Source organism: Oenanthe melanoleuca, chromosome 2, assembly GCF_029582105.1.
Source record: "Oenanthe melanoleuca isolate GR-GAL-2019-014 chromosome 2, OMel1.0, whole genome shotgun sequence".
NCBI classification, from domain to species: Eukaryota; Metazoa; Chordata; class Aves; order Passeriformes; family Muscicapidae; genus Oenanthe; species Oenanthe melanoleuca.
The window spans coordinates 37,470,254-37,614,432 of NC_079335.1; the positions used below are offsets into that span (position 1 = coordinate 37,470,254).

The 144,179-nt window shown below is 40.0% G+C and overlaps 1 protein-coding gene across 2 annotated transcripts; it reads right to left on the reverse strand.

The window, feature by feature from the left end:
- Positions 1 to 13,019: 13,019 nt before the first annotated feature.
- FAM110B (family with sequence similarity 110 member B) lies at positions 13,020 to 121,460 on the reverse strand. 2 transcript variants are annotated; one of them, XM_056485308.1, is made up of 4 exons: positions 121,358 to 121,460; positions 92,349 to 92,479; positions 29,970 to 30,036; positions 13,020 to 16,770 (listed from the first exon to the last, which is right to left on the reverse strand). In XM_056485308.1, exon 4 carries the CDS (start codon positions 16,477 to 16,479, stop codon positions 15,367 to 15,369), a length of 1,113 nt encoding a protein of 370 aa, XP_056341283.1. In that variant the 5' UTR covers positions 16,480 to 16,770; positions 29,970 to 30,036; positions 92,349 to 92,479; positions 121,358 to 121,460; the 3' UTR covers positions 13,020 to 15,366. The 2 variants fall into 2 exon arrangements, with proteins under 2 accessions (XP_056341283.1, XP_056341284.1); XM_056485309.1 differs by lacking the exons at positions 92,349 to 92,479; positions 121,358 to 121,460 and adding an exon at positions 71,928 to 72,283.
- Positions 121,461 to 144,179: the final 22,719 nt, after the last annotated feature.

Sequence of the window (144,179 nt, forward strand, 5' to 3'; positions counted from 1 at the left end):
ACTCAGAGACTCCTGCAACTCTGCAGCTGTTTTTAATACAAAAATCTTTAATGGAAGTGGTAATGGCCATTAAAGAGAAATTTATTAGAGAGTGGATCTTAAGAAAAAAAAGCAAACAAGTCCAGGCTATATTTATTTGCACATTTTGGTTTGGACATCTTAAGGAATACTTGCATTCAACTAGTTTAGGTGTTTGGTTTTTTATTTAGGTTTTTTTTTTCATTATAGTGCAACTATAATCATACCTTGTAATTTGTGTATCATAACTCTGATATAACTTGGAAAGGAAACACATATTCAAAGAGTTTTAACTTGTTTTGCCTTATTTTCCCTTCTTAAAATAGCATTTTTCAGACTATGCTTATATTTTTCCCTCTATAGATAAACACTATTAGCTTACACCATCATATCATTGTTAGTGTGCAGCAGGCTACTTAAGGAATTTCTGGTTTTCTGCCTCTGTTGTTACAAACTGATTTTTGTTTTAATATTATTAAATTGGTGTGGAAAGGTAGGAATATTGCCTGTTATTGCAATGCTGTTAATACATTGTGTATGGAAAACCTAAGTGATAAAGAGCTTTATTAACTGTGATTTATATTGATCTATATGATCATAAAATCACCAGAGTTTGGAACAACCTAATTTGTTTTTAGTAAGTGTTGCCTGAAAGACTAGTAATTACAGTCATAAACCAATTACTGAAGTAAAGCATAGTAAATTTAAAAACAAAAGCAGTCACTAGATATTTCATTATGAAGCCCACTAAGTTAAAACAAAAGTTACTTCATGTTTATATGACACTGGAACTGACACTGTGACAGGTGAATTTTCAAGGAGTTTCCCACTTAAAACTCACATTTATGAGGCTTCCAGAAATATTTTTGCTTTGGTTTGCCAGTTGTAAGCATAGTCCCAAAGCTGTCTTGTTGATTTAAGTGGACACCATTAATTTTATTTCTGTGCTGTGTGTGGGTGAGAAGCCCTGAGCAGACCCAGAAGTTGGCAGGCTGGGGTGAGGAGACAGTGAGGGACTCTGGAGAGCAAGTTTGTGGATTAATAGAGCAAGAGTTGCCCTTGGCAAAGCCAACAATTATTGACTGATATATGAACTGGACAAGTAAGAAGCAAAATCATTATTTTCATTCTTTAAAGTCAAAGAGTTCAGCAGGAATTAACCAACATGCAGAGGTCAGGATGGCTGAGAAATGATGGGAGCCCCACCCTCAGAGCTGGACACTTACACACACATAGCACTGTGCTTCATCTCCCTGCTGAAAATAACTTATTTTTTAACTAACACATTTCTAAGGAACCTGAGAGGAAGCTAAAATGTCATGGCAAAAGGATAACGAAGACACAGCCATACTAAAATTTCCACTGTGGTGTCACTTCATGGTTCCTGTTAAAGAATCTGTTGGTAGAGGAGACATAAGTGCATCTGAAACTTGTGCTCCAGGCATCACCACACTGGGACCCCATTCATGAGGGAGTGGAAGAGAAAAGGGAGTTACAAGGAGAAAGTAACTCCTCCACGTGGTGGATGGAGACTGATGGGCACTGTCACTGTCTGTACATGATCTCTGAAGACAACATTGGGGGTTACATATCTGTAACTCTCACAATGGTATCAGCAGGGTTCCTCACTAAAATTTGGCAAGAACTTACAACAATAATAACTCATTGAAACAGAAAACTATAAAACATTATTAACAATAGATCATCAATTTTGAGAACTGCAATTGCTCAAGAATTTTGAAGAACCATTGACTTTTTTTTTTTTTTAATTTTTTAAACACATAAAAGAATAAAGGAAATCTGAAAATGGAGCAAAATTGTTTTGGTTATGCCAGAGGAAGCAAAGAGCCTGACAAACACTGCACACTCTAACACAGCAAGGTGCCTGCCCAGATTGATGTCTGGTGGGGTTAACCAGCAGCTGATACAAGGCCATGTGTATTGAAGGGACAGTGCACAGCTGGGTGCTAAGTCAGGTGTAAATATTCCAGAAAAAGGGGGTCCTAGTAAGAGCTGTTCTAATGGAATATGAGGTGACCCAGGGCAGCTGCTGATGCAATCACTCCCCAGCCCTGTTCTGTCACTGGGATCTGGGTTAGCCTTAACACTTAGAGCAATGTGCTGCTTTTTTCCTGCTGTTTTGTGAATTGTTTCTGTAATGTGCATCACTGCAGCTGAAGTGGGTCAGGGAGAAATGGCACGGGGTGCTGTGCTAACTGGTGACTTTCTGCCTTGTGATGGCAGGAAGGGGCAAGGCTCTGTTCAGGCAGGGAGGGACAACTTCAGGCACAGCTTGTGAAGCTCAGCCATGGTTCCAACACATGCAAAGACTGCACGAAGACAAGAGAATATAATTAACACTACATCAATGGTGCAAGCAGGGTTATCTGGGCTGTGCTACTCACTTCTGCTAGGACACCTTGGAACAGGCAGGATGAAAATCTCTTCATCTGACAGCTGTTTAGTGCACCCAAGACAAAGTTACAGGCAGGCACACTCACAGTCTCTGTGCAGTGAGCAAAGCCTTGGTAGTGGGCTCTTCAAATGTGCAGCACTACCTTGGGGCTGCTCTTTGAAGCTGGACAAATTCAGACTGCAAAGCAGATTACAGTTTATCTAAGCAGGGGGTTATTAACCACTGAAATGATTTAGTAAAAGCTGTTGTGGGTTCTCCATCACTGCCTTTGTTCAAATCAAAATAGGATTTCTCAACTGAAATACTGCGTGATTTGGAGGGGAAATAATTCATGCCTGGATATAATTGGTGTTATAGAGAAAATCAGGCAAAACAATTAAAGTGATCTCATCTGGCCTAGAAATTGATGAGTCTGTATAAAAGGAAAAAAAACCCAAAGCAAACGTAACAAGACTGAGTCAGGGGGAATTAATTTCTAGAGGCTGCATTTCACAATGGAGTATCTTTCCACTAGCACAAATCCATACCTTGGTGCTGCATTTATCAGAAACATTAAGGAGACAAGTTACTTTTTAAAGGAAGTCACAGTTGTAATTCTTGGGTGAAATCAGAGCCTCAGTGACAGAAATAACAGGAGTTCCATTTCTACAGGAGGTCAGAATTTTATCTGCTTTTTCCCTCCTTTTACAACCATAAGTGTGTCTCATTCTGCAGGATTTTATAGAAGGATACAGGGGATTTTCTGCTCTGCAAGTTATGGTATTTCTTTTGGAAATGCAGAAAACCCAGCATACACTGGCTGAGTGGTTGGCTTTGATCTGATGGTATCTTGAAGTCAAGGATTAGACAAACACAGCAATGTCACTGATATTTTTCAACTACAGAGGGTTGCATTTATATCAGTGTGGCATCCTCAGAAGTAATGATCTGGTGGTTTTAATAGTTTATTGTTAGGAAGGTCTCAAAATCAGAGTGAAAATGCAGAGTACATGCCAAGAATCACTGCTAGCAGCCCAGAAATTGAACTACAAATGAAAAAGTAAGCATTTTAATGAAAAGCATTTTAAATACATTGAAAGAAAACAGATTAGGTGAAAGAGATAATGGGCAAAGTTTCCAAAGCAAAGGAAAGAAAACCCTCTTTAGAGCAAGGTTACTGTATGCTGACTGTGCAGGAGAGGTTGCAAAAAATAGAGGCTCCTCAATGCAAAACCCCAAAGAAACCTCCTGTTCAGATTCTGACCAGGGCTGACTGCCAAGCTGAAATGCAGCATTTTGTTTCTCACGTTCCCATTCTGAGGTGGCACTTTGAGAAGGCAGTCAATCCAATCCCACCTCTCAGTGGTTGCCAACTTGCAGCTGTTTTGCAGTCTGTAACCTAATCTGCATAAAGAAAAATCTGTGGCCTCTGTTTATTTAGTTTTCAGTGGTTTACATGGGACAAATGTAGGTATTTTAGAATATTTGGTATGAGCACAGACTCTTTTTCTGTAGTGTGAACACTCTTGGAGAGCCTCAGAAAAGGAGGGTTTATTCCTACATTTTCCTACAGAGAACACATCTCTATGTTTTTCAGAATTTTTTTTAAAGAACTGCAAAAAGGAGGGAGTGCAACAGCTATAAATGCCTGCTTCACCTTACAGATTAGCCTGGAACAACAGCTGGCAGATGTGCTGAGGAAAGCAACCCTGTCTCAGGAAAGAATTCTCTCCAGAAGAGATTGAGATTTCAAAATTCAATTTTCAAATAATTTCAAAAGCTCACAAAGAGCAGAAAACACCTCCCTTTGTGGTGCAGAAGTGCAGGGTCTCAGAGCAGAGGTGACTTGACCACAGGACATATTGATATTGTGAATTCTCCAGACCCCAAAGAGGCACCCAGTTTAGACACGAGCTGGTACATCCTGGGACACCAGCTGCTTCACTGTCCATCTCCAGCTGTGATACCACGTTGTGAAAATACCTTCACACCAAGCATAGGCTCCTACAGAGCACATCAAATTCATGGTGCTGCAAGGGCTGCTGGTGTTTTTTGAAGGAGACCTGCCTTTGGGAAGCAGGGCAAAGAGAACTTGGAGCTGCCATCTCAGAGCAACAACTCAGACAATAAATCTTCTCACTTTAAAGGTGGAGCCAACTCCACCTGTGAGCAGCAGCCCCTGAGCAGTGGGTTGGGACAGCAGTGGGGTGGGCTGAGGGCAGCAGCAGAGCTGGCAGCAGAGGTTTACTGCTCCTTCCTGACTCACTTGTCAGTCAAATTCTATGCTAGTAATAATGCAGAACTGTTTCAATTGAATTACTTGATTTGGAGTTCCTATAATTTGAAGGTGGCTTCTTTATTTCCCTTGTTCCACATGCAATTTTCTCAATGTCAGCTCTATCACATACTTTTGAAAAATAAGCAGGGCTCAAAATGAGTTATTTCTTGTGGGAAAATGGTCTGTTGGGAACACATTACACATTCCATTTACTAATCAGAATCTTCTGATAATTTTTACTGTGCATTGCAAATGCAGGCAGCCAGCATTACATCTGCAGTGCTCAGATAGGCTGGAACTGCTCCAAAGTGCTCCTCAAAATTTTATTTTTAAAATTTTCCATGAACTTACTGTTCCTTCATCGTGGTCACAAATGCATATTTATGCAATAGACTAACTACATGCAATAGTTTAGTAGAGTTACATGTACCATAGCCTCAAAAAATAGAGTCTCAAAGAATGCAGAAGCTGTTGCCTAAAGAAATAAATGCTTCAACCTGAGGAAGCTGAAAGACTGAAAACATCAGCAAGGAAAATAAATGGCCTCAGCTTACAGTAAAAAAAGCAACAGGAAAACTAAAATTTTAGTGATATGCTTCATGAAACAATTTCATATGGCTGGTCATAACTAAAGTGAAGACCCAGGTTGTTGTCAGAAAAATTTCAAAGATGAGCCAAACAGCTGCAGCCCTGGCTTCTGGTTTGACATTCAACATCAGAATAAAAGGGTCCAGGAGAAAGGATGCTCAGCTCCTGAGCAGCTGATGTAGAAACATGGGGCTGGGAAAGAAGCAGCCCTGGTGAAACACAGGGCAAACACAGAGACAAGAAGCACTGCTCTACAGGGGTATAACTTCCTACACCATGGTGGGAAGGGACATGTGAGCCAGGCAGCTCCTGAGTGTGTCATTTCTCCCCACACCTACTACATCACTGTGGAAATGCTGGTTATTTGCAGCAGCAAAAGTGTGGTGGCGTGCGGGACAGAACCGAAAAAAAGTTGCAATTTGTTTTCAGCAGAAGCTCTGGGGGTGCCTGGATTTAGCATCTTGTTCGAAGAGGTGGGTAAATCCTTTCCAAAACCATTAAGGGATGAAGCTCCTGCCTCCACTGTTGCAGTGCCTCCTCCTAAGGGGGTGGTTCTGAAGGGAACCCACAGAGAAAAATTTCCTGGACCCCTGGACCTCTCCTATTGTTCTCATCTCTGCTGTGTTTCACTGCTGAGAGCACAAAGACCTCCAGTATTCTTATCTTGGCATTCCCCACTCAGAGGAATGAGAGAAGCATTACAAATGAGTCTGTAGGGATGCATTGTGAAAGCAGTAATAAAAACTAAAAACCAGCACCAGTGGCTGCTCACATCCTTTGGGAGCCCTGGGCAGTGAAGCTGTTCCACACCCCTGCTCTGAAATGCCTGGCATTTGAACCTGGTGACAAGCTCTGCTCCTGCAGACTGTTCATGAGGAAGATCTTATGGCCAGATTGTCACAGTTAATGTCATTTTCAGGTCACATTTCTGTTCCCCCTTCTACTCTCCTGCAGTCCCATGTGCTAAAGCAGCCAACTCTCCTCTTGCTGTCCCCCCATGACACAACATGATCAGGATACACTAACATCAAGGTTGCTCTAAAAATTCATGCCCCTTTTCCTGCTTTCTCATTTAATGCTTTTAAAGCAAATCTATCTATATTTTTGGAGCCTAATAACTTGTAGCTGTTGGGAAAGACACATGCAACAGTCAGCATCAGTCAGGAAAATAATCTCTATGTTTTATTTTTAATAATATTTTTCTAAAGAGGTTCATCTTCATAACTCAGCTAATCATAACCTACTAACAACCCCATATTATTATCTACATGACCTGCTATCATCTGGCCCAGTAAAAAAAAAAAGATGCTGTGTGTCAATAACTGCCAGGGGTTCATATTGAATTACTTCTCTAACTTAATACATAAAAAACCCCCAAACCAAACCACCACTATTCACAAACACATTCAGGCAATGGATTAGCTAATATGAGCCTATAAATTATTCTTAAAAATGCTGTATTGAAACATAATTAATTGCCAAAGCCTGGCTGGTGGCATGGTTTTGTAGAGCTAATCCATCCTTCCAATGCAGTCAGTTTCCCCCATACCTAGCATGTTGTGCTGCATCACAGAAGGGGCTGATGCAGCTGCAGGAAATCAGGAGCCCTGATTGCTCCTGAAGTCACACAAGCTCTGCCCTTCAGTAGGCCACTGACTTTTGCCCAGTAACTACTGAATGAGTGCTCTGCTGAGATTTCAACCATGGGAAATGCCATTTTCTGCTCAGCAACATGGTCAGGAAACCCCTTTCCATAAGTTTTCAACACTTCCTACAATTTCATGGCATTACACATCTGTTCACTCAGCAGCCCCCTGAACACAGCACGACCCTGAGCATCAGCTCTGTGTGGAACTGGTGTGGGAACGAAAATTCTTTAATTTCACACCACAGCTGCCTTTGGGTATTAAACCCTCCATGTCTCTGAGCAATGACAGCTCATGGATGTCCTGCACATGGTGGGGCAATAGCCAGAAGTGAACACTTTTCCATGGTGACCTCCAAGGAGCAGGGTCCATACCAAAAACTTCAAAAATGATCTCTCAAATAAACAGTGGCCCACAAAGATTTTTGATATCACAGCTTTTGATATCACATAAATGTGGTTTGGAGTAGGGTAAATTTGTTTTCAAATTGCACTGGTCATACACTGCTCCTGTAAGACCTCACTGGTGGATAGAGTTGAGCAACAGGGGCACCCTGAGGCTTGATATGAATATTCACAATGGCTCATCAGTTTGCAGGTTTTCCATAATCTGCTCATTAGCTGTTCTATAAAAATTCAGAAAACAAATGCGTGCTCCTTGTGTGTAGAGACATCCTGTGCTGGGCAGGTAGGTCCTGACCTTCTCCTCACACCAGTACTAGTGGTCTGTGCTTCACCAAACCTCTTCTCTGCCTTGTCTCTGCAAGGTTTCACTCCTCCATGGCTCCTACCTGCAGTGGCTGGAGGGATTTCCCCCTAGTACTTTTTGAGAGAACAGAATAACAGGTGAAAAAGTGGTAGAAAACCAGTGCATGATATTCACAATAGAGAGAAAGAAACCCCATCCCCAAATAGGCCAAAACAAGTTCTCACAGTGGGTTAAATGCTGTGTCCCACTAAAGATCAGCAGTAAAGCTCCCACTAACTTCAATGGGAATTTGGGTATTCATTTTTCCATGGTCTTCCCAGATGAAACATCCAGACAGATCTCAAGGTTTTCTTATGCCAAACAAATTTTAAGGTTTCCTGTGGGGAAAACCCAGAATCATGGAATGATTTGGGTTAGAAGAGACCTTTAGAGGCCACCTAGTCCCATCCCCCTGCAAGGAGCAGGGACATCTTCAACTAGACAGGTTGCTCACAGCCCAAGCCATGCTGACCTTGAATGTCTCCAGGGATGGGGCATCCACCACCTCTCTGGGCAACCTGTTCCAGTGTTTTAGAACACTCACAGTAAAACATTTCTTCCAAATATCTAGTCTGACTACCCTCTTTCAGCTTAAATCTATTATACCTTATCCTATAGATACTGGCCTTATATTTTTGCACTTTATGTGCAAACACACACACACACACACACACACTCTTTATTAGCTTCTTTGGCTCTGTTTGACTGTACAGAATCTTAGAGGGGAAAAAAACCACCAAACCTACGATTTCATTACAAAATAACAGCAAGAAAATTGTTTTATGCTATGGCTCCATGCCTGTTCTCTACCTCCTGAATTCAGTTCCAGAGAATATATATCTACTGCTAAAAACTCCTATTTTCACTCAGTCTGTAGGAGAGGAGGAGCATGAACATGCTAGAAACAAAAACAAGGGAAATTGAAAGCACTTTGACAGCTCTTTGTTCAGAGTCATTAAACGCAAAACAATCACAGAATCTGTTAGGCTGGAAAAGACCTTTAGGATCACTAAGTGCAACCATTAACTCAGCACTGCCAAGTTTGCCACATGAGAACCAAAAACCATGTTCCTGAGTGCCACATGTTCACATCTTTTAAATACCTCCAGGGATGGTGACTACCATACAATGTTTTATCCCCTTATCCTGTCACTTTTATTTAGGAGAGGATCCTGACTCCCACCTGGCTATAATCTCCTTTCAGGCAGTCCTAGAGAGCAATAAGGTCTCTCCCTGAGCCTCCTTTTCTCCAGGATAAACCAACCCAGCTCCCTCAGCTGCTCCTCATGAGATCTGTGCTCCAGACCCTTCCCCAGCTCTGTTGACCTTCTCTAGAAATGCTCCAGCACCTCAGTGTCTGTCTTGCAGAAGATATACCAGGTGGACACAGAGCCATCAGTTTGCAGAAAGCATTTTCAGATGGGATGATTGAGGTTTTGTGCCAGTTTTGTGTAAGCTGATATGCTCTGAGGTATGCAAAACATGAATGAAGAAAATTAAGCTTTTTCAAAACCTAATACTGTAATTTTCATACAGACACATTAACCAGTCTTGCAAGATATTAATATATAAGAGTCTCTTAGTTTTTCTATTGCCCCCTACAATAATTTTAAAATAAGGAACAAAACTCCCACCTTCCAAAATTTTAGTAAAATAAAGTTCATATTAATTTTATCCAGTTATTTAAGTCACTCCAAATCAATGTTGGTACATTTCTAAATGCTGTGTGCTGAGAGTAGCAAAGCTTTTACAGTTCAGAATGGCAAGACAGTCTTCATAAAAGATTAATATACTTGAAAAGCAGGTCATTTATTAAAAGATCTTTTAAAAGCTTCCTTTCTTAAAAAGCAAAACTAACTGTCCACCTCCACATCTTGTCTGAAAGCATTTGCACACACATCTGTTCTCCAAATTTCAACTCTGTTCCTTTTTTTGTCTTTATGTTTTAAGACATGAATAGCAGGCATTTAGTGAAACAGTAGCATGCTTCAGCAAGTGCCTTCTGCTTCCACACACGGATTTATCCTGTCTCCCAGACACCCAGACACCCTTCTCCTATACACAGGGTTGAAACCTTCAGCCCCTGCATGAGATGGCAGTTTGGGGACTTCAGCTTCTAAACCTTCTCTCACCACAGCTGAAAATTTTCCACAATAGCCAGGGTGAGGACAGCTTTTGTACCTCCTGGATTGTCCTTTTGTTTCACAAATCCTTTTAGGCAGTGCTGCCTGGATGCCAAGGGTGCAAGACACACACAGGTACCCTGTCACCAAACAGCAGAAGGCAAAAAAATAAGTATTTCCTGGATAGTGAGCCCAGAGCATTCTGCCCACTGGAAATTGTACCACCTTTGCATACATCTCAAGCCAGCATTTTATTTGGAGACAAAGAAATAGCAGGAGAATGCATTGAGTGAGATATGACAGAGAAAAAAAAAATACACATAATTTTGGACCAAGAAGTTGATACTTCTGTGATATGTCTGACATCCTGTTCTTCATGAGTTTTCAATCACTGCATCTTCCTGAAGAAGCACATCTCACTGTTTCATCTTGCCTGCAAATAACATGACACCCCAGAAAATTACAAATAATCCATTAAAAAGATTACTATCTTTTCAGGACACGGCAGCTCAGCTGCAGCCACAGAGTTACTCTCCTGGGAACAGGCTGTCATGAACACAGTGGTTATAAAAGACAGAACAAGTTGTGGGAAAGTTGCTTTGAAAGGAGGTTAAGAGAGGAGAAAATGATGACCTTGGTCATAAGTTTCAAAGCAGAGATGATGTAAAAGTCAGACACCACAAGGGAAGGAAGACACAGAAAAGAAGAAAGCTGGGAAAACTCAGAAAGGGAGAGTCACCAAGAAGATGGAGATGACTTGCTGTGCCAAAAGCAAGAAACAATAATAGCACCAAATACTAGCACTCTCTCACTCTTGTCATAAGATCATCATGAAAATTACTTTAAATTTAGAAGAATGACATTCAAGAGACTACTTTTTTGATCTATGAATGTTTTATAAATAAATTGTTTTTCATGATTTTTTTTTTTTTTTTAGTCACTGCTTATTATTAATCCCTTTTGATGGGCAGCCACAACCAAGTTACTAAGTAATCAAACAAAGAATCTGCTTGTAGGGTGTTCATACCTACCAGGGCAAGACAGATGGTGTAGTGTAGGTGTCTCCACTTTAGACTGCACTGCAGCCCAAGGGACATCAACTGAGTATTTAGCAATAATACAGTAAATGTAACAAATGGTAGGACTCAGCTATTGATCACCATTTGGGCTTTCAGGGAGAAAAATAAAAGACATTTATGGGTTAATACTTCTAACTGAAATGTGCTTATTTAGAGGTTCACTTAACAGATGCCATCATCAGGAGATAAAAGTCCTTACACTGAACAGAGAATTTTAATGGCCTTTCCCATTAAGCTATGGATGACATATTTCAAAGGGCAGATTATTGGAGTCTCTCTGCTGACAGCAAGGAATGTCAAATGAATTCAGAATATCAGTGAATATTTAAGCCTTGGTAACAAGGATTTTAATAGAGAGCTATCTTATAATTCAGGACAAAACACCTTGAGCAATTTATTCTCCTGTATAGCACATTTATATTCATTGCCAAAATAGGCAATGGACCCTTACTGTTCATGGGAACAAAAACTCCAGATGCTCTTATATTCTAAGCTTAATGTGCTTAGTTACTGGTGGAGCAGCATTACTCACAAAGAGCAAGAGTTTTATGGCCTTGGAAAAATGGACCCTCCCAGATTTGTTAGACAACTCTGCTCAATAAAATGTTTCCTATAAAAAAATGAGCTCTGAATATAATGTACTAAACATTACCACCCCATAATCAATAGGTATCAGGAAGGTTGTTTTTAAGGTTTAGTTCCCTTCCCATCCTCCTGCAGGCTGAAATTATTCAGCTCTGTACTGCAGAGCTCCATTAAGCACTTTGTTTTTCACTGAATGACTCGAATCAAGTGCATATGGCTTCCACGGATGGATAAACTGCTGTAAAAAGAGGTAAGTCAGCAATACTGATTGCCTCTGTTGTCTGAGTGTGCCTTTTGATTTTTGAATTACTGCCAAAAGCATCATCACTCTGTGTTTACCCTTCAAAAGCCCTCGGTCACTCAGTGCATACACTCACAGCAGAGCTCTCCTCTGCAGAAACAGTATTCATAAAAAAAAAAGACAATTTCAGTACTTGTATTTGTTGAATGTAAATTTGTGGCACAGATCCTCTATCTCTCATCTTTCATGATGTTGTTACTTACTATACAATATGAAGTGATTAAAAGACCAGTTTTACTTTGATGCCCACTTCTTTCAGCCAGATAAATGGTTTACCTCTGTGCAAAGCTGTAAGTAGCCTTCAAAGTGTAATTGGTCACACCATTTCTTCCCTTCCCTCTCTGGCAAGTCAAAGTAACAGAACCACTATAAACCTCTGTGGTGGTTTCTTTTGTCTGTGTGCATGTGTATGAGTTCATACCAATCACTGAAGACACACTGCATTTTTCTTCACTGCTGTGGCCAGGACTGTCAGTGCTGGGCTCAGCACTGGCTTCCACAGGACATCACAGGGTTGCATTTCCCTCCAGAGCTGCAACAAGAGCTGCTGTTTAGCTGTGAACACCTACTGTGCACTTTGTACCTGGGTAAATGCCTGCTGGACACAGAGGAGCATGACCAGAACAGGTTCCTGATGAAGCATTTCAGCTGGCTACAATTGTTTGTGAATTCAACATTTAGCACTCAGGAATCTCCTAAGGCAGAGACAAGTAATGCACTTGATGTGATAGGATTACCTGTCTGCAAAGGCAGATAATATATAATATTATATTATATAGAATGGTTATTCCCATTTGAATACAAAAACAATCAGACACCAATGATCTGGGTTTTATGCAAATGTACAGGTGATAACAAGACCATAAATAATTAAATACTATTCTGCATAAATAGCAATAAAGCAGCAAATGAAGGCAATTGTCACCTGCTTGTTCAAAGCCTTGTGGACTTCTTGCAATCCCATGATTTCTATTATTGCAATCTCACCAGAGTTGCAAGTTCAGCTGACTGTTAAAGTTTAGGCCCAGTAAAATCTTATTCATGTGCACACTGTAGGAAATGTACTCTTATAGATAGCTCACAACCCTTTGCCTGATTAAAAGGAAATCCCAAAAAACCTCAGGAAACAAGTTCAGAATACTAGCATATGCTCTAATCCATTTTCTAGTTATAAAGGCTTCTTTATTACTGTTTTTGGCTGACAACACTTGAGATAGCATGTTTATCATCATTCTGAAAACACTTGAGAGAGAACAATGTGGGTGCATTTTTTATTTCAGTTTTAACTTCTTTATTTCATTGCTGTACAGCTGCATTACACTTGGCTTTAGTCCCTCAAGCATTATTTTCCTTGGCAAAACAGTCACTGAACTGAGTAGAACTTACTATTGGAAAAATATGCTTGAAAAACCAGTGTGATGTCAAATGTCACAAATGTGCCTGTAGCTGAAATACAGAGCTCCTCTTCTTCTTTTTTTTTTTTTTTTTTTTTTTTTTTTTTTTTTTTTTTTTTGTCTGAGCTAAGAATATTGTAAGTCTTAGGTTGTGAAGTCAACTGTAAAAATCATAGAGTAGCCTTCTGAAGCTGAATGTGTGCTTCCCCCCCTTCATGAACAAATATTTGGAGATCAATTACACAAAACTGGATGTAGGATAATTCCATAGGAAACAAATGACTGCATGGCTCCACTTCCAGTCTTGCCTGCATTAACTGTAGCCATCTCTAAGGAGTTGGGCTACAGGCTTCTCAGAGAAAAGATAGAACCCGACTTTGTAAAACATCTTTAATATTCAAATATATAAATAAGCACTACTGAAGGATAATCCAGAAGACTGCAGTGATTCATTACGAACAGAGGCTATAAACTGGAACAGTAACATTGCTAGGTAAGGAAGAAGCAAGCTATTTTAAGAGCCTTGAAAATATCTTCTAGTTCTTCAGACAGATCATGCTGCTATAGTTATTTTATAAAAAATTATATTCTGAAAAGCACTTTAGTAAAAGAAACCTTTTACTGGGACTATTATTTAACCAAGACCTTCTACAGCACTAAAACACACTGCAATTGAGTTCCTGATACAGTTTTAAGAATGGGAGGGGCGAAATAAGAGCAAAAAAACCCTACCATACCTGCACCAGGAGCTATTTATTAGCATAACACTCTTCCTTTTAAAGATTTTGTAACAACTGAAGTATATACAAAGTCTTACAGCATTTACACAATAAAAAAGGTTCCTATTAGCTGATGTAGTATAAGGTAGTGCTGCAATTTACTTCAAAGCATGAATACAATAATCATGAAGCAGACCACTGTACTTTCAACTTTTCCACTACCACACCACCACTGCCAGTTGAGATGACAGTTAATTAAACCACTGGGAAGACAGATTGTTGAAAGATTTGTAACAGGTTGATTCGCAGCACTTACCATCTTAAGGAGGAAAAAAAAAATAGAAAAGAAAAGCTACATACTGTCATGTTTCTACACTTTCCTAGAGCTGGAACAAACTTTCACAGCCTTAGATATAACATATGCAAGACAACATAATCACATTTTTTCAGATATAGTTCAGCTACTGAGTGTATTTACTTCTGAATAGGAGGCGTTATATTGATATGGCTGTGTGTTTCCATTTTTGTTCATTAACTGTTCAAATAGGTCCACAAAAAAAATTAAGACAGCATGGAGTTTGTAGTCATGATGTGTTTTGACTAATAAAGGCATTCAATATCAGCTATAGGATCTAATTATTCCCGTCAAAAGTTTAAGACCAGGAATCTTTGAGTAAAAATCAAACCCAGAAAATCCTGTACCTGTGCCATTTTGATCTGTTGACTCCAACCTTCTTTAAACTTTTCCAACTGGTATAATATAAAATCATTAAAATGCTTACACCAACCCAAATGCAAGACTCATTCAGTTTATGAGAGGTCAAGCAGATTCACTAGACTACTTCTGCTGTAAAACAGAGGGAGCTTATCTAGGAAAAAGAAACTTTTACTGAACAGTGCCTTACTACAAGTAGGGATATATAGTTTAACAATGATACATAATTTAAGAACATAGCATTCTTTGCCTTTTAGAAACAGCTTTCGTGTGCCAATAATGCACTTTCTAAGAGATAAGGCTGCTTTGCCTATTGTCGTACGCCTAAACCTCATTTTTTGGCCAATCCCACATTTCTTCCCCTCAAAGGGGTTCTGTTTCAACTTAGAAACGAGTAACGTCAGTTGACAATATCTGTATTAAGACAAAAAGTGACATATATGTAAAATCCACAAGGAACCACATAAATACCAAAGAAGTCATATAACCTTTCCATGTAAACACTTTGATTATACTGAAGCCCTAATCAGATTCTTGTCTTAAACTTTTGGCAGATAACGTGTATGCTCAGCCAGGCTTTGTAGTTAGTTATTGTTCAAGTGGAAGCCAGGTCAGCTCACATGTTGACAGGCATGCAACTTGGAAACATTGCACAACAAGCAACACAAAGAGATTTGAGAAGGGTACAAGACTTCAAGTAGACTTCACAACCCTTCACAAACTTAATATTCACAGACAAAGATACAGTCCTTGCTTTTTTCTACGGTGTATTTCTCCCTCACACATGGGACACTTTCTGTGACTCTCTAGCTTGCTTGATGCTGTACAACCACTTGATGATTCTGGCATTCCTCTCAATGGCAGAAATGCCGTATGGCACACGGTCATTGGCACTGTCATCGTTTCTAAGGTCACTGTTGCTGTCCTGAGACTGTTCACAGTCTGAGCTAATCATGCTTGCGCTGCGAAAGTTGAGGGATATAATATCAGAGTTAGCCCTTGCAAAGTTTTCCATCCCAAGGTTTTCAAGCTCTTCAGGATCCAGTCCACAGTAGTTAAAGAATCGTTCAACATCTGCGTCAACGCGAAAGTATCTGTCGCTTAAGTCTGATTTGGATCGCTGTAGGGAGGGTCTTCTACTAACTCCGCATCCAGACTCGACTGCCTCAATCTCTGGGGATTTCAGGGTGGCAATGGCAGCGATTTTGGGCTTTGGAGGCAGAGGTGGGGCTGAACTACTGCAGGGTATTGCTTTTAAAGGCTTTGCGCTAGTTACTTTCCTAATGTCTGAAGAGCTGTGAGAGACATGCAAGAAAGTCTCTGCTGACTGATCTAGGAGCCTTCTGCTGACATTGGAGCTGCTCTCCTGCGGGCTGCTCCGGCCCTGCGTGGGGTAAACCTTCAAGGACTCGGCGAACGAGTGCCGGTTCAGCTCCGTCGAATCGGCCCTGTGGGGTGGCCAATTTCGGGGACCGTGCTTATGCCCTGAACCCGAGCTGGAGCCTTCAGAGCTGTTGATGATGTTCTTCAAAATCTCGAGTTTCAGATTTTCTCTCTGGACTCCACTCTCGGTCTTTGCATTGTTGCTGAAGACTTTCAAGGTGGGGCTCCCCAGCGCTCGCTTGGCCGCGGGACAGACCGGCGGCTTCGCCAGCACCGCCGGCTTCACGGGCTCCTGCTTGGCATTGATGACCTCCTGGCTCTTGACATACTTGGCCTTGTCGGCTTCCAGCCTCTCCACTGCGCTCAGTCTTTTGGGATTAGGCTCTGCCTGCCTGCGAAAATAGTCAGGTCCTTTGTTCAGGATGCGGAGGGGAACGGCAGACGTGAAAGTCACGGCAGGGCTGACCGGCTTCACCATGCTACCTGTCGGTAATGTTTCTGTAGGCATGTTTGGTGGTCTTTCCCCCGCAGCCGTTTTGGATTCTTCTCTGGGATCTCCTAAACGCACGGTGCAGAAACATGTACATTAAGCACAATGAATAGCCGATGAATCCTGGGATCTGAGCGTTAGCAGCAGTGCCTCATCTCACAGCTCATTAAATAGCACTGCGTTCCTCTTTTAAAGGCAGCCTTTGTAGGGCAAGGGCACCCGACACAAGTCCCTGTTAGTCTGCTCCGCTGGCTCCTTTCTTCTGGCTGAAAGACGAGGGAGTCTGTGCGCCCCGGGAGCGGCAGGGATCTGAAAGGCAGAATAACCAACCACACGTTAGCGGCAGCGCCTGACATCAGAGCGCTAGCAACAGCCGCCCCCGGCCCTCCTCTCCCGCGCCGCCCGCCGGGACGCTGCTGCTGCTGCTGCTGGCACGGGCATGCAGGCTCAGGGAGCCTGCCCAGCACCCCTCTGCACCTCACAGGATGTGGGTTGCTTGATATTTACACTCTGAGCTTGGCTTCAACAAAACTAAGCCCCACCACAATTCAGCCGTACGTTTCTAGGAGGAGAAAGGGAAGCAGGATGAGACAATTCAGAGACTTGGACCCACCCATCTCCCAGTAAAAGAGCACTTCATATCAATATATTTGACTTGGTTAAGTTGATTTGTGAACATGTTTTGTCTCTAACCCCCATTTTTCTCCTTATAGGCAACATGCTGTATATCTCAGCCATCAAGTGTATTTTCTTTGCTCATTAAATCATCCAGGAAACAATATGGTCCAAAAAGCAGAGAGTAAACAGAGACACGTAGAGTTTTAAATGCAACCCACATCTTTCATTTCTAATCTAATATAGAATCAATAAATAAAACAAGAAGATGTCGCTAAACCCACCAATTCCAGTTCCTAGTCTGTTTGTACACTAGTGTCCATAGCACTGGTGCTCCAGCAATAAAAGGCTTTCCAAGCTCTCATGGTCACCTTACAGGCTTAACAGAACAACAAAAAATAGCTTTGGTTTTTTATGTAAGATTTTGGTAACATGCAAAACCATCATGACTGGGTTTGAAAATGAAGAACTTGTCTTCAACATGTAGGTTAAATCATTCAGGTTTTTTATCAAGCAGTAAGTAAAAATGAAATTTAACTTCATCTAAATTATTTTAAGGTTTTATAACTGAGATTGTCACAACAGTCTAAAACCCAAGACCTTGGATGATATCACAAGTGCTGAAACAATTTTTCCTACACGAGGCACTGAAGGACACTTATCACAGAATCTACTTTTCAAGCAGTGATTTTGCTAATGGGTCTCATTTGTTTTATTACTGCCCCATTAATCTATGCTGCCCTCCTTAATATCCCATTTCTATTATCACTGTGATCTTCAGGGAGAGAAAGAAAACAGCTGCTACTTCTTCACTCTATCCTAAAGAAAACAGAGCAGCATCCTTCCCTGGGATGACTAGCTCTCATCCATCAATACCCAGCTTACTAATACAGGGTTTACATTGTTTTGGCAAAAAAAACCCAAAACAAACACCCCATTAAAAAAAAAGATATTCCAGCTGAAGTTACATTAACAGTAAAAACAAAACAACCTCAACTACTGATGCCCAGAAATATGTGATATATACTTAAATATTTTCTACATATTATCCAAGGTCAAAGCAAGCAAATAAAATATACAAATGAGATTATAGGAAAAAGCTGAGCTTTCTCCTGAAGCCTCACTGTCACAAGCATTCTTCAAATACAAACTAACATATTTAGGTGGGTGATAAACCAGACACACATTCAGTGCAATTGAAGGGTAGTGAAATGTTAATTAAGCTTCTCTTTCAATGTTGTTTTATAAATCCTTGTGCTAACTCCTCAGCAGTTTGACTTCCTGAATTTAAACTAAGTCTCTCTGAAAGAGAAAAAGCTTTCCTCATTTGAATCAACATATTTATTGGTACTGTTTTGAAATTAAGTATGAAACTTCCAAATGTGCAGAAGTCAATTCTAACACGCATCTGCACACACATTTCTCTTCCATAAACAAAGCAAATCTTTCCACATTGCCAGCTCAGAGCTGGATGGCTAAGTGCCTGTATAAATACTCCATTGATGTGTATATTTAATACCTGTATGCAGAAATCAAATCTTTGTGAGATCAGGAAGAGAATCAAGAGCATCAAGAGGAAGAAAACCCCACAAACAACCGAGGTCTTTGTATTTAACACTGTCACCCAACTGAGTTAATACTACTTGAATAAGCAAGACAACTTTCCTCCTTGACCACTGCCATTAAAAGTGACCATGGTCCTGCCCTTGAGGACAGCTGCCAGCTCCATTCTCCTCCTGGTGAGGACACCACTACAGATCAGACCTATGGGAACCAAGGGCTCCAGCTCCAGGCTGCTTTTGGAAGTCTTTTCCCAGCATTTAACAACTTCCTCACTTTGTATAGCCCTCATCAATGTCAGCAAGCATTGCCTAGTAGCTTGAGCATCCACATTGGCTTCAAAACCACACTTAAAAGGAAAAAAAGAAAAATAAATCCCACCATGCATGTGTGTTTATCTGAGAGAACAAGTGTGCTTGTTTGCAAGCATATATGGAGCCAAGTACTCCAGTCAATGGAAATTTGCTGCAACTGGTAACGTGCTTCAGGCATGTCTAGAAAGAAAAGGAAGGACCTGGTGAGGAACCAGGACAGAAATGTCCACCTGAGCCAAGTGGTTACATGGCCAGCCCTGGAGGCTTTGTACCTGTGGGGCTGCTGCTGTAAATTAAGGAACATGCAGCTATGGAAAGGGATCAACTATTTGTGCATTGCTTAAATTACTTGATTGCAGTGAAGTGCTGCATTTGAATATTACCAGAAAGCTTAGTCAGTATTCTCATATCAGAGAGATAAAAATTATTAACCAGATACAATTATAAAAGAATGTGTGATGAAAGAGAGGTGGGTGAGTGTAAAATCTAATGAAACTTCTGCCTCTGCTGGTGATAGCTGCAGTCTGATCCTGCTGCTAACTGGGAAAGTGAGCTCAATTCCTACCAACCTCTCTTCTGTTCATGGGCACCTGAAACACCACAGAGAGCTTTGCTACTTATTAATTTTATTGTTAACGATAGAGGCTGAGGGCAGCACTACAGTGTAGTCTCAGAAAGACACAGATTCCAGTTGGGGAAATCATTGCAGCAACCAGGGCAGAGAAATGGCTTTTTTCTGACTTAAACTCCAAAGAAACTCACTGCTTAGGCATCTGAATTCCTTGTTGGGTACATCTCTGGCACCAGTAACATCCTGCAGAAATTCAAAGGCAAATAGGTTTTTTTCACCTACTCCCAGAAAATGTGTGAAATATACCTAGGGACCCAAGGAATGTTCCTTTCTCTCTGTTTACATCCAGAGGTCTGCTCTATAGGTGTAATCCTTCTATGGACTGAACTGTGTTTTTCAGGATTTACTCTGGATTTCCATTATTGCTCTTACAAAACTACTAGACTTAAGAAATTATTTCAAGATAAACAAAGACAAAAAACTTATGCATGCATTCAAACATAGTTCTATTTAATACCATGCTTACATCAATAAATTGTTTCTGAAAGGTCTTATGGAGCTCCTCTAATCCCCCACAACTATTGCAGACCTGCTGAGTAGAATACAAAATGCACAAAGTTTTGGGTTTTTAAAGCTGCATTTTCAGCCAGACACTTCAATTCAGAATTCCTTTGTGTCAGAGGAAGAGATTCAAAGAACTTAATTCATTCTAGGCATCACACTCTAATCACTCTTGAGTCCATAACATGTTTGTCAGATATTCCTATTTAAATAACCAATGCACTATTTACATGATTTAGGGGAACACAACACAGTCTAGAGCAGCAATAGCTATACAACTAACATTAACTACAAATAAATCTCCTGTAAAATATTCTATCCTTAATTTAAAGCCAAGACAGTAGGAAGAGATAAACTATGCAGAAACTTTGGAATCTCAGGTCCACATATTCTAAATATGCAGTTTCTTGAAATGTATGAGAAATTTATGAACAGACCCATCCATTATGGCAAGTATTTATTTCTAGCACTATTATGAATACAATAGTGCTGTACAATAATAGAGTTCATTTTTTCCTCTCATACCTAAAACTGCATTCTAAACACAGACTGAATGATGTCAACTGACAGTAAATAACACTTCCCTCCTCAGTTCTGTGGTGCACTGTAGCTCCTACACATTGGCCACGTTTCAGCCAGTCTTTCTCTAAAAGTATCCACAGAAAGGCAGTACATATTTACACATTTCAGTTACAGAAAAAGCAGCAAAAAAGCCATGTGAAAAGCGTGGTCCAAATGAAATGAGCGAAATTTCTGTCCTTGACTTTGGTGAGGACATTGCTTCAGCTGATGAAGTTACAATGAAGCTCATTCCCCTAATTCATCCCTCTGGGACAGCAGATGAAGGGATTGCACAGAAGGGAGGATGATGTACAGTGGATAAATATAATGAAGGCTGACAGCCTTTACTCTGCTTTCCTTGATATTTAAAGGCCTGTGTCAATTTTATTTTCCAGGTGATAAAATATAACTACCACTACCTCAAGATGCACCATAAACATGACATAAATTCCAATATAAGCAATCAAGAAGTGGCTTCAACAGGACTCAAAGAGATCACAAAACAAAACCTGCACAGGAACACAGGACACAGATGGAAAATGTCAGGTTCCTCTAACACCTGGGTGCACTTCAGAGCTGCAGGTCCCATTATGAAGATTCTGCTTTTTTAACAGTCACTGCAAAACCTACAAATGAGAGCTTCACTGAGAATGACCAGCTACAGGTCTATGTGCTAAGTTCAACTAATATGTATGCCTAAAACTGATACAAGTTATTCTGTGGATAATTGCCATTGTAAACCTCAAATAGATATGTTACTAGGTTTAAAAAAACAGGCAAAGCCTAAGTAAACTTGATTGAAATTGATAAAAGGTCATCCATATCCAGAATGGCAGCAGTATTTCATTTTTAAAACCAATTTTAGATAAAGATGTGTATGCTGTGCAGTCTTGGTCTCACATAATATTAACTGTCAAGATAAAGCATGAAGAGATGAAACAGTCTTTCAGATCCACCATGACTCAAAATACTAATGAAAGTGCCTATTTTCAACTCTGTTTCTCCCTAAAACATAATACAGTGAACAGTAAGAGCTATCTGCATCTGTTCAAGTATACATTTGAACCTTCAAAAGGTCATGAATAATGTGAACTACAGTGACCTAAAACTAAGAGGGGAAGAATTTTGTAGGCAAGAAAAATTCACACCAAGTGGGAAGGTAGTAACTTTGGCAAAGTTCACTGCACTTCTCACAGCTGATGTGTTACTTCAACCAAAAAAACCCAAACTCCAAGTAGCATTGTTTGCAATAGCTTGCATAGCTGAGCATAATATAGGCTGATATATTTATGCTAATTCTGATTTGCTCTTACATCAAAGGCTTTTGAGACAAAACTCTCCATAAATAAAACAGAGTCACCACTGAGCACTCTTTCTATTTCAATGTGCAGTGCAAATGATGAGGCTTAAAGCAGGACATTGCCATAATGAGGAATGCTAACACTTTTAAGGTGAAACAGCTGCTGGAAAATCCATAGAGGTATAAACATCTGGAAAACAGGAAAGCAACCTAGCAGTTATACTTACCTACTAACCCTGTAATGTATGCCTAGAGCTCACTGGGAGCTGGATAGAAATAGCCTCTTTGAAAGAAAAAACTTCAGAAAGTATTTTGCTTCTTTTTAATTCTGAAATCCATCACTGTTTACATCTCCTACCCAGGAGCAATAATCCACTCTCAGTGATGCTTCTGGGTTAAATGCTGCCCTATAGATAACTCACAACGATGGAAACTCTGATTTCTTTCAACAGGCTGCATAAATGAACAAGAAAGCCCAGAAATTAAATTCCCCTTTCTTCCAACAAGCCAGTACAAACCAAAATAAAATGTCTTATTATTTAGAGCAATACTACAAGCTGTTTGTAAAAGCTGTAGTGGAAATCAGTTTTCTTTGGACCCCTGTGTTGCTCAGACAGCACTGCATTCTTTGCAGTAATTTCAGTCACTCATTTAAACAAAAAAATAAACAAACAAATAAAGAAAAAGAGAAGGGCCTTATAATAAGGAATATAATGTTTTACTACATTTGTAGCCTTATGTCAATATTTCTATTTCAGTGCGTATTTTACGAGAATGATGCTCTAAACCCTTTGCAAAGTTTTAGAAAACACTCTCACTGCTTGTTCATCAGACAGTGTCAATGGTCTCAAACCCAAACCACTTTTATACTTTTAATTTTACAGTTCTCCATAACGGTCATGTTTTAAATTTACAGCCTCCTCCTTACAACAGCCACAATTCCCAGTTTAGCCTGCGGTTTCCTGAGTCTAGACAGTTTTTCCAGGACCTTTTAAGCACCTTTAGAGATCAACACAATCCTCTTTTTCAATACAGGATACTTGGCTCTGGTGTTCAGCTACATTTCAGAGGTTCATCAAACCCTGATAGAGGCCCCTGCTGTACCAAGTCTCACCTTACTTCTCTCCTACTTCTCCACTTCATTATCCCATTTTTGCAAGGTGCAGTAACTCCTGCTCTGCTCTGATGGAAGAAGCAGTGCTATCTACACTACACTTTCCTTTCTTCTCTAATGATAGGAAAAGCTAACAATCTCATCTCCATGCTCTAGTACATGACCTTCATGGCCATGCTTGGACTTGGCATCCTGGTAAAACACCTTTTTCACCTTTTTTCCTGGTGGTAGCACTTCCAATGTGTGTGTGGGGAAAAAAAATTGGAGGTTCACTGCTGCAAAGTGGGGGAAAATAGAGGGAGGCAGAACAACAAAATAGTTTTAATTATGAAGCTCAGCAAAAATGTTTTAAATTGAATACTACTCATCCTAGTTCCATCTCAAGTCCATGGTAATTCTCAACAAGCCCACTTTCAGAGTGAGACATATTTTAAGCCACCAGAATCTTCATGGCAATAGGTTCTGTAGAAATCATATGCATTTGCAAAGAAGGAAATAAAAATCTATCTGCAGAAATGTGGTGATACACCTACAAAACACCCTCCTTCTAGTATCACCACAGATACATCACCTCACTAGCAGAATTTTCAGATCCATCACCCACGTGGTCCCTCAACAACATTGCCAAGTCTGGTCCTCAACAACAGAAGCATGAGTGTCATCAGTAATCAGGCAGCTGGGAAACTTCTCAGTAACTTCTGCAGCACCCCTCACCAGAAAAATGATAGTTTTTAACTCACCTACAGAACATACATCTTGATAGCAGTATTTCAAAATGCCACTTCTGAGTAATTCAGTTTGCCACACTGGGATAAATTAAACATAGTCCTAAATCCTTTAAATGTTTTGAAAATTTGTGTGAATATTAAAGCACTCTACTGCAGTATACCAGTGCAGCTGTGGGATCAGACTTGGCCTTAACTACACCATGGAGTAAGCCCTAAAGCATAAACAACTTTGGCTTAGAACTTTTTTATCTTGGAAATATTAAGAAATCAAGCCAGATTTAAATGGATAAAGTGCAAGTATAGATTTTCAAAGTGAATCTTTATATCAAATGTGCAGTGTGCCTACCAACACAGCCTTGCAGTCAAAGATTAAGGACCAATGCCCAGAAGACTTCTGCAGGTTCATCTCCTTTATTTCTACTGCTGCATGGCAGCATCAAGCTGAGCCTTCAAAACTCATCAGCACTGAAACTCACACACCTAACATGGCATAATTCTGGGGGAACCAGTCTCTGTACACCACTGAAGTGACAGCAGCACTCATAAAATCCTGGGCAGCTGATATTTAAGCTTGGATCTCACCACAAAGCACATGTTTCTCTGCCAGTACTTTTTTCCCCTCAACTAATACACTGAGAATCACTTCTGAGCTCTTCTGTCTGCCTGCAAGGCCTCAGCTCTGCCCTGAACAGCAAACCAAGCCACACCTGGACACTTGCCCCATCTCCCACATATGACTTATATGGCTGCCCATCTCTCCTGCTCCACTTCTACAGAAGGGAACTGTGAAAAATCTGGAATGATCATGAGCATGTGGGACAGAAGAGATGCTGGGGGAAAGAGGCCCATGGGCATGCCCTGAGCACTAATGCCATAGGTGAAGCTCCTATTTCTATTAACAGACATGCAAGCAACTAAGCCTGATGACAATTCCCAATCTGTAAGAAAAAACAGGGATCTCTTCACCTTAGTCATCCACCATCTTACCCAGCAGGTATCTGCCAGACTTAAAGATGCAGCCAGAGTTGTGGAGGATGACAAAGAAAACACATCCTCCACTAGATCTGGAGTCCATACTGGCAGCAGCCCTCCAGGGCAGATACTCAGAGTACCAGGCTCTACCTTGTATTATACAAATGTCTCAAATGTGGGTATCAAGAGGATGGTGCCAGGCTCTTTTCAGTGATGCACAGTGACAGGACAAGGAGCAATAGCCAGAAACAGAAGCTCCACCTCAGCATGAGGAAGAACTTCCTTACATTGAGGGTGGCAGAGCACTGGAACAGCTGCCCAGGGAGCTTGTGGAGTCTCTCTCTCTGGAGACATTCAAAATCCACCTGGACACCTTCCTGTGTCACCTGCTCTGGGTGACCCTGCCTTGGCAGGGGGCTTGGATGGGATGATCTCCAGAGATGCCTTCCAACCCTATTTTGTGATTCAGTATGTAGAAACAGATCCTTCTCCAGCACTTTCTTTCAAAGGCTTCCACTTTAAAACAAAAACCTGAGTATTTGCAAGATTTTTTTTTTTTTTTTTTTTTTTTTAAAGAGCAAAAAAAAGTCCACATATGGTACTTGACAATGAAATTGGATTACTAACCCTACTTCAGTGCAATTAAATAATTTCTAGCAAGTAGGACATCTCAGCTGAAATAGGAAGACCAACTCAGTTCCTCCTCAGGAGATCAGAAACTTGCCCCAGTTTGGGGACTGGGGATTTGATCCAATCTCCCATTTCTCAAAAGAGTTCAGCAGTCTCTGATTTTATGTACATAAACACTGCTGCCAGCTTGCTCTTCTGAGAAAGGCAAAAATTGACCTGACTGTCATAAAAGATCAAGTTGCCATGTTTTAGACTCTTAGTAATTGATGAAAGTTCCCTAAAACTGTTTACAATGAGAAAGATGTTAAATTTTAAGTGAGAAATAACTATAAACCCACATGAAAACAGCTTCAGTTAGACACTCCCTTGCAGTTACTAAGAAAAACTCTAGAAATGTTCAAACACATGAAGACCCAAAGTAAACAAATACAGCTCAGAAAAGAAAAACAATTCCAACAATTTACAGTCAAAAAAATAAACCATAAAGAGCTATTATAAATGGAAAAAGACATCATACTAAAAATTTCCTTTCCTTTAGAGATATATATAGTAAAAGAATCTCTTTAAAATGCTTATTTTCAAAATTTCAAAATAAAGCTTAATAACACCTTCCTGAAATTTCTAACATGCTGTGAAAATATATTTAAAAGAAACAGTGCCCAAGCATAAATATTTCTTATAATACTTGTCAAGATTTTACAAGCAAGAAATCAGAAAGCCATCTAATTATTTATATTCAAATATTTTCTTCCTTGAACAGCTTGTTACATGGAAAATTCTTTTTAATAAATTCTATACATGAACACTAGCATTTCATCTTTAGAAATAAATATTAAAGTACAGCTAATTAATGTCTGTTACTGACATTAAAAACTTACAAGGCCACCTTTAATTGGCAATACAGTAGGCACAATTAAAAAATGAGCATGGTAAAACCAGTACCATTAGAAAAAGGATGATGCTCAGCCAGGGGGATACAAAAGAGTGGCCTAATTCTGACAACTGTGGACTTTGAGCTGCTCTTCTGATTAGCTGTGGGGTCTTGTTTGTCAAAACTCTTTGTATTAAACAGCCTTTTTTGTAACATGAGATATTACTGCAGTAAGGTCAGCATGGTTATTTCAAAATAATTTCTACAACCTAATTGCCCTGAGTTAACCATTTTTAAGCATTGCAACTCTAAACACATGAAATATTGCATTTTTTTCCTTAAATAAACACACTTTAAAAGTTTTGACTGTGTAAAAATAAATCAAGTATTTTTAAAATTATATTTGGAAAAAAACCCAACAACTAAAACAAACCATAGATAATTTACAGCAGTGTTCAAGGGCACTGTAACCTTCAGAGCAGCTCCATGAATGATTTCTTTTATTTTTGAAAGGTACAGCTATGTTTTTCTCTAGATAAGAGGACATTTTCCCATACCACAGGATAGTTCATTCCCCTTTTCTCTAACCTCATGTCAAAGGGTACATGTTGTTAGAAGTCAAGAAAGAAAACTGAAGGTAACCCCTCCTGCCCAGCTGCCCTGCCTGCACATCACCCCCACCACTGCTGGGCACTGGGTTTCTCCACTGAAGGTGTCCCTCATCACTGACCTGGATGGTTTCCAGGCATTCTTTAAAAGCTAATGAAAAGGGAGAGCTGGCTGTGTCACCCCAGACAGGACTGAATGCTTTCAGCAAAAATCACAAATCCAATCTTTTCTGTTGACAAAGTGAGCAATGCATTTCCAACAAAACTACAGACCTACTGGAGCATCTGTATGAACACAAAGCATTGAATCCCATTTCTAGGATGGAAGAAATAAATCCCATCCAGCACAACATGAGGAAGGTAAAAAATATGAAATGTGGCTGTAAAATTGGTGTAGGTAAACTTGTGATCACAGACATTTACACAGATCTTTGAATGTTCCTGGTGTCAGTCCATGGCACAGCTAAAATGGTTTTGCTGCCTTAATTTCATACTAAGAATCTGGAATTTCAAGTTCCCAATTCCTCAGCTGACAGAAATGGCTTCTGAGATGATTTTCACATTCTGGGAACAGATTTTTACTCTTAAATTAGCCATGTGTACTCTCAGACTTAACATTTTATCTTGAAATAAAACAGCAGCGATAATTGTTAATTTAAGACCCCACACAATGCAAATTTATGTTCTGGAGCCAAATATGCTGATTGGAAACAGATGAACATGAAATGCCTTTTACTGAGCAGAATTAAAACTAAGTATTAGTGAAGTGTGTTGGTAATCTGACACATGACACACGAGACATTGATTACTGATTCTTTTCTTTGCTACAATGAAATACCAGAAGTGCCCTATTAATCTTTCAAGAATTGTACAACTGTTGTTACAAAGTGCCACATGTTCAGCTCCTGTCCCCTCCTGCCCTCATGGGTTTCAGCTGCTTTACCTGTACTCACCAAGGATGAAGCTATTCTTTTCATTATTCTTGACACTGGATTTCTCACATCTTTTGTTTTGGAGCTTCAGTGGCAAAAATAAAGATTTTAAGCTTTAATGCTCATCTTCTACTCAGACCTTGAGATCAAGCTCAGAGTGTCATGGATGGACTTGTGCCTGAGGACTGGAAAAAAGCACCCCAGCTTTCAAAATGGGCAGGAAAGAGGACACAGGGAATGACCAGCCAGCCAGCCTCACCTTCCTCCCTGGAAAGGTGATAGAGTGGCTCATTCTGGCTCATCTCTATCCACATGGATGACAAGTACCAGTTTATTACCTCACCAGTATCAGTTTAGTACCTCACTAAAAGTAAACCATGCTTCCACCTTCAGCAAGGCTTTTGACCCTGTCTCTCACAGCATCCTCATAGGGAAACTCAGGAAGTGTGGGCTGGATGCCTGGACAGTGATGTGGAGCAAGAACAGGCTGAACAGCAGATCCCAAGGGTCAGCATCAGTGGCACAGGGTCTAGCCAGAGGCCTGTCACCAGTGGTGCCCCCAGAGTTCTGCACTGGGCTCAGTACTGCTGAACTTGTTCATCAGTGATTGGGGTGAAGGAGCAAACTCCTCCTCAGCAAGGTCACTGATGACACCAAGCTGGGAGCAGTGGCCAGCTCTGCAGAGGGCTGTGTGGCCCTTCAGAGGGACCCTGGCAGCTTGGAGACATGGGCAGAGAAGAATCTTCTGAAGTTTAACAAGAACAAATGCAGGGTCCTGTACCTGGGGAGGAACAAGTGCATGTACCAGCCCAGGCTGGGGCTGACCTGCTGGGGAGCAGCTCTGCAGAGAAGGGCCTGGGGTCCTGCTGGACAACATCTGCCCATGGGCCAGCTGTGCCCTGGTGGCCAAGAAGGCCAGTGGTGTCCTGGGCTGCATTAGAAGGGCACTGCCAGCAGGTTGGGACAGCTGATCCTGCCCCTCTCTCAGCCCTGGTGAGGCCACAGCCAGAGTGCTGTGTCTGCTCTGGGCTCTCAGAACAAGAGACAGGGAGCTCCTGGAGCAGGTCCAGCAAAGGACAATAAAGATGATTAAGGGGCTGAAGCATCTCTTGTGAGGGAAAGCTTTGGGCCTTGGGCCTGTTCAGCCCTGAGAAGAGATGACTGAGAGGGGATGTCATCCATGTCTATCAGTATCTGAAGGAAGGGTGCCAAGAAGATGGATCCAGGCTCTTCTCAGAGGTGCCAAGCAATAGAACAAGAGGCAACAGGCAGAATCTGATCCACAAAGAGTTCCACTGAATATAAGAACATCTTTATCAGCAGAACTTCTTTACTGATCACACATTGCCCAGAAGGGTTATAGAGTCTCCCTTGCTGGGGATATTCAAGAACTGTCTGGACAAAATTCTATGCCATGTACTTTAGGATGACATTGCTTAAGCAGGGAGGTTGGACCAGATGAACCACTATGGTCCCTTCCAACCTCACCCCTTCTCTGATTCTGGGTGACTCAGTATTTGGAAAGTGGTAGTAATAACCAAATAAGTAACAGAAGGCTCTGAAACACTGAGGTTTTCCAGTGCTCATTTGCACTGAAGGTCTCTGTTACAAAAAGCTAACAAAATCTATTGAATGGAAAAACAGTAACCAAAGTACAGGCTGGGAATAAAGGATGGTAAAAAGCCTGGAACTACTGGAATACCTCCAAAAAGGAATGAGGTAAGTAACAGAAATAAATAGAAAGCTCTGGACGACTAAGGCAAGTCCTTGTTCACTTGCACTGGAGGTCTCCATTGTAAAAAGCTAAAACAAATCTACTGAATGGAACAACTGCAACCAAACAGTACAGGTTGGGAATACAGGGTGAGAAAAAACCTGGAACTACTGGAGTACTTCCAAAAAGGACTCTGCAACACTGACACGTACATGGCTGCATGACTGAGGCCAGCAAGGGAAGAGAAAGCCTCAACCTTTCTGAAATGGCATTCAATTATATACTTTCACCTAATGAATATGCCAACCCAATCAACTAGTAAAGGTGGAGGAAGAGAAACTCATCATCACAACACACCTCCCAAGACAGCAGAGGAGGACATAGTAAAATCATTCTGGAATTGCTCTCCTTTTATCCACCCCAGAAAAAAAAAAAGCATTTTAATTCAGAAAGGTACCTGTAAAAGCAGAATGCCAAACTCTTGTCCACACTCTGAACAGGGGAATTTAATGCTCTGGAGGATTCTGAAAAATAAAGACAAGAAAAGAATATATGAAAAAGGCATAAAAAAACCTCCAAAATTCAACACAGCAGTAACACTGCAGGTGCATGCACATCAGTGTTGATAGTCATGGAAACAGGACACCAAGGCCAGAAGAAGGGAGGGGAAGAAGTGCAAGGCAGCCACAACAGCAGTTTGGACTATTTCACATGAAAGGTGAGCTAAATGATGACATCAGTGTGGCTGAAGCCTATGAGCTGTGTAATAATAATAACAACTAATTAAAAGGTCATTAGGCAAGTCCCAGAACACAAGCTTGCATGATGCAGTATCCAATGTGTGAGATGAAATGCATCTGTGCTGGGGAATCAAGGAATAAATGCAAACAGGGCCAAAATGTCAAAATGCAATTTTTAATTCACTGATGAAAGAAAACAAAAAACTGTGCTTTTTAAGTTCTTGTTATAGATAAACAAACCCTTTTGTTGTGTTTTGGGCTACTTCCAAATAAGAAGAGAGGAAATACTGCAAATAAAAACCCACAACTCTGTCTCTATGATAAAAATTTAGTAAGGCACAGAATCAATGTCAGCTACTTTACCAGTAACTGAGGGGAAAATATCAATATGTAAATGTTAGTGTTATTTCAGGGCAGCTGCTAGTTGGTTTTGATATGAAAATATGGAATCTACAGTGATCATCTGTTTTCCCATACTCAAAGTTAAGGTGAAAGAGCAAAATATTTGTGTGCTTAAAAACCCTCCATACCTCCCTTGCTGGGAGGGATGACAGGATATGTACCAAGCTAACAATAAAAAGCATGAAAAATTTACTCTTTAATTTTTATATGTCTATATGTAAAAATTTTGCTTTTTTTTTTTCTTAGTCTCTTTTCCTCTTCTTAAGCACTTATTTTAGACAATGCTTTTTAAAATCATGGTAGTATTGTATTTACAAACCACTGCTCCTGTCTAATCAATCAATATATCCTTTAATTCATAAGAAACAACTTCTCCTTTTTCTCCACAAAATTATTAGCTACTTTTCTGAGATTTAAACCAGTTAATAAAGTCCACACAGAAAAAAAACCAAAACCAAATCTTTGTATTTTGTGCCACCTGCTAAAAATTATTGTAGATAACTTCACAATAAATTGGCTGAAAGAAAAGCACATAAGTTTAGAATTTTGAGAAAATATTCCTGTAATTAAGCATTTGTGTATACAATAGGTAAGGGAAAAATACGTCAGTGTATTTCTTTGGGAGTGAAACCCCCCTGCTGTGGGATGCAGCTTTCCATACATCTTTTTATGTGGAAGAAAGGCAGTGATGGAAGAAGGGGAGAAGCAGGTTTCCTCTCTGCTGTGAGGCTGGTGATAGCCAGCAGAAGGGCAGAAATGCCAAGCTGAGGAAGACCCACTATCACAATGGCTTTTAAGAGAGCTCCAGAACACAGTTACCACAAGTGCATGCACAAAAGAGTTTTCTTCTTCCCATACCAACGAGAATACACTTTTACTTTGTAAATTATACAGGTATATAGACATAATAACTCACATACACCTGGTTTATTCCAATAGTAGTAATTCAAACAGACACATTTATGGTAAGAATGTCAGTGTGAACTATATAGTGGAATATGTTGTTTAGTGAACACCAGTGTACACTATGCTAAGAATGTATAGCCTATTTTATCTTCTAAGTGTTAGAAAGAGGTCACAGTAATAAAAAGTGGAAGTATTAATACTGGAGTTGGTCTTGTACAGTGAGATGCCATAATCCTCTGGTGCCACAATAATATACTGCTCCAGGTCTCAAGGATTTCCCAAGAGAGTATCCATTAAATTGGGAAACCACTAGGAAAGCACACACCACATGGGCTTCCCTGAGCTTGGCTCTGGACCCAGGACAGAAATGACTGAAGAAGATATGCATAGAAACCTCAAAAAAAATACATGTTCTGTGGAGCTTTTAGTGCATGACTGGTTTCATCATTCATGCCATGGAACAAAATCCCAGCAATACTATTTAGCATCTGCAACAGCAGTGTGCACTGACAAAACTAACAATGGATAAAGCTTACAGAGTGATGTGGAGGCAGAACAAGCTCTGAACTAAGTTACAGACTGTGTCAGTTTTCCAGTGTAACACACAATGTTTTTGTGACTACATGTCAGCAGTGTGGACAACCCTCTGTGAGGACTCTGCCAGCAGGACAGCAAATCCTCAGACAGGCAGCATGGCAGGATGAACAGCCTAAGGCAGATCCATGTTCTAATGGCCCTGTTCAAGCAGATGAACTGTTCTGGTAATAGATGTCCAGCAGCACTTTATCAGTCCAAGACAGTGCCCTTCAGCAACACATTTCAGACAAATCTCTTCATCAATACAACACCCTTCACACAGCTGAGAAATTGTGTTACATACACCACAGTGAGTGTTTTTAAACAATAACATGGAACTCTAAGAAAAGGTAGAGAAAATGAAGAATATAGCACACATTTCAGTAGAATTTATGAGCAAGGACTTATTAGGATAGCTAAAAGCACCAGATCCTCCTTTCCCTATTTAATATACTGTCTAGTATAAGAGGTGTCACATGAATATTTTTCAAGTTCTAATTACTCATGCAAGGACAATTCTAATGTGTTTAGCAAGCACCATTCCAGACCCCTGTCATCAAATTTTGGTTACTCCAGCTACCTCTCTGTATGGCCCAGTTCCAGTGCAGAAAAACCCAAAAAAGACCACCAAGAACTTACATGCATTGTTTTTCTCCATGAAAATATGGAAGTAAGTCAATAAATAGACAAGAAATGAGCAGACTCTGCTTGTCCCACTCCTTCTGTGGAATTTGCAGTAGAATACAAGACCAGCCCTGCATTGGAAGAACCAACCCACTTGTGATAAAACAATACCATATGCTTGGCCTCCAAGAAGGCAACTTCTTGACAATTACTAGTCAATTCTTAGGTGCTTTTTAATTCTTTCTTGGATTTCTTCCTGGATCTGGAGGGCCAGGATTTCATTCTCCTGCAATTGTATGATTCAGATGAAAATACAGCAGGATATGTTGCTGTTCAGCTTTACACTGGATGCACAGTGGAGTTTGCAAATGTTTGTTACCATTGAGAGCTCAGTGTTTTTTCCTGGTGATGGACAGACCTGCTTTAGGCAGGCAGGCACAGTGGGGCACAGCTGCTGTGGTGTGCACCAACAGCTGTGCACAGTCACCATTCCACTCCTTTCTCATTGATACACTTTTTTTTCCCCTTTAAGTAACTTAACAAGGCCTGTGCAAGCTGATCTGTGTCACAGAATCAGAGAAGAGTTTGGGTTCAAAGGGACTTTAAAAAACATTTGGTTCCAACATCCCCACCATGGCCAGGGACCTTCCACTAGACCAAGTTGGCTCAAAGCCCCATCCAGCCTGGTTCACTCCAAGAGGAAAGATTGATCTCCTCAACACTTTCTCTTAGGAACATTAAGTGCCCCCACAGTACTTCTCTCAAAAATCAATAATAGATATGCTGATGTAGTGCCAAACACACAGTAGCTGAGATGTGTGAAGAACTGATTGGTCACTGGCTCCTACTGGACTGGTGCAAATGGCCTCAACATGAATATTTAAAGCAACTGGCCTTATCTTTTCAGTTCTCTTTGGGGGAAAGAGAGAGAGGGGGACAAAAGTAAGAGAAAGAAAAAACAAAAATATATACTTTAAACCATCTGAGATCCAAAACAACATAAGGACAGATAATATCAGACTTCTCAAAATCACAAAAAATAATGACACTGAGTGATGCACACAAAGCTGGTTTCCCTTCTGAGCTTCAGCCAAGATTTAATCTCCTCTGTAAGGGCAGAAAATGCCTTACACCTAGACAGGGAGTACCCAAACCAAGATAAGAAACTCTGGACTAGACTCAGACTGTAAAAAAATATTCACTTCTTTAATTATATGGGTGTGAGCTACCATATTCTCCTCTGAACTGACATTTCTCTGTAGCTTTTTTCTCTATAAAATCCCACACTCATTCAAATTTCTCTCAAAAAAAATCCTGTAATGCCTAGAAAAACAGTCCACAATGGCTGGGCAGCTGGCATACTGCAATGGCTCATTATCCTAATTTCAACAGGAAATCTCATATGTGCTGGTGATATCAAGGTCAAGTGGAAAATTTTAACAACCAATATGAGAAGATCTGTGCATCTTTAAATGTGTAACTAGGTTCTAAACATTTGTTCTAAACATTTTTACCATTTTTTAGAAATGCATTTTTTTGACCATTTGGTAAGCAAAAGGATATGCAAATTGTTCAGGAAAGAGTGATGCTCCTTGTCAAGACAGACTGACTGACTTAGGGACAGCCACATCCAGGCTGGGTAGTGGCAGGACAGAAACTCTCCTGCCATTGTGGTGCCAGATCAATCCAGAATACAACACATTTAGAAGACTCATTAAATAATATCTTCATAATGGGGTTGAGACCTTTAGAACGAAGAGTCATTGAAATGTGAATACAACACACAAAACTACAGAAAACACCACCTCATTCCACCAGTGATCCCTTTAGCTGGACTCTTGCCAGTTCAATATTCTTGCAATGAAAAGCACCCATAATATGAGAAAAACAAATCTCAGAGTCCTGTGACTGGCATTGCATATTCAAAATTTAAAAATCCCAAAGGAAAGAATGACCAAAGTGTTTCCATGTAAGGAAGAGCCCAGTGAGGATTTGAAAATGAAGAAAGTGGCCAGCCTAACATCTGGATTTCTTTTTTGAGATACATCTGAAGAATGGAAGAGACATCTGTCCCTGGATATTATCAGCAGAGGGACACATCTCATAACAAATTCTCAAAGGCATTTTCAAGGACCTATCTTCCTCAGCATCTCTTAACTCAAAAGCATGGTGTGCCCTGTGCATGCAGGTACTGTAGTGAGGACTCAGGGAGTGTAGCTGACTTTTCCTATTTTTACTTGCTGGAAAACAGGGAGTTTGCTTCCTCAGTCTGGCTCCTCTTTAGACAACCACAACCTGAGAACTGCCAAAGCTTATCTCAGTTTCATCTCAGAGATATGAATCTTAATGAAGAATAATTGAAGCAAAGACTGCTTTGCCTTGCTGATAGAAACTGAAATGAAAGAAAAATGGAATGAAATTATTATAAAACAATTTTCAGATAGGCAACATCATGCCAACTAAATGCATCTTTTGAAAAGCCAAAATATTTCTATCTAAGTATACTTTCTATAGCTGCTCTGCTTTTTGCCCTCATGCAGAGAAGTCTCATCCTTGAACATTAAAATCATAGAAATACCATGACAGGAAAAGTGAAAACCACACATGAAACTTTATTTGAACTACCTGGATGACAACAAATCTTAATTAGACCACACACCGACATGTGCAGGCACACAAAGAGGAATGCTCTGTGCCCAAGCTGGCCAACCTTTAAATGAGTGGAAAGGGAGCTCAGAGCTGCTGCCCATGCTCTGCTGAGGAGCACACAGGGCATTAATTCAGCAGGAGGTGGGAACCACAAGCTGCATGACATAGAAAAGCTTACTTAAACATGTTTCCCATGAGTTAAAAAAAAAAAAAAAAAAAAAAAGTTAAAACACATCCTAAACATCTTTCTTTGCAAAAATATTAATCTCACCACTTTTCTGACATAAAAAAAAAATAAAAAAAAAATAGAGGGGAAAAACAAAACAAAGCAAAACCCAAATATCAAGGCAGTGACACAGCCACAAAAGTGAAATGGAAATGTTTCAGAGAATGAAATTCAATTCATCACTGACCTTTGCCTGACTGAAACATGGGAAAATTCTGCTGGCTTTGATGACTACCAGCAAAAGGTGATTTAAAGAGTGTGATGGTTTATATGAAATATTCATATTTGGATGTGTCAGTGATCTTGCTCAGAAAGTGTACCTGGTGTTTCTCATAATGGAATCCTCTATTTCTTTACTTGCATAGTGGTTTTTTGTGATGATCTCAAAGGTCTTTTTCAATCTAGTTTCTTCTGTGATTCTGTGTTTTGTTGGCTTTTTTTTGTTTTACTTATTAATCACATAATTATGATTCACAAATATTGCAGGTAGCCTCTCATTCCAAGAGTTAACATTGAGCAGATTTTTAACAAATCTAATTTTATTCAGTATTGCCTAATCTACCACAAAAAAAAAAAAAAACAACACAAAAAACAAACCAATTTTTGCTACATGAAGAAGGCATCATGCAAGTGGAAGGAGTACAGTCCATTCCTCCTCATATCCCTGGCCCATCACCCTTGGCAGCAGATCATACACATCCATTATTAACACTCTTGCTGAAGAGGGGGAGATGAAATCAGGACTTAGCTGCCTATGTGCTGAAAGTACCAAAAGGGGATTCTTGCTTCCTGTCTACCAGAGAATCCCTTTGATTTTTATGCAGTTACCTAATTAAATTTCACTGTGCATATTAAGTTTTCAGATGTCTAGATATTTTATGCTCAGCCCCAAATCAAAAGAGCACACATTCAGAAATGACCCTTTCACTAAAAGAAAAAATGCCAAAAACTAAGATAAGGTTTGTTGCATGTAAAGACATCCCCCACTCTAGTTGTTTCCTCAGTTCAACCAAGGAGAAGAGATCATGCACATAACTCCTAACTAGGTCACAAACTCTACCTTTCTAATATTTTATTCATGTACCTTGTAAAGGGATGCACATTATTTCAAGTTCCAAGAGGGGCATCATGCTATGAGCAACAGCTCTTCATGAGTGCTTCAGTGTTGTGTTGGGATTACTTTATTTTAGGGATGGAAAGACAGATCCCATTTCTTCAGTCAGTGAGAAATAACAACATAAAATCAAGTTGTCAGTCTCTTGACATACTATTTGCTTTAACTTATCCTCAATTCCTTGATGAGTTGGTGTATTACTCTTGAGGAATTCTCAAATATACTTGTAAGACCGTTCAAAGCCTAAATTAGCCATGCAGAATTTATGCATATATTAAACAATATTTAATGGTCATAATGATTTTAGAATATATACACAGAATAACTGTGTGTTAATTTTCAGCTGGGAGATAGTGGATATCTGAAAAAATTACAGGAGAATTCATCGAGTGCCATAGCTCTCTGCTCATTAACCTGGGTGTCTAAGCATGCCTGATCCTGCTTAGGATCTTCACAACCTGATGTCTTCTTTCAGGCCACTATTTGCTACACCTGATTCACTAACATTCAGAAATTTTATCTTGAAATTTTCTTTTTTCTCCCCTAGCTAGAAAATGTTGGATATCTACACCACACTCAGAGCTGCTGAGAAAGACAAGGGTCTTTGCAGAGGTTAAAACCAGGCTCTGGGCACTGAGCCAGTCTCTAAATGTTCTTTGACTCTCTAAATTGTATTTGGATTTGCTGTGAGAGTAGACAGTATCTAGATAGAAACTCCTGAAATAACAGGGGCAACCTAATATAAAAAGAATAGGGAAGCAGCAGAAGTAGAGCCATTTTCCCACTCCATTTGCTAACAGAATATGACTTACACGTAGATAAAGACTTACACATAGACCTGGAGTAGCCTTTTTTGGGTTGGATGTTTGAATTTGACTGTAGAATATTTTATTTCACATTGGACAACACATTTTAAGTTCTTTAAGAAAAAAAGTCAGGATCAAGTCTTGCTGGATAGGTATAGTTGCAAAAATGAACATCGTAAGAGATACAAGTAACTGAGTTAAGAATTAACAGTTGCTTTTTTCCTCTTCTACTATCATACATAGATTTTGGTGTGACATCACACTCCAGGCCCTGAGCAACCTGATCAGATGGGACTCAGGTTGGTCAGCAGGATGCACTAGGTGACCTCTGCCAGCCCACTCCAACCTATATGATTCTCTGATCTCATCTTGCTACCTCTGGTGCCAAAAATCAAGTGTTTCTTTGTCTCACCCTCTCCTCAGCAGCTGATGATCCAGACATGGAAGACAGAATAATAAAGAAGTACATGTTTAAATTCAACACCATCTATTATCCACCTCTTTCCATTTCTCCATGCTTGAAAGACTGGAATATTTGCTTCTCAGTATGCACTGGGCATTTCCTCTGCTCTTTTGTTTTTTGCTGATTTACTTGCCAACAGCATATAAAACAGGACAACTTGAGAAAATCAAGAAAACATGAGGAAGAGAACAAGAACCACGTAGAGAAAGAAAACCATCATCTCTTCCCATTTAGCAGCAGGCACCTGTAATTTATTCAGCAAGGCAGTGACTTACCAGGCAGTGCCGTGCAGGACTGCTTTGTGCACAGCATTAAGGAATCAGCTCAGGAAAGGGGGTGAGAAGGATAAAAAGCTGCTAATGCCAGTGTTTACCTGTCAGTAGAGGCTAAACAGAGGGCTGATGGGCTGTGCCATTCTGTGCAAGCCTGGCTGTCATGCTGAAAACATGCCCCAAATTCCCTGTATTGCTGATACACATGATACACTGGGACAAAATCAAGTGACAGGTATAACAAATGCTGCCATTTAGAAACTGCTTAATCAAAGGAGATGTTCTGATGCCCCAAAACATGTATTAGGCAGGGAAATTGCTGAAAGTCCTCCATAAAGTTCTGTGGTACACATCACATGGACTGAACTAGCCAGTCCAATAACGATGTGACCTGCTCCTTGCAGCTCACAGAAGACCATGTTGAGGCAGAACTGTGCAATGATTAAGTCAAAACAAAATAGAAGCAAAATTGAGTTAGGCTGTTTGACTCTCCCCAGTGTTTCTGCCAACAGTACATGCAAGAACATACCAATATTTGCAGTGACACAAGTCAGTACCAGTATTCCCAGCAGACACTGAGCAACAGAGACCTCTGAATTAATTTTTTCTGTTTAGTGAAAGTAAATAATAGCATTATTAGAGACTGACAGAGGACAAGCAAACTAAAGCAACTCAGCAAACCCACACAAAACCTGTGTAATTAAACTCCCATTTTTCACAGCAAGGATGTCTGGAATCTCAACACTGCAAAACATGTGACACTTCCCCCATTCAATTTTCCTTAAATCAGCTCTTTACTTCCCTATTCCCAGCAACCACAAACTACATTTTGAAAGGATCCATTTTAAGAGATAAGCACAACTCCATAATGAAGCTACTGAAATCAAAGCCCAACCCTCTGGTACTTTGCCACATGGCTCCTGGGAGTCACTAAAGAACCAAGCATTCAGTTGATTCTCATCTTAAAGATGTTCAGAGCAAGACTCAGAGCCTGGATTCACAGCTATCTTATCTGCTAGTTACTAATGCAGAGAAGCAAACTTTGAGTGAATCTCCAAGTGGCTTTGCACTGCAGATGCTGTCCACACTGAATGTAAGCCATGATACTACAAATGTGGTTTATGGTTGGTAAGGTTTCCAGACAATGTCTCTGCACTGCCAACAGCCTCTTCTTCAGTTTATTATCTCATCTTATTGTTTATGCTGTCATTATCCAATCTGACTATTACACCAGCATACCAGGAACCTGCTGCAAAGGAGTACTTATGAGGGTGGAAGTGCTTTACTTTAAATATTTCATATGAAAGAATAAATGCATAGAGCTCCCACCTCTGCATCTTTGTTTTCTGGACCCAAGCATTACTAAGAACTCTTCTGATAAGGAAACTATTACTGTTCTTACACAATAATAGGTGGTGCTGAGGATTTATAATATATATGTAATCCTTATTAATTTCATAGTGAACAACTTATTTGCACTCATAACCTATACCTCAGCTACAAAGACAGCACAGCAGCCCTCCACTAGTCACCACAGTCACAATGGCTCCATCCTACAATCCCTCCACCAAAGTTCACAGTAAATAAATGCACAACCAAAGTAAACTGCATCACTTCTGAATCTCTGCTTTGTGAGTTATGGGGATGCCATAGCAGCCACAATGTACCAACTGCAAAACACTGCACCTATCCCAAATTCTCCTTCAGCAAACTGCATACCTGGTGGGACCAAGCACCAGAGCAGTGACAGGTGAGGGGCAGCCAAAGAAGTGCCTGCCCTTTCCAGCCTGTCAGCTGGCCAAGATGCTGGTGGACAGCTCACCTGTTGGATGAAAGCAGCTTAGAGTAGGACCATCCTGGGAAGGGGCTGTGAGGCTCTCAGCACAGCCAGCTGCTGCACTGCTTGCTTTGCAGAGGTGCTCCTGCTGTGACAAACTCTGGAGCAGGTCCCAGGGAGCAGGAGCAGAGAGGGGCAGGACACCCCAGCCCAGCCCAGGGGAAGCAGAGTGCACTGTTTGCACTGCAGGCCAGCTCCTGTTCCCCTCTCTGATAATGGCAAAGCTTTTACCCCTTGGCAGTTCTGGGAACAGAATATTGTCTTGTGAAATTCCAACACTGTTTTAATGGCATCATTATTAGCATTGTCTTCAGACAATAAAATGTTCTGTGGAAGTTGCTGTGGGCTCAAGCAGTGAATACACACTGAGTCACCCCATATTAACTTAAATAGCACAACTGTGTGAACACATGCTCTTCAGTTAAATCTACACACACTCAAAAGTAAAAATAGGCAGGTCTTCAAGGAAGAACTTGCTTTCTACACAATGCAAAAGAGCCCTCACTGTGTGCCTCCACAGCCTCAACAAACATGTGGCAAAAGGCTTAGTGAGACTACTCCTACTTTCTGATCTGGTAATAGATAGGCATACAAAGCCACCCCCAAAGGGTTGTGTAATTAAAAAATGTGTGTGCTTAAACCTGGCTTTATCTATCCCAGGACCTGCACAACACAGGCAGAGGTGGTACCCACACACAGCCACTGTGCATCACACTGCCAACACAGAGCAGCTTCTGTCCTCTCCCTTCCCTCCAAATCAGAACAACTCTCAAGGAGAAAACTGCTCAGATGCTGTCTCACTATCTGTAATAACACAGCCCTCATGTTATGTTCAGAGCAGGAGATACCCACAAGATTTCAAGGTGGAGCACAGGGACAGTCCATGGCCCAGACATTTATCACAGGACTTGCTGCACTGCCAATTCACCAAGCAAAGCACATAAAAGCAAAGCAAACACCTCATCCGTGTTCAGACTTGTCTGTGCTTCTGTCCCTTAACTAAATCATCACTAGGAATAGAAACTGCAGAGAGATTCTGTACTTTGAAATGAAACTACAGAAGGCACTGAGGGTTAAAATGAGCACACTTTTTTTGTTGTTTTACACCTCTGAAACCATCCAGCACAGTTCTCCTCACACCAAAGCTGCACAGCTGCCTGCAGGCACATTATTTTACACTTCCTAAAACAAAACCTCCTACTTCTAACAGTTCTAACAAACAACCAGGTACACTCCAACCATGTATCACAATTTTAAAAGGATTTTGCTGTCGTGCATACTCAAAATATTGGGCACTTGAACAACTGCCCTGCCTGATAGAGCATGACTTCAGTACAATAGGAATTTAAAGGATGAAATTTGAAGCAAATAAAGCCTTCATACCACGAAAAACACCTTAATTCTCTTTCACTAGGAGGAGTTCTGATGTACTCACCTGAAGCTCCCGTCCTTGCCTTACTTCTTGCAGGAACTGCTTTCCCTTCCTGTCCAATAATTCCTTGAGGACAAGAACTAGGGAAAGGAATTCCCCAGCTGCCTGGCAGTTTTAAGCCCAAGTTAGAAAACATTAGCAAACAATACAGCACATAAAAGTGTTCAAGGGAAAATCTAGCTATAGCTAGCCTTCATTGCTTTACCACAGAGTAAATTTGAAGGGGACATTGTTTCCCAGCTCCCCTAAATTTTCAGTCTCTCCCTTTCTACCTTGAATCAACAGTGTCAAACACAAGGAAAAGCTACTTTCTTGCCTGTGAAGAAAGCTATGGACCATAGCTTCTTACATATGCAGAATGAAGGCAACACATAAAAATCTGAAGAAACAAATTTTTTTAGCCCTCATATTTAATCCTTCATTTCTGCAATTGCCTGTACAGAACAATGAACATTAGATACACAGGCAGCAGTCTCAAATTTAAGCCCATGCTGGAGGTGTCTGGGAGGAGCTGGCAGCTGGCCACCTTGCCAGGGACACACTACCTTCTGGAGCTGCTTTTACCCTACACTGATTTCCCCTTTCATCCCTGGCAGATCTCCTGTGCAATGCAAGCCTGGTTATCTCTGTCAGACTAAAACAGGCCAGCCCAGCCCAGCCATGGGGTCTCTCCCAGATTTGTAATTTTGGCTGAATTACAGATAAAACAACAGTGTGCCCTTGTCCAAAGCATCACTGTGTGCCACAGGTTTTGTGACTGCTGGGGCTCCCTGGCATGGTTTATGTGGTGGGCAGAGGCAACAGCTCCCCCAGTTCTCTCTCCTTCACCCAACTGGAAATGGAAACCCAATGGAAACCAGCTGGAACAGCAATGCCAAGCTTTTTGGGACACCACAACCTGGTGAAGAAGGGTAGCATGCCACTGTCACCAAACACTGATGAAAGTTTATCATACTCACTGAGGAAACCAATGACTTCAAGCCCATGGACACAGGGGAAGGAGTAGGGATGTGAGAAATTTGTAAGTGTTTGCTCCCAGGTCCCTCCTAGCTTGAAGTTTATGCTCTTGGCTGGATTTCCTACCCCCAGATGAGGCCCCTGGAAGCCTTGCAGGTGACAGTAAGGTGACAGTCCTCTCCCTCCAGATTAGACAAGGGAGCCAGAAACAACAGCTCCAGCACTGAACACAACTAGCATAAATTGCAAAGTAGCACTGGGATTGAGGGAAATGTTAACACAGCTTCCAGAGCTGAAGTTTTCAGTGTTCTCACATCCCTAGCACCAAGGGAAGGGAGCAGGGTTCCTGGGCAGGTTATGGCAGCCCTGCACTGCCTTGCACCAAGATTGCCTGAATGGCAAAGCTATGTGGAATCCAGGTGGATGTGTTTAATCACCCTTCTAACTCTTGGCATTTTCATAATAGCTGCCAAGCAGGTGAATCTTTGAACAATACCATGCAAAAACTCAGAATTTCAGGTCAGACATTCCCTCTGCTGCTTGGCACCCCAGATGTCTCAAACAAGGAGAGATGTGCAGTGCACAGGGGTAGCCTTCCAGAAAAGCTGACTTTCTGGGGCTTACAGCTTATCCTCTGCAGCTCCAGAAGGCTTATACTTCAACCATGTGAAAATGTTATCACTTATTATTACACTATATTTCATGCTCAATATTTATGCCCTTTTCTCTGGTGCCAAAAGCTCATGTTGATACCTTAAACTTTACTGTGCAAATGCAAGATTTCTATTTTTGGGATGCCTTTTTATTTTTTACCTTTTCTTTCTTGCCCCTCCTCCCTCAGACATGAAGGTAAGCTTTAAGATTTATTCAAAAATCCAAGAGCAATGCAATCTTGGTGAAAAAAAAACATCTAAGATGACAAAATACCCTGAGCATTAAAATACATTAAAAACAGCAATTTTTTTTATTTCACACATTCAATCCTAGAGTGATTTTATTAGCCTACAGAACATTAAAGCCTTGTAAAGTCAAATTTACAACAGAACTTGAAACAACCCCATCTACAGCCTATGGAGTGCTGTTATAACACAAATTCTAAGTGTTAAACTTTAGTGAATTATGTAACTCAGCACTTCCCCTCTTTTTTAGCAGTAATCTTATATGAAAAGCTGCTATCACAGAAATTGCCTGACCTTGTGCTGTAAATATCTCATTATTTTATTTATCTTACAGCTGTTATGAAAGTAAAAGTGATAAACCATGCATTAAATTGCTGATTTTGTGAACTGTTTTGAAAGCTTGAATTTCATTATAAGTTCTGGATTAAAATACATGGAATAAAAGTAAAAGGATAAGACAAAACAGGAATGAGTAGGTAGATAAAAAAATCAGGTTTTAAAGATTTATCTTGTAAAAAAGAATTATCTGTCAAAACCAGCAATTTGGGCAGTATTCAAAATAATAAACTGCATATTCCTTCTTCTTAAATTCTCTTAGTTTCTTGCAATTGCTCCAGGACTTCCACACAGATAATAGAATATTCTGATTTTTGGGCACAATCTTTGGGTAAATCTTATTTGTTTTCTTCTCAGTAGCTAAAAATAAAATTTAACAAGTATGAACGTTTACCTGGCTTCCACAGTTCACAAAGTGAGCAGCTACTGCTCTTTCTGAAGATATTTATGTAGTAAATATGCAAGACCTACATGCATACACACGTGCATTTCTCTTGAAGTACATAAAAGAACAATAACTTGGATTAAAGACCACACAAAATGGCTAAAATAATTCTGTAGGTGCTACATTTTCACAGTGAAGCACCACATTCTATCAATGTTACACCTTTTTCATGTGATGTCATGCAGGCACTGAAAAGATAAATATATATCATGCTGATAATGAAAACTTCTATACAAGATAATGATTTTTCTTACATTACCTTACTAATCCTTATAAAATTGCTTTTTTTCCTCCACTTGAATTCAGTTATATTATTTCATTCATCAAACTGTATTTAATACAGTTTTTATTTATGTATTTTCTTCTGAATGCTAGAAAAATCACTGCTTTCCTGCCCAGCATACTTCTCCATCTCCTGCAGAGAAGGATGAAGATCTTCAGCAAAATATTATTGTTGATAATGCAAAATATTTCACAAAGAGTAAACAGAATCTATCTCATGGATGGGGGAGATAAGAGTAAGTGAAAAATGCCAGAAATACTGTCAGAGAGTGAACCTATTCACTAAAGAAGCTATTTAGTTCCTAGATTAAAATACCAAAGAACAAGAAGAATAGATGATTACCATCCCCCCAGATCACTCAGATTCGGAGAGAGGAGAAAAAAATAACTTCTAGACTAATAAAAACAACAGGATATCAAATGTAGCCATCACTTCTTGTGAAAACTTTTCATATTTTCCTCATGATGCAAATTAAATCTCCTTCTCCCCCCCACGTTTCAAGACATTTTCTGGATTAGCTCCAGGGGAAGAGAAGCACAGATGAGCTAAAACAAGTAACCCAACTTATCAAACACACTGCAAGGCTGGATGCATATGGAAATGAAATATATTCACAAGCAGATAGACTAGATATGTCAGTATGTTTTTGCCATCTCTGATATAAAAATAGGTGTCAGCAAAAACCCAGTATAAATTCTTGCAAGCCCCTGCAGGAATGCTGCTGTTTTCCTCTGGATGGTTCAACCAGCACAATCACTCAGAAACTTCTCATAATTAAGGAAAAAAAGGGGTGGGAGGGGACCCACCCCAAACCCTCTCTCCTGTTGTGTTCAAAACAGCTACCAAAAACCCCCAGATTTTTCACATTAGTTGTAGAAAGTACTCCTGGGTCACCACCACAGACCCAGAGTTTGTCCCTTGTCCAAGAGGGAATGACAGAATTCCTTCCTGTGACACTGGTGCCATCACTGGGGGTCAGGAAAGAAGCCAGGAGCATTTAATGGCTTAGAAGCAAACCAACTAAAATGCATCTGCTTTTAACAGCAAAAACAATGCAAGGCATGCTCCTACAAGCTTCACCTTACAGGGGAAAGCCTCCCTGGCTTTTTCTGTTCTGTATTTCTGTGAGCAGGCATCACAAGCACCACCTCAAACTCACACTCCTACACCCTGGATGTGTTTGCCCCTGCTCATGCACACACATAAAAGACAAAAGGTGGCAAACCCTGGCTGCCCTGACCTGAAGGAAGCACCAAGCACAGCCAGCCACCCTCCCAATCAATTTATGCAGACTGCACAGATGCTCCTCCTCCGGCACCACTCTGGGCAACAGCAATGCACACAATGAAAACGGAGCCCTCTTAAAAAAATTAAAACAAAAATAAATTAAAAAAAGGGGAATTAGAAATGTTTTGCCTTCAGGCAGCTCTTGGTTTCTCCTCCCACCCAAAAAAAAGCTAATGTGTTGCTTTTGTAAGCTATTATTAATTCCTATATACATAAATATAGCGATTTCATGCCTGTTCTAGAAAACTAACAAATTGAGCTGCCAAAACACACCCCACTGCACGACCAAAATGCAATATATTGTATCTCACTCAAGCTTCTCAATTACAACTTGTTTTTTTCTGCATTTCTTTCTCTTGCTTTCTCTTTTTCCCTCCATTCTGCCCCAGATTTCCAAACTCCAAATTTCAGTAGATTAAATTAGTGGAAATCTTGCTCCTGAACAAAATCACTTCTTGGTCTGCAGCTGCAGCAGACAAGCTGCAGCCTGAGGATGCTGGATCAGCCATGGAGTATGGAGCATTTCAAATTTAGGTCACTTGTGCTGCTCTGACCCCAGTGAACAGCGACGGCGTGATTTTCCACACTTGACTGTTCTCCTGCTGACCTGTGCCTCGAACAAGACAAGTCCCAATGCAATTTACAGAACAAGGTCAGCACAGGAGATACTGAATGCTAAATATGCTAGGAAAGGGGTAAAGCAACTGGGAAGAAGAATTCACTCTCCCAAAGTTTGCTGATGGAGACTGAAGGCGCAAACACTAAAACTGCACGAACACACATCCTTTGGCCGTGTTTGCTGCCTGCATGACTGGGATCCAAAGAGGGGACTGATGGCAGGCAGAAATTGTCACCATGTGAGGCAAAGCAGAGCTGAGCCAGCAGCACACACAATAAGAATTATCCCTGCTGGAGGCTGCTGGCTGCCGTGCCAGCACCTGGACTCAGCGCTGACAAACGCTGGGGGACGCTGGCATCGAGACCAGAGCCCAGGGGTGATAAATGCAGCACCTCGGGCTGAGGCTGCCAAACCAGCAGAGTGCCCACCTGCAAAGGAGCCAACCCTGCCCAGTCAGGAGAGTAAAGCTCCTTGGGGAAGTAGCTGCTTGCTGCAGGAAGGTGGGATGTGTAGCCAGGTCCCATGGTAGTGGAAGGCGAAAGGGAGAGAGCCCCAGCTCTCTTCCCTTGGGGCTCGGAGCAGGAGTCAGGGCAAGCTCCAACTGCACCTTTGTAACAACACCTACTCAAACTGCTTTCTAGTTATTGGACTCAACATTTGTGTTTATTCTCCTGTAGTTCTTAAAAAAAAAAAAAAAAAGGATTATACACTTTGCACAACGCAACGACTGTTTATACAGAAGAATGGTTCCTGCACAACTGTGGTGTTTAACTACATGTGAATCCATAGGGGAAAAGCTTGTACAACAAGCTTATGCCCCTAACTCTTATCCTACTAGTTCAAAACTGCAACATGTCACTGTGGACATCCTCAAGCACAAGCAGCATGGGCAGTCCAAAGGAAGGTAACCTGGAAAGAACTCTGCCCACAGGCTAAAGGCTTAGACAAAGATTAACAGAGGGATCAACCAGAGAAGCAACACCTACTGAATACTCACTAGCAAATAAAGCAGCCAAGCTTGTCACTGGGCATTGCAAAAGATTCCCAAAGGGGAAAACCAATCTGGACAGGCTCTAGTAGGAAGAGGAACTTTGTTTTAATGAGTTTTGGATAAATGCATGGGTTAGTGATGTTTTACCCAGAGGATAAAATAGTGTGGCCAGCAAGACCAGATCAGTGATCTCCTGTACTTGGCACTAGTGAGGCTGAATCTCAAATCCTGTGTTCAGTTTTGGGCCCTTCACTACAAGAAAGACATTGAGATGTTGGAGCACGTCCAGAGAAGGGCAAAGGACCTGGGGAGGGGTCTGGAGCACAAATCTCATGAGGAGCAGCTGAGGGAGCTGGGGCTGTTCACCCTGGAGAAAAGGAGGCTCAGGGGAGACCTTATTGCTCTCTACAACTGCCTGAAAGGATCTTGTCAATCTCTTCCCCCAAACAACAAGTGATAGGACAAGAACAAATGGCCTCACTTTGTGCCATGGAAGGTCAAGATTGGATACTAGGAAAACTTTCTTCATGAAAAGCATTGGAACAGGCTGCCCACTGAGTGGAGGTATGTAAAAAATGTGGCATTGTGGTGTTTAGGGACATGATTTAATGGTGGCTTTGGCAGTGATGGGTTAAGGGTTGAACTTGCTGACGCTATATGTCCTTTCCAACCTAAACAATTATTTCATTCTCAGTTTTAAAGAATAGAACAAGGAGATATACCAGAATAGATCCAACTTGGGGGGAAAAATCCCCCATTCTGTATGTAGATGGAGACAGGTTACATGAAAGTGCTGAGAATGAAATTATAAAGGGAAGAAAAGTCAGCATCATCTCTGTATTATGACAACAGAAAGCAGACCTGTCATAGTAAGTAAAGTTCATATTGCTAATTTAGTTAATAGGTTTTTAGAGAAACAGTAAAGTTCATTCACAGGGTACAATTTTTTTTCCACTGTTGGGAGATTTGCAGGAGAATCAGAGACAGGCATTGTCCTTGTCATTTTCACACATCTAAAAGACTAATAAGCAACTAGAACTTGTTAGGAAAAGAGACTGATCCTTTCTCCAGTCCTGCCAATTGAAGATTATTCTCTACCATCTCCTAGCTAATGGCTTGTCAGATCTAGAACTAGAAACCACAGGTGGTAGAGCCTTTTCCCAGTTTCTGTAGCAGACCATACTCTGGATATATGCATCTAAAAAATGAATACTTTTACGTTTTTATCTGTTAATTCCTGTTTTTTGTTACGTCAGCTATATTGAAGGTTTCTTTTGTATTTCAATTTTATTTCACCCTCTATTTTATTTCTCACATTTGTGCTTTTCTTTCCTGAAATACTGCAAATATTGTTGACAATATCCCCCAAGGTATAAAGCATCTACAACTGACTGCCTAGATGAGGTGTCCACACAGGAGAAATACAGTTTGTTGCAATGCCAACCAACATCAACAGGGATCCAGCTTCAGTGGGGTCAGAACCAAACCTTCAGAGCCACTACTCCCCCCTTCAATTGGGGATCTTTATATGGCCAACCATTGTGAGGCTCCCTCCCACTGTATTTCAGACCCTTCCTGGTATTATTCCCAAGTATTTTATGGCATAACCCTTTTTGAAGTCTCTCCACAACATGCAATAGTTTCACTTGGGATACACTTCTGTAAAGTTAATTGCAGTTTTGCATTTTGTTTTATGTTTCTGACCTCTTTAGGTTCTTTTGAACTTTGAATATTTGTCCAGACATGTACTTTCAGCTCTCCATAATTCAAATGTCATTCATACAGCTTCTTCTAATATGATCGGTTCAGTTTAGAATGGATAAAAAATGAAGCCTTTTGGAGAGACAAAGCAGGACAAAGTTTCTGAAGAAACACATAGATATATCCTGTTTTATCACACTTACCATCAGATTATTTTACTGGAGTAATTTTGACTGGAAGTCCTAAAATACTGGCAGAAATTAAATAGAATCTATTTTGAAGAGAAAAAACCCTGATTACCCAGAATTAAAGTTATATAAGCTTAGACTGACTTCTTTAATAAAGCAATGGGAAGCTGCAAACTGAGGAGAAGACATCAGACCCATGGATCAGAGATCATATTGCTGTATTAGAGAAAAACAGACATGACAGAGATGTCCACTTACTGGGAATATTAAATAACATTGCTGCTTAAAAAATAAGAAATTGCAGAAAATAATTCTTTATAGACTTACAGCTGGGTTATTTTTAGCAGCTGAGGAGTTTTTTATTTGCTAGTCTAAGAACAACAGTGCCTCTGCAAACAAAATGCAGGAAGCTGGGGAAGGGGAAGAAACAGTTTGTATTAAAACTTGAGTTTGAAAATGGATGTCTATTTTCAATAATTTTTCTGCAGTAGACAAATATAGAAAAGAAAGGTGATGTAGGGACCATATGGCATGTTAATTCCAGTTGTGACAACAGCTCTGTTGTCTGTCTATCCCTTTGCCAGACTGTGAGAAAACGTGTAACTTGTGTCACTGACACCAGGAGCAAAGCCCAGGCTCATCAGGCATGGCAAATATTAATGTATAGGCAAATAAAAGCTTAAAACTGGGAACAAAAATTGAATGACCAGCCCTGCAAGCCACCTCTTCCCTGATGGGGAGCACTGCTGAGTGCACAAAGAAGTAACAACTCTAAAGTGTTCAGGGAAGGAAGGACAAGCCAAACAAAAATAACCCTGGAGCGAGGACGAAACATGCAGCTTATGAAAAAGTGCATGCAACAAGAAAAAAAATATCCATACAACATGCTTGGAAAAGAAGCCTGGAACACCCTCCTATAAATCCAACCAGTCTGTACTGCACTAGCACAAAACTAAAGTGTCCAACAGGATGCTGGCACGGGTGCTGTGGGTAAGAGCACCCCACCTGTGTGGGAAGGCACAGCCCCAAGAGCTCAGTGTGATTAACTCATGACTTCCCTCCAGGTGAAGAATGAGGAGACAAACTGGCCCACAGACAGCCTGCACCAGGATGCTGGAGGCAGATGTTTGGATTTGGGCATGGAAAGAGCCAGAACAGCCTCTGCTTTCACATTCTGTACCACAGCATGGCAGTGGGTGGCTGCTGCTGTTGGAGGGACTCAGCTTTGCCTCCCTGCATCAGTCTCCTCATCTGGCAAGCAGGCACTTAGAGAAAACAAAATAAGACAAGCAAATAAAATAACTAACCTTCCAAAAACCTTCCAAACCAAAAACACAACCCAAACAAAAAAAACCAAAACCAAAACCAATGACTCGACACAGAAATAAAAGAAAAAAAGAAGAAAACCACCACCACTGCCCCCTACCTCCCCCACCAAGCCCTCTGAAATCAATTAAATTATGATTAAAAAAAAAATAAAAAAATCACCCTCATCTATTTCAAGCTTCAAGAAAAACTCTAGGAGACTGATTCTCTAGCAACTGGTGATGGGAAAAGCCTCTCTGACATCCATAAAAAAACATTTAGTAGCAAAGGGATATGGAACTGGACAAACTAAATGGGATGCTCAAGCTGGACACAAATTCTTAAACTAAATGACTGTTGTCAAAACATATTTTTAGTAGGCAAATCCAGACAGACTTACAATTTTTTTTTTTCTCTAGATAATTCCCCAGTGTCATTGCTGCTGCTGGTGAGCTCTAAGGAGCAAAACACATGAAAAACGCACATGAAAAAAGGAAATGGTTTTTGCTAGATAATGTAATTCAAACTCTAAATATTTATTTACTCTTGCAGAGGAAAGGGAGCAGCTGAAGCACAGCTGGGATAACTCAGCAGCACGAGCTGCCACACCACGGCCTCTGGCTGGGCCAGGAGGCTGCAGGGCAAGGGGGAGCAGAGCCAGGCTGGAACACACAGCTGTGAGCTCAGCAGCTCCAGCCTGCACTCTCCACCCAGCACAAAAACCTAGCCTTAGGCCATGGTCCACCTTTCACTCCCACTGATGAGAGGAGGCTGAGCTCCCCACCAGTGCTCCTTTCCATGCTACCTCCAGTGTCCTTGGAAGGGTCCCACGGATGTGTGCCCCAGCCTCACCCTGAGGTCTGGTCAGGAGCCCTTCCCAGACTGAGACCAGCTTCCTTAGGTACCATTCCAGCACTGTAAGTTACCTCTCTGACCTAAAATGAGGCTATTTTGGCCCAGCAGCACATCACCAGGATGCTGAAGACTGTGTGTGTGGGCAGGGTCAGGCTGCCAGGAGAAGATGCTTGGTGATGAGGATGGGTGGCTGCAGGCACCCTCTGCAACTGAATATGGGATCTGCTGGGATCTGTACTCCCCTGGGAGCATGGCTTTGCCTGCCTCTTGTATGGCAGCAAGATCTTTCTCCCTCCTCTGAAAAACCCTTGGGTTAAACTGGTGCAACTGCCTGTAGAGGGGCAGCAAAATCAAGATAAAGAAGTGATCCAGGATAAAAATGTCATCTCCTCAAAAGGAGGTAGGGAAGACAGGGAAGAAAAGCACAGTTTGTAGCCTGGCTCCATTGCAAGTAGATTCATAACTGTGAGAAACATGCATGATTTCCTTTAGCTTAGCTCAGTTTTTCTTTAAAAACCTTAACTTTAACAGCTTTGTTAAATGCATATGACATGGCCTGTTCACAGCACTGGTTACTGCCTATAAATTCCTACTGCACAGCATCAGTCATGATGGGAAAGCCTGGAATCCTGGCACGACTGCAGCACCGCCTGGTTTTGGTTTGGGGTGTTTCTCCCCCCGAGCTGCAGAGCAGCCCTGCACACAGGAGCACTGACTGCATGGCCAGAGGGGAAGGTACAGCAGCCCTCAGACACAGGCTGAAGGTGTTCTGCTTCAGACCCAGCACCCTCTTGGGCTGGCATGGCACATGAACCATCTCCACAGCACAGGGACACCTGAGAATGTGCCACCTGCATTCTGCTCACAGATTTAACAGTAATCCTTGTGACCAGAAGGGCTCAAGATGCCTTTTACTTTTTTCCCTTTTTTTTTTTTTTTTTTTTTTTTTTTTTTAATTTTAATAAAAGCTCAGAATCTAGAACACCCTCATTTTGCCCAAGCAGGTGTTACAACCTAATCCTGCCTGTTGATTTCCAGGTCTGTCAATTTAGTACCACTTAAATATTAAAACCTACCTCCACCCCCAAAAAAAGTATTTAAGAAATTATCATTAAACAAGAAGTACACAAGAAGTTGCTACAAAGCAGACTCTATAAAGAAGACTGTTGTTTAGTCAACTTTGTTCTAACTGTATTTCTTGATATTCCAATCTTTTTGTCACTTATTTTCAGGTAAAAATCTTCCTCAGTTAGAATGCAGAATCAGTTCAACTGAGATCTAACAAATAATGCTTATTTTCCCTGCTAAGATTAATTTTTCTTAACTGAGTTAGGTATAGTGACAAATCCAGTTGTGTACATGTATATATAGATATGAGAAAAAACCATGGTACTTTTTACTGAGAGTGAAGAATAGCTGCCAAGAATCCCCTGTAATGAAAAAGACCATAACTTAGCAGCACCCCAGGCATGTTCAGGACTTGCTAACCCCACACACATCCAGTTTTTGCCAACCTCAGCCAGAAACAAGGGCTCATGGCAGCCTCTGAGGGTGTTATGAGAACAGGTTCAGGGAACTGAGCCTAAAAATTTCTCTACCACATAGGAAGTTACCCATGATACAAAGTATAACAGGCATGCTCCCTAGTCTTGGCAACTTTTTTTGGTTGTTTATAAATTGAGTATCATAGTACTAGTTACACAGCACTTAACAGAACTATTCTTTTTCAAATAAACAGAAATGAAATGGCAGTAAATTCATTGGTCCAGCTGACACAATTCAATGCCACTGGAAAAAATCTGTGACCACACACAAGTAAGATGATGCAGGACCCGTCAGCACCCAGGACTCCAAGTGCAATTTACAGTCAAGTACCAGGATAATGAAGCAAATACCCCTAATAACACTTTCCTGCAGCTGGGGGATTAAGGAGCTGCACCTAATATGGTCTTCACCATGGCACCCCAAAGTCCAATTCCAAGAAGAAAGCAGAAGGATTTAATAAGAAACACTGCAAAACCATTAAGATAAATCTGGTTCAGATAATTTTAACACCATAAGCAAATGTGGATTCTAATAGAAATTTCAGGGTGGAAAGAAGTCCACAGGTGTCTAGAGGGTTCATCCTAAACATTTAGCAGCTATATTCACAGTAAGTCTTTTCATGTTTTGGTATACTAGTGCAATGGTTGTGTTCTCAAAGGTAGCCTGAAGGGTTTCTAAATTAGTATGTCACTGTAACCATGGTAACATAATGTACTACCAAAATGGATCACTTTTTATACAGCCACTATAATCGAGTTAGTGACCAAGCAAGTTATAAAAACTCCTGCTTTTTTAGTTTTGGAGGCTTGGGGTTTTATTGGGCTTTTTCCTTTGTTTGTGTTTGGTTCTTTTAGCTATTTATGATTACTTTTGCTACTCCTATACCTTTTTAAAATATTGTTAAGAATTCGTTTTGTTTATCATGCAGGAATAAATAACAAAAATAGAATCACCACCAGCAGCAGAAAAATCAGCTCTTAGGACTTGCTAAGGGCAGTTGTAGTTTCCAGGCATATAAAGTTTTAACATCCCACCTCTGGTTTTACTTTTGCAGACTGCTCACAAACAGAAGACATTCTTTCCATGTCACAACACTATTTAAACACAGCAATATCTCACTCTCAGAGCTTCTTACACATCAGGATCCTGACCAACATGCTGTCTCTGGTACCCTGGGGAATGTTAAATGGCACTGGATGCCCTAAAAGTCAACCTGCCATCCTTGATCAGACAATCTTCAAACTGAGAATACTCAAGTTAAAAACATTCTCATGTAAAGTTCAGTGCTCAAAAGGCATCATCTTCACGGTCATCACATCCACACAGACCAGAGTACCTGCCCTACATTCACACAAATTTGTTAAACACATGAGTTTCTTTGTATCCCCAAAAGAATTCCATCACCCCCAGAATAAATACTCTCTGTACAGCCCTTACCAACAAGGGCCACAGGATCCCATGTGGACAAGGAGCCACATCCATCCAGCAAGTTTTCATGCAATGGTCTTTATTCAAACAGCATTAAGTATTTGAATTAAAATCCTGAAGACTTGTTCTTGGATCTTTTCTATTAAGAGATAGTATCTAATTACATGTTTTTTGTATCATAAGCCTGCTGTAACAACCTACAGGAGCACTCCTGTGGTCTTGCTGAAAAGAAAAATTAAGAAGTTATTGAGATTATATAAACTTATTTCTGACTCTTGTTGTGCTGAAATGAAAGAGGAAAATACAAGTCATTGATTTATGGTTGTGTCAATAAGAGCTTGATGTACTGGTTTACAATATCACTTGCCAATAGCACTGACATTCTAAGTCGATCTCTCAGCTCAATAATTTGTCAAGTTTTGTTATAAAAATTAATAAGAATGTTTACTTTTATTAGCATGAGAATATATCAAATATCCAGCTTCCCTGCTTTTGGTCTGGCTGGGTAGTTTTTATTTTACTGGATGATATTTTATAGTTGAGAGTTGATGCCTAAGCATATTTGACTAATCTACTAAAACAACTTGCTATAATTTATATTCCTTTCAGAAAGCTGGAGGAAAAGGAAGAAACAGTGTCCAAAGACACAACGCAAATCCTTCCAAGAAGACTTATAAGAGCCCACAATTGCTCCTCATCTTCCTTTGCCCCATGAAACAACAGTAAAAGAGAGAGTACCATGGGATTCCCACCCCACTCAACCCCCAGCTTTCCAAAAAATCACATCCGGAAGATACAAAGGAGAACACCAGTCAAAATATACTATATATATATGTGTGTGTAGTGACATATATACATACACAAACTCTCTATGTATGCATATACAGCGCAACAATTTAACTTGTGTGATTCCCTGTGTGGGTGCACTTACTAGGTATGAGTGACTTTCTGCTGTATGGGTGGAGCTTGGTGAAAGAGTGTACTACAATCTTTTCAAAAAACAAATATGCATGAATGAGCCACCAAAGTTTAATTACACAAAGGTAAAATCATTGACCACCTTCAGCCTGCTGGACTTGCTAACTTCAAATAGCTGGTTTAACACAATTGTCCAGTCTGCAATACACTGCAATGATTTGTGTGTGTGGCTTCCTCTTCTGCTGATTACAGCTTTTAGGCTATAACTAAAACAAAAGGTGGCTCAGGGATTTTTCATATACAGCACTGAACACACACCTGAGCAAAAAAGTTAAACACCACAATCTTATTTTTACTCCCTAAAAAGGGCACAAGCACTATATCTGCAAGTGCTCCAAATGCCACCAAAAAAAAAAACCAAGTTCAAAGGCATTAGCAATTGTACATTCCCCTATTATGTTGTAAAAGATGCAGTGTGAAAAATCCTTTAGGATAATCTTCTCTGAATCATTAATTCCCTTCCATTTACATGAGAAAAGAAACACCAGATCTTTTTATGCAGTTTGTCACAAAAATCACAGCCTGAGGTACTGCTCACTAAACATTGAGGACTCACAACCTGGTCTTTTCCCAGCTGTTTGGAATGACAGATCCTTACTTTAGGATTTTCCCATTCACATCATTAGATAAAATAATCCTCCCTCACTCCAGAAGTCATAACAGCTGCATCTTAATTGGAAAGAAAACCAATAAGGACCAGAACCAACAACTGTTACTGCAAACTAGTGGCTCTGAATGCCAAGCAGCTGCCTTTCTGCCAAAAAACAATACATGACTTGTAAAAGTAAGGTGCTTGAAAACAAATCAAATACCAAAACTAAGCTACTGCAACGAGGACATTGTATTTTAGTGATAAAAATGCATGAGACACCAGCCAATTTCAAGCTGCAATCACTTGAACATAATCCTTACATGTAAAACATCATTTATAGGAAAAAATTTGAAATACCAACTGTAGAACTTATGACTTAATAGATGGGATGCCAACTGCTAAAAGAATTGATGCACCTGGCTGTTTTTATAGTGTGTGAACTGATGGGGTCGTGCAAAACTTCAGGTTCTTTTCAATGATGACTATGCTGAGAGCATACCTGTCCTTTGAGGGTGGAGAGCACTTCTGAATCTTCATCATCATCATGCCTCTCCTGTTCTGCCCCTTCACTGCACAACTGTGCTCCTTGAAACACCAAAGTTTTACTGGAAAATTCCACTGATTGTTAGAGCAGTGTTTAAAATACAGCATCTTCTCTTGTCGAGAGCAGTGTTTGTGTACATGGCAAAAAAATGAAACTGCTCTAACAGCGTGAAAGAGTTATGAATTTGCAAGGGGAGCACAGCACCAGATTGGGTCCTTCTCCATCACCTGTGACATGTGGAAGGAAGGAGAGGGGCTTCTGGGCAGCCACCCCACACTGCTCCTCACTTTCCCTCTCCTTCACCTGCTGCAAAAACAGTCCATGGGTAAGGAAAAAAAATCCCCTTTTGAAGTTTTTTGCAGTTGCTTAGCAACTACTAGCAAACCTTAAGAGATTTCAGTCAATGGCACACCCACTTCTCAACACACTGCCAGGTGCATGAGGAACACACCAGCTCAGCCCCAGCCTCAACAGCAGCATGTCCCTCCTCACCTTCCAAACCTGCTCCCAGCTGCTGCTTTCTTCCACATCCCAAAACCCCCAGAACCACAGAGAGACACAGCAAAGCAGCCATGTGCTGCTGAGGAGAAGATTTTTAACTGCAAAGATGCCAGCTACACCCTGTCCTCAGTTACCACACACAGACAAACCACCACTGCCTTAAAAAGCAATTGAGGAATTGTTCAGCTGTCCCTGAACTTGCCCTCCTGTGGCAGAGACCAGGTTTCTTCCCAAGCCATGGAATGTACAGGCAGTGACCATTGCAGGCAATTCCCACACCTGTTATCAGTTTCAGTGGGAAGCACTGGCCAAACTGCACAAAACATTTGGCCTTTGTGATCACACACCACTGCCATGCCAAATGTTTTCAGATTTTAAAACTTTCCATATAGATAGATACAGATATACCTATGTGAGGATAGACATTTTGATGTGGAACAAAGACTCTTCCACCACTTTTCTGTAAATTGCCACTAGACACATACAATCTATATAAACCATGCTGGAAAAAACATCTTTTTTTTTAAAAATGCTTCACTCCAGAAAACAGTACATATGGAGGGGGAAAAAAACCCCACACCACACTGCAGTGCAACAAGTTTGACATTATCAGTATAGGAAATGTTGCTAACCAAAAGTAAAAATTTATGCTGGAAATGAAACCATTTATAACCAGCACAGGAGTTAGATTCAGAAACAGCTTGTCCAAGTACAGCAACGCAGCCAACAAGCTGCAGCCACATAAAAGCCATGTATCCTGTCCCTTCCACAGCTGGCAGAGAGAGGGACCACCTCCAGCACCCAAGCTGGCTGGAGAAGCCATACCCACTCCTGCCTGCTTCTCTTCACTGACAGCAGTGGCACTGTGGCAACAGGATCGGCTTAGCCAGCCAGGGGCCATTCAGGGACCCTGCTTGTTCCAGCTTCCCCCAGTGCAGTTCAGAGCTGGGAACTGCCCAGCCCCAGTGGTTTAGTTCATTTTCTGTGATCCTTAATGGCAACTGTGAACTTCTCTCATGTGTTACCTTTACACTAAAATAACTTCAAAAAATGTTGCCCCTGTGGTAAACCCAGAAGAAATAGGCCAGCACATTTCTAAGACAGAGAAAGGCTCAGAGCCCATTTGAATTTCAAGGTGCATCTTGTTTCCTGTACTTAGTTCAATCCTTAAACTAGCAAATTCCTTAATTCTACTCTGTCTGCTCCCTCTTTCAAACTAGTACCCAGTACTTTTTGAAAACTTATCTGCCCTAACTCATCACCAGTAACCTTCACTTATGAAAGTGTGGTGCTGCCAAGTGGACCTCTGTGATGGTATTTCACAATCAACTCACTTGGCACCTCCAAGGGACCTGTGACATTCTTTATGCTTGTAATTCTCAGTATAACAAAACCAAATATTACTTTCTGATTTCTTAAGAGAGGCACTGTTTGCCAATCTCACCTAAACATCTTTCAGCAGTAAATGTTCAGAAGTTTTTTGATTTCTTTCAGCAGTGCCTCAGTGATTTTAATAGCTCTGCACTTCCAGGTGTTTTTATGTGAACACTAGAAACAGAGGTAAAGGCCTCAATAAGTAGGTTTGGTTGTGGGGTCTTTGGTGGTGGGGGGGTTTATTTTTCCCTTTGGTTGTTCTCTTTTTGTTAACAAAGTGACCTCAGTAGCATTGCCAATGTCTGCCCTGGGAGCCAGTGCATGCAGCAAAGTTCTGAATAACCTGGTAAACAAAACTGGCCTTAAGACTTTCAGGCATCTTTTAAAAAACCCACCACCAAACCTGAAAAGACAACAATCAAACCCCCACTGGTTTTCCAGGACAGTATTAAAGAGAGTTAATTAATGCTTGGAAGCATGGTGTGGGTTTGACCGTATCGCTCCTGTTTTGTACATAAAGAAAGCACTCAGACAGTGGAAGAGAAGTGCAATAATTATTGCAATTCCTGGCTCCTGAAGGTAGGTTGCATCCCCTCTGCCAGGCCACAATGCAACCCTCAAATGACATTTCTCCCTTTGCTCTCACAACCACCAGACATGCACAAATCATTTTGGGAAACAAAAACACATACTGAGTTTGTTTCGTACCTTCAATACCAAATAGCTCCATAACAAGTTGTATTTGTTTCATTATTCTTTAAGATTTCCTTTATCTTGTATTAATGTTATACTTTATGTTCCTTCCCAGGACAATTTGCTTTTGTAACTGATGGTATTTCTCATTGCAGACAAAACCATTCACCTAGAAATGCCACTAGACTAGACTTGTTCTTGTAATCAGTGACACCACAGCAGTTTCTGTTGCATTACAAGCCTTTGCCTATCATCTGCACAGAAAACTCTTCCCAGCAGATATGACTCTGCAGATGCAATGCAAACACAAACACAAGTCCTCCTGAAAAGATCTTTTCCTAGGTCTTAATTGAAATGTTACTAACACTTATTTTGAAAGATTGCTGGGTGATACTAGGTAAATTAAAAGAACACAGTGGAGCACACTGAATTTATTTAGAACACCTTTTACCAGGTGGAAAGAATGTAAAACAAAGCACAAAGACTACTGTTTGAAAGTGCAAAGAAAAGGTGACTTAGGATGGCATTATGGAGACAAGAAACCAAAAATTTTGGTAATAAATGGAAGATGACAGATAGTGTTAAGATATCCTACCAAGAGTTTCAATATTGGGTACAACAGAGAAGAAGGAACCAGCAAAACATGTAAAGACAGATGATGTGATCAAAGCCACAGGCTTTGGGAAATGCTCTTTCAAGCAGTATCCAGAATTGATGTAAGTGGGACAAAGTGCTTTCATCCAGGCAGGAGAGTGACAACAGAGTATTTCAGTAGTAGGGTAAGACACATGGATGGCAGATTTCATAGTATGGGCAGAGAGAGAAGCCTGCATCTCAGATATGCTACACTGGGAAAATCCTCAAGATATGGCCTTTCCCTGCTTGGGCGGGGGGGGCCTTGGAAGAAATAAAATAGGGGTAGGAAGAACAAGTCAGTTTTTATTCCACTGCTGTGGTATAGGGTGATGACTGCTTTTGTTTACATCTCCATTTATTATTATTACAATTACAAAATATTAACATGTTTAAGACAGGAAGAAAAAGTCAAGTGGATTGCAGAATTTTTACCTTAAACCACTTTCATAATTTCTCCACAAGTGCTGCTTTGTCTGGAAAGATCATCACAAAGGCTCCTTAAGGCACAAGGCTCTCAGCAGGCTAACTTGACAGAAATTGCACTTCCTACACAAGTTAAGTGACCTTTATTGACAAGAAATATTAGGACACTTTGGGGGTTTAAAAGGCTCTGAAAGCAAATTAAAGATTCCAGCTGAGCAGAAGACAGCTTAGAAGGGAGATTAATGCTAACCCTGTTTTCATACACTTAAAAATTACACAGACAAACCCCACATCTATACAGAAATAAAAGTTTTAATCTAACTATATCAAAGGCAACACAAGTATTAAAAACTTATGTAGACTACTTAAGGACTTAAGTTTCAAGGGAGATTACATTTAAAGAAGTACAAGTCACCTCAGGTGACAGCTTATGTGAAATAAGGAAATCCCTCATGATTCCAAAACTATGCTAAAATCATGCTAGATGCAATGGGGACTGAAACAAAATTACACTTAGTATGGTTTTTCTCTTTGAGAAGGAAAAATGCAATTACTTTTTTTGAGGCTGTATCAGTTCTGCATTAGTAACTGGGCCACCTGACTTCTCCCACAAGTGTAAAAAATTGAAATAAACCAGTAGTAAAAATTAACCTCATCCACCTAGTTCTTAAGTCTTAGCTTCTTATTCTCTAAATGCAATAACAATTCCATTTTGAACACAAAACTCAAATGGAGTCCCCAAAGGCATCACAGCTGGGTTTCTCCCCTCTTTACAAAAACACTCAGAGGTTCCAAATCTCTCCATAGCAGAGCAAGGGCACTGTGGAGTAGTGCAAGGTAAAGAGCCAGGTTTTGATTAGTACTTCTGGCTGAAAGAAACCAAACATAGAAAAATCTCCAGAAGTCACACCTCTGTCACAGTGCTCTACATAAAAACCCCTGGTGCAAGTCTACCTTGGTGGAACTTCAGTTGTTTCATCACACTGGGCTTGGTGGGACAGAATCCTCAAACTGGCAGGCTTCAGGAAGAGACATCCTAAAAACAGAGCCCATCCAACACCTCCACACTTCATGAAAACTCCTTTCCAGCTGTGAGGAAAAGCAGGAAACTCACACCCTGGTACATGCTGAAGGCACTATTGCTAACCCCATTTAGAAGGTTTATATCAAGTTCCTAAAGAAAACCCAGTAAACTTCCAAGTAAACTCCTTCCATGTAAATGCTGCAAGCAGCTGAACAGGAACTTCTGGCAATTGCATTGTCTCTTCCCTTGGAGTTTGGAAGGGCAGAACCATGTGAAAGAGCACCAGTCACACTGCTGGCAGCACTGAGCCAACCTCTGACTCACAGGGCAGCTTCTCCTACAGGCAGGTCCCACTTTTACTGAAGAATGTCTCATCAGGCATGTGGACATTTCCAGATATATCATGAAAAGGAAATTAAAAGCAAGTTTCATGCTTTAAAATATGAAGAGGGCTTTTTCTTGCTCCAGATGGCCTAAGAGCCCTTGAAATTGAAAAATCACAAGAAACATGAGCAATATAAATTTGGGAAGAAAAGGGGCTGGGGCACAGAGAGAAGAAGGGATGATTAAAAGCACAGAGGCAAGGAGGCAAAGAAGAGCAGGAAAGGGAGACTGGAGCTGTCAGTGCAAACCCATTCATTCTTCCTGCATGTTTGTGATACCTGACAACTTCACCATCAGTGGATACCTCTAAATGATTTTCAAAAGACAACTGCACTGACCCAGGAAAGTAATCTATTCAAGTGTAAAAGCCATAACTGCTAAACTAAAATGAATGGTACAGTTCATAAGGATTAAAGGGTTTATCAGATTAATTTTTGAAAACTCAACAGCAAAAAAAGACAGTTCCAAACTTTCTAGTGGCTGTGATTGAAACTGGTATGGTAAACATGGAGCTAAGCAAGCTCTCAGAACCAGATTTTGGCTTCTTTCATCTTCAAAACAGATTTTATTATTACTGTCGTTATTTTTGCAAGTGCATTTCTAAGAAGTTATTTCAAGACCTCTGAACTAGCAGGAAAAATTAAATCCCACACCATATTTGACCATGAAGAGTTGGAAGAGAGAACTTGGCATTGCCATTTACTTAAACAAAAATCTAAATGCTTATGGGAAGATAATGTTTTCTTCAACTTTATATATAAAGCCTCAAGCCTGAATAATTTGTCATTTATCATGGCCAAGATATAAACAAAGAAAATGTCTTCAACCCAAACAACACAGTGGTCATCATTTAAAGAAGGGGGAAATTGACTTTAATGTGGGTTGAAAAGAAGAAAGAAAATGTGTCAGTACTATAAGGCAAGATTCATGACTTTGAAGGGACATGATGAAGAACTGTGCAAGTGTCTCCTTTTCCCCACAAAGTACCCAATTCATGCTCCAAGGGATGCTCACAGACAGCTTCCTCCAACACTACCCCCCTGGACCATCTACATGCCAAGAGACTCCATGTAATTTTAGCAGTCAGCCCTATCCAGCTTTCTAGTTTTCCAGAACACCGTAAGACAGCCAGACACAGCTGTGGACTGCAGAAATAGGGCTGAATACCAGCAAAGCCATAATTATGCACATGAAGGACTCAAAAAGTACTTGAAAAAAATCCAAAGTATTGAGTACTATATATAGATACATAAACTCAGACCAGTTTGCCTGTGTTTACTGCTTAATTTGGAGCTACCTTTTAAAGAAAGAAGAGTCTAGCTGAGAGTGAACCTCCCTCTTCTGACCCAGAGCCTTTTGCTCTCTGCTTTCTCTCCTCCAGATCTCCTGGACAATTCGTGCCCACTTATATTCAATGTGCACCAGAACAAAGATGCAATTATGTGTAAGTAGTGCCCAAGAGAAATCATCTACTAAAAATAAATCTTTCTTTAAAGCAATTTTATCCAGCTTTTTTTTTTTTTTACTATACAGATATAGCATATTTATGGGGAAGGGGAAAAAAACACCTCAATGACTACACAAAGCATGTGTGGCCTGTATGAAATGGCATTAGGATACTTAAAAAAAAAAAAAAAATATATATATATATATAAACATTCTACTTCTCCCTTTTCCATCTCTGATATTCTCCAGCTTGTTCTAGTATGTTTACACTGGAGATAGAAACAAGTAGATGTATACATACCTGTACATATGTACACTCATACCTAGGATATACTGAGCTATAAAATGTTACATATAAGGATTGAAGAATTAATATAAAAAAAAAAATAACTTGCCTAGAGTTGCAAGGCCTGCTTGGTCTGCTGTTTGGGGAGTTCTAGTAACAGAATCACAGAACAGCTGGGGCTGGAAGGCACCTCTGGAGCCTGCCTAGTTTAAGCCCTTGCTGACAGCAGGGCTGCCTAGAACAGGCTGCCCAGGACCACATCCCAGTTGGGTTATGAAAATCTCCAAGGATGAAGACTTCACCACCTCTTGGGGTAACCTGTGCCAGCATTTGATCATCCTCAGAGTATAAAAGGGCTTGCCTACATTTAAATGGAATTGCCTGTATTTCAGTTTGTGCCTATTGCTTCCTGTTTCTATTGTTCCTGTCATGGGAAACCACTGGGAAGGCTCCATGTTCTTTACTCCCTCCATCAGGTACTGATACACACTTGATGCCTTGGGTTTTAGCTTTTCTATTTTTCAGATTCACAGCTGCTTGGTGTGTAAGAAAGCTGTTGCTCCTGAAACAACTGTAAAAACAGACTGATGCAGACAAAAACATGCTTTAAATGATTCCTCTCCTGTACCTGAAGAACATGTGCATGAACATGCCTGTTCATGATAATCACTATATTTCTCTGCATGATACCCAACTGTATAAGACACTACTACTGTTAGATATTTATTACTGTTAATTATTGTTTATTAATGTTACTTAATTACTTACCTATTATTAGATATTTACTGTTAGATATGTACTGTTCTTAGATACATATCCATTGTTAGATATTTATCTACTATTAGATATTTGTCTGTTGTTAGTTACTTACTATTATTAGATATTTGTCTGCTGTTAAACACCTATTATTAGTAGATATTTAGAATAGACACTTGACAAGGTAAAAGCCTCATTAAGACTCTAAAGAGGGGAAATGATGCCTTGGGTTTTAGCTTTTATAGTTTTCAGATTCTTTGCTGCTTGGTGTGTAACTCAAACTTTGTGTTAGGTGTTAGTAAGGTCTCTTCACAGGGTAGTTAGACAAAACAATCCCTTCCCAGCTTGAGAATCAAGGACAAGGTACCCAAAAAAGCATAAACAATGGTAAAGTGAAAGGGGTAAACCAGGGGGTTGAGACTTCATAATCTGGGGCTGTGGTTGGACAATTAATCCCAAAATGTAGATGAACCAAAACTTATAAAACCGTAAGTCATGACTAGGAACCATCTTGGATTTGATTTGGGTGTAGCCCCAGTTGGGCTCTGCACTGCCCAAAGTGCATCCTTTCAATAAATACCTATTTTATTCTTTTTGCTCTGTCTAGTCTCTGTTCCAGGTCAGCCTTTCCAGGCACCACACTGACAATTTCATAATTAATTTTAGTGAAAAGCAGATGGGAAAAAAAAAAAGCTCCGTGTAGGATCCTAATGCTTCCAGGGCTATTTTTCACAAAGCCAGAAGTAAGAGTAGTTATAAAAAAAAATCAGTGATAATTCAACACCAGATGGATTTAGTATCTGCAATGTTTTCTAAGAATGGATGTGTTTTAAGAGTTAGTTATAGACATGCTTTTGTTGCAAATTTAGGCTTCAGAGTTGCAAATTTAGGCTTCAGTACTTCACACTGAAATAAAATATGAAAGTATAAGTTGCTTTGAAGCATAAGGAAAGAGGAAATACTTGCAAAAACTCTGTCTCTTTAGGGAGGTCAAAATCAGATAGTAAAAAAGCAGTTTTCCTACACATGCCATAGTCCTCATCAAGTCACACTGCAGATGAAGAACCCAAATCCTGTATAGTTTAGCACAGGATATGAGCATAACCTGCTTGGCTGTTTTTCTGTGAGAATTTAATGAAGTCAGTCTGAAAAACCTCCTCCCAGAGGACAGCCTGTGGCAGGATCCTTTAGGCACCCAGTGCAGCCAACATGCCTAGTGCCAGCAAAAGAAGAAGAGCAAAATAAATGTGACTTTAAGGCAGTTAAGTACCCACACATCTTGGAGCCCTGCAGGCACCAGCCAAGCTGTCAAAATTCAGATCAGTAATGTGCTGCAACTGTGTGAGACACCTCCTGAGAGCAGGAGGAGCAGAAGCAGCTCCTTGGGTCAAGCTCTTGCAGAAACACAGCTGTGGTGAGAGGTACCTGCATGAAGGCATGAAAGGAGCCCTGTCTGCAGAAAGTGGTCACAAAGCTCATAAATCACTGGAGAAAGGCCTGATCTAGAGATGACAGGAAGATGAACGGAGATGCTTGCTTTCAGTAAAGAGGTAACTGGCTGAGAGAAAAAAAGCAGATATGCCAGACTTGAAAAGGTCAGGGGCACAATTTGTATTTGTCAGAATGAGCTTTCCAAGCAGGAGTCAAGGACATCTTGCTCCAACAAATAAATACATAATAACTTAAAACATCAAACATCTTTGGTAAGAGATCTTACATTCTTCACCTGTGTGCTGTCCTTGGGAACCTCTGCATAAGTGATATTTTTGGATATTATTGTGGTTTAACTTGAGTCAGCAGCCACTTGCTCACTCTCCCAAACAGCAGGATCAGGGAGAGAATAGGAAGGGTAAAAGCTAGAAAACTCATGGGTGGAGATAAGGACAGTTAAACAGGGAAAAGAAACCAAGGAATGACTTTACTGCTTCCATGGGCAGGCAGGTGTTCAGCCAGGTCCTGGGAGAGCAGGGCCCCATCACATAGCAGTGACTTGGGAAGACAAACACCATCACCCCAAATATCCACCCTTCCTCCTCCTTCCCCCAGATTTATATACTGAATGTGATGCCACATGGTCTGGAATATCCCTTTGGTGACTGAGGTCACCTGTCCTGGCTGTGCCTCCTCCCACCCTCCCATGCACACCCTCTTCCCTCACCAGCATGAGAAGCAGGAAAGGCCATGGGTCTGTGCAAGCCCTGCTGGGTGATAATAAAAACATCTCTATGCTATCAGCCTGTGCAGCACAAATCCAAAACACTGCCCCATACAGCCAATGGGAAGAAATTCAACTACCCCAGCTGAAAACAGTGCAGATATCCACCTCCCAAAAACAGGGAGGTGGCTATAAAGAGGTCAAAGAGCCCAAGGTTGAAAGACAGGTAGAAACTGAAGGGTAGAAAGAGGGAAAAAGTGGGGAAAAAAGAAGAGTGGATTTAAATGGGAAAATAGAACAGACAAATTTTGAAAGGTGGTGGCAGCAAGGAGAGAACTGTGGTGAAGAGAAACAAGAAGCACCAAAACACTGGAGGATGATTACATCATCATATTTGGAGGTCCTCTTCTGCTGCACATCCTATGGTACCCGTGTTTCACAGAAAAGTTACAGCAATTGCACAGCCCCTGCCAGACTTTACCCAATCCCTGAAGAGCTAGAGGCCAAAATAGCAACTTCTGCATTCCACAATATGGTGAAGGAAAACAGGAGACACCACATGGCACAGAACCATGGATTACAGTAAGGCTGATGTAACAGCACTGGAAGAGGAAGGGATAATTTATCATGTCCTTCATACATCTTCTGACTAGACTGCTGTTGTAATGCCACAGTAGAAATACAAAGCTGCACACTCATTTCCAGATGACTGCAATGCCCAAAATACCCAATGACAATTATGACATTGAGACAGAAGGAAATCATCCTTACCCTGGGAAGTTTGTACTGTAAGCGCTTACACAGACAGGAATAGTTACACTGATCTTATATTTTCACTCTTTGTAAAGACATTTGCAGGGATGGTTTATAATCCTAAAGCACAGACTGTTCAGTCTACCTTGAAACTCCACAGTTTGTGGTCACATAAAAGATAATTCATCTTTATTGTCTCCATTTCTCCCTTCCACTCTAGCATTTTTCTGCCTAGATTATACAGGCAGGAAACATTTTGGCACAGCCACTGTATCATATTGTGCTTTTGTATTATAGGCCAGCGCACCACATTGTATTAACATCTCTCCTTCAATAACATTATATACAAAACCAGACATTAAAAAAACAACTTATATCCAGGGATGCTAAATGACCCTAAATAGATGAAAGATCTAAAGGTTCACAAACTTGTGAAAATGTGCATACCATTACAAATCTAGATATCCACATTTCTCTCCAGTTAAAAAGCACTAATAACATGTACAATGTTCTGACACATTGCACTACTTTATTACAGCATTGTTTCTATATACTTCCAAATCAGGAAGTAGAACAACCTTTGGTTTAGTCTACCAACTTTCACAATGTTAAGTTCTCATAAAGAATAAGCAAGAATTTAAGATCCTTCTTGGCCATTAATTGGGGTTTTTGTACTACACGCATTCAGGAAGGTATGGATGATACAGTAAAATTACTCCACAATACCCAACAGATAAGTAGCTAGATAAGCAGATGGCCACAGGATCATCATCAATGTATATATTGTTTCAATTAATAAACCAATATACTACAGAAGCATGCAACAGGTACACAACAGGGCACAAACCCAAATAACATCTGTTATGGAATGGACAATTAATGTCTAAAAATAACATTTTTACAAAGTGAGGATCAGGGTTGGAAGCTCCAGGTGCTTCATGGAAAGATGCAGCAAATATTTGTGCCTACAGGTGGCCAAAGCACATTCATGAAAGACAACATGAAATTAAAACAGGAATCTCATTACCAGGATTATGCAGACAATAGCATCCAGGATTACCATTTGCTGGCTGTACTCTGCATTTAATCTAGCAAGTCACACTTAATTCTGCAGGTAATACATTTAAGAACAATTTAAATTAATCATAACAGGAGATTAAGTGTAAAAAAAATTAATATCCGTTTTGCTTTTAATTCACTATACCATTGTGAGAACTGCAAAAAAGAGCCACTTTCACTTCCTGCTCTATCAAACACAACTCTGCTCTTAACACTGCAAATGCCTAACACACAGCTGCCTAAAGCAAGACAGATTTCATTCATCCAGTTTCTAAATCTACATGCTTAGTCCTCAGGGTAATTTGTGCCAGGCAAAGAGTCTTGCAGGAGAGGAAGGGAGGACAGGGCAGATGATCCCCGCCACAAGTTCTCCTGTACCCAAGTCCCAGGGCACAGGAGGACACAGGAACTGGAGCAACAGCTGTGTGCATACAAGGAACATTTTGGACCCCACCAAACAGTGCTGCTGCATCACTGTGGGAGCAGTGTCACAACAATAAGGCCTTCCCCAGCTGATGCATACTGTGCTGAGCCCACAGAGAGAATCTCCTCTGAGGGGGCTCATCTTGCACCTCACCCAGCCCAAAAGTCTTCAGATTATAAAAATGAAATGACCTTCACTCAACAAAATACAGAAAACAGGCTATTGATTTCCTGTGAACTCTCAGAGTGTTATAATAAGCATTTATAGATGTGCTATTGAATGTCTCAACCATTTAAGCAGACAGTCATTTCATCAGCAAAGTAATAACTGGAGTTAGTTCCAAAAACAGATGAAAAGCAAAAAGGAGCTTTAGGGCACAATGTCACTTTTGTCATCCTAATATAAACCTATATGCATATATCACTGGCTGCTACTCAACTTAAAAACTGTAAGGCATGTAAGTACAAATCCTGCAAAATAAACACTGTGGTAATACTTTAAATCCTTACAACTTTTTCTGGAGTATCTCTTTCACTGCTAACAGGCTACCAAAAAAAAAAATGCATTAACCTTAAGTATCATTTTTCCCCTTTAGACTTGGTAAGGGTTTAAGTAATACCAAATTCACTTATATGCACAGCAGTAAAAGGACATAATATCTTAATAGGGAAGAGCTAGTGCAGCACAGTTTATTACAGCCACTCAGTTTACTGCATATATCCCATCTCCAGCCAGCAGCCAAATCTGGTGTTTCTAACATAACTCTTCCAAGAGCATTTCTATTGGATTATGATGAGAATACTGGTATGACATGGAAGTGTTTTCTACACAAACATATGCTATATTTATATGGCAGAAAATATATATGTGTTTATCCATGTTTACCAGCATATATAAATTAAACACTTGAGATCTTGATTTTCACAACCTGCTTTTGTGCCTTTACCATGCATATGTATATACACATACATACTGTGTTCTTGTTGGGAAAGAAAAGTTTCCTTTTCACATAACAAAGGACTTGGGAGATTTACTACAAGGCAACCCATCAGAAATGAGAACAGTTCACATAGGCACATAACAAACATGCTACACATACATCTCCTAACAAAAGAGTAATTAAAATCTTCAACATCAAGAAACTCACTGACAAAGCTTGAATACAAAATCTCATTGATAATAATCTGAAGTGTACTAAATTTCCTGGAGCAATACACTGGTTATAGTTAAAATATGCTTATAGCAACAAGGATGTCAACTTTTTAGAGAGTAATTCACACGAACTGTTGCTTCAATTTGTTTTCTTAGTTTAGGAGAAGAAAAATGAGGTTGTAACAAAATGAAGCAATAACAAAGTAACATATTACTTGCTGTTAAGCTATTGCAATGTTAAATCACAGTGTCGCCAGTTCTAGGTTAAAGTTTTCTTGTGATGCTTGCACATATCATCACAGCTCTTTCTGGAGCAAAGACATCCACACCTGAATAGCTGCTGGAGCATCGTTTCAGCTCCAGTGGGTGGTGGCATCCACCACCAAAAATATGATAACTCTTACAGTATTTCTCCAGACATAGTTTTTGTTGCTTACAAATAATAATAGCCTAATACATGAAGTAGAAAATATCAGCCTCTCCTCTCTTGGAAACCCATTTGTCTGGATATGGTAAACATGATTCAGCTGAGGATATTTCTACATTTCATTATTACTAACATTGATTTCAGTTACTCCTCCATGGGATGCTGTTTCAAAGGTTATAAAAACATAGATAAATTACCTAAGGTAAGCCTCTGTTTAAAAAGGCAGAAGGCATAAATCAGCTTAGAACATCTTTAAAACACTTTTGGTTGGTAACTGGGGGCAATGAGGGAATATGAAACAGCTCAAAAACAACATGCCTTCACATCTTGAGTCCTCCCTGTACAAGCTTAACTGTCACAATGCAAAAATGGCATTTTCCAAGGCTGCCTAAAAGAAAACAACTTCAAAACCAGCTCCTGGAATATGGAAAAACAACTTGCTCTTGACTAAAATAGATGCCAAGTTAACTTAGTCACTAGCAAAACTTCAAACTGTTATGTGCCAGCTGTGATTAAACCGCCCAAATACTCTTCTGTTTGAATATACAATCACAAATAATAAAGAATGTGTCTTTGCTGTAAATGTAAATTACTGCCATGTAAAGCTGGTAAATGAATAAATGCTCACATTTGAGGATATCTACTCATAAGGTAACACAGTTTAACACCAAATACTTGAAAAGGGAACAACCTAAATTTTACTTTGGTTTATACAGTAGAAAAAACCTCTTCAAGGATAAGCACAGAGGGAAGAATGAAGACTAATACCAAAATAGCTCCTGCTCCTAACACCTTTCTGATCCTGGCTGAGACAATCTACCGTACCTCGGACGCATGGTGGCAGCCAGCCAGCCAGATGACTGGTGACTTAATACACAAGTTCATGTGGGCTCTGGAGTCTGACACACACAAGGGCATTAACTGAAGTCTCACCAGTCAGCCTTAATAACCAAAACTCATCAAATGAGTCATGACTACATTATGGGACTGATTTTTAATACTTTATGCTTGCTTTCTTTTGTTCTGAACGGCTTTCACTGTAGAATGGTCTCATTAAATATGCATGCTTTTTATAGGAAAAGTTGTGATCAATTGATGCGTAGGTCAAGTATGAAAAAAACTTAAGTGAGATGACGCTATGATAAATACTGTAATAGTCTCAGAATCACAGATTAAAAGATTGGCATAAATATATCTTGTTTCTTTCTACTGCTGAAGGCAGTTCTCACAATAAACAAGGCTTTGGGCCAAAATTCAGCCTTTGAGAACAACAAATACATATAAAATACATGTATGTGCAAGCAAAGGTTATATTGAAATCTACCAGGCTGAATAGCTTCAGTTTCATTTTGAAAGCCACTTAAAATAAAAGCCAGTAGATGAAACAAAGAATCCACCCAAACATGAAGGCTCCAGCATCTTTGTTGAAAGAACAATAGCATAATACTCCTCATCCCTCTACCTTGTTGCAAGAGAGCCATCAAAATAGTTATTGCTGTGATTATATTAAAGAATACTTCACAAAATTATTCTTTAAATTGATCAATATTTACAGATTTATCTTCATATGCTAGTAGTTTTAAATGCTCTAATTCAATTGCTCGGCAGAAAACATTCCAACAAAAAATATTTCTATTAGCATAACAAAAGGCAACCAGTAAAATCACTCTCATGCACAGGCTCAAGATTTCAAATGAAAGCAATATTCTTGTATAAATGCACTCTATTTTTGAACCGAGCCCACTCTAACGATACATTTTGTAATCTGATGGCTCTCCCACCGGAGTATACGTGATATTAACGAAAGCAAGATCAAATTAAACAGATGACATGATTAACAGTATTCATTTCATGCATGACTGTTTTACCGGAGAGATAAAGACCTGAAAGTAATTACCACCAAGTGCAACTCCTCCACTGACCTCTCTGCTCCCAGCTAGCAGTCCTTAAGTACTGATGCTTTGCAACAAAGCCCAGCGCCTTTCATCCGCGGGCTTCCTCTTAGCTGCGAGCCGAGCACCTCTGCCTTGCACGCAGGCAGCACCTCCGTATCTATGTCTGTAATGCAGCATAAAGATTGCTGGGGAAACCTATCGAAGGGGCAGGCAGCAACCCCGCCGCCAATAAGCGGGAGGCACATGCAGAATCCAGCACATGCTCGCTGAGGCTCGCAGGCTGGCACCGCTGTCAGCAGGCTGCTAATCTAATTATAGCCCTTGCCGAGCGCGGGGCTGGGGCGCAGCCCGGCACATCGCACCTCGCACTGCCGCGCCCCCGCAGAGCCCTGCCTCTGAAAACAGGGATGTGCCTAGGTGTGCCCTTTGAGAGGCTGACCGCTCGGAGTTTGCCAGGTCTGTTCCGAGGAGACACAATGAAGCCGCTGGTTCTGCCAGCAGGAATTGTTGTTCGGAGTGTAGGCATTGCCAGCGGCACGCAGAGCGGATCCCGGGCTCTGTGCAGCCTACAGCGTGCACCTCAGATCAGCAAGGCACCACACGCATGCCTTCAGCCACAGCAGCCCTACAGAATTCAACAGGATCCCTTCTGCCCTTTACATTCCCCCGTGGGCAGACACCCAGATGATCAGAGGGCTTCTGTGAGCATTGGCACATAAAGTCCTAACTAAGCTTTCACGAGGCTAGGGTCCAAATGCCAAGGAAATTTTTGCCATTATGCAAAACAACTTAAGTCATTTGGAAAATCATGAACAAAGACTGCTTAGATGTATGGGGAACTAACACAACTAAGTTCTACATGCTTACTTACGCTTATTTAATAAATAAGTCAACAAAACAAAGGAATGTTATGATCCAAGAGAACATTGTGTACTTGAAGGATGCCAGGAGCTTTTACAACATCAGGTAAATAATTATGAAAAAAGATACAGATGCTTGTTTAGTCTTCCTTGGTAGTACACTTCGATTAATCATCACTCTGTTTAGCACAAACAGAAAAACACTCTTCAGATGTTTCCTGCTCCTACATGGTTCATATAATCACCTAAGCTCCACACTGACCAAAAGGTTTTCAAACAGCAGTGACAAGATGGAAATACACAGCCTGACTATCAAAAAAACCAGTTGTGGTGCCAACTCTCTCTTATGAGATACAGTACATTTTTCATGACTGATATTACAAAATACCATAACGCTACAGCATTATACACATACAAACTACAATGCATTTTTAAGATGCTTCACTAAGTTATACATAAACCATATCCATAAACATTACACTAGCAAGATCTTGAGCCCCACTGCAATAATGAATTCCACCGTGCCCACACTGGCATTTTTTCTAATTCTTAATTCTTATCAACAGCACCACACAGTAACAGGCACAATCCAAGAACATGATATTAAAGGCTGTCTATAAACACTTTCTAGCTATTGTACTTACTTCAGTACAAAAATTATTATTTGGTACTATATAAAATTCTACTAGTGGAACAAGATCTCAATGTAGCAATAGTGCAAGACCACATTTACTGGCAATAGGTAAATAGCTATAGCTTTCTTAATCTGCCAGTAAAAATTGCTCATAAAGAGTTGCTCTTTGCTAGAAGTAGACTTCATTAATATAAGACTAATATTCTCAAAGCTATACATGCCTAGAAATAAAAAATATATGCAAAGATAGTGACATTTTGCTCCTTGATTCAATGTTCTGTCAATATTAAGTTCTGTGTTTCAATAAAAGAAGGCTGTTTTAAGTCTTCCCTTTTAGATTACATCATCTAAGAAGCTCATCAATTTTTATAAACTGTGCTTCTTTAAAATACTGTGGAATATTCCAAGTTTCTCTGCCATACTGCTTGAAACCAGGAAACTATGTATTTAATGAAGAAAGGCAGGAGAAGCAGTTATACAGGGCTTAAAAACTTAATTGGAAGAGTTCAAGAGGCATGTGAAAGGGATGCACAACGATTTGATGATCAGATCCAAAATGTTGTTTTTCTAACAACATTTTTCTAAAGGTAGCAGTAGGGGAATAAGACCAATAAAAGTCTTTACCCTAGTCCTCTGATTATTGGGAATGCTCACATTTGCTAAGCAAAAGAAAAGATGAACAAACACAAACAAGAAATAAAGTCAAAGAGACTCAAATAATTGCTTTAATCTAATCCCCATCCGCAAACCACCAAGGCATGTACGAGACTTGAAAAAATGACCAAAAAACCTGAAACAGGAATTCACCAGGCTTCAGCTGCTATGGGACTCTCAGTTTTGGCTCTCTCCCATGCAACCTGCTAAGCCTGTATGTGTGTCCCCCTCTGCCCAGCAGCTCCAAGCCCTTGATGCTTCACCCTGTTCAGCTCCAGCAGGCTCCCCAGCAGCCAGCCTCTGTCTCCTCCTACAGCTGCTGGCTCCAAGGGCACGTTCAGCCCCAGCCCCAGCAAGGGCTGCCCTGGCAGCACACTCTCAACACACCATTGCAGCAGGGTGTTTATCCCAGGAGTTGCTTTGTTTTTTAAAACACCACGGTAGCAGCTGCAAACCCACAAACAGCTGTAAAGGTGCATTTCAAGAAACACCTATTTGTCTCTGCAACAGAATCAGTACTCACTAAACCTGTGTTTAGCTGTGCAGATCAGGCAGAAGAGTGCCAAGGTGTGCCAGTATTTACAGTTGCTTTTAACCACTGATGATATGCTGGGTCAGGAAGGTATGGGGAACTGCACAGTGGGGCTAACATTCAGTCAGTGCTCACACAAGAACCCACATTTGGCCAATGCAGGTGGCTAGAACTCCATCTGAGGACAATGCAGAGCTCCACCAGCCTGTCCTGCTGCCCATGGTGATGGCACACGAGCACCTGGACAATGCACTGGACCTGTGACAGGACAGAGCCATCTAGAGATGTGCCAGCAAGAGGAGCCAAGAGAGGTTTCATAAGGACACAGCCACAGGAGACTCAAATCCCAGAGAACACAGGTTTCATGAGGACACAGCACAAGACACTCCAGCAAGCCTCTGTTGGAAATGAACAAATTGTGCAAGGTACACAAGTTGGCCAATACCGGGCAGACTTTCATCGAAAGCAGAAGCCTCTCCCTGGCACAAGCTCCCTGCCTGTGCTAAGCTGCAAGTTCCTGCTCCTCCACATGGAAACAGAAGGTCTCTACAACATTTTTAGCAGCTATAAGCAAGTCAGGCTTTCTCTAGCACAGCTCCTCGACAGAGGAATTTAAATTGAATCTTTCCAAAACCATATGGTCTGAGGCAGATGTCCATCACAGAGGGGAGGAGAGAGGAAAACCTATGAGGGAATGATGAATTCATCATATGACACAAAAACCAGCCTCCTACAGTGAAAACTGTCTAACTAGCACATCAATGAATTTTACACTTCATTTAGGCATATCCAAGTGAATTAACAAACAGATCACTATTTTGGGAACAAATAACTTTTTACAATATTATTATCACTTGTGTAAGTATTTCCATATCCAATTATTTTAATACAAGAATATCTTAAAAATTTCTGATGTGTCTTGCAACTGAACAGGTTTTACTCTGGACACCACTTAACCTTTGGCTTAAAAATGTATCAGATATTGCTTGCAAACTGCCACCTCAGTTACTTAATTAGATTTTGCAAAGTATAGTAAGCATATGGAACGAAAATGAGTTGAGCAAAATGGCTGGTGAATCAACATGCTGCATTCCTAAAGGCAATAGTGTGTATATTTCCAAGCTGTAGCCTTGAGAGGTTGAACTGAACCAATTACTCTAATGAATATTTTACTTGGCTTGATGCATTCATTAGACTTTTAGAAGTAAGTTAAACCATCGCATGGTTATGTTTACATAACAATAAAATCTTAAGATTTTTGGATGGTACTTCTGATATTCACACAATTTAAAAGATAAGGGGACAATTTTCTCTTCCACTAATTTTTTTGCATTCCAGTTTTCCTTCCCAAATAAATTTATCTAGCATTATTTTCTTTTTCTTTTGAAAACAACCTTTGATTTCACAATAGCTATCTGCTGAGCTCTTTCCTTTCCTAACAAGTATATGGGAAGTCTGCCAGCTGGTGGCAAACTCATCACTAGGCCCATCATTTAGGGAGGAAAATGAAACATGGGCGTAGCATTTGCTGTATAATCTTTTCTCTGGAAGTCACAAATGCCTTGGGGTTAGCACTCAGCATGAACAAACTTATTTTCATTTTGCACAGCACAGGGACATTTCCTGGATTGCCCCAATTTTGAGTGGCAAGCAAGCAGTTATCTATCCACAAGTGTGCATTTCTCAATGCTCTCAATCATGTTTTGAAGTTGGACAGAACCTGGAACTTCAAGCTTTTTTTCAAATGAGCTCATTATATCCATAAATGCCCCAGACAGAACTGCTCTGTAAGATTAATAACAGGCAGAGATGTCTCTATATTAATGCCAGAGACTTGCTGCAGGATGGCACTAAGGTTGATCCCTACAGATTATTTATTTTTATAGCATTCTTATTCACTCTTATCTCAGAATCATAGAAAAACCAAACAAAAACATCCTCCACACCCCCTTTCTAAAGAACACTACCATCCCTTGCCTCCACAGACCTACATCTAGCAGCACCTCACTGCAACCCAAGTGACTGAAATGATGACACCAGCCCAGCACTGCCACCTTGGAGAGCCAGGGGAGGAGCAGCTGTCAGTGAGCTGGGCTTCACCCTGCTGCTGGTGGATGTGGCATAAAAGATCTCAAGGGAAGCCTGCAAGAGCACCTGCACTTTGGACACAAAACCAGAATAACACAGTATTATTCTATTCTTAGGAACACACAAATCCCAAACAAATGGGCATGTAAAAGACTTCACATCACCCTGAAACATGCTTCCCTTTACATACCACTCAACACATCTCCATACCAATGCCAACTTTCCATTCCTCCTCAAGTTCCATCCATTTTTCCTTCAGTGCAAGGTTTTCTTTGCATCTATACCATATTTCAGCAGCCACTTCAAACTACATAAATATGCTTTGTGCCCTCTTGTATTTCCACCTTACTTATTTTTCCCCTCCCTTTCCCCACAGCAGCTGGCAGAGACACAGTATGAACTGTCCTTTTCAAAAGGTGTAACACCTGTCAGCACAACCAAGGCCAGTCAAGACCAAAGCATGTGTGCCTTGCAGCCACCATTTCTCAGCCTCTGGCTGACCAGCTAGACAGCCACAAAAGTTGGTGAACCACAGAAAGCGACCACACTGTTTACAATAAACACTGAAATAGCTTTAAACAGTGCATCCAGAACATGGATCCCATATAATTCATGACTGACTCACACAGAACCAATGATCATGACCCTAGCGAGTCAAAGGTTGGAAAATATATTACAGAAAAAGCAGCCTCTGCTTCCAAATGGTTGGGTGAGAAAGACACATTTGCAGGCAACAACAAACAGGTTTTAAAAAAAGCACAATTTAAAAAAACCCAACAAACAAAACCAACAACAAAAAACAAATCAAACAAAAAAAAAAAAAACACAACAACAAAAAAAAAACCACCATCTTACATCAGTCATGGGAAGTCCTAATACAAGGTATAATGGTAGCAAAAATTAGCTGCTCACAAGGACATAGGAGATTAAAACTACACTGGAACAAGCCACAAAAGGGCTTCATAAGTGGAGACACATTTTTGGTAGCTGCTTGTAGGAAACAGGGACCCTGAGAGTATCCCTTAAACCAGAAAGCTGACAGACAAGTACTGATTTCCCTAGTGGAAGAGCAGAAAAAAAAAAAAAGCTTGCAATATAGTAAGTAAACTTCCTGCACCTCCACATTATTAATCTTCATCACCCCTGCTGGCATTTTCTTCTTCTCTGTTTAGAAGCATGTTCACTATGATCACCTTGCTGAAATGGGTGACACAACCTGATGCTGAGTAAATCCAACTGAGATAAGATTGGCCTGGGAAAACCTTAAATAAAAGTCTTCCATTAGAGGACAGGTGTAATTTTTCAAAAATGCAGTGCTGCAAAGAGTGCAAAGGCTGAAAGATGAAGTATAGCATTCCTCCCTTTGAAGAAAAAACTCTGCCAGACCTGCTCACGTCTGTAATTAAGAATGTTATTTCCAATTCTGAGTAGAAAGAGCAGCTCCAAGGTTTTCTTTGATCTTCTGTGATGACAATGAAGACCCATCAGGCTCTCTAAACCCCACTGTTTTTTTATTCTTCAAAGACTGTTTTTCACTCTCTTACATCTCCCTATGTGAAAAGGTGTTTATGTTGAGCTGCAGGATGCAGCAACTAGAAAGCAAGCCAAGGTGCAACTGCTGGAACACGAAGTGGTTCTTTGCAGACACTAATGCATACAGGCACTTGCACAAAACCCTCCTTGCTGCCAGGCAGCTCCCTGGGAGCTCAGAGATTGCAAACCTTTGAGACTTCAAGTCTCCAGTCCACACCCATAATTCAGGGTTTCAGAGCCACTCTAAGATCTTATTACTTTACACCAGAATTGAAGATATTTAGCACAATGAATCCCAGAAGAAAACTATGCAATGGCTTTGGTTACCACAGAAATCAAGGCTAATGAGTTTGAAGACAGCCTATTAAGTGTCAATCCCTTTTAGCCAAAAGTAAAATAAATTTAGATTTTAATCTCAGTTAAGATTATAATTAAATTTCTAGAAATTGTGTCCATATAAAACCAGCAACTGTGACTCGCCATACTGGAACCCAGTCTCACGGTTTTCTTACAAGAAGCCAGAAGCATTTTGCTGGCACAGATGAAAAGCCTCTCCAGGAAGAAAGATTTAATTATTTAATAGAACAAGCCAAAAGCTCTTTTATGAAAGAGTCATCAGGACTCTTGTTCCATATAATGTTCCTGAAGAAAAGCATACTTTCATCTTGGACAGCTTATACACCTAGCAAGTTAAATTTTGCTGAGCTGATAAGATCCCCTTACCCTCCTTCCAAGAACTGCTTGATGCTTTTGTCCAATCCCCTAATGCAAAATGAGTACACAAGTCATAGAGAAGGGCTATAAAGACTTGGCACAAATGGAGACAAATGAGTGGCTATTCCTCAAGCAGAGTGGCTCCCACCCCTACCTTTCCATCCTTTTCTGAACATTTGAGCAGACACTTCCATCCCTGCACAGTGCTCCAACTAAGGTGAAAGGGAAAGTGATGATCCTACCAAAATCAGCATGGGATCTACGAAGTGCTCTGAAAAATACAGGAAACATGCACTAGGGGAATTCTGCCACATTCTGGGGACACATTACTTACTGTTCAGCCTTTTCAAACCTTCCTTGTGCAAAATAGCAGGCCTTTTCTTCATCTTCCTTTCCCAGTCCTGGGAGGAAAAAAAAGGTGCCAAATTTCCCAGAAGCACGTGTCTGCATGGCACAGTATCCTCACATAAGTCACCACTTGTAATACCACTGGTGTCAATAATCAGAATTTCTTCAGGTGGCAATTCTCATGAAGTGCCCAAAACAGATGGAACCTTTCAGACCTTTGTCCCAGATGCAACTCCACTGCACTTCCAGAACAAGTCTCAAAAGCACAAGCATTAGAATTTTCAGTTTTAAATTAAGCAAATTGCAAGCACATAACAACCTTCATCTCACAGGCACTGTAATTTAACACTGCTTACACATCACGTTAGTGGGCATTTATTAATTTGCCAAGAATTTATATCAACATAAGATTAGGAAAAATCAGGGTAATGGTTACAGGCCTGAACCTAGTCTTCATTGTAAATTCACATACAGTTTGTGAGCACCAACAGACAGCAAGTATAGCTCAGCTCTCAGCTTTTCTAATAATGTATCCAGTGAAGCTCAGTGCATTTTTGAGACCCCTGATTTCCCACTACATCAAGTGGTTGACTCTCAGCCCTGAGCCTTAAAGTCCTAAACATATCAGTGGTAGGAAGGGAAATCAATAATCCCATACAACATAACTTTAATGGCATAACAGGAGCCCTTTCTGTCCCTACAGAAAGTAGGCACAAACAGGAGAATAGAAGGTCAAAATGTGAGCACTCAAAACTAAGTGAAGTCAGAATTGGACCTTTCAGTCAGTCTCAAACATTTCTCTCCTGCACATTCTACAACAATGCAACCTTTACTGAAAGGAGACAAGAAAGTCTTTTCTTGAAGTCTGCCTTAACCAGGATTTATAGAAGAAGCTGCTCCAAGAGTAATCCTCAAATAAAACAGACACTGATATTTTCAAAGCAAATTCCAGTAGTCTGTAGTCAAAACATAAGCAGCATAACCACAGTAAAAGGGCTGCTAGAAAAATGAAACATTAGCAAGTTTCAGAGTTGCCTAAGTGTTTAACACAGACTTCACCATTGGCATTATTTGTATTCTATAACAGAAACTGCATAACTATGAGAAATGGCATAACTTAAAAAATGTCATAATTTCTATACTCAGTTGGACTGCTGCTGGCAATCCCACCATATCCCCTCACTAGCACAAATATTCCTATTTGGAAGGACTGAGTGGAACCAATGTGAATAACCCCACACATAATACTGAGTTTTCATGCTGATCAGTTCAACACACAGGCTGCAACATGTGCATGGCCAGTTGTAAAAATCGAATAATTTATCTGTCTTACAATATTCAAGCTGTTTGGGGTACATACAACTTCCCCATTTATATAATTCCATATCTGTTTCATTTAAAACAAACAAACAGATCTGACATAGTGATGTTGGGAAGAATTTAGAAGGCTGATTTTCCCTTGTGGTACTCCAGATATAATAAACTCTTGTGGCAAACTAGCACACTACATCAGGTAAAAGTAGCTTCTACTATTGTTTTGCATCACATCAATAAAATAAGAACAAAACCCGACCAAATTAGATGTACAATTTCTTAATTTTACACTCTATGTTAGAGCAAAGAACTATTTCAGAAGTCTGTATTCATTCAGAACTTGGGATTTAAATTGACTTTCACAGACCTAAGAGTGCATAAAGTCTGAAAATTGTCATGTTTTGCAGTATTCACATATTTTTTTGAGGTCTCTCGATACTTATTATTTCAATTCCCAAAACTAGTAGAAGAAAAAATTTGGAGTAAAATGAGAGGCTCCTTAAAGTCTGCCAAATTGTATCAAATATTAGAACATCTCACATGTCCCAACCCATGACACTCCTCCAGCCTTACTGCAGCTGAGTATGAGTTAATGTTCAGCAGAATTTATACAGGTAACTTCCTCAAGCAAATGAAAATACAAAACTAACTAACTGGGAATAAGTGAGCTGGCCTGGATATAAAAAAAAAATTAAGTCTAAAATCTGCAGAAGCTGCTGGTGGTGAAAGAGATGCATGTCTGCACTTGAGAAGTACACTATGTCAGAAAAAAGCCTAAACACAACAAAAACAAAGGAAAACAAACAAACAAAAAAAACCATGTGTCAAAGAAGAAAAAGGCAAGAAAAATACACATGAAAGGTATTAATAGGCAGAGAACTCCAGAAAACCAAGGATGCCTCCCAGGTGGCAATATATCTTTGCTCACCTCACCAACTTGCAAAGCCTGCTGCAGGCAGATCTACACAACTGGTGAGGAAAACAGCAGAATTGTCATTGTTGTATAGATTATTTGCATCTCACTATTACAAATCTCAGGGGAACTTACCAATAACTACTTTGAAAACAAAATTATCCAGGCAAGATCCTTCCCAGCAGCAACACAAGCAGCAGCTCATTCTTGCCAACTGTATTTCTTGTAGTGCAGACATAACTTTTTTTACAGACAGACAGATTTAATTTACATAGTCTGTGAGACAGTCAGATGGAAAAGGAGTATTGATCTCTTGCCTGAACCCCTGCCATTCAGCACTTTGATAGAATTAGCTAGAAGGGCTGAGCCCTTTACTGAAATACCACACTCTGCAGCACGCAGCAATTCCTTGGTGGTGGAGGAATGTAGCTAAAGCCAAGGTTGTGCTTTGGCAAAGACCAACCACCAAAAGGAAAGCACCTGCTGCAGGCAGCAGAGAGAAGACATCTCTTCTTAAACAGTGTCACCTCCAGCTGAAAAGTGCAGCCTGTTGGCAGGTGGGGTCAAGTTATGTTGTGTTTAAGGTACTGTGGAAGGAGACCAAGAACTTTTATCCTCTGTCTTGGCCATCCCAAGAGAAAGGTGCAGAGGCTGTATTCATGAGAACACTTGGGAACACTTCCCACATTGTTTTGGGTTTTTTGTTTTTCTAAACATTATTAAACTCACTGTAGCCTACCACTGAGAAAATGAAGATAAAAACAAGGATAAGAAGACAGAACAAAGCTAAAGATAGGTATAGTTACCTGATGCTTTAGATAACTGGTGAGTCATTTGAGTACTTGCCCTAGAATTAAAGCATTCAGAAATTAAAGGCTGCTGTCATGCAATCTATAAAAGAATGAAAGACTACACTATGTGCATATCCAGGCTACATCTCACTAATTCCTTCTGCCCCACCCCCTTTGCAAAAATTACCTGTATTTTTTGCCACAAGATAAATCAATTTCTTTCTTTATACAAAGTTCTTTAATACAAGGAGTACCATTAACTTGAAGAGACTCAAAATATTAATCTAATATAATATAGAGACAACATCATTTATAGGACACCTCCTGCTTCCCTTGACACTTTGATATTTAAAATGTTGACTGTGACTTAAATAGGTGAGTGCAGTAACTTAGTATAATCAAAAGCAATTGTCCAAGGAAATGTGATCTAATACTTGCAATTTAAAATTATCTTGCAATCTGAACTAGAGAATAAAGAAAACAGAGACATCATTCAGGTGAGTCAACATTTTCATTACAGGCTGCCTATTGCAGTGAAAAAAGTGAATGAGCATTGCAAAAGACATTCCTGTAGAAATGAGTTAAGATGCTACTTGAAACAGTCACAAAGTAAGCATTGTTTATATAGATTTATTCATTTCTTTGAACCTGTTCTTGTTAGTAGAACACAGAAACAGAAGAGAGATGACAAAAAGAAAACTCTACAGAAGACAAACCCCTACAGAAATAATACAGGCAACAGAAAATTTCATTTCAAACTGATGTGAATATAGCAAGCTTGGAAATAGAACTGATTACACTTTAATGCCAAACAGTTCCAAATTAAGACAACTTAACCCACACTGAGATTACTGGTTTTTGGCTGAGGCAATGTATCTTGCTATTTCTTTATCTGAGCAGCTCACTCTAGAGTGCTTCTGATCAAATATTGTTTATATGACACAGGAGAAAATATTTCACTCCTTTGAAAGCTTAGAGCACCTAACCTAGTAAAAATTACAAACTGTGGCTGCAGCAGGCAGCAGCAGTAAAAGAGACACAGTGATATTTTTTAACTTTTTTTTGCTAAACAGTATTAAACAGATCTATGCAAAAACATGTTCCTTTCTGGAAAATAATTTGCAGATCAGAAAACTATTTTGAAGATGTTGACATATTCAAATCAGGGAAGGCTGATTTAGCTTCCAAATTGTGCATTTATCTGGCACAAATATTTATACTTAAGTCTATTAAGAAGTCTGTTAATAAGAAACCTGCTAATTGTTGAGAGTAACAAGCTCTTCTCATTACATTGTTCCATTGTAGGAGGACTCAGGGACAATGGTGGAAAAATAAAATCAGCTGCAAAAGCACTCACAGAGAATTTATTTTCTATTCTTTGTACTCCTCGGACTTGAAGAGATCACAGAGACTAGCACCAGCTCCTCTGGAAAAAAAAATAGGAATTTTTTTTTCATTCAACACATCTTCTAAGAAACAGGCCTAGGCAGAAACATTTAGTTTTATTGCAGAGCAGGTAATTCTGGATAACCCCCTCTCACCACCATGACATTAGCTGTCCTTATGGAAGGATAAAGACTATCTTGAAAAGCTACATTTGGTGCCATGATGCAGCTTCTGTAAGCTGGGAGACAACTCCAGAACTGGCAATGACAGTGGTGAAATTCCAGGACTGAGGTCCTCCACTGGAAGTGCACTTACAGCTCACCACCTTGCAGATAAAGAGAGCTGCTTCCTCCATGAAGGAGAGGAGCTCTTGGTGCAGAAAACACACAGGTACTGCCTTCTGAACAGCTCAATGCCCCATGCCACCACTGGTCAGTGAAAAACCCACAGTGGGCACTCAGTGCTCAAGATCAGCCATCAATGGGTTAATGTGACCTACTGCACCATTTGGTACATCAAGCCCCTTAGGCAGCCTCATCTAGTGGATACAACAGGAGGGTTATCCCACCCCATGCCTCAGTTCTGTAAACTTTCTCACTTGGACAGGGCCCCAAAAATCTTTTTGTTAAATAAAAATTAGATCCACCAAAAGGAGTTAAATTTCTTTAAAATACAGAGAAGATCCAATGTAATTAGAACAAAGAAAACAACCTCTCATACACTATATGTTTTTGGAATAACCTTCTTCATAAATTTAGGTTTAATCTTCCTTACAAAAATTTTACAAGGGCCAGAATTTGGTTGTTTTTACATTTTATGGCTCTTTCAGAGAAGTAATAAGATCACATACCCAGTATTTTGATAGTGTACCTCTGATAATTAATACAGCTGAAAGTGTCATTATCTCTGAATATGTATCCGCCAAAGGAACAGCAGGAACACTGAGTCTGTTTAGTTATCAGGGGTGAGGGTGGAAGATCTGAGCATCTCTTAGGAGAATAACTTTACAATTCTCACAGCTGAAAGAAAAGCTTCCTAAAGAACAAAGCTTGCAACTCATACCAAGTCACTTCTGCATATCAACACTGACTAGCAGCCAGGATCTTATCAAACTGTTGATTATTGTTTTTGTTTTTCTGTAAGTGTTTAACAATAAAAAGTAATCAGAAGAAAAGGTAGAGGCAACCCATAGACCTCTACCCTTCAAGTCATCTCCTCTTGAGAAAGCAACTGCAGAATTTCTGGTTGACATGAGACAAAGCCACAAAACTCCTTTAGCTGTCTGTGTGGTTTCCAGCAGTGACTGCCCAGAGCCACCTGTGAGACAAAGAGCAGGTTTGTGACACACAGGTTGTGACAATGAGTACCTCACTGGACATTGTACTGCACTGTGTTTGCCACTGCACTCCATTTTCTGGACTTTGCAACAGAACCATTCTTCAAAGACACAGCTCAGAGGGCCATATCTCCCTCCACTGCTTTCCATCCACCTGCTGTCCATGCCAGGATCTCCACCTCTACTTCTGCCTCTGCACCAGTGTGCCTGCAGTGCTTTCTTCTGGGCAAGCTCTGTTGTCCCTCCTTCATTTCTGTGAATATCAGTGACCCCTTCCCTCCCATCTAACCCTACTGTTACTCCCTCCCTAAGACCTCCCACTTGCCCCAGCCTCTCACTAACACACATCTCCTCACTGAGCAGCTTCCAAACACAGCTCAGCAATGCTGCTGAGCAGCACAGAAACTTCAGTCTCACCACCAGCCACCTTCTACCTCCACAGAGCCTCATTTTTTCTAAATAGTGGCACTGCAAATACTTAATCTCTAAACTCTGCTGTTCTAATTCTTATGAACTAGAGTATCAGAAATGGAAGGAGAAGTAGCAGCAAAAAGTGCAAGTTCAATAATAAAAAACTGCTAAAAATGCAGTCATCAGCCAGAAACAAGGGAAGAATAAAGACCATAGTCTCAACTACGAGTTGCTGTTATGAAGCCACCTGTGATTGGGCTCTTGAGCAAAAGGTATCTCTGGAAGTGAAAAACATACTACAAATTGTGAACTTTGAGTAAGCTGGAGACATGCAACCTTGTCATCTGAGAAACTGAGTTAAAAGAACATCTGAACCAGTTGAAGAAACAAAACCACATTTTCAGCTACTTCAGCAAAATGAGATCTTGCACATCCCAGAGGTGCACAGAGTGAAAACCACAACAGCAGAAAATGTAGTTTGCTCACCCACATTGTTCCTTTGAACCAGCAGAGACATGCTGGTTCAAGATACAGATTGGAGGAAACAACCATTCCTTTAGAGGAACAAGGTTTCTACAGCTGGTAGAAAACAGACATCAGGCCCATCACATGGAACACATGATCTCCCATGTATTACCTGTAGCATAACCAGTAAGATGAGCACACACCAGTGAGTTCATGAATTCATTCATCACTGTTCTTTTGCATAGGAGTACAGCTGTATTTTTGTATCATGTAGCAGAGCTGTAGTCCAGAGTAAGAAAAGCTGGTGCCAGCAGAGGGAGGCAGTTGCTCTCCAGGACATGCATCTTCACATTCCCCAATGCACAGTAGGAAGCCAACAAGTTTGTTTTTGTAGAAGTGAACTCACCCCTCAGCCATTGTGTAAATGTGGCTTTAAATCAAGCTGTAATTAGATTTTGCTGTATTTAACAAAACCCCTCTTGTGCTCCTCTTTTCCAGCTCTAGACAGGAAAGAAATGTATTTGTGAAAGAAAAAAGGAAAAAAGTTTATGCCTCTTCCCAGAGCATGTCCTGGCATGCATGCAAAAGCAAGTACAAAACATAAAACAATAAGCTTACAGGACACTCAATCTTCACATTACGTAGGAACACAAGGATCTCTCAGCTGGTCCACTGTTAAATGTCAGCTCATTATTATCAATATTCTGCTTCACCACATTAACCTTGTCAAAAGATACTAACAATCCAACCCTTGGAGCTTAGCTTCTCTTCATAAATTTAACTTACTTGGCAGAAACAGAAGTGGAAAATCTCTGCTAAAGACTTAGGCAAATTAAGACTGCCACGCAGTCCTTCTAGGACAGATATTTTTTTTTTTTCCTCTCTCAACTTTTATAGTCATGGCATTCCCATTTTTAACCAAACAGCTTTATCCCCCACTAGCAGTCTTTGTGTACTCTGGTAAATCCAAAATAAAACACTGTGTGTGTGTTGTTTTTATTTTTTTTTTTTTTCAAATCTCCTTTACTATAATACATGTTGCACAAGGTGGTTTTATTTTGTGTAAGTTCTTTATAGACTAAACTGTGTAATTCCATTGCACTTTACACTGCCATATGTGGAACTGCATTGCAAATGCAGTTGAGTACACTCAGAATAATAAAACAGCTTCAATTGTATTTTGATTAAAAGCTTACAAAGAACTTTATGGTGATGGCAATGGATACAATGGTAAACTGGTGCAAGGAAGTCAAGAGGACATGCCCAAGGGCACACAGCAAGTCAGCTGCTGCTTTAACAACAAAAAGTTTCTGCTCTTAATCTAGATCTTCCCAGTGAGTCAAAACCTACTGATAACTATCCCATCCTATAAAAGTTTCAGGTCCTTTAGAAGAAAGCAGAGGAGACAACTGCACATTACTCACACACAGACATCTAACCACTGCCCAAGAGTAAACTATTTACAAAGCTACTAATTTTTAGGAGAGCTTCAAAAGTGTGCCTTTTGTAAACCAACTTATTTTCAGAACATATACTCTAACAGCCTAATTCTCTACAAATCATCTGTTATGCTGCAAATTTTAAGAAGCCTAAAGCTGATTTAGACAACTCAAATGATAACCTCATTCTAAAGTAACTTTGCAGTTTAATCTCTAAATGCAAAAGATCAAAGTAAGAACAAATAATGGAAGTAGATTATCCTCCTACACCTGTAGGAGAATTCTTAAATTTGGTTGTTGTTGGTTGGGTTTTTTTAAATAGCCAATACTACCTCTTCCTGAAGCAGGATAATGAAGTTTGGTTCAGCACCAATCCAAAATGTCAATATGCAAAGAGTTGATGATTTTGAAACTCATAAATAATCTCAGCAAAAGCTCACAGTATTCAGTATCCTAATCCTCACTCTATCTCTACTGATACATAAATAAAAGAAAACAAGTTAAACATCCTGAATAAAAGAAACTTAAATTTTACATAATCAAAGACACTATAGGTACATTTATTTTCTCTCACCTTCTTTGACTCCTAGAAAACAAGAGCTGGCTTATTTTTCTGTAAGTCTGAGAGTTGGCACAATATAATGCCATCTACAAATGTGTGAAGCATTTTGAGTATTAATGTCTAACCAAACCATCAATTCAGAAAAAAATGGGAGTGAAATCCCATAAAGCAGGTGAATGGTATGGTGCCCTAACTAGGAAAGGCAAGTTTCTACACTACCTCTAAAGTAGAAGCATACAATAGGATTAGCCTTATCTTATTTAAGTTTCTTAACAGCAAGACTGCATCCTCCTGACAACATACTGTTTCCAGCAGGACTCAAATTCCAAGTAAGAGCAATTCTTAAAATAAAGTAGCTATGTCTGGCAGAGCTGGAACCACGAGGACAACACAAACACACAAACCAGTTTTATTCAGGTTTGACTAAAGAGGAAAAAACATTTCAGGCTAGACAAAAATAAGACCCAACACACCTAAAGAAGCTTCCAGACTACCATTTTTAGGTCATGCCCTGTACTTTGTCCTGCTCTTCAATTCATATGTAGGAAGGTCAGATCAGAAAGTGGATTCCCCTATGGCATTTCAAATCAGATTATTCTCTACATAATAATTAGTGCCATTCTTCTCATCACTTGCACAGTGTTTTGCTAGTCTGAGAATGTTGTGTTTATTTCTGAGAAGCTTTTTTTAATCCCTTCAAAGCACCAGCATCCTAAGCACAGCTATCTCATGCTCCATGAACTTTAGTGCAAACGCTGTTAGCATTTTCTTTTCTTCTTAACAACTTCATTACAGTGTTTACACAGGAATACAGTGCTTGTACTGTAAGCATGCAAAGCAAATATTCTGTAGTAAATGTAAGCTTTATTCAAAGTATAGCTTTAGAAGTCTTTATGGCATACTCCAGCCTGGACTGCCAGTGCTAGTGCAGGGAAAATGGCAAAAGAAGAACTATAGTGACAGACCTTTCATGCTAACAAGAACTCTGAAACAATCAAAAAGAAAACCTACAGGCCAAATGTATTTCCAAAATGTGCCTGCTCCTCTTTGCTACCCAGGACACCCTGAGTTATCCCTGCAAAAAGGGCCTCAGTTCCTCTACCCTGTCTTCTCAAGCTGTTTATTCACTATGAGATTAAGTATATGAGAGAAAAATGGCTGGAGGATAAAAAAACCTGGATCACAGTTGCATGAGAACTGGAAGTAGAACTTTTCTTCTTAAAGAACAAGATGCAATGTCCTTTTGGCAAGCTAGCAATCAAGTGATTTTCCTTCTGGTAGAACTAAGTATGACCAAGACACAGACCACCAGTGACAGACTTCCCAAAGAAATACAGCATTCAGGGAGAAAAGCAGTGTCAGGCATCCCTAAGGGCCTTTCCAGAAAAGAGTTTCTGCCAGAAGGAAAGCTCTTAAGCAAGACTAAAATCCCATTAAGGAAAAAAAATAAGGAGAGAAACACCAACAGCCTCTTAAAGCAGAGAGTTTAAATAATGTCAAAGCTATTAGTGGAGGCAGTGAGCAGTCAGAAAGGAAACAAAGGCAAAATAAGTGGTGTACTATGAAAATCTGCATTGTTGGCTTCAACTTATGAAAACACCTCATGGTTCTCCTCCAAAATTTTTTTTGGACTCACACAAAACTCTTGCATTTTACCTGTTCTAGCAGGAGAGAAATCAAACATTTACTATCCAGGGCTTACTCTGTACAAAGTGGAAGACTATTATGCTAGCCCATAATGCTTACACTGAATGAGTACCTGCTTTTTGGTGTTGCTCTTTCATTTGTTTTTAAGGGGTGGAAAAAGACTGCACTGAAAGGCACACATGGCCATGTACATAGATCTGCTTTTGCTGGTACCACTACCACATACCTAAGTACTGCAATTCAGGAAACAAAGAAAATCACTGAATGATTTAATGAAAAAAAAATTGTAAGCCCACTGAACCTGCTATTTTGAAATCCAATCTAGTATTAATGGCAATAATGCAAAGAATAAATCCAACACCACAATCTCAGAGATACAGTGATGCCTGAATAAATCAAAATCACTGGTTTTGGTTTGTGGTACAGAAGTTTACATTTGAATGCAGCTGGATTGCAGTCAGCTAGCCAGCTCCCACAGCAGTCCCTGCAAGCTGTATTGATTTCTAGGGAAGAAAAGGCACTGTAAATCTGCCTGGGCAGCATTGCGTCATACTTTTGGTTGGCTTGAAAAAAAGCAAATTAAATGTTTTCCATTAGCATGGTAAAGAAGCTATACAATTTTGTTTTTATTTCAAACAGTGTCTCAAGTTACAGAACACTTTAGCTAACTCTGTGGCAAGAACTACATGCTCTGTGTTTGTGAAGCCAGCAATTCATGCTTATGTGAAACCAGATGTGTGCACTGCACAGTTCCCAGGGCTGGAAAGGGCTTTTTAAAACGTGTTGCTGTCGATTAAAAAGGACTCTGCTTTTCACTTGGATCATGGAATATACTGAAGCAGAAACAACATGTTCTTGCAAGGAAGGGGAAAGAGGAGACGAGCAAAGTGTCAGAAGCAGAAGAAAACTTTAAGGCCATAAAAACCACACACACAGAACAGCATAGGAGCAATGCTGTAGTACAACAAAGAGCAGCACAGATCTAAAAAGCAATAAGCATAACATGATTTGAGGTAACAAGAACTCCTTGATCAATTATTCATATAATTTACAATAGTTACAGCTGCATCAATGAGGGGAAAAAAAAAAAAAAAGAATCTAGGGCAAATATAAAATCTTCACAGCTATGAAGTGTCCTTGATTTTCACCAGAACATTTGGCTGTCTCGTATCATGTGTTTCTAGTTAGTAACAAACCTCTCCAACAAAGGGAAACAAGAGAGAGAGGCACAGAACAAACTGCCTTGCTGGAAGCAGTGAGAGTGCTCAAGGCTGCATTTCCCTCATGGATGCTGTGCGTCACCAAATCCCAACACCACACTGACACTGCTGTGTTTGAAAGCTCACCATCACCCCACCTAAATACACCCATGCACCCCATGGGATTATGAGGATACCTTCTGTGAAGTCTTTACTCTCTCCATGCATAAAACTGCACTTTGAAAATAAATAAATGTTTAAATAACTCCCAGAATAAATGCTATAGTTTTTGTAATGTATGGTTATCTCAACTTGTATTGCTTTGTGCATTCCTAAGGCAAATGTAACAAAGGGAAACATTACAGAGATAAGTATTTCTGGATGAGGTTTTTGCCTTCAGTCTGAAATCACTTTGTAACCATCAGCAGCAGCTTTTCTGCTCTTTCAAGGTTTGAATACAGTGTCCTCAGTTGTTCAAGATGACCTTGCTAGTGGACTGGAGAAACAGGGGTGCAGCTGAAATCCAAGATATGTGAAGCAAAGAGAGGGCAGCAAATGGATGTGCTTACTTCTGTAAACTGTGCTTACTTCTCACCCCAAAACGTGAGCAGATCAGGAGGGAAGGTTGAGTTGAAGCACTGACTGTGCTAATGGGAGAACTCAACACTGATTTTGATTTTACTCCATGGATGGAAGGACGATGAACTTACATCTAGTTCAGAGCTCTAATTTCAGTTTAAATTAAGATCAATAAAGGGTTAACTAGAAAAATCTGCAATTCTTCTCAGGTGAAAAAAAATATTAATTTAAGAAGCTTTTCAACAACGAAGTTAACACCTCGCAACAGGTAGCTTTTGAAAATGGAGAAGCTGATAGAATTTTAAAAGCACCTAGGTTCAATCCTAAATAAATCTGTAGGAAACATTTCCACTACTATACACTTTTTTCAGCCAACTCTCTACACTTAGTTCAGTTGATCTCATCATTTTGAAGGAAAGATCCTGTATATATCATCATTACATTCAAAACACTGGCAAGCAAAACCATAGCACAGTCTAATCTCCTAAGTGTGTGCAACTGTAACACTGATAAGTTCAACAAAGTTCTTGGGGTCACATGTGCTTTTTTTTCCATCAGTGTGTATCCTGAACAAGCAAGAACAGGTTCTGGATGCTAAGAAATCACCACAGTGCTGATAAACAGAAAATCATCATATACAAACCTCATTCTTCTCCCATTTCTGAAGATACCAGGGAGTGTTTCCATATTTTTGTGGCCACTCAAAGCGAGCTCTGAGTGTGGCACTTGAAGTGGGATTTGTTTCTAATAACAGAGTATGCTGTAGAGCTCAGAAACAGCCTGTTCCCTTGCCAACAAAGAACTTTCTACTAATAATCTCAGGAATTACTTCTGGCTCTAACCTACAATGCATATCATGTTTTCCTCTCCCTGCCCCCAGCATTTGCTATTATAACATTTGCATCAGGTAGCAAGGAGCTATACACATAAAAGAAGGAGAAAGCTCAGACATGCACTTGAGCATTTATTTTGCAAAAAGAAAAATCCTTATTTTGAAAATTGTATCAGACAATTCAATCTGCTTGGAAAATGAATCACTTTACCTTGGTGTAAGACTGCTGAACTCCTGCCAAGGTTGCCTGGCCTGTTTGGAGGTCTTCACCTTTGGCAGAGGTCTCCAGATGAAGTCAGATCTCTTCACCCTGGAATTCCCAGAGGCTCCCTGCATCAATGCCTGCAGACACAGCAACAGGGAAGACATTTAGCTTCACCATCAAAGCCACACTTTTAAAATGGATAAGCGAACAGCGTCCTTAAAGGCTGCATCTTGGTTTAAACAATGTAAATTTCCAAAAATTAGAACCCTACATAACCTTTTGGAGACTTAAAGGCTGCAAAGAGGTGTTTATTTAGCAATACTGGACAAGCATTCAGTCAGCTATAGATGGTCTCTAGCCTTTATGCAGTTGGGACTGGCAGTATAATCTCCAAGCTCTGAAATTTAACAGGTGACCTACAGGTACAAATTCTGAATTTCTCTCATGTCATTATTTTCCCCACATTGAAACTGCTCAGAGACATGCACTGGAAATGCTGCAGGGCAAAGAGCACAAGTGTGACACTTCATCTTCTCAGGGGACTCACATAATGCAGCATCCCTGCAGGCAAGAACACTGCCTGCAAACCACCCAGCCTCCCTGCACAGCCTCCACCCAGCTCACAAAGCAGTCCTTGTTAAAGTCCACCCAGAACAATGTCTTATGCTCAGAAAGAATAAAAATAAAAATCTTTAAATTCCACCATCAGAAGGGAAGGATAATGAGATTGCCTTCCTGAAATGAGTGTGTTTCACCACTGCCTTTTACAAGCAGAACAACCACACAGAATTTAGTAGTTTACAAGCTGTGACCTAAATCCTTGTTTATGTTCTTTTTCTCAAAATGCCACCTGAGGTAAGACCAGCTCTAATCACAGAAAAGTACTTGGGTACATGATATTTCTGTGGTTTTATTTGACAGTATGTGGTCAAGCACCCTCACTGGCACAAGCAGATGGCACAGCAGCTTCCTCTAAGCAAACAATTCTGAGTGGTTTCAAATTACTTTAATTTTCTAATCAGCTATTCACTCTAGAAACAGGACTGCAGTCAGGTTACAGACCATGTGATGCAACAAAAATATATGCAGAAACAGCTTAAGCACAAGTTCAAGAAAATAATTTTTGGTCTCATACTGTTAACAAACTGAACTGGTAGCAATATTCATCAGACGGATTGGTATCTGCATGTAAATACTTAAAATTAGAAAAAAATAACAAGAGAAAGATGAAGGCATAAGCATATTCAGAGTGGCATAGCATTACAGCTACTCAGCTATTATGAGCCTGCTGTAGTACTGTTATTGTGGTATCTGGTAAAAAAAAAAAATTAAAAACATAGCAAAAAAAAAAAAAAATGTTTTTCAACCTTGCCTTGTTTAGTACAACAAAGCACAACAACAGATTACCAGCCAGAAACACACTCTATTACAAATTATTCTGATATCTAAATTACTGTATTTTAAGCAGCAGTTCTTAATGATGCTCATTTCAGTCTAAAAAACAAAGCAACTGTGTAAGCAAAAGGATCCCTGTAAGTTCATACTTGACAAGTCAAAGGGGAAAAAAGTGAACACTATCATTAGTGGAAGATAACAAATCTGTTCCAGCCATGTTGATTGGCCAACAGCCTGAGCAAGTTCAAGTACAAACACTTATTTCCAAGTTGAATGACAAATTTTAGCAGCTATCAAGTGGTCAGGATAGAAGACATCCCCAAAATCCCCAGAAGATTGCTAGATGTACTCCTTAAAAACAAGAACTTGTGACAAAATACTGTAGGGAAAAAAGGTTCCCCACAGTATTTTGTGCAGGTAAATACTCAGCTTCACAAATTCCTTCCCTTCTGCCTGTTGAAATTAGAGTCCCTTTCTTTTTTGCTTCTCCATTAAATTCTTGGTTTAGCATCTGCAAAAAACATGGTCCCAAATTTATATTTGGTATTACTAGTGTTACCAGTCTCGTATGGGAAATAAATATGATTAGGTTGAATATATTCATGTTTAAAGATGAAAGTTTGGTATTGAGTTTATGTGTGTGTATGCATCTGCACAAATATATTTATATTAAATAGCTGCAATGTTATCAGTCAGCTTCTCTAAAATGCTCAAAAAAAATATTTTTATGAACCTGTTTTGTATTTATAGACTACATCCTGAGTTTCAGCCTTTATCCAACAAACTGGAGCCTTTTATGACACATGTAGTTTCCTGCTTCATTATCCAGTATCAACAAGTCTTTGGGCTTTTTTTTCTGAGAGGATTTTTGATCCTCAATTGCTATGTTCTTCCTCTCTTGCTAAGTATAAAATCAAAGTTTTAATACTTACAAAAATACACATCTCATGGAAGAGAAGCCAAACGAAATTTAGAAGGATTTGTGAATGAATAAATGGCCTTCTTATTCTAATAATCCCAAAGGCATCAACCTAAACCTTCAAACCTCTCTCAAGCCTACCATGAGGTTTCCATAATCCAAACTAAAGTCTTTAAAAACATAGGATTCCTTTACAAAGAAATAAACTGATATGGAAGCTCAGCAGCACATGATTAAGCATTTGATAACGTGATGCTTTGATAAGGTGTTACCTTCATCTCTGTCACGGAGAAGCAGCATCAATCAGGAAACTGAAATTAGGCAGCTGGAGGAATCTAGCCACTCAAGATATACTTTCTGTGTCAAAAAAAGATATTAGTGCTCTCCGCAGACAAACCTCTGTGAGAGAATAAAGTCATTTAACAAAGCAGAAGAGGTTGAGAACTCCTCAGCTATATATGAAGCTAGAAATAAGGGAATATCTAGCAATGTGTATTGTGAAAAACTATAAAACCTTTTTAATGCAGATCCTACATTTTCACACCCAGCAGGTACAGACTCTCACATCTCTATAATTTTCAGGTAAAATTCTAGCATCAAGTATAAATTGAAAGGTATAGTCAATTTAGAGAACACAGTTTTCAAAAACATTAATGGAGTTTTGTCAGAAAGGGTCCATAACCACTAACTCTGGCAGTTTCTACTCCTGCAGACAGACTTGCTTTCATTTACATCAACAATAAAACTAAATTGTAATCTGTTTCCATGTTCAGCATTAAGCCCCTGAAAAGACTGAGGAATCAAATTAAAGAGATACAGAAAAATCTCAAGTCAGGCACTTCCCACAGTTAATAATAATACATTCATATTTAACACACTGCTACTTTAATTACTACTCTATATTACTTTTGTTGGCTAATAAATAGTATCTTCAGTACTGAAGGTTTTACTTTTGAGGTGGAGTAACACTCATCTTTTCTGACTTGATACCCATTTGTTAGAAGCATTCATCCCAATTCAGATCAAGACTAATAAATTTAGTCACCTAGACACCTAGAAGGTACTAAGAGGAGCCTTACCCTCTGCAAAGTTTGATGAAAATACTGCTAATTTCCCCAAGCAAGAGTTATATCCAGTGGACAACTGGAACAAAGATGTAGCAACATCTTTAAAAGTTTCAAGATTTCAGTCCCACCATTCTTGCAGCCCTGAGTATCTCACCAGGATAGCACAGCTATCTAGCCACTAAAAACTGTCAGGGAAAGTTACAGCACATTTGCAGAAGCATCAAAGTGCACTAATCTCCTAAACATTAATTATACTGAAACAAAGATTCAATTAGAAGCAGATCACTAAGTCCAACACACTAATACTTTTGTTTGCATGCATGTCTGAGAAACGTATCTACAAGAAGAGACAAAAAGCAGATCTTCATTTTACCTTTATTAGTTTTCTGCCCACTTTCTTAACTACTCTTTTCTACTCTCCAGCACCAAGGGTTTCATTTGCAGTGTGTATCAGTTATTAAAATCTAATAGGAACAAAAAGAAAAAGGAACATAGAAAAAAAAGCAGGTTTTCTGGCCAGCCTACTACCTGGTTCTACAGGATAGGATTTGTTTTTCTGAAGTTAAAAAGTAAATGAAAAATATGTATAGCCATCATGACAGAGTAATTAGGGTGCTGAAGCATCAGTGGGCAGCCTGGTAAATTAGGGCTCCAAAGATGAGCAAAAGAGATGATGTGTTTTTGAGGAATTGTTTTAGAGGGGATTGAAGGACAGGGAAATTACAGACTTGAACAAAGCAGCAGCATGGATGGACCTGATGGGTTTCCAGCTGTCACTTCCTTTGTGCACCTGAGGAACAACAATCAGATACCAAACAAACTAATGACAACAAAAAAGCAATCAGAATTAGGTCTGCTAAGACAGGTGGCTATCAAGAGGATAAACACAATTCTTATAGAAAACCATTCCTTCAAGAAACTCCCCAGAAAAGCAGATAATGATGGAAAGTACTCCCCAGCTGAAAGCACAAACACAGTTCAAGGAGTGCCAACAAAAACTGCAACTGGGACTTTATGAACTGTGTTTATATGCTAATGTACCACTTCCTACCCTCTTCAGCCTTTGAGAATATGGATCTCTTGCCAAGGGACTTGAAAGAAGAAAGCCTGTAAACTTGTGAAAGTTCCTGAATTTGGCGACAACAGCCAACTAAGAGTTCAAAGAAAGGCTGCACAATGAGAAAAATGAGGCACACCAAGAAAAAGGGGAAAGGAAAACGAGGCACATGATGAAAAGCAAGTCTAGTGATTCAAGAGTGGGGTGGTGTGGGAAGCAGAAAAGGCCTTGACACTGTGCAAGCTCTGCTCAGGAATAAGAAAAACATCTCTGTATTATCAACACTGATTTCAGTACAAATCCAAAACACGTCTCCAGATCAGCTACTATGAAGAAAATTTACTCTATCTGAGCCAAAACCAGCACAAAGTGACACCAGAAGATAGGCTTAAGAAGGAGCCTGGTACCATGATTAATTTTAAGTAAACAAGACCAGGAAATCTATTCAAAACAGCAAGTTTTCTCTGTGAAAGGGAATAGGAAAATGCCACAATGTCTTTTTACTGCAAACATCACAGAGAACCATAAAACAGAGAATAGAAGCTGAAATTAAGACAAAATAAGAGACCTTCTGTAAGAGTTCTTGGTGAATTGTCTATCAGTCCAAAAAAAAATAAAAAGCCAATGAAGCTTCTAAGGACATGATTAAAGTAGTTAATTGTCAAATTTTCAAAAAATAATGTACTCTCTAAGACATTACTGATGATTCAGGGAAGATGTCGATATACTCGGTCTCAGACTTATTTCCCAAATATAATGGTTTCTGAATGACATATAATCCCAGAAGTAAGCCAAATTCTGAACTGTCCTGCTTTTCAGTTTGCCATTTAGCTTTATTCATTTTCCATAGTCCCCATGAAAACATAACCACTTTGCTGTTCATAAGATACAAGCTAAGTAATTGGTTTGACTTTGGAACAAACATTAGAAGCAACCATATGCTATCACCATCTTTGCCTGGTACTTGGAAAAAATCTGAAGACATTGATGAAAATATACAAGAGCAATTAATTATTTGCAGCTCAAAGGGGAAACATGTATGTTACACTGACTGCCTGCATTCTCAAAACAAACTTTCTAAAAATCAGGAGCACTTAATGGGCAGAATTGGTAATCTACTAAGCATAAGAAAAGCATGGAAATATAAGCAAAACTATGCATGAGACAGACTTTAGATCTAATAAGAGTGACACCACTCTCTAGCTTGTAAGAGTGATGCCATGATAATCTTAACAATGATAGTCTGGAATACACAGACACTTGCAAAATTCTTTGCAACATCGAAGTTACACAAATGCTCCTTAATGACTTCAGATTTGGACTCATGATTGTTTTTGTTGCAAATCCAGCCACAGTAGAAGTAGGACTTTTATATAAATTAAAAAACACACTTGCCATAGCCTCTAATTTTTCCATCATCTTGGCAGATCTGCATAAAATAAGCTGTGCTAGAGACATGAGAATCCTCATCCTTCCTGGCAGTGAACCCCCCCACATGAGATGTGCTCCTTCTTCCTTGAGGGTGACCAAGGGACAACGACTAACACTCAAAGCAATAAGAGTGACACCCAATTCCATTCAGTAATCAGATCAAGGCAGCTCTCAGATTTTCAGTTCACAGTCAGATGCTGAAGCAAAACCTGCCCAAGTAATTTTGCCAGGGAATGATGCCAGGGAACTGCAAGAGTGGTTCTCTAAAGTACCTGAATGACTAGAGGCAGTACCACACTTTCATCAGATCTACAGGAAATCAGGAAGTAAGAAAGAGCCAAATGGCTACAGAACACCAAGCCATGCACACATTTTGGAGGAGTTTCAGGTCACCTTTGTTTGCTCACTGGCCAACACAATAACTGAATTTTATATTATAAACTTCAGACTAGAACAAGCAAAATAATTAATAATGAGATAGCTGCAAATGCAGAGGAAACCTCACCAGCCCATCCCCCAGGCACCAAAAAAAAAATCCTAGAAAAAAACAAACAAACAAAACACTTCAGAAGAGTTAGGCCCAAAAAAGTTAGGCACTTCATAAGAAGTAAGAGAAAACCAGTAGGAGGAATCAGCTGAGGTAAACAGTCATTGATTTATCAATTCATTACACATGACTGAAACACAGATGGACATAACAGCCTGGAAAGATGAATTTTCCTCTGGCATGAAAGACTCTGCAGCCCACATTTCTACATTCAAGTTTCCAAGAAAAGACTTTTCATCAGCAAGTTACTAAAACCCCAAAGCAGCAAGAATTCACTTAAATCTCTATTCTGTCTCTGCTTGAGGACATCCACTTGCTTACTCTGCTTCATACTCAGACTGTCAGTTCTCTCTTCACAATTCAGTATTACCAGGAAGAATAACTTGGTTCCTGATTATTCAACTGTAATTGTTTCTCTTAGGATGTTTTACAGCTGGAGGAGGAAAAGATACAAACAGGTGACCTCAGCTTTGACTTTAAATCAATCAACAAATGAAATGTTAGTAGTAAGAGACATGAAACAGGCACATTACCCATAATAGGAAATACTAAATCTACAGCTGGGCTTCAAAACAAAACCCTACGGTCCACTTTGCTGGGAATAAGAAGATATACAAAGCTTTGACTTGGGGTCAGGCCAGAGAGTCAAATATACAAAGAGGATATAAATCAGACTTTATTTCTAAAACTTGCTTGCCAAAGGACAAGACAGTGAGCACGGAAGTATTTATGAAAACATATCAACACTGGAAAAAAGGCAAGTACAAGGGCATGCAGATGTCAGCCAGCCACAGATGTGCTGCCTGCTTTAGCAGCCAGACCTAATCCTGTCCCCAGCCAAGCCTGGGGACCTGGCTCTCACATCCAGGTTTTAAAGCTTCCCAGGACAGTATATAAGTGGGGAGTGCCCCAGCAGCCACACTACTGACCAGGCTGGGGATTCAGGAAGGCTCAAATCAAGACACCTCAGAGGACACATACCAAAAGCTTTTCCTAGAAACTACATTAAACCATTACTGTTGTTTATTAAATATACCTAATACTGGACCAGACAAAGAACAAGGAGTTTATTGCTTCCCTTTGTGACCTGTTCCAACACTACACTATCATCATTGATAGGAACAGTAAAACAGTACCACACTTGCAGGGAAAAAAAAGAGTGCTGGGTATAGGATATCAATGATTTAACTTTAATGAGGTTGTGGAAAGAGTCCTTGCATTGTGCCTGACCCATGATGGAAAAAGGATGTCCTACCAAAAGTCTTCCTCCCTGGGCAACAAGGAGAGCCCATCTCCAGGTCATGGGCTCATCACAGGATTACTCAGCAGATGGTCATGAAAGCAGGAATTAAGTGTAACATGCCAGCTCTGCAAAAAGCCTACATTCAGAGGCACTTAATAATAACATTTTTGTGCTGCACACCACAATTTTGAGAAACTGAGAAGCAAACAGCAATGTAGCTCCTAATCCAACTCAGCTTACAAGCAGGCAATTTGAGGCTATTCTGTACAGAAGGAAAAAACACATAAGATGCCACAATTGATTACTTTTATTTGTTTAAAGCTAGTTATAAAAGAATTGTTTCTTGTTTATGCAAATTATTACTAACCAGAACCTCAGTGCAATGGCACAGCACTTCCACACCCCAGAGAAGCAAATGCAGGACCCTGTTCATCTCCAAGGAGCAGGAAGCTGGCAAGCAAGCAAGGGGCAGGCAGCCAAACCAACACCACTGCTAAGAGCAGCATAAATCAAAAGTTTGAATAGAAGGCTCTACACTTCCTTTCTGAGGACCCAGCCACTTATTGCTTCTTTTAGAAACATTTATCAACCTTGTATCAGGTCACTTTGGAAGAGTGTTGCAGAGTACCTCCATGGGTTTGACCTTCATTTGGGCCACTTGACTGTAAAACGTGAAAAACAGGAGTAAAACTCAAGAGACTAAAATCTCAAACTGTTCTGACATAAACATAACTCAGCACAGTGTAAGATAACATAGAACTTTGACACTTTTCTTATACTTTATAAATAAAAGTATCAAGCAGTCACATCATGTCACCAGATTTAGGACAAAAAGCCAAGGACAGCCATCTGCATAGTTCTCCTTTTACAACTCCTACCCTCGTTTAACACCACTGAGTCCAGGGAAGAAGGAAAGAGCAGAGAGTACAAAAAAAAACAAGAACACAAACAAAAAAAAAAAAAACCCAAAAAAAAAAAAAAAAAAAAACCACAAAAAAAAAAAAAAAAACCACAAAAAAAAACACAAAAAAAAACAACAACAACAAAAAAAAAAAACCCAAAAACAACAACAAAAAAAACACCCAAAGAAAAAAAATCAAAAAAACCCCCAACTTTACAAAATGGAAACAGAATTCACAAAGTAGATAGCTACTTCAAAGCACCAGTCATAAAAGGAAAGATGCATGGGAGCTTGCAGCTGGTCAGTCACACATCATCAGTCCAAATGCAAGGACTCTGTTCTGCTCTGAAGCCAAAGGGCAACAGAGACTGTCCTGTCCTATCACTCATCCTGAAACTTCCTAGCAACTCTTTTTAAATAATGAGATGGACCACTAACATTTACACTGGTTAACGTTTGGAATCTCTAAAGAACCACAGCTAAGAAAATTATGCTACAAGAAAAAAAACTCCAAAAAACACATTAAACATTTTTCTCCATCAAAACAGGTATTTTTCACTGGAGGCACCCACATATCCCTAAAGATGCACATTTTGATGATTCCATCAGGCTAATAAGAAGCTGATATGGCATTCTTCTTTGTAAAAGTTGACAATATTATGAAAATCCTTTTATTTACATATTATTATGTAATAATAATTATTATATATTCTTAATTATTTACAAAGACAGGCACCCAAACAAGCACTAAATCCCAGACACATAATTTGAACATTCTGAAGGTCAGTATGAGGCATCTAAGGAGATGCTTGTGAATCATACAAAATTAATCAAAATTATCAAAAGCACTATAGACAGAAGGAACAAACTTTAAAAATAAGTCAAACATCTAAAGAGATAGATATCTCAATTTTATTGCAGCACTATAATTTCTACTCCCACATTTGCATAGTGCACAAACAGTGCATTTAAATGTCCAGTTATTACCACAGAACCAGAGGAGTTTGCACTGGAAGGGACCTCCAAGGGCCATCTAGTTCCAACCCTCTGCAATGAGCAAAGACATTTTCAACTAGATTAGATTGCTCAGAGCTCCATTCAACCTGACCTTGGATGCTTCCAGAGATTTGGCATCTACCACTGCTCTGTAATGATAAAAAGGAGATGAATTGCCAGAAGCTTGCTTTCTCAGACCCTGCTGAGAAAGTGTTTCATATCATTCAAGCAGAATGTGTTTCAATCTGCTTGACACAAACCAGAGAAGAATTATTTTATTATACTTTCAAGAAGAAGCAGTCTACCAAAAGTCACCATTTGATCACTAACTAAAAAAGTTAAAATAAAACACATGGGATGTGAACAGAATTTGACAGGTATTCCTAAAATACATTTAACATTATTCTTTCATGTGCTTTTTTTTTTTTTAATGATATTGATAATCTTTGCTGGTTTTACATGCAAATAACTCAATTATGCAAGTTAACTTTTTAATCCAGGAAATTTCAAGTGAATTTCAACACTTTAAGAGTTGTTGGGCACAAACTTTCTTTGTATTGACAATACTTTAGCATTTACACTGCACAGCAATTTAATCAGGATGTTATAATTTGGTTCTGTGTGGGTGTCAACTGAGTTGCTTGAAAGTCTGCTTCACATCTACAGAAGTTATTCACAAAGAAGGTGCAATTATATTAATCACATGGGCTGATACAATGTCTAAGGCTTCAGCACATCTCCCTTTGGGAAGTTAGGACCTGCAGCTTCACATACTGGAAGACTTCCCCTGAAAGCAGTAAATACATTTATTGACTGGCTGCACAAACCCAGTTTTGCTGGTCCTGTAGCAGCACATAGTCTCCTGTCCAATCTCTCCTACATCCACAAGACCTTGGGCAGAAACAGGAGAAAAGGAAAGCCAACACAGGAATCCTTAACACAAACATTTTAACTAAAAATTATCTTTTCTCCCTCAAGTCTGCACTCTTTCATACAGTGCCAGACATTAAAACACAGACTAAAGGTCCAAATCCTAGTATTTGAAGGAACTATACCAGAAGTAACTTCAAAATGCCAACACAAAGGGTATCTAAATTAACCTTTTTTGTCCATAGCTTACAAACAGAATGTTTATGAGAAGGCTCTTATCTTGATTTACATAACTTGTAAATTGATGGAAAAATCATTACATTCCCCTGTATAAGTTATTCCATGATTAATTATCCTAATTTAATGACCTTTGCTTTCAAGCTGACACAAAAGATTAAGACAAAATTAAAGGCTTCATAAAACTATTTTCCCCAAGTTTGTTTAAAGCTCTAATACAGTAGATTACTCTATCTGTGTAAGAGCCAAGAATTTATTCTTCCAGTTTCACAGCACTATTCAAGTGTTTTCAGATTAGATACACAAGACCAGGCCAAGTCACTGTGCAGATAAACACACAGGGCAGTAGCTGCTGGGGAAGAGGAACAGGAAACCTAGACAAGGCCAAGTGAGAGATTTCATGTTTTAGCATCTCCCAATGAACTACAAGAATTGGCAAGCTTCCCATATTTATTTATTTTACTGATGGTCATGTATGTTGTCAGGAAAACAAAACCCCTCAGTCCTGTGGCCCATTTTATTGTATCAATACCATAAGACCTCTTTTGGGTAGAGTGTGGTCACACATGGGTCAGGAGGCTGGGGACATGGCATGGAGCTGGACAGCAGGCAAAGGGAAATGATGGAGCCCCCAGCCCCAATAAACTAAAACTAATAAACACAAAGAACAGGCTCCTGTGATGCTGTGTGATGGTGCTCAACATCACACAGGGGAAGGAAGATACTGGGGTGCTGGAGCACATCCAGGGGAGGGAAACAAACTGAGGAAGGGTCTGGAGCAGAGTCCTGTGAGGAGCTGCTGAGGGAGCTGGGGTTGTTTAGTCTGGAGAAAAGAGGCTGTAGCCAGGTGGGGGTCAGTCTCTTCTGCCAAGTAACAGGTGACAGGAAAAGAGGAAATGGCCTCAAGCTGTGTGAAGGAAGGTTTAGACTGGTTAGTAAGAAAAAAAATTCTTCACCAAAAGAGCTGTCAAGCACCAGAACAGCCTGCCCAAGGAAGTGATGGACTCACCATACCTCTGTGTAGATGTGGCGCCCAGGGGGCTGAGCAGTGGATTCAGTTAAGGACAATGATAGGTTAATGGTTGGACTCAATGACCTTGGAGTCAAAACTAAATGACTCTATAATTCTAAGGTGAGCATCTTAACCCCCTGATGGAAAGAAAAATGCTCCCATCCATGTTTGAGAGCAACAGTGCTTCCCCAGCAGAGCAGCTTTCTAGCCATGGAGGATAATTTTTGAGGAATAAAGATTTAAGTTATTAATAAGAATGAAATCTCTTGACCTAGATTTTCTCCAGCTTAAACAAAAACAAACTATACACACACATCACAGCCTTCCTCTACAAACACAAACATATTACACTCAGCATATGGCAGAGCACTTCAAAACAGATATTTCACAATGAAAACAAAAAAAGGCTCTTAGTGCTCCTCCCTCACCCAGCTTTGTCTAAGAACATGAATACAGATGATGTTTGATTAAAACAGAAACCTGAACCCCAAGTTGCACGTATTTACTTTTCAAAAGCATTTTACAATTTGATTTTCTTCTTGCCTGCTGTGATAATTGATGAAAACTACACAGGGATTAAAATGAGCACAGGTGCGTGTCTACATAGTTCAAAGAGATTTGATCTTGAATGAAAATAATAATAATAATATTAAAAAGCTAGAGTATTTTTAGGGGTGGATTTAACATAGCCTAACCAAATAAGCCTAGATTAAAAGTAGGATTTTACAGTCCAGGTTTCACATTACTGAAATTTAAAATGTGTATTTCATAATGTATCAGAAACTTTGGCAAGCAGTACCTTATTTACTTGCATTTACAGCCCTCCATATCATATGTGTCAGAGCAGATCCAGATAAAAAAAAAATAGAGGCACTACAAACAGTAAAGAGCACTAAAACACAATACAAAGGCATGTGTTACAGAAGACATTTGGCACTCAATCAACCTTATTTTTAAATTTGTGAGAGGTAAAAGGAAAGTCTACCAGCTGAGAATATCTTTCTGCCAATATCCAAATCAGCACAAAACCCGTGCTTATTTTCTTTGCCAAATTTATCCTGCTACAGCTGAATCACAACTTTCTTGCACCCATGAGGTCAGGAACCATTTGAAAAGAAATGCACAATACAGCTAATCTTTGTGTCAGCTCATCATAACTAATGCAAAAAACATGATTTTTCCCATTTTTCTGTCCCAGCTTCCTCCAGCAAAGCTAACTAGAATGTTGCTCATCCCAAATTTGTCACACTACTTTGTTAAAAACATTTAAAAGATTTAAATTTAAAAGACCAATGCACACAGGAGAAAGAATTTATTCCATGTCAAGGCTTACTGCTGAGCTTCTATTAAGAACTGGAAAAAAAACCAAACCAACAGCACTCAGTTGTATAGAAAACAAATTTGTCTCAAAGGAGGACTCTACACTTACATAGGCATTTTTACACAACAGCTGCTTTCTTGCCTAAACTACCTAAAACACTGTTCCTACAATAACATGTACTCAATCTTCTTTCTGAAGCAGAATCTAATATATTTTTAGGCCTCTGAATAATAACAGCAGGAGATTACAAATATATGGATCAGAGATGGAAGAATTCCCCATCCTCCCTTCCCTCCCCAGGCAGGGGGGCAAGCTCCTGACTCTGTCATATGGGACAAGAGCTAATCAGCACTTCCTCCCAACAGGCTTAATTTCCACTTAAGCACCTTTTTGAGTAGTGAGAATGAGGGAATGCTGGCAATCATTTCACAGAAACACATCAGGGAAATTGTCAACATCTGAAATTTTCCCCAGTGGCCCCCTGTAACTTCATTTACCTCCATACATTTTCCTGTACACCTTAGCCATGGATTTATACTTTTGTAGCGCCCAAAAATAAATTAACTCCAAGTCTGTGTCAAGCATCTTAATGACTTAGTGGTTTTGAAACCCCTGAAATTTTTACTTTAGATTTTCACACAACCCTCAGAGGACTCACCAGGGCACCAAGCCCAGTTTTGCAATAGATTGGTAAAGAAACTGAAATTAAGACACAAAAACCTGAAAAAAATTAACCCACCACAAACATAGGCTTCTAGTATGTTTTCTTTACTCCAAAACCCATCCTATGCCATTACTACACAATTCAAAAATAGTCCTTTCAATTCGGTTAGAACACCAAGAAACTAATTTTATGTTGCTTAAACTATCTTGTATCTTACTATTGATTTAACTTACAAAAGACAGATGATTTAAATAGCCCCCTACATGCAAAACTTTCAAGGATAAACAAAAAACTGCATAAAGAGAAAACAGTCTTTTACCAATTTCTTGTCAATTAAACATGTTACTGAAGAAATTTAGTTGCCAGGTCTTTGCCTGGCCAATATTAAATCTTAGATGCAGTTCAGTTTCTGCACACCACATTCAAAACTGCAAAGATCATTAAAGTACAAAAAAGCAAGACCACTAAAAAAGTGAACAATTTGCAGGTCAGTTCAAGACCTGAAGAAGATAAACACTGGTTGTTTTTTGTTGGTTTTTTTGTGTGGTTTTTTTTTTATTATAGCATATAACGCTGGACATAAGAAACCACATATATTTATTATAGAGTTTGAAAGTAACAAAGAGGAGACTAAGGCATGCATTGAAAAACACTTAAGATTTCAAATCCAAAATAATTTAGGTACTTTAAAATAACCTAAATATAAAATTGCTGTTATTTAGTTTTAATTAACACATAACCAATTTGTTTTCTGCATGAATTTGCATAGTACATGGCTAATTACTACCTTGTGAAGAGTCTGGGGGGGAAAAAAAAAAAAAGTCATAAATCTTTACACGGTTCATCAACAATAAAAAACAAAATACCACAGTGAGTGCCTTTTTTTTTTTTTTTTGTGACAGCAAGTGTAAATAAAAACACACATTTTAACACACAGGCAACCAAACAGGAATAAGACTGTGAAGTGAATCAGTGCAGGAAACCCAGGATTAAGGCTGAAACTTTATTCTAATCCTTCTGCTCACACAAGTAGCGGTCACCAGGCAGCATGTGGTCTGGGCATGCACCTGCAATACACAGGCAGGATTTAAAAGTGCTTACAAAGAGATCAAGTCTTCTCAGAGAAAAGTTTCTCTTTGGCTTAGGAAGTGGAGTATCCACCTTCTCCAAAAAAAAACAACAATAAAACAAAAAAACAAACAAACAAACAAAAAAAAAACAATAACCAAAAAAAATCCTGGGGATTGACTTGACAGTAGGAAAAAGCTCAAGAAAAGACAAAAAAAAGCCACCAAAAACAAAAACCCTCTTGCTCTGAACATATTAAACAGTTATATATGTACAGCCATACCACACTACTACTCTGTGAACTTTGCATCACCTTTATGTAAATTCCTGTATTAACTGATGAAGTCTACCCACTTGGTGAAGGCATTCCACCTGGTAAAGGAATTCCAGCTGTCTCTATCTGGTGCACCTGGGAGCTAAATGAACATTCTCAAGTCCACAGATCCAACCTGTATCACAGAAAGATTGGGTCACTACTAAAAAGTGAATGGGGAGGGGTTTCCAAATCCTGTGATTATAAGTTTAGCATAGAGTACATTAAAAAGAGAGACAGAGATGAAAATACTTTCCAGTGTGGCAGTTTTGAGAAGCATCTCTTTGTCTCTGAGACCAAAGCTACTGCTCTCAGTCCTAAGCAATTTTGTGACAAAAGTTTAAATACTAATAAAGCAAGAGACATTTTGCTTATATTCAGTGCTGTTTCTTTTGAAGTGGAATAGAACTGAATTTGGTGAACTATACCCATAAACTGGGTTCAACTCCTACCCCATTATTTAGCCAATAATAAAACCACAATTCAACACTGAAGTGGAACTGCTTGCAGGCATTCTGACCCTTCCCCTCAAGCATACAGGACCAGCTGATTGCCATCAGGAGTGGTTTCATACTGCCTCATACTCCACCACCAGGTTCTTCTATTGCCTGAAGAGTCAGCTGCAGTCCAGCAACAGGGATCACAGAGCAAGGACAACTAACTTATTCCTGTACACCATATGGATGCTTGTTCATTTGAACCCAAGCTACAGGATCACATCACTAAGTAAACAAAGAATTTTATGGCATTCATTATTATTTTAAAGCTGTCAGACATATCTGCCAGATCTGACTAGGAAGAAACTGTCAGAAGCAAGTCAACAAGCTCCTAAAAACTGGAGCTCACTGAGCTGATACTAAAAGATACTTGGAAAAATTAAACAGCGTTTCAGCTTCCAAACTGAAGATGTTTACATAATTAAGATATGCAAATAAGGTTAAACAAAAAGAAAGGGAGAAAAATCTTAAAAAGCTCTGACTATACCTGCAACCATTTTCCTACTTACAAAGCCACAGCCTTGACTGACAATCAAGTACTAATACTAATCATTATTTAAAAGTTCATGGTAATTATATAACTTATCCTTTTAAACAGTTTACTGTATTCAGTACTAAACAGCTTTATCCTGCATAAAATCAAGCCAAGATACAACAGAGCTCCTTCTCTGCAATTCTCAGTTTTTCCTTTGAAAAGCAAACTCATTATGTTCTATAAAGAGAATAAAGTCTCTAAAAGAAGACTAAATTCTTTCTTTCTCAAAGGCAGGCTCTGAAGAGATTGCATAAAAAGAGATTTTATTCTTGGCTCAAATATGAACATTTGGGAATCACTACTTTTGAGCAAGGACTCACCCACTTAAAGGCAGAAGAATTTATTTTGAAAAGTGGTGTGAAATTTCAGGGGAAAAAAACCAAAACACATGTATTTTGCACTTCCCAGCTTTTGGTACTTTTCCAGTTAAGACAAAAATCTCAAAATAACCTCTTCCCCGTATAACTGTTTTCTCACAGATGCTGCCAAGCTATCTTATACCACCAGCAAGAACTTCTACAATAAAGTAACTATTTCCAGACATTCAACTCAGAGGATTGACAGGAAAATAAAAGTAAGATCATTTCAGGTATTTTAGGAGAGAACCTGGGAAATGTGTTTCACTGGATGCCCAGTCTGCCCTGTCACCAGTGTGTTCAGCATCCTTCAGAAGATGTGGGGGAGCAATGCTGTAGCTCAGAATTCATGGATAACCTCAAAGCACAGGGCAGGGCAAGAGTTTGAGCCCAGCCCTCCTGCTAAGGACTATGTTCCTACCATAGCTAACAGTCCTCAGAGGAGCAATGCTTCTCCTTTGGATGCTGACCATGTACTGGAACTGTTTCCTCAGATTCAGTCCAAACCAGCTGCAGAGAGGGAAAGCTCATCTCGATTATTAGATCAGGTCCCTACAGAAACATTTAGGACTTTTAAACAAAGGGTATTATTTGTGTGTGGACACATGTGGACACCATCATGTTACAGAAAGAATACCTAGGGATAGAGAGGATTCAGTCTTCTGTCTCCAAGATGACTCAAGATTACCTGCAGACATCCACATAACATTTCTCAACTGTTGAGGAATGCCAAAAATCAGAAACCAGATCAACTCCTTTTCCCCATCTCATGCATGCTTTGCATGCTAGAAATGTTCTTTTGTGTATTCTCATACTGTTTAATGTGAAGGATTTGCTATTTCTCTCGATTTAAGATGCAAAATCTCAACTATGACCTGCGAGTGCTCTGCATGGCTGAATTCCTGGCACAGCATCCACTGAACCATCTGTGGCTCTCCTGTTAAGTGCTCATCACAGAACCAGAGGTGAGAGACACCAAAGGACTCAGGAGGGATGGCCAGGTAGATCCCATGGTCCAACCCAGAGGCCAGCCATGCCCTAATCCAGGATCCAGGACAAGCCCAACACGTGCATCCTGCCACCAAGATGGCCTGAGGAGTGACACTGCCCAAGCCAGCCCTTGGTCTCTGCCTGGCTCCAGATGTGTCTCCATGAGCTGCTTTACAGCAGGAGTGGAAAAAACAGCATCAGACGGTGGCTATTTTGATAACTGCCCTCCTATCACAAGTATCAGTCTCCAGCTAGAATTACTGTACCAGGCCCCAGCTCATCTCTTCTTTTCCCTTTTTATTTACATACCCACACCCTGGAATGTACATAGGAGTAAATTAAGGCATTTATATTATATAGGTCAAGTCCTGGCCTGTTCATCTACATACATTAGCATACAGGTAAAAGTACTACAGACATCAAAAATAAAGCATTAATGGTTAGCTTAAATACACATCCTAGGCACTGTTAGAAGGGAAAAAAAAAAAAATCAGCTAAAAAAATTTAGGACAACAGAAAAGTAACAGAGACAGTAAGGCGGTACTTCATTTGAATCTTTTTCCCAAGAAAATTTTCCTTTGAGAACACTTAGATCTATTTATGAGTAGACAACATAATAAACCAGACATCTTAATTTTATTTACTTTACATTTTATATGTAGTCAGGCTGAAGACCACATATATAAATCAAGATTACTCTGTCTTGAAATGGGCTTTTAAATCATCTGAAAACTTTGCACACAGTTTCCATGCAGAATACATCTGCAGAATCTCTTTTAATGAGGAACATATCCCTTTTTGTCCCAGGTCAGAAAAAATTGGTTAGAACAAAAACCATCATGTAATTGAGAGCATATAACAGGTATATTTTGTAATTTCTCATCAGGGAAAATAAGTTCTCCTATACTTTAAGGCTGCCAAAGTCTGCGAATTTGTGACTAGAGATATCATAATATTTAAAAAAAAGAGAAACTGGACAACAACCCAGTGGCACACACCTTTCAGTGCCAGAAGCCTTCAGAGATACAAAGCACAGAAACAATTAACTCAGCCACACTCTAGCACTGTAATTCCCTCCTCCATATCCAAGCTCTGCATCTCTCTTACCCTTGGAGAGCACTCACTATAGGTGCCAGTGATGCTTATAGAGCAGTGACCACAGAGTTTGACATTGTCACTTACACTCTTATTAATTGCCACGTCAGGGAGTTGGTTGATCATGGAAAGAAATTGTAAGAGCTGTTCAGCTTGGTGAACAGGAGATACCTCAGCTCTGTTTATCTTCTGGTCAGACACCCCAATCTTCGCAATTATGAAAAAGTGAATTCTGATATTGACTGGAGAAAAATCGCAGTCTAAGAAAATCTCTGCATTTCTGTGTAACTCTGCAAAACAACTTCAAAGACAGAAGGGAAAAAAAAGAACTTGTGCCCATGTGACTGTTCTACAGAAGAACAAGAGGCCATTATCTCCACTCCTACATATCAGTTATTAGAATAACAAGTAAAGTGAATTTTAGGAGTTTGGTATTCTATATATTGCCTGTTAAGAAGAGAAAGGTATTAAGTAAACAATGGGAAATCCACAGTTGCAACTCCAGAACTGTAATGCAAAAAGGACTACGTCAGAACTATTTTATTGCTTCTTTCAGCTTAGTATATTATGGTACTAAATTACACTTCATTGAAGCCAGACTTCATAGGGATTGTCAGTACTCTTCTGTCTGGTCCAATGTCAAGAACAGCTGGCATAATTTTCAAATATAACATGGCTTTCACAATTTGCACTAAGTTGAATGAAGTTCTCCATGAAAGCAAATCACACTGATTAAGGAACAGGTTTTTTTGCTTCTCATTAGAAGTTCAGCTTTAAATTAGCAGAAGTTCAAGACATGGGAAAGACGTAGGAGAAAGATTGCAACCTCACAGCAGGCAGCTTTGCATTAGACAGTGTCTGTATCACAACTACCACAACACAGGCTGCCTCCTTCATGTCCACTACGTGTCCTTACTGTCACTATAGCATTTGATTAGCTTTGACCACAACAAACCAGCACAGGAGGCAAATATTTCTCTCTGCTCTTTGGCTCAGTATCACACAATCTAGTAAAATACGTAGGAAGTGGAGTGTGAGGATCTGATTTCATACCAGGGCAAGGCATCTTATTAAAAAAAAAAAAAAAATCTTTTCAGTAACAGTCATCCAGAAGTAATAAATCAAATTAGTTGATTACAACAATCTAAACAGCATCATTTGATACATTCATAGACGTTCTTGGATAATGAAAGTTTAGAAGGAGAAATCCTATATTTTATTAAATTCAGCATAGCTGGGGGACAGGGCCTCTCCCTACAGCTTCTGCCTACTGCATTTTAGGCCAAGTACTGAAAACATTAATGCAGCTTAGCCAGCAAAGTTAATTCAGCTTCTATCTCTCCAAAGCCTATAATTCTCCAGTCTAGTCTTCATGAAGAGCACTTAAAAATGTTTCAGATATAAGATGAAAACCATATAATCATCTCTGCACATGCCTGCTTATTAAAGGTATGGATGCTACTCCAGAAGGCACTGCAGAGTACACAGCTCTCTTCCCAGGCACTGGAGCACAAGCAGGTGTACCTGCAAGGTTAGGATATAAAAAGAAGCCCAGGAAATGGCATGAAGGTTTCACCAGGACACTGTGGATAAGCCAGTCATGAGGACACAGCTGTTTCACAGCTGCACAGTATCCAAATCACATCATTGCAGTCTGCACACACATGCAAGCCCAGCATGAGCTATAAAGTTGATACAGCATGGGCTTTGGGGACAGAACAGGGACAGTAACAATGCAGGGCACCAACAGAGGGAATGCCAAGCTAAACTCAAAGGCTGCTTAGGAAGTGAGGTGCCACTGGAGCCCAGGAAGCCACCATACTCTAAATTCTCCATATAATGCTTACCAAGGGGTCCCTCTAGGATAGTCCTGTATCAATTCTTGTAGCCCAGCATCTGATTTCTCACTCTTCAGAAGATAAGCCCTCACTTCCTGATCTTAAGGGATGCCTCCTTATTTTCTCATTCACATTCAGAATTTATTCAGGGAATTTTTCTTCATCCTTGATCCCTCCAGACTGCATAATACAGGTGATCAAGAACAGTAGGCCACTGAACCATCAGTAAATAAAGATTTTGCTGGCCACTGACTCAATTTTGCATTTTTATTATGTTTGTGAGAAAATCTGCTGCAATAATCTTGTTCTTTAATACATATTCTGGATAAAGCCCATGCAGACAAACTAGCTGAGTGGTATCTCACATAATCCTTTGTCTCCCTGGTTGTTCAATCTCTCATGCAGCTCATGTTTGCTGCCAGATTCCAGGTTCCTAGGTCAGGAGATGGTGTTTCACACAACTGCCTGTATGCCAGGATGGATGGCTTCACAACTGGGGCCACAGCATCAGAACAGCACAAAGGTGTAGAACCAAGAGACTTTCAGGAATAAATAGCATCAAAAAATAAAATAAAATCAGAGAGGCCAAAGAGCATTGATGGCCCCACATCTCAGAACTGTGAAATGCCCATTTAAAATTTCACTCCCAATAGCAAAGAAGCTCCCAGAAAGGCGTGCAGCCAATTATTGCCCTGAATACTACCAATTTCACATTTGCTGAGTGAAAACCATTTGTCTATTTGTGTGCATTTCTGCAATTGCACTTTTCAGTCATTAAGATGAGAAATTGCCTTCTTTATGCAATCTGCTACTATTCAGATAGCAAAACAAAGTAATGTCTGGTAGCAACTTGCTGTTTTTGGCTTTAGAAGGGTGGGGGGTTTTTTCCTCTCTTCCTGTGAGAGGAAAGCTTTTCCCAAAGGATTCAAGCAATTTCATAAAACAAATGTAAAAACAAAGACACTTTTGTTTAAGGACTGAAGGGTTTGTTTTGGTTTAAGGGAGATTGAGAGGGAAGGAAGAGAGAAATGATACTGATCATCTTTCAATTAAAAAGGGAAAAAAAAAAAAAAGGTTCTTAGTCCTAAAAGAAATTTGTGTGATAGCACAAACTTGCTATAAGAAATAGGCCATCAGAAAACAAATCAAGATTTATTTTCTAAATAAACAAACTTATTTTAGTCAGAAGTGAACACCTCAAATTACTACAGCAAAGATCAGAGGAAAATAACGTTTCTCTCCAAATCAAAGAGAACACTGTGCACACTCCTATATGCTGTGCTCCATTAGAGTCAGTGTCTTTTTCCTCACAGAAAGAAAGGGGTGCAAGGGGGAAAGACCTGAAACCTGTGGTTTTAAATAAACAAAGATTTGGGGATTCATTTCAGCTAGAAGTTCTGAAGCTCAACCTAATAAGCATCATTTCATTTGCAGGAAATAGGATCCAATATTTCAACAGGAGGAAGCCCCAAACTTGCACAGAAAACAGTGCAAGATGGAGACAGCACAGCAACAATAAATAAAGACAAAATTAACTAGAACACCTGAAATCCTTCAGTAAAGCATGTATGGAGGCCTTGCAGGAAATCTGAATACACAAATCTTGACACCTGCAATACTCTCCAAGCATTTGTACAACCACATTGCAGAAATCACACATTATGGAACTGTGATTCTAGCTTCTGATTAGCAGATACCAGTTAATAAAATTAACTGATTTATCAGTAAGTCCCTACATATTGTATCAAGTTTTATTATGTAGAGAGACAATCACAAGTGATCTTCAGTGACAAAATAACATCTATCCAAACAGAGCAAGAGCAAACCATGAAACCCATTCATACTGCCTACTATTTAAATTCATTCAGGATTGACACCCACTGCAATTATCATTCAACACCCAAACCAACACACTGGGACAGCCCTACAGTAATAACATTCAGTAATATTGCAGCTCAGAAAGACAAAACAACATAAATAATTAGAATCTTGCAATTAAATACAATTAAATACAACATACACAATGAATGTATCATGTTACTTACTTGCATAAGCAATTTACAAATGTTAGTAAAAAGATATTAATTTTTCAAAATATATTTTTGAAGTATGTAGGTGCATAAGAAGTGACAAACAGTTCTTAAGTAAGATTTAAAGAATGGTCGAAACCCACTGGAGTTAGACAGGAAGACAAATAACAGATTGACAAACATATCACAGCAACATTAAGTTTTATATTTATGAAATAAAGTGCAAATAAAATGCCTATTATCATAATCACCATAATCTCAAAAGGGTTCTACCCAAGCATTGCTTAAATGACTCTTTTCCACCCTAATTTTAAGTGCATATATCTATATATGCACATGCATACATGAGAAACAGTTTCCTTCTGGTTGCTTGACCTCCCAAGTAGTAGCATGCACAGATTAACTTGTCAAAGAGAGAGAGACAACAGACAAAGGTCATTAGAAATCCAGAGGCCTGGGTCCACTCATGAATTTGGGTAGTTACTTAAAACAGATTTTTCTAGTACTGTGGAGAGGCACTGGATGAAGAAGACAACTCAGACAATACTCGACTCTGTTATTATCTTCCTGGTCCAATAAAATCTTAAAACATTTCCTCCCACTTCTTAATGCAGACTTTTCCAAGACCTCAAACTGTAAAAGGAAATTCTTTGAGTGATTCTTGTTTTTAAAGAACACAGCAAAGCATCAAGACACAAGTGCTCTGCTCTTTGATTTGCTAAAGTTTGAATTTAGGTTGAATCTCTCCCTTGTAAACATGAAATAACTTTTCCACCTCATCCATTAATATTTGGGACTTGAAGACTGTCAAGTGAAAGATGTTATAATGCCCAGCAGAGGCCTAATCTCATCTTTAACTATACACCCAACACTTGTATAATAGGGCAATAGCAGTAAATGAAAAACAACAGTAAGCAAACAGCCCAATAATGTGTGCTAAAAGCAACAGGACAATACATTCAATTTTCCCTGGGATTGTTTAAGTGTTCTTCTGATGGCTCAACACAATCTTTTCACAATTACTTCCTATGGGGCATGCTGACACATTGAGTTCACTACATAGCTCCTCTTTAAAGCAAAAAATACACAGGTATTTAGAGCAAAATTCAATAGCTCAGATTTTTAATAAAGTACACCAGAAAGGAGTTTGCAACTGGATTAGTTCTAAAAAAGTAAGACAACTTATAAATTCAAAACAAATAGCCATAAAGCAATATCAAGATATTGATCTTGCTTTGATGTATAAGCACACTCAAAAGCACCTTATTTTTGAAATGGTTCTTCTCCGAACACATTCACACAGGCGACATATTCTTTTTTCTTTCTAAAGTCATCCCAAAACTTCCAGAAGTTTCACTGGGCATACACAGAGCAGGCACAAGACAGCTTATGAACAGACTGATGCTGTAGCAAAGATCAAGCCAAGTCAACAGGGCATAGCCCTCAAACCAATGTGCCATCTTTACACTTTCAGTGGGGCACACATCTCTTCACAGTGCACCACTCAAGCTCTGCACTTCATCTATGGCACAAGGCTCTGCCCAAGTCCCTCCCAGGCTCCTACTCCCAGGAGCACAGTCTCCAACAAGAGGATGCAGCCAGCACCACAAAATGCTCCTAAGAGCAGAGAGCATGAAATCAGACAGAGGATAAAAATGGGCACTCACACAACAGGAGAACCCTTTTATTTATTTATGGGTGCAAGTCAGCCAACCTGACCTCCAGCCTGCATGTCCATTTATGCATCTTATGTCCTACACATATTAATTTGTGGTTATCTTTAATATTTTATGAGTTAAGCTTCATTCACTCCATTATGCACCTAAAAGAGAACAAAACAGCTACTAATGTCATAGATAAGTGTTTTTACTGGCTATAAATTCTATCCACCATCATGTGACTAGACAACACACACTCCCAAAAATAAGTGCTTCTGCTCATCACACCTCCTTTACTGAAGTGACTTCTATCTCTGTTGATTAACTCTGATCAAAGCATAAAATATGGCAGCTTCAGTTACCTGAACTGCTCAATTCCTGAACAGCCACATGCAAACTTCAATACTTAGCTGGGATTCAGGATACACACAGCTAGGAAGGCATCCAAAATCTGACAGCAAGGCAACTCCTTTTGAATTCCCCACATACTTTATTCTTGTATTCATTCATCAAATTACCCTTCTGTACATCAAATTCTTAATCCAAAAATCACAGGTGAACCTTCAGTTTATGACCCTTCCTCTCCAAGAATTTGCCACAGGGAATCTCTAAGCAGCTGCTATCTCCCATCTCTGCCATTACTAAGACACAAAAGCCAAAGTAGTTTAAGTTTTGGTCTCTCACCTAACTCCAGATTGTTCACACTACACAATCTTTGTAGCTTGGATGTCCATCTACAAGTTCCACTAGGATTTAATATTTTCTGTACATAAGTGCCCAGACCTATGTACAGTATTTGACAAAGTCACCCTAATGCCTTGCCCAATAACCTGTCTCTCTTCACTGAGGAGCTCTTCCTGAGCATTGTGTTTGCTCCCATTCCATGGTCAGTATCAAATAAAAGTCACCCCCATTTGACTATGGCTGTCAGGCCTTTTCCTCCAAACCTCTTTTAAGGGATGACTTGCCAGCTGAGAGCAGATGTGTTGCTAATAATTACTCAGTAGATAACTTTGCTTTTGGAGCTATTTGACTTCCTGTCATTCCTATTGTTTCAGTCATCACAGACATTCAATTCTTCCTGTGCAATAATCCAACCCACCTCGGTGCTGACTACATTTCCCAACTTTGCCTCATCAGCAATCATCCTTGTAGTTATTTCAGCTGGTATGGTGAAGTAAAGAGAGCAGCTCCCCACTAACACTGATGCAGGGCATGAATAATTCCTTTATTCAGGCAGGCAAACTCATAATTTCTCCTTCAGGAGACACCTTTAGCTAAGCCTCATGCTTCAAATTTAGTTATTTTTGGTGTATACACATGGAATTGAAGCCTTCTGCTCCTATTGTCTAGGACATTCAATATTTAACCAGTAATAATATTACTTTAGTCTCCCATGACCTAATTGTGGCAAATACATGATGCATTTCATCCTGTTTTCCACTTAGCTTTATATACTTAATTACTTTTTCTGTTCCAAATTTATTCTAAATCCTTGAATTGTGACAAAGTAAAAGGTGTGAAGATATCGTTCTCTTCTCCTTTTAAAATAAAAGGAAGTATGCATCTTTTGCTATCTTGCTACCACAACTGCTACCTTCAGCCTAACAGATAACACCCAATTCTATTTTTTAACCTGGCTCCAGTGTCCTGCACCAGCTCTTTCAGAGCAGAGACTCTTAGATTTAGACTGACTGGGAACAGACATAAGAAATTTATTCTAGCCATTTCCATTTGGCACCCTATTTTTCTCCCATGTATATCTAAACTAAACAACTAAAACAAGAACTGCTAATTTTAGAGGCATCAAGCAGTTTTCATGCAGACTGGTCCTCACAACATCATAGCCAAATTCTCTTTTCCTGCTCTTTTTATTTTTTTTTTCCCCCCCTTCATCTTAAATTTCTTCATCCTCTAGCTTTTGGCAGTTCACATGCTATCCCTGCAGTTTCTGCTCTCCAACAATCAATCCCCTCCTTTCCTTCATTCCTTTTAGGTTTTCTGGTAACTTGCAGTATCTTATTCTCACAGCAAGGTCCACAGCCCCACTTGGCAAGCTTTTCCTCCTCCTTAAAATGCAGTTTCCAAGCAGCTATTGTACCTTCCACTTATGACAGTCCAAGCTCTTTTTTTTTTTTTCCCCCTCTTTTTAATTTAAACCTCCAACTCCTACAAGCCCTTAGCTCCATGGACAACACAAACTAGTTCTTCTAACTCCTCAGAACTTGCCCTACTAAAATAAAGCTTCCTTGAAAGAAACACTTTGTAGTTGACATACATACCCTTCAGTTTAATTCAAAATTATTAAATTGTGGCTGATCAACACATGTGCTTAAGGCCTTATGGAAGGGAGCCGTAATCTAGCAGCAGAAAACAAGACATACTGTCAGCTACTGAGAGACCAGAGATGTTCCAGAATTTAAAGATGCACCCTCTAGTTCTGGCAGGCTGCAAACATAAGCCTTCATTACTCTACATTCCACTACAATTAATGGCCAAAAATCTACCCTATGATAACTCAGTGTACTGACTTCTCTAGTCAGCACTGGGAAACAGATTTACAAGAGCACATTAGAGAAACACCTTCCCTTTACACACTAGCACACTATCCAAAATAAGCTCTGTAGCTCCAAGCAATCAAAACACGTTAGCAAAGTTGCATCCTATAATTTGACTCAGTTTCACCTCAGTAAATCAACCTTAAATGTGCAGATTTTGAAATAGAAGCACGAACCTTTCACAAAAAACCATCTCCCATCCAGGGGAAGACTGCACCTATATTAAGTGCAGCAACAGCTGCATCTTCAGCATGGTCACCACAAGCCTAAGAGGGGCAGAGAAGGAGGGTGCAGGTGCCCAACTGCTACAACACAACACAGAAAGAGCCTCTGTAGCAAAGTGAGAGTAATGATGCCCATGTGAATCTGGAAAACATGGTTTCCCTCTTAACTTTAGCTGGGGATACAATTTGCTTAGCATGGATGCATTGGCATGAAGGCAGTCCAGGCCTTCTGTGCAGCAGAATGAACTTGCTGGCACAGGCTGTCAGCCCCATGCAGGCAGTAAATCACACCCACCACCACATTCCTGGTGTGCCTGCACCTACAGGGCAGCACACAAGCACCTGCCTGCTGCCTCCTGAAACCCAGAGGGAAAACTCAGTACTGCAGCATGAAGCAGCAGCTGGCATGCTAACTAACCCACTAACTAACTAAAATTACTAACCCCAGGAAATGGGGGCCCTGAGAGGGCACACAGCTCTGTCAGCTCCAACAGCCCCACACCACGGCGAGGGCTGCCCACCATCCATGAAGGATTGATGGTCCCTGCATCCACCTCCCTTGCCACCAACACCATCATGTTCATCTCCCCATGGAGCACCTCAGGCTGCTGGTGCCTTCTGCTCTCATGACCAGTCTCACCAGTTTAAGCCAAGCCTTTCCAGCAGTGGGGTGGGTGCTCTGCCACCCTCCAAACTGGGGAGCATGGCACTGGACACCTTGACAAAGCAAGTCATTGTTAGCCATGCACAAAGCAGTAGCATCTTACCTTCCACTCCAGAAGTGCTTAAAAGTGTTTTATCCTGTGAAGGCCAAGTCAGTTGAGTGCACATGTGGTATGGATTACACTGACCCTTTTAGAGCTCTCAACATTTTTAAATAAGTAGGACACCTAACATTAGATGCCATAAAGTTGCATACCTCCTGTACACCACACACCAAGATCTGCCAGTGGGCTTTAAGGCACAACTAAGGAATAGTTGCTTTGTACAGCGTGGCTCTCACAGCACACGTGAAATAATTTATAAATGCCAAGTCTGACCCTGTACCACACTAAATCAATACAGGCGTTTTACAAAAAAAATGCCTCTGTTCGATGACCTGAAGTGACCTTTGCAAAGCCACCCAACAAATCAGCACCAGATTTACAAACAGTACAAGTATTTAGTACAGTTCTGTAGAGCTGAGTGATAAAAAAGGTCTATATTAAAGATAAAAGTTGTCCTGATGTCTACAAAAACGCAACAACATTATCATTGCAAGCACAAAGAACATGTTTCATCCTTAAATATCTGAGTATCTGGAGACTTTAAACATGAAGAACAACCAACATGCAAAGAACCACGAAATTCAAGCTTAAAAAGTTAACACTACGATTCACTGGAGATGTTAATTTGCTAGTGCCAAATCTTTGCAAGTTTCGACCTCCTTCTCTGCACTATCAGCTGCCATCCATATCAGACCCTCAGGCACAATCCCACTGTTTCCCTCCTTTACACAGATGCCTGCCTGAGCGAAGGAAGGAGGACGAGGAGGAAAAAACCCAACACATTTAAAGCCAACAGTCCCCTGCCCTCGGCCAGCTGAAGTTTTCTGAGGTCAGAGCAGCACTGGGAGAGGAGAGCAGGCGCCGGCAGGCCCTTGGCAGGCGGTGCTGTGCCAGACGCGGGGCAGCCATGTGCTCAGCCCCGCAACCCCGACAGCGCATCCCGGGAGGAAGTTCTCACCGCGCACCGACCTGGGGAGTAACTCGGAGGAGCCCAGCAGCTATCGCTTCCAGCGGCTTTCTCCTGGGCCACATGTTTTGCCCGGCCATTCAGCGAGGCAATTCAGAGGAGCCACACCGCCCCACCCGCCCCGCTGGCGGGCCGGGGGCTGGAGCCGCCGCACCGGCGCGGGGGGCGAAGCCGGCGGGGCACCGCCCGCGGCACCGCGCTCCGACCCGCGGGCAGCCCCCGCCCGCCGGCCCCGGCAGCGTGGCTGGGCAGGGCAGGGCAGGGCAGGGCAGGGCAGGGCTGGGCGGCTCCTGCTGCAGCCCCCGGCGGGCTCGCCCCCTCCCGGCCCCGCGCAGCCCCTCCGCCCGACACCCGCCGGGCTGGCAGAGCCGCGGGGGGGTCCCGCCCGCCCCCGCTCCCGGGACCGAGCCGTGGGACCGAGCCGCGCTCAGCCCCGAGCGGGCCGCGCTCAGCCCTTACCGTGCCGGGCAGCGCGGGCGGGAGCGCCCGCAGAGCGGCGAACGGAGCCGCGGAGCAGCCGGAGGAGCCGGGCCGAGCCGCCGCCGCCGCGAGGAGAAGGCGGAGGGGCGGGGGATCGGCGGAGGGGCGGAGCCGGGGGCGGGCCCGGGCCGGGCAGCCGGCGCTTCCTCCCGGCGCCGAGCCGAGCCGAGCCGGGCCGGGCTAGACCGAGATCAGTGGGGCGGGAGCAGGGCTTGCCCCTTCCCCGGCCCCTCCGCGCTGGGGGACCCGCCGTGTCGCCTTTGTTGGGCCGGCGGCGGGCGCTTCTCCCGCACGGAGATCGGAGATCGCTCCTGCGGCGGGCGGGCGCTTCTCCCGCACGGAGATCGGAGATCGCTCCTGCGGCGGGCGGGCGCTTCTCCCGCACGGAGATCGCTCCTGCGGCGGGCGGGCGCTTCTCCCTCAGGAGATTGTTCGTGCGGCGCTGGCGGGCGCGGAGCGGCTCCGCCGGAGTCACTTCGGGCTGTGATGAAAACTCCTCCACCTGTGCCAAACGCGGCTCGGCACCCGGCACTGAAGGCAGCCTACGCGCCGGGCTTCAGCTGCCTGTTTATGCCTCGGGAGCTGACTGGTGACTCCTGTTAAATTAAGGGTGGGTTTTTTATTGCTCTGGGTAGATGGCATCGCCGAGATTGGTATCTTGGTATTTTGCACTTGGCAGCAACCAAGAAGCTTTGAAAAACTAATTTCAAATGCACCTTTGCCCCATTGTCTGTAGTAGGTCACATATTTCAAACTCTTCTGCATATTGATCTACGTGTCCAATTTAAGGTACCTTTCTCAAAGCTTTTTTTATGTTTTCTTTTTCACAGTACGTTAGTGCTCATCCTGTAAACCTCCTCCAAGCTTACCGATTTTGTCATTCAGTTCAGGTACCTGAGGTCAGCGCACACAGTCCAATCATGCCAGTTAAAACAATAGAAGAACGAGATTTCTCCTCATTCACATCTAACTTAAAATAAACTGACACAACTAGCCTTGTATCAGGCCTTCTCTGAATCTGAGTTAGGCTTTAGTAGTTTGCATAGAGGTGGAATGGGCAGTCACTGTGCACTTTTAAGAAGGCAGCAACAAAACTTGACTACCCTAGGGTTGTTAAAACCAGGAATAAACTCTAAGCAGCCTCCTTTAAAAGGTCTTTTCACATAATGTTCATTAAGCCCCAGCAGTCAAAAGATCTAAGCCGGGAGCTCTCACTATGCAGAGTTCTGCTTCCCAGACTCAGAGGGATAGAGTAGAGCAGGGTTTTAGATGCTAAGCCAGCTCCTCAGCTTTAGTACTAGACCATGTTGCATTTTTGTGCTCCAAAGAAGCAGATGATTCATCAGTTCCCCTAGCTATTAGCTAGAAATTTTCTGCATGGTCCATGAGGTATGTGAGGAAGGAGGGGGACCTGTGGCATGTAAGCTCTTCCACATTACCCATGCAGACCTTCTGCTTCCTGCACGTGTTAGCATAGCTGCATCAGAAAAAGGGAATGAAAAGTATGTGAATTTGAATCTTTAATCCTGTAGCTGTGTTGTAGGGGATTTTTTTTTTGTTTTATCTTAAAATTTAAAAATTATGTGCTTGGGGGCAAAAAGTCTGAAAATGTGAAACAGTGTAGTAAGCATGAAGAAGTCTGCCTTAGACACCAGCCAGCCTTAAAGCCAGTGTGCTAGAGGTGTAGGATACATCCTAGGTGCTAGTGGGATCTGCTTGCTGCATTCTGCACTAGGGCCAGAAGCCAGCCATCAGCCCTGCAGCATGTGCAGAATGAAGCCTCTGCCACAATGGCATAGACATTTGTCACATGTTCAATCCACAGGCATCCCACCTCTTGTGGCCAACTTTTACAGGATGTGTGCATTGTGCCCTTCACTCTTTAGGCTGAGGGTACATAGTAAGGGGAGGAGTAGGTGAATGCAACTGTCATGTGAAATTAGGTGACCTGTTCTGGCCAGAAAATTTCCCAGTTCCTAGTCAAAACAGAGCTTTATTGATAGCTTAACTTCAGATCAATATACTGATGTTTCCTAAAGCCTAGGTGCATTTATAGCAGTTCTGTTGTGCCCTTTCTGACAAAACAAGAACTATGGAGTTGTTTCTTACACTACTTCCTTTTACTTCTTACACACTTACCTGTGTAAGTTTTTCACACCCAGCTATCAGATGATGGATAGCTTTATTAAATTATGCCACATTCTGCAGCTGCTGCCTCTGAGAAGTATGGAATAATACAATTAATGCATGACATTTTAATATAGCTACTAAAATATGATCTTTGTTCTCACTGTCAAGACTAGTGACAGAAGCCTCAGACAGATGACCAACCCACTGAAGCAGTGGTGAGATGTCCTGCCACAGCAAGGCCTTGAGCTCATCATGAACACTCATGGACTTTATCACATGCCAGGTCCCTTTGATGAAACCAGCACCCTGGCCCTAAGATGATGTTTAAAAGTACATTAAATGGTTATCCTCATAAACAAATCTTTGTGTTTTAAAACACTATAACCCCTGATTAATAAATCATATCTAAGACAAGAAACCCATTTTATAAACATGCATGTACCAGATTAAACTCACTCAAAATAAGGCTGCTAAATACGAGTAAAAATTGTGCATAAGAAATTGTGTTGTCTGGAACTAAGTCAAGAACCCCTGGAAATGAACACAAAATTATCACATTCCAGACTGATTTCTTCTTTGTGCTTTCCAAGTAACAGATCCTTAAAAAATGCATTAATCCTCTCAGTCCATTAAAACATTTCACAACTTTCAAAAGATTTTGAGATAAAAAAATTAAAACGACATCTTTTGATCATATCTCTCTTCTTAAATCCATATTCTTATAAGACCAAGAATAAAGCATTTGTTGCTCTAATCAATAGGTTTGCTCAGAAACAGCTGACACCAGTTAAAATTGTGTTAATTACCACAGGTGCTCAAGGTCCAGCTCTAATGCAGACAAGCTGTGTCCACCTTAAACAGCTCCTCATTATTGTTCATGCTGCTTGAATCTGCCATTAATAGTAAGTCTCCATCTCACAGCTGCTGCTGAACCTGAGGCCTGCTTGCATTCAAAGAGGATTTCAGTCCTAGTTTGGCACAGTATATGCTATTCACAAAGTCACCTGTAACTGTAAGAACAACTAAGAACAAAGCCACTCATTTTCCACTTGTTAGCTCTAAAATCCCTGCTGTGGGAAGTTTGGGGTTTTGATATGTCTTCTTTGTGTAGACTTATGTGCAGTGCTCAAATACATTAAAAAATGCAGGCTGCTGGCTGAATTACTGCAGCACTCAGGCTGAATAAGCCACAGTAACTCAGGTACTGAGTGGTGCAGCCCTCCTAGCTGCCCCTACCCCTATAGGGGTGTATGATTTTTATCCTTATAAATATTCTCTCCAGTCTACTGATCAGGAGGTGTGAGCTGGGGTCAGTCACAATCTGAACTGACCAAGCAGTCACCAAGTATTTCAGTGTACTCAGCCCTGGTTAAATCCATTAGTGAGGCATGTGCATGATCTCTGATGGCCAGCCTGGTCTGCCTGCTCAGCCTGTGCAGCTGTGCCTGCTGAGGTGGGAGTGAGATGGCCAGACAAAACACTGCTTTAGCCATCACAGCTGGGTCAGCCCACGTCTGCACATTACTGAGCTGCATGTACACATTCAACAAAGCTCAGTGAGCAATATTTAACAAAAACATGGCTGAGCTCTCCAGTCCTGTATTTGCTCTGCAGAGTATTTATATAAGTTATGGGAGTTTTTTACTTTGATCATGAGCTTTGTAAGAAAACGTGTGAACAACATGTTACTCAGGCTATAAATGGTGCAGGTATTTAGGAGTGCTGGGAAAAGTGTTTTCTCAGTATTGTTTGAAGCAGGGGGCTGATGACAAAGGAGCAGTGTTAGTCATGCTGACCCATTCTTCTGGTGCTCAGTAAGAGGGAGAAACAAGCCAGAAACCTCCCTCCTCCTCAGCTTCTTGAAGGTCTCAGCACTACCTGGAATCATATAATGGAAAAGACCCTTAAGGTCATCCAGTTCCAACCCCACTGCCACAAGCAGGAACACTTCCAGCAGACAAGGTTGCTCAGAGCCCAGTCCAACCTGGCCTTGAAAATTTTCAGGGATAGGAGCCTGTCCCAGTGTTTCACCACCCTCATAGTGAAGAATTTCTTCCTTATCTAATTTTAACCTACCCTCTTCCAATTTAAAGCCATTACACTTGTCCTATCTTTAGGACTGTTTATTTTCCAGTTTTGGGAGGTGTGTGCAGGTAACACCAGCTGAAATGAAGGAACTGAAAGATGTGAGGCCATGACTGTGTCACTTGACATCCTGCCTCAACCCATGCAAGCAGAGAAATCAAGACAGGTCTGCTCCTGTTTCCTACATACACCTACTTAGAGAAAGCAGACCCATTAAAGCTGAGCCAGACAGAGATCTTTTCTTTAATTATCTGGTCCTTTTAAGAGTCCCAGGAAAATTATTACAAGGAATACCATATGATTGCTTAAGAACAAACGAGATACTTTTAAACACCCTTTATTACTAAGGTTGCATAAGCATTCCAGCAATCAAATCTAACAGTTTGTTATCATAGTTGCAATCCCTTTGGCTTGGTAGCAGTAAGATGAATAGCATGTCATATCTCTTATCAGCAAAAAGCTGCCTGCCTTTGTAAACAAAACTGTCAAGACTGATTCTCCATACACATTTGCAAATTATACTCATTGGTTATGTGTCTTGTGGCATATTTAGTGTGCTGCCAAGGGAATATTACCCTCACATCAGTTTTATATGTTACCAACATCTTAATATTATCAAGGAACAGCTAGGTACCTTGCCAGCTGTGGCTTGATTTCACCACTGTCTCCTACAGATCCCTTCTTGTTATCTAGTTTAGAAACATTCAAACCTAGCACATAAATGAGAAATAAATGTGGTATCCTGATATTCAGCCTGCTCCAAAGAGCCCTGTGTCCTCATCCCAGCACCAGCATTTTACTTACTGCCTGGCCAGAAGGAATTCAATTGCTTGTTTAACTGGATGCAATATGATAATAATATCACTTACTCAGTGGTGGAGGAGAGTAAATTAATTGTAATGTGTACCCTGTGCTCTAAGGATATAGAGAAAAATATGAACTTATAAGTTCAACCCCCACCCCCACCCTTTGACATTTAATGTTTTTTGAATTTTATTTAATCTGCATAATAAATGCAGAGGACAGAATTGATAGTCACTGACATTCTTTAAAGGGAGGATTTCCTTTTTGTGATCTTTATATGGAAAAAACTCTTGCCATACCACATTAACTATATTATATAATATATTAAAATACTGATACTAAAATTGCTGTAATTTTGTTGCTTTCACTTACAGAAGTAGGCTCAATTTTTGTATGAAAGCCACTATCATGCTAGTTTTGACATTTTATGTTAATGGTGTATAATAAAGTAATGTCATTTCAACAGAGAACTCTAATTAGTTGCCAGTAACACGATATAGTCTTGTATAATTACAAATTTTGTGTGTGAGGAGAGCTGCCTTGTTCTCATTGCAGGAACTAAAACCACAGAGCATCACATTTCTCAGTGTTGTGCCAGAGGAATGTGGGAACACACTCATGACCACATTAGGGAGAATCGGTAACAGATAGAAAATGTGATGACACAAACTGCCCATCCTAATTCATCCATGGAAGGAGCCCCCACCCTTCTCCTGTGCTCAGCTCAGCCTGCAGCACTCTGGCTGCTGCACAGCTCTCAGCACTGGGGCTGGCCTTTCCTCTCTGCAGCTCATCAAGCCAGCATGGGAAGTGATGCCATCAGGGAAGCCTGGATCAGAAGGGGAGATGAGGAAGATCTAGCAGATCCTATAGCACACAGCAAGCACTAGCAGAGAGTGACTCCAGGATCATTGCCTGTTGCATGGCTTTCTCCCTTAAATCCCCAGAGCTAGAAAATTTGAGCAGGGTCAAAATTGCTGAGTGTGACTGAGTATCATCCAAGCCAGATGAGATGCAGTGTGGATGTTTGAGTGTGAATAAATCCAAAAGCAGCAAGGTCTGATTTCAGGGTCTGTCCATTATTTAAGTGTTGTGTGAGGTACAGAAATAGCTCAGAATAGCAGGAGGAAAAGGGTGAAACAACACACCAAGTTCTCAAGAGCTGAACATGGTTTGGATTGGTAAATCATTAATCCAGAAAGTGTCTTTGAAAGAAAGCTCTACTTAGACTTTTTTAAAGATGTAGTTACTTGTTTTCCTCAGAAAAGAGGGTTACCTTTACAATGATCTTGAGAACAGTTAAGAAAAAAAAAGAAGTATTAAAAGATGAGCATGAACTGAGTTTTATGTAGAAATTAATAGCTTGTTGTTTAAACAACTATGACGTATCAAGATAAAGATTAATTAATCATGATGTTTCTTTCTATTGTATCTGTACAATTTTCTAATCATGAGGGCAGTCTGCTTGTGCTGAAGTACTTTGCAATTACAGTAACACAAAAATGTGACAAGCAAAAGTCTTAGCCAAAGTCTGAAATATAAGGTTAGCACATGAAACCTTGTATGCCTTTACAGTTATGTGCATGTTTTTTGTCCTCTTCAGCAAAGCTCTCTGCTCAAAGGAACAGATGCCTCTTTCTCCAGAACAGTTTCTGTTCTCCAGAGCTTCATCTGCAAGAGTGGCTTCCCTGAACCAGCTCTTTCCCATTTTTTTTTCCCAGTCTCTGTCAAAAGGGGTCTAGGACACTGATGGTTTTAAGTTGCATGAGAGGTTTCAGCTCTCCTTTGGCTTAGAGCTGGCAGCAATGCTCTCTCCCTGCCTCTGGGCCCCAGCTGGTGTGGGATTCTACCAGGGCACAGGTTGAGTTACATAAATGTCCCTCTGTGGTGTCAGAGCAGGGTGGGGTTTTTTGGGTTAGTTCTGCAGAACATGAAACTACCCTACTTTCCAAGCCTTGCTTGTTCTTTCTCACTTGGCTTCAGCAAGCAGCACAAGAGGCAGCTCAAGGTGGCCTCACACATTGTCTAACCCCAAATGTGCAATGCCCCCCTGGCACTCACCTGCAGCGCTCCCCCAGCAGAGCTGCAGCTGCATCCCAGCACTGCTGCTCCCAGAAGAATGCATCCAACACCCCAGCAAGGGCAGATTGGGAAAAAAGAGGGGAAAAATAGTCAATCCATGTTGTTGCATTGAAGCTGCTCAGGAAGAGCTTGTCACCCCCCAGAGTTATCAGCTCTTGCTGCTAGTAGGTATTTGATCATACTTATATTGTGTGTGGGGGTAGTGGCTGTGTCCCTTTCTATGCTGGCTATTCCAAGAGCTTCTTTTGACAGCTCAGACATGAAAAGATTTGTTATTTTTTGAAATGTAATGGTAGAGGTTTTATACTTTGGGCCAGAGTGTCAGTGGAGGCTCTTTGGTGATGTGTGCACTGGAAGTGACAAGCAGTGAATAACTGACATCAGGCATAAGTAATATTTGTAGTCTGACTTTGATATGTTATTCTTTAAAAAATCCAGTCTGTAAATACAGTCTACATTTGTTAACTTGAAAGGAAGGAAAGGGGATGAGTGCAAATACAGAGGAGAGAAATGAATAACCATGACAAGGAGAAAAAGCAAGCAGAAATAAGCTGATAAAGATAAAAAGGAGTGGGATTACTAAAAGAGAGAATATAGACATACAAATGGATCAAAACTAATATAAAATTTCTAAAAAGCAGGAGAAAAATTGAAGATTAAAGCAATCTCAGTTTAACAGATCAGAAGAAAAAAAGAAAGTGTTTATAAACTCTAATCTGAATTCCCATATACAGCCAATAATAACTTCAGCACCCTATTAAATATTTGGGGTTTTTGTAAAACAGGTATGTGATGAAGTGCCATTGATTGTGAGACACTGGTTTGCAAGTAAAAAGATCCTGTAAAGGTATTTACAATATACAGCAGGATCAGGCAGGATGATGGGTATGTGTAGTGTAAAAGCAATTTGGATGGTGATGAAGTCACACCATAAAACAAATATTATCATTAACACCCATAAGAACAATGCAGTTTTTCAGCAACAAATTACTTATTCCAGGGAAGACATTTGAATGAGCTTGTGGTGCTCTTTCAGAGACTCCAATGAAGCCCATAACTGTATTTTCATTCAGACTTTTTGCTTTTCTTTGGTAATTATCTGTAGACTGGAAATGGCAGTGAAACCAAGAAGCTATAAGACAGTATGTACTTTTCCTGAGTTCTTTATCCAACAGTGCCAATTATTTTCTTCAAAAGCAGTAGCAGGTATAATCTAGCAGGGAACAAATCTCTGTAGTCATTGAAGTATCTTCCAAAAAGAAATATTTTACATCAGAAAAACAGAAGAGAGGGATATATGGGGTTTCCAGAACAGGACAATGGCTGGAGAGGAGTATCAGCTCCCATGTGGTGCTGGTCTCATTACCACTCCCAAACAGTTTAACATAGAAGAGTTGTCAGATAAAACTTCATATCAGTCAGCACACTTTTGCAATTTACTGAACACAATAACAAGAAAAGTATACAAATCTGCATGTTTAAAGAGCATAAATCATGGAAGAGACACATTCTATATCCACATTAAAAAACAACTACAGGATTTTAATATTGTATTAAAGAGGTGGAGCATCAACTGCTTCTTTTCTGTACTTGGCTGCTTGTAAGATTTAGCTTGCAGCAGAAAAGCCATACATTAAGTTTTTACAAAGGGATGGAGCCAAGACTGGGTATGGCAGGGTAGGGACTGCACTCAGCTCCACTTCCAGAGCAGCTGCAGGTGCTAAACAGCCACCAAATGTTTGCCTTTCCACAGCTGGGAACGGAGATGCCACATTTGAAAACATCCTTTCTGTGCTTCTCTTCCAGGAACTGAATAAATATTTGCTATTTCTTCATTTCACAGGCCCTCTGCAAAGTGATATTGCAAAGTGTGTAAATTGTCAGGAAATCTTGGTTAGGAGGCACAGCACAAAACTAGGCATGTAGTACCTTATTATTTAATAGATTAACTAAAGGAGATATATATTGCTTATTTGATTGCTGAGTGAAGTAATGCAGGTATTTATTTCACACCAAACAGAGCTGTTGTAGATGTTTGTAAAAATGACAGTGTCTTCTAAATTTATCTTTAAAAGGGTGTGCAAAATAACTATAAAAGTGGGGTATTTTTATGAGGAAAACAGCAGTCTGCAAAGATATGGTGTAACATTATAGTAACATTACAGAATCTGAAAGTAGAATTTGCAACAAAAACTTGTCCATAACATTTTATTTATTCTTTCAATAATTTATTTAAAATTTTTTACTTTTTCTTTCTTTTCCAGCATTTCTAAAATCACTCCTGAAGTTGTTCCCAGTTGTTCAAATGACAGATGTTTTATTAAAGGTACCATATACTGGGATATATCCTACTTTACTCATCAGACACTTTTCAAAATCAACAAGAGATTTTATGTGAAGGAAAGATGGGAATTGTTGGTGCATGTGAAGAAAGATTGGGTTCTTGTGTTTTATACCCCATTAAAAGAGTCCTGATTCAATTCACAGCTGCAGGAAAACCACTGTGCAATATTTAATGGTGTATTGTCACAAACTATATGTGGAATTTTGCCTGCAATCTTAATTATTAATTTTACAATATTTAATAAAGATAAAAAGCACAACCTGAGTTCAGAAACATAAAACATCCTTTTTCAGGTGTGCTTCCAACTTAATTTGTGTTTAGGTCATGTTTCCAGTAATAGACTTTACCACTCAAGCATTTTCCTGAATTTTGACCAGGTGTATGTAATATTCACAATCCACTAAAAAAAAAAAACCATGGAGAGAGCACTATTAACCTTTGGGGAAATATTTATTTGTTGTTAATGCTGCAGATTTAAATTTAAGTATATATTCAAGATATACATTCAGCTTCAAATAGGTTCAGTTCTACATTAAATGAAGTTTCTTCAGAGATATGTAAAATAGTTAAGAAGACTGCATACAGCTGATTTCATGAGAAACATAAATGAATATTCTTGTCTACTAAAGTTTCCAACTTTTATTTATTGTCTGCCTCAGTATATTATAAAACCTTACTTGGTTTTGCAAAGCTGTTATTAATGTGTTTTATTCATAAAAGAAAGTGGCAAAGCCATGTTGCTAATCCTCTTGACTCCATAATAAATCACTGCTTGTTTGCTGTACTCTAATATGTATTTTCAATAATGCAGAAGCAAGCTTAGGTCCTTAGGTAATAAAAATCTCCATATGAAACAACTGCTATTCCACCAAAAAAAAAAAAAAAAAAAAAAAAAAAGAAAAAAAGAAAAAAAGGGATCTCATCTCTCTAAAATCTCTTGCACTTTGAAAATTTTTGGGGCTTTCATGTATGAGGTTTGCAGGTGCCAAGCTGTTTCCCTTCATACTCTGTGCATTGCTATGTAGGGTCATTAAACCAGCCAGGGACAACTTGGGTTGGTACCACAGAGTAAAGGAAAGTGAGAGTAATACATGTTGTCCTTTGCCTTTTTGTTAAATTTGAGGTTGATTTGTAGCAGCATCTATATTCTTTTGCTGAAAGTAATTTAAATATAGCAGGCAGGAAAGATTGTACAACTGTTGAGTATATTGTGCTTAGTCCTCTTCATAAGAAGCATGAAACACATTTTAATAGATTGATAATAAGCTGACACTTCATATTTTTCTATATTTATTTTTGTTGTTGTTGTTGTTATTTGATTATACATCTGGAGTGTGTTAAACTCAATGTATACCCTTGCTGAAATACCTAGTGTCCAAAATACAGTCTGAAATTAGAACTGCTTATGTCAGAATCCTATGTTATGCCACAAATTTCTACTATTCATAAGAAATCTTGTATTATAAACAACTATCTTCCTAGACCTCAGGTGACTTTTAATTAAAGCATGTATTCCTTTTGTGCATTCCCTCAAATTTCTTGCCAGGTGTTAATCTTGGTATTTTGAAATATTTCATTTTCTAAAACTTCAAAGTATATTGCATCATTTGCTGTATAAGAATGCTTGCTAACTTTAAATATTTCCATATTAAGTCTTTGTCATTACATGTGCCACTAGTAGAGGGAGTGATGGAAACTCTCTCCACCTGAATTAAGTTCAATCATAAGAAGGTGCTAAATCTCACTTGACCAAAATGGGCCACAGAGAACATTTTCCTGCACAAGTCCAGGTCTGCCTTGGCAGATCACTTGAGTTTTCTTGAAGGCAGGAACAGAACAAACATCTCTAGGAGCACAGTGAATCCGATACAAACTGACTCTGCCCTCGAGAGTCACGTTCAGTAATTACCAGCAAGATTTCTAATGCTGAGAAGACTTTTACAGTTGAAACTCCTGCATGTTGCATTTTACCCGGGGAGCATCTGCATGTTGCAATACGGATGTAACAGTTTCTACCTCTTTAGTCAACTCCACTAGAAACACTGTAGATACTTTGGTTTCCTCTTCTTTGTTTCCTCTCTCTTAAGTGTCCCCCCAAGAAAACCTCAGAGGAGCTTCCCACATTCCCCCACCAGCTGAGCACTCCTGCACTGGCTCAGTCCGCTAGATCTGCTTGCACCAGTCCTTTTGATTCGTGTGTGGTTGAACAAAGTGGCACCACAAAGCCAGCTGCTGGCCCCACCACAGACCTTACTGCTGTGCACCCCACTGCAGAGACAAACAATGCAAGGGAAAAAGGGTTTTCAGCCACCTTTCCTCCGTAGAGATATTGGGAAGGTTACACCTGTTGTTAAGGCAAGAGAAAACACCAGAACAATACATTTTCCTTCTAAAAAAATCACAGCTGTGCCGTGGCAGAAAAATCAGAGGGTGAGAGAAGTCCTCCATCGTGTATCTTTTCTCCATACAGAATTTATTACTTTTCAAAGCTTGAAGAACTTTTTTTTTTTTTTAGAAACTTCCATGTAAACCCAAGTCTCACCAACTTCTTGGTGCTTAAGGAGACTACATAATAAATCTTTTACTTGGGGATTAAAAAAAATAGTTATTAGGAGATACGTGTCTGAGTAACACAACAACTTCTGAAAAATTTACCATGAGACAAAGAATACATATTTATGAGATTAGTTCAGTTCTCTTAACATACCATAGTTCTCCTGGGATAGCATAAGAAATATGAATGCCATAAGGTTGTAAACAACAGAAACTGCAATTACTGTAGAACTTAATAAATTCTTCATATATGTGTTTACTTCCAACATAATATGCAGTGTAGCTGGTTTTTAAATAAACAAAACTGATGCATGTGTGTGCAATGATTCATGTCTACAGCTAGATTAAAAGAAACATGAAATATGCTAATACTGCTGGAAAATATTTGCTAATAGGAATTATTTTTTCTCCTCTATGGAATAAATGTATTGTATATTGATCATCATTAACCATTCACTGTTAAATAATGGAAAACAAAACCAAAATAACAACAAAAAACCCCCAAGAAAAAGTCAGCATATTATAATGAAACCATGCTTGCATATTTCATATGAGACTTTTATTTCAATAGACAAGCCCTGGGAGTTAATGAATATATTTTCTCCTTATCTGAAACATTAATCTGATACTGGTTTTAGAAGTATTTGGGGGGAAATTACTCCATAATAATAAAGCTGTTGCTAGGAGGCTTGGAGAAACCTAAACCAATTTGGCTTGGAGAAAGAGATAATCAGTGTCTTAGTGCTTTCTTTCTAACGTGCCCCTCGTGCTTTTACCCGAGAGCAGGAAACCAGTGAGTGGAGAATAAATCTCCATTCTGATTGTTTACAGAGCATAATGAGGGCCTCGAGCAAAGAAATGCATCATTTGCTTTGTACCTGCAGCTGAGCTGCAACACATCCCGTTAAATACCCGCCCAATGCCCTGCCGGACGGGAGCAAAAAGCCATCATTTCAGATGAACACATCATGACTCTGCAAGGCTATGATTGTTTGGAGGAAAGTTTAAAATAGTCCATCCCAGAAGGTGCTTCTGGTCCTTTCAGATTTTACAGCAGTGGCCTCAAATTTCAGCTCTCTCATTTTTATTTCTCTCATTTTCTTCCTCGTTAGCATCCGATCCTGACATAATTTGCTCTCTTTATTTCTCTAGTCTCCCCCTTTTCCCAAATCCTGCTTCTTTTACTTTTTCTTCAGTGCATGTCTCATTCTGGAGAAGAAGACTGAGATTTTGACAGCATTCCCCTCCCTCCCCACTCCATTAAAAATATACTCCCTATGCTTTCAGCTGTGGTCACTCAATGGCTGTGTTTTACAAGATGAAGCCTCTCTGTGGGCTTCCGTGGCTCCCTGGGCATCTCCAGACTCCCACCCTGTATTGCTCACCATGCCTTGCCTGTAGCATGGCTTATTCTCATTCTCTTTCTTGCCTCAGTGCCTCTGACCCTGGAACCCAAAACCTCTTTTTTCTCTCTGAGCATGTTGTGTCTCTATCTCTTTGTCTAGTACTCCCTCTTGGCTCTCCTGTTGTTTCTCAAGGTCAAGCAGCTGTAAAATGGAACTTCTCTTACTTCTTCCTAAAATGCCTTCCCTCATCCATTGCTCTATCACCAGTTTTCTCTGACATGTCAAAGCTCAGCATTAGGTTCAATCTTTCTCATTTCATTCTCTTCACATTAAGACTATCATTAATTATTTTTGCTTAATCTGGAATATTCAAAACAGCATCCCTTTTTAGTGGGTATGTGATAAAAAATAACTAACTCTGATCCTCTTATAATTAGTATTAACCCCTTCTTATTATCTTATTATATTCTTTTTTAACCTTTACCATGTATGCCATTTCAAATAAGCTTTACCCAACCTTAGCCTCACTCACCACAGCCCACAAAGATCTTGCTCACAGAATTCACACTTCCTCACCCTTATTTTTAAGATTCTTTGCAGCATCTGACAATATCTCATCTGACAATACCTCATTCCCTCTGCTGTCCTGATCTCTCTCTAGATAATACTTAAGATTTCTCTTCATCCCTCTTTTTCATGGTAGTCTTCTGTCTCTAAGCAAGTTTACTTTTCCTTCCTTTCTTATATTCCTTCTTCCACCTCAATCCTCTAAACACATGAAAATCACTTTTTATTGGAATCAACTATTAAGAGCACAAAACTCCAAAACAACCCCAAAACTGGTCAGAGCATGCTTTTGAATCCTGATATTTACAAGTCAAAAGGAGGGAAGACAGACATTTGTTGCATTTCAAAGCAAGAAGAAAATACATTGCTGTTTATCTGCTGGTGTATGAGGTACCACAAAGGGTTTCTGTAAGTGGTATTACCTATGCTAAATTTCCTGCAGTCAAACCCCATCAGTGAGACTTTAATTTTTCTGTTGCAACAGTAATTTTCTTAAAGACTTGATCCAACAAAGTACTTAAATGCTTGTTTGTGTTCAGACTTGTGAGTGACCTCACTGCAGATACCAGAATTGCACACCTCATATACTTGCAATTAAGCACACAAACAATTGTTCTACTCAAATTGTGCTTTAAGTTAGCTTACTGGTTTATTACATTGTTTTGCTTTCAGGACACAAAAGAAATCACTTAAAGAAATGTATCTTGCAAGATGCAGTATTTAAGCAGATTTTTCAGGTTTCAAAATATTTTTAGCTGAGGCATTAACTTTATTCTATTCTACAGACTGAGACATTAGTTCTGGCTTTTATGGAAGTTCACAGATAAAACAAAGAGTATGTTAAAAAATGTGCAATCTCCTTATACTAATACATGGGAAGGAAAATTCTTGCAATTTTTTCTCTACCTCACATGAAAAATGCCTTACCATAATGATACATTTTAAAAGTGCATTCTTTTTAATGAATACTGGCTTGCTCAGAAATAAAGATACAGATAAATGGATATTGAAATGTAGAATCATATTCCATAGAGCATTTATTGATTAAAAAACAGGCTTGGTGCTCTTTCACAGAAATTAATGCAAGCTATTGTAACACTGACAGTGGTTCAAGCCCTTCAAAGTTTAATTGTCTTGTGTCCTGTGCCAAACCAAAAGGTCCAACTGCATACAGAAGAGAAAAAAAGATGTAATATATGTTTGGTACTAAAAAATTGATATATCCTTAAAATACCAGGCAGCATAGGAGAAGTACTTGGAGTACTGAGTAGTATTTATATAACATAATAAATTTTAAGCTTACAAAGAAAAGGAACTTTCTTTATAATTAAAAACAATGTTTTTACTCTTTTAAACATTTGCAGGTCAGTATTTCCCGTAATAGTGAATAAACCTTGAAAATTTTGCTGTGATGATAAATACTTATCCCTTCCTGAGGGAAGAGAAGTTTCATGAGTTGATTATAAAATGAGTGCCCAACAAACTCACAGAGAAGCTGTGAATGCAGCTGAAACATCTTGGCTCAGTCTTTTGGATTTTAACCATTTTTTTCCTTCCTGAAGTTACCTCTTTTTGAATAACTTCTTCCAACAAATGCTACCATTTCAGATCTTCACTACCCTTCCACATATCCTTTTCCAGAAATTACTGCATTAAAGCATCAGAATCTCCCACTGCTTCAAGATATAGATCACACTGAGACAATAGCTCTGAAGGTCACTTCCCAGAATCTTTTCTATTGATTAGCATTAAAAACTATTAGATGTCTGGATGGGTGAATGCCTGTTAGGCTCCTGAGGTTTTAGCCTGTTTTATGGAAGAGCACATGTACAAATCTGGATCTTTTTCTTCCAGGTATCCTATTGCTACATTTAAATATTCCATAAGGTAGGGCTGGGAGCAGACCAGGGGATTTTCTGTCGTGGTGCACTGTTGAAGAAGAGCACAAACAGCTGAGCTCTGCATACCCTGGGTGTGCTGGATGGGAGTCAGCACAGCCCTGTGCAGCACAGACAGTCCCTTTCACCCCTGAGATCAGAGGCTTGGTCTCTGTGCCCATCAGACCACTGTGGCTTCTAGCAGGGAACTTTGGGTTCATGTTCCCATTTTTAAATGTCTTCATCTGTGCTTGCTGCCAGCTCAGGAGCAGCTCTGGGCATTGGGAGGTGTTGGTTTGTCACATATGTGGGGAGAGTTGCTGGTGTGAATCTTCTGCTGGTGTGCACTGAGGACAGTGCTCTGAGAGCAGCTCCTGGGGCTGATCAGCTCCCTGGCCAGAGGCCCTCTGCACTGAGATCCTCTGCTTCCAAAACAGTTTTGAAACCTCTGGCTGTGGTGGTGGACAATGTGCTCCTTGGAATTTCTCAGTCTTTGTCAGAGCAGACATTTCTGGGGTGTTACTGTAGTCAGGCTTTGGGTAGTTCATGTTTCTGAAGAAGAGCTGTGTGTGATTCCAAAGTTCTTCTCTGTTCCTGTCACACAGAGGAAAAAATGCTGTGCAGTTAGTTCTTCAATGCAAGGGTTAAAAGCTGCTGACTCTGTTTTCTGAGCTGGGGCCCCTGTTCCATCTACACACGTGCAAGTGACACTCATACCCACAAAACTCACTTAATTGAGGACTGAGTCATTCCCTCCTACATTCAAACCCATGCTCCCAACAGCTGGCACAAAGAGTCCTTTGCAGCTTTTAGAGTTTTGGGAGTGTTTTGGTGGAATTTTCTTGTATATACTGTATATTTCTGGTTAAATCATGGTCACAGTCTTCCCTAACCCTGACATTCCCAGTTTCTACTGGCTTTTCTTCCTGTTGTCAGTTCTGCTACTGTTGCTCCTATAAAGACGCTTCTGGGAGTTTTGAGAGGTTTGATTCCTTGAGACAAAGACACCAGCATCAGCCCGGTTCCCATGGCTACAGCTCCTCAATCTCTACTCAATACAGACTTTACAGCCACTCTCATTCAAAAAAAAAAAAAAATCCTTCTCTGGATATGGCAAGTTGAATTGCAGATTCCTCCTGTTATTCACACTGGCAGGAAGAAACCCTAAAGAGAAAACTTAAAGAAACACATGAGTGTAAAGACTCCCTGTGACTGTTCCATTCAAGGCTAATGCTGTCACAAATACATCATACAGTCCTGTACATAAATATGCCAGGATCCATCATGAAATAACTTCTAGGTTTTTTTTCTCTTATCCTTTTTCAGCCAGAGGATTGAGTGAATAACTCATTTTTTTGGTTTGGTTAAATAAATTTGGCTAAATTTTTAGGGTTCCCAAATCAAATGAGTAAAATTAACTGTTTTATCCAAAATGAGAGCATTGTGTTCCCTGTTTTCACTCTGAAGAACAAGGCAAGCCAAAATAAAAACAATTCATTTTCCATGAGGGCAATTTTAACAAATATAAGTAATAGAAAACACAGATATAGCTCTGACAACTATATACAGAATAAAGTGAGAAATTTAATTTCTGTTCTCTCTTTTCAGGCAAGCCAGGGTCCACTTCACTGACTGGCCAGGAGTTTTTTGCCTTATTTCAATAAGTCTTTAAGGACTTTGCACAAAACCTAACTTAGCTTTAACAGCTTTCTTCCTGCATCATATCATATTCTCTGGAGGAGTAGTTTAAGCAGTCTCCTGACGTGCCTTTATATTGGGAGAAAATATCAAATTCAGGATTTTCAGATCCAGAAAACATCCCAACTCCTTAACTGGTCAGTGAGGATTTCTTTACTTCTCATTTCTAAATCTAGTCATACACATGGGCAAAATTCACTGAAGTGTACAACTGTCTTCAGGATGCAGAAACTTGCACTGCTATAATTTAATAAACTGCTTTAGAGTTTTGCCAAAACAGCATGTAGAATTTTGAAGGAGAACCAATTAATACCTTACAGTCATGTGTTAACATGCCATACATCTGATGGTCCAAAATACTTGATTTGGGTACAATTTAAACAAGAACAAGACTAGAATATCTGTGGGTTTTACACTGATTTACCACAGTATGCATTGCCCAAACTGCACAAAACTCTAGAAAATGGAAAATCTTCTGGTAGCACAGTATCAGTGACAGCTGGTGGAAACCTTGCTTGAAACTATCATTTTGCAAAAGACAGAAACCTTCTTTTGAACTATGAATAAAATAGTAGCACTGTATATAAAATACCATGCCTTGATTTATTTTTCTCAGAACTGATAAAAAAATATCAGCTGAACCAAGGAAAAGCAGCCAGATTTAGATACTAAAAATTGGTTAGCTAACAGAAAATACATTTAAATTCAATTATACTGGCAGATCTTTCTAAAGACACAGTTGCTTTTGGGACAAATATGAGGTGAAATTTCAGTGTGTAGGATTCCTGTAGAAGTTTCTGTTTGCTGTTTTTTGGGAGCCTGGATTAAATTGACCCTCAAAGTACTTTTCCTGCAATGACACAGCTCTGATCCCTCTGAAGGATTGTTCTCCTAGAAACAGGAATGGTGGGGCTGTCTAGTGGCTGGGTTCCCCTTGGCTCTCCAGAAGGGGATGGTGGCATGTAAGGAATGTATACATTTGACTGGGATTTATGGATAACAAAGGATTGAGCTGGAATAGTTTCTTTGTCACAAGCTCCTGCTATTTGAGGATCAGCTTTTCACCGTGTGTGCAACAAGGCTGATGTTTTTGGAAGGCTTCAAATCTCCAGCATATGTGTGGTACAAGTGGTCTCTGTGCATGTTAAATACACAATCAGGGTCACTGTGGGCCATCTGTGCACCACACATGGGGAATCTGACACTTTCTATCATCATTGAGCATGATATTCATGCAATACTCAGCTCAGGCTTAAATAATTGTCAGAGCGACTAAAATGAAATCAACCCACAGCCATCCACCCTCTTCTCATGCTGGGATCCTCCTCAGAAATCTCTCTTCCCAAAGCTGTGAATAAAAGCAGGTTTAATTTGACCATTTGATAAATTTATCTAACCAGAAATATGCACTTCTGGGCAAGCAAACCCCTCCTCAGCAGCACATTAAAAAAGGTCAGATGAACTGCTGCTTCAGGCTGCCTATTTCTCTCTCTTTGACAGAGCCTAAAATGAAAACCTAAGCAGTGAACACCCACCTGCCAAGAGACATTACAGCTGGGTGAGGAGCATGGTGCTGTGTCTTCCAAAAAGCTTTTAGCTAAATCTAGGTCCTTTCAAAATGCTCTGTGCCTTTCCAGGGCTGCCTGCCATTGCATCTGTCCTGCCTTCCATCTGCTTGCCACTTGCAGGACTTTTGGGCAAGCCTGGGGCCAGCAGCAGGAGCTGACTCCACTTTCCAGTTTTCCTACACATCCACTATCTGGCTCATGGACTTCTGTGGATATACACCCAGACCTTGTGTACCTCAGCAAGTCTTCCCTCCCCAGACTCAATTGCTTAATTAACCCTTCCCTTCCAACCCCTGATACCAGCATCCTGAACTGATTGCTTGGCACTGGTACCCCTGGGCAGAGCTATAGGAGAGTAGATGCACCATGAAGCTAAATGAGATGATGAGTCTGGTTTTTTTTTTGAAACATAGGAAACCAAGGACTGTACCTACTAGTGATGAAATACATCCTACATTCATTTTAAACCAACACTGGTGATGCTATTAAAATGAATTTATCTTGGGGGAATTATTTTGCCTACTGTCAAACTCATGGATCTGGACCTTGGCTTGAAAGTAAAAATCATGCCAGGGGCTCTTCCACCAGCTTTTATCTGGGAGAAGTGGAAGTAAAATTTCTCTCAGAAGTCAAGCATGCATTTATATGCAACTTAAAACTTAACTACTCTCTCAAAATGGCCATTTACTCTTCTCAAATTATTAGCATCCTCTTGGATACCAATTGCAGTAAATATTTAAAATGACACCTTTTCTCAGAATTTCCATTATTATAAGAAGTAACTCAAAGTGAAACTGCCTGTAATTTCAGGCAGATCAATGAAATCCTCCTTAGACTGATCTATTCAAGAATGTAGTCATTGAGTACAATTTAGGAAAAAACCTGCTAATTCTCCAGAATTAGGCTTCTTAAACACTTCCAAGTACTGCAAGTTAAATTTTGTTTAGTGCTGAAGAACAGACTTGTTTCCTGCTATATTTTTAAAACTCTACAATAGCCTTTCATCTCACAAGTGTGAAAGTGAAGTTTCAGTTAGGACTATTATGTACACCTAATCTCTGTGCAGCACAACAGGAACCTTTCAGTGATCTCCATGGCAAAAGAAATACTAAGAAATGAGCAAGAACTACTCACTACATTTCTGAGGCATCTTTTACTATCAAAAGTATGTTAAGCATAGTCTGTTAAATCTGTTAACAATTTACTTCCCATTTAATTGTTCCCTCAAGAGTCATTGTGCTTTCATATGGTCTCTTAATAAAAATAATATACCAATAAAGTAATTAGCACATGTAATATAATGTTTATTCATATGGTGTTCTCTCTACAGTAAGCCATTTTGACATACTCCCCTCTCTGAAGGTCTCATGAATCAGTAGTTAAGGAAGCCTTCTTTTTAGGAAGCCTTCTTTCATTGGAACACCACTTTCAGACATGTGGTATGATTCTTGTGTTCTACACAGGGCCAGGAATTGGATTTGGTGATTCTGATGGGTCCCTTCCAACTCAATATATTCTATGATTCTGTACTGATAATTTTCCCTCATCTCAGGAGCTTGACTGTGATGAAGCAGTGTCCTGTGCTTAAACAGGTAGGAGAAACTAAACCTAAGAAGCTGCCAGCTTCAAGGGGCAAACCCTCTCCTTTCACTGACAAGTGGGATGCCAAGGCTGCTCCCCATCATGGCCAGCAAAGCTGAACACACGTGCATGAAGAGCAAAGAGAAAAATCCAAGGGGGCTCGTAACTCTCCATGCTTTTCAGTACATACAGATGCTCTAGGAGACATTTTATTTTGTGTCTTTCAGCTGCCTCTGTCTTTCATGGGGATGAGCAATCCTTGCTTGTTCTCAAATCCTGGTCAGCCCCTGAACATCATGTCACTTTGACTGGAGTGAACACTTTCCTTCTGTGACAGCCTTGGGTGAAAGTGGAAGGGCTCATAAGAGCTTGGTTGGTACTATGATATTTTTATGGTTCCTGATCTATTCATAAATATTCAGAAACCATTTATGAACTCAAATTTTTAGTCTTCTTCAACTAAGTGAGCTATATCATCATGTTTAGTATGCTAACTTTGGGGAATCCACTTTTTTCCCAAACCTTTTTCTTTATAAGGCTGGCATATATCACTCATGTGTATTACCCTGCAGCTCCATGGTGTTTTGTATATTTAATATATTGCATGTTAATTCAAGATCAACATCCTGTGTTGAAGTTTTGCCTTAGAAGAGAGCTGAAATAAAAGTGTTGAATGTCCCTACTACCTGGATTGCAAACACCAGACTTTATGGGATGTCTATGATATAGAGATTGGCTCTCTATTTCTCCACTGGATATTATACGCCCATTTGTGCTTTGACAGGTTGGAAAAAAGTGGGATTGCTCAAGAGATTTGTAAATGAGAGGTGAAACCTCCAGAACTGAGCTGACATTGCTCACCACCACTACCACACAGCCCTAAAGTTGTTCTAAATTCACACATTTTTATTTCTTTATTCACCATGCTTCCATGCTGGCCTACTGGCTTATTTAACCAATGAAAAATATGTTAAATTTCAAAACAGAAAAAATTCAATGTGGACAACCTTGTTTTGATCAAACTTTTCTGGACTCCAAGAATATAAGAGATTAATTTGGTTAGGGTAGTGGTGGGAGAGGATTTTGCATCTCTCACATTTTGAAGATTTTTGTGAGTGTTATTTTTTATTAGGATGCAAGTGTTATAAAAATATTTGTTGAAAAAGCATTTTGCCTTCTGCCTCATTGCTCTGATGGTACCTTCCACTCTGTAAAGTTGCATTATATCCACTGAAAGACATAAATGGAGCATAAACTAATATAGGAATGACTAAAGAGCCAGGATGGGGATGATGGAGAGATCCCATCACATATGCTCCTCTGGAGTCACTGACACAGTTACAGCCTGGCAAGATGCTGATATTTGACCTCCATTTCATAGGACAGGGTGAACTGCTGACAGATGTTGACCTTACAGGCTTGCACATCTGCAGTGCTTCCCTGCCATTTGTGCAAATAGCTTTGATTAGCTCATTGTCAGATTGTGCTTCAGTGCCCATTTGTTTTGCCTGGTTCTTGACTAAACACAGTACAATCAATCTGAGTACAAAAAATGTGATCAGTTTTCAGTTAAGTAATTGGGAAACAATTGGATTTTACATACTTTTAAATACAGTATATCAAAATAAGAAAAACAAACACATCACAATGTTATTTTGTGTATGTTCTGCATTTTCAATAATCTTTGAACTGAGGCTCCCTCTTTTATTCCGTGATTGTAATAATCTGGATTTATTTTGTTCCTGGTAATGAAAGGAAATTGTGTGCAAATTCTATTCCCAGACCAGCCAGATTAACAACTGTAAAACCCTTCAACCCTCTAGTTGGCAAATGATTTATTGACATGACATTCAAATGTGTTTTGCTTCAGCATTAATGACAGGAGTTCCAGAACTTGTCACTAAGGTGATAAATGGATACTTATATGCACAGCCTTGAAAAACTGGGAATAGTGCCATTTCCCCCCTTCAATTTATTGAAAATCACCTCTCTTTACATTTACAGGAAGTAACAACTTTTTTTTTCCATGCTGTAGTTATAATATATCATCATTTTGTTTATGAACAGTTAATTACTTTATTTGACCTCGTGTTATTGGAAGGGTATGGGTTAGTACACAGGAAAAGCACTCTGAAAAAAGGACTGATATTTTTTGACCTTGAAGAA

What these genes read in the sequence shown, in the direction of transcription:
- FAM110B (XM_056485308.1), bottom strand. Translation starts at nt 16,479, where the DNA reads ATGCCTACAGAAACATTACCGACAGGTAGCATGGTGAAGCCGGTCAGC.